The sequence below is a fragment of the Archocentrus centrarchus genome, chromosome 7 (genome assembly GCF_007364275.1).
Source record: "Archocentrus centrarchus isolate MPI-CPG fArcCen1 chromosome 7, fArcCen1, whole genome shotgun sequence".
Taxonomy (NCBI): domain Eukaryota; kingdom Metazoa; phylum Chordata; class Actinopteri; order Cichliformes; family Cichlidae; genus Archocentrus; species Archocentrus centrarchus.
In genome coordinates, this window is record NC_044352.1 from 34,565,820 (window position 1) to 34,687,715 (window position 121,896).

At 41.4% G+C, this 121,896-nt stretch overlaps 6 protein-coding genes and 2 non-coding genes across 11 annotated transcripts in view; 1 reads left to right on the forward strand and 7 right to left on the reverse strand.

The window, feature by feature from the left end:
• Positions 1-14,592, reverse strand: part of prkcz (protein kinase C, zeta) — a 178,615-nt gene extending 164,023 nt beyond the window's left edge. The window contains exon 1 of the mRNA XM_030732648.1: positions 14,300-14,592. Coding sequence (XP_030588508.1) covers positions 14,300-14,376 — 77 coding nt within the window. The 5' untranslated portion in view covers positions 14,377-14,592. The remainder of the gene's footprint in view (positions 1-14,299) is intronic.
• A 38,748-nt stretch (positions 14,593-53,340) lies between these two features.
• On the reverse strand, positions 53,341-57,503 carry LOC115783741 (uncharacterized). 3 transcript variants are annotated; one of them, XM_030734715.1, is made up of 4 exons: positions 57,302-57,503; positions 57,054-57,104; positions 56,258-56,344; positions 53,341-55,606 (listed from the first exon to the last, which is right to left on the reverse strand). In XM_030734715.1, the coding sequence occupies exon 4, from the start codon at positions 55,544-55,546 to the stop codon at positions 53,468-53,470; it is 2,079 nt and encodes a 692-aa protein (XP_030590575.1). In that variant the 5' UTR covers positions 55,547-55,606; positions 56,258-56,344; positions 57,054-57,104; positions 57,302-57,503; the 3' UTR covers positions 53,341-53,467. The 3 variants fall into 3 exon arrangements, with proteins under 3 accessions (XP_030590575.1, XP_030590574.1, XP_030590573.1); XM_030734714.1 differs by lacking the exon at positions 57,302-57,503 and adding an exon at positions 56,440-56,540 and having other exon boundaries at positions 57,054-57,192; XM_030734713.1 differs by lacking the exons at positions 57,054-57,104; positions 57,302-57,503 and adding an exon at positions 56,440-56,880.
• Positions 57,249-61,664, forward strand: LOC115783742 (uncharacterized). 2 transcript variants are annotated; one of them, XM_030734717.1, is made up of 10 exons: positions 57,350-57,394; positions 57,700-57,912; positions 58,001-58,076; positions 58,341-58,459; positions 58,549-58,968; positions 59,067-59,277; positions 59,559-59,770; positions 59,849-59,996; positions 60,207-60,316; positions 60,973-61,664. In XM_030734717.1, the coding sequence occupies exons 3-10, from the start codon at positions 58,037-58,039 to the stop codon at positions 61,282-61,284; spliced, it is 1,572 nt and encodes a 523-aa protein (XP_030590577.1). In that variant the 5' UTR covers positions 57,350-57,394; positions 57,700-57,912; positions 58,001-58,036; the 3' UTR covers positions 61,285-61,664. The 2 variants fall into 2 exon arrangements, with proteins under 2 accessions (XP_030590576.1, XP_030590577.1); XM_030734716.1 differs by lacking the exon at positions 57,700-57,912 and having other exon boundaries at positions 57,249-57,394; positions 60,973-61,663.
• Positions 61,665-67,335: 5,671 nt separating this feature from the next.
• Positions 67,336-76,408, reverse strand: LOC115782473 (L-rhamnose-binding lectin SML-like). The gene is made up of 10 exons (XM_030732649.1): positions 76,388-76,408; positions 74,899-74,959; positions 74,684-74,716; positions 74,547-74,597; positions 71,145-71,280; positions 68,759-68,865; positions 68,625-68,669; positions 68,378-68,510; positions 67,937-68,040; positions 67,336-67,381 (listed from the first exon to the last, which is right to left on the reverse strand). The coding sequence occupies exons 1-10, from the start codon at positions 76,406-76,408 to the stop codon at positions 67,365-67,367; spliced, it is 708 nt and encodes a 235-aa protein (XP_030588509.1). The 3' UTR covers positions 67,336-67,364.
• A 5,677-nt stretch (positions 76,409-82,085) lies between these two features.
• On the reverse strand, positions 82,086-91,782 carry dnase1l1 (deoxyribonuclease I-like 1). The gene is made up of 10 exons (XM_030733855.1): positions 91,603-91,782; positions 90,902-91,020; positions 88,110-88,280; positions 87,000-87,088; positions 86,217-86,306; positions 86,006-86,118; positions 85,809-85,921; positions 85,534-85,691; positions 82,895-82,991; positions 82,086-82,462 (listed from the first exon to the last, which is right to left on the reverse strand). The coding sequence occupies exons 3-10, from the start codon at positions 88,257-88,259 to the stop codon at positions 82,310-82,312; spliced, it is 963 nt and encodes a 320-aa protein (XP_030589715.1). The 5' UTR covers positions 88,260-88,280; positions 90,902-91,020; positions 91,603-91,782; the 3' UTR covers positions 82,086-82,309.
• Positions 91,783-97,396: 5,614 nt separating this feature from the next.
• On the reverse strand, positions 97,397-100,857 carry rpl10 (ribosomal protein L10). Its single transcript, XM_030734464.1, has 6 exons — positions 100,758-100,857; positions 99,907-99,965; positions 99,367-99,474; positions 98,198-98,336; positions 97,923-98,085; positions 97,397-97,611 (listed from the first exon to the last, which is right to left on the reverse strand). The coding sequence occupies exons 1-6, from the start codon at positions 100,778-100,780 to the stop codon at positions 97,456-97,458; spliced, it is 648 nt and encodes a 215-aa protein (XP_030590324.1). The 5' UTR covers positions 100,781-100,857; the 3' UTR covers positions 97,397-97,455.
• LOC115783841 (small nucleolar RNA SNORA70) lies at positions 97,702-97,819 on the reverse strand. Its single transcript, XR_004020251.1, has one exon. It is a non-coding gene; the product is annotated as a small nucleolar RNA SNORA70 (small nucleolar RNA).
• On the reverse strand, positions 99,618-99,750 carry LOC115783840 (small nucleolar RNA SNORA70). The gene has a single exon (XR_004020250.1). It is a non-coding gene; the product is annotated as a small nucleolar RNA SNORA70 (small nucleolar RNA).
• Positions 100,858-121,896: the final 21,039 nt, after the last annotated feature.

Consider the following 121,896-nt stretch of genomic DNA (forward strand, 5'->3'; position numbering starts at 1 on the left):
AATTTTAAAGCTGATTACAAATCAGTTGTTTACCATCTCTCTGTTGTTGAATAGTGGCTTGGAAAAGAAAGCACTGATTTCATATCAGCAATAGACTCAGATACCCTTATCAGCTGACAGGGTTAAATAAGGGAGCGTATGCTCAGTTTCAACATCACTGGTCTGCTGCTGACTGAAAAAAGAATGGTGGTACGTCTGTATTCATATTCAACATTGCTGCCGCTTAAAATAAAACTTTGAATGGATACAGAGCCAAACATATAGCCAGTTTTGTGTATGTTACTATAAAAGCCAAATATATATATATATATATATATATATATATGCCAAATATGATTAATGAAACAACTGACTGAAAGTAAAGTTAATTTGCTCTAAAATCCTTTCTGCTCTACTAAACAAATGCTTCAAGCCAAATCCACATTAAAAGAAATGTCAGTCTATAAATAAAGGCTAGCTTTATGCTGACCTTTGCACTGTTTGCTGAGTGAACATGCTCAAGAATGCTCCCAGGGATTGGTCACGTAAAAGAGCATAAACATGCAACACAATGATCTTTGGTCCCTCTAGTGAACATCCTTGTGACACCTCAGTTTCAGCATGGCAGTCAGTGTGTGCTGGTTCACTGTTAGTTAAAATGCTGTGTTGCTGATTCCCCCCCCCCCCCTTAAAAAGTTGCTCATAAAAGGTTTCTGTACTTTTAACCTTGTTTGGGAAACCCCATAAAGAGCAACATAAACTGTGACCTAAGACACAATTTTGCCACTTGCTGTTTTGCCACTCCATGAAATAAATCCAGCTTTTATTCTTATCCCTATAAGGTCAATACCTCTGTCAATAGTTTCATGTTATCTTACATATGATGATGGCAGCCTGTGCTAATCTTGATATCCTACTTATTGCTACTTGCATTCTGTAATGTTTACACTAGTGGTCAGGGTTCTAATGGCTGTGCCCACTTGCAAACTGTGATGATAGTGATCCGTTCGTAGCCAACAACTGACAATCTCCGGTGTGACAATACCGCTAGCTAGAACCCTGGTGGTGTGACAGACGCTTTGTTTACTATCATGGAATTAACTGAATGATGTAATTTCCATAATTTCCATATAGTATGTAGTAAGGCTATCATGCTTCAAAGCTTCAGCAGTAGCAAAGGTAATCATCCTCCAAATCACTATTTTAAGAAGTGCTCACAATAAGAAATCCAACACATCAATTATTATTAGGCATCCTCAAATAGCCACATTTAACCTTAAGTTCCAGCTCTCGTCTAGCACTATCAGCACAGATACTGGACAGTAGACATAAGCCTGTGTCAGCCTCACAAGTTCCAACTACTCTAACAAGATGTTGAAAAAAACTTAAGCCTGTGGATACAGTCTACGGTCTGAATTTGGGAAAATGTAATGTGGGGCAGTAAAATGAAGTGCACTGAAAGGAGGAAAGGAGAAACTAGCATGACCTTAAATAACAGCATTATGCAGCAGGCCAATGACTCTCAGTGAGATGAAATGAGAAAAGTGCAAATAAATTAGATAAATAAAGGGAATACATTTTTATTGGGCACTGTATTTGTATTCATGAATATATTTAGTTGTGACAATTTTACAAAGTCAGGGAAACATCAAACCTGATATTATAACTTAAGCTAAGGTTTATATCTGTATCAGAACTGAAAACAACTAGATTCTGAAGAATGACATTTTGTACAGCCTTAGTATGGCGCTACGGCTTAAGGCACACTTTAGTGGTTACAACAAACACACTTAAAATGTTTTTACACATGAACATGGGATCATTTGGGAAAAATCAAGTTAAGGCATTTTCCAGATGTCCTTTCTCACATGTAGCACACAACACAAAATGATTAACTTCACATATATTCACACTACTGCAGAGACTATATATGGTGCAGGATGCAGCACACTTGACTCCCACTCACTCTTGAAAAAGCTGCTCTACTCACACATCCGCACAGTCCTCATCACACACGTTGTACTACGAAGACTGCAGTTTAAAGATTGGCTAATGCTGCTGGGTAAGTCTTAGAAAAGCTTAGCGCTGCAGTATAGGTGTGAAAACAGTTTTATATAGACCAAGACCCCAAGAAACTAATAATACACTTGATAATGAACGCCATGTCTAGTGATATATAACAGGATCATCACCACATGGCTCTTTACACAGAGAGGCCTCTAAAAATACATTGAAGAGAGCTGATGAGCTCTCTTCAATGTTGATGAGCACTCGTGACATTCAGAGGAACATGTTAACAGTAATGTGACTGGTCATAAAATGACAAAAAAAAACACCATGCAAAAGCATTTCATTTGCTTCCAACAGTGACCCTGTGTTCCAGGTCATTCAGAAAGGACTTTTCTCCTTAAAACAGCAGAAGAACACTCATCACAATACTGTTGTAAGCAGAGAGGTCCTTTAAGTGTGCTAACTATGCATGATGTCCCACCCCCCTTTTTAATTACACCGTACAGCTCACAACACATCATAGTACACATAGGGCCTTGGGGGGCAGGTGTATCACACCGTGTCTAGTGGGTGGAGCTGCTGAAGTGGCTCCACTTATTTGTTCGCTGCTGCCTGCTCCTCAATTTTATCTACATCTTAGACATTGAGGGCCTTGGGGGGGATGGGGGGGATGGTGTGGATGGGCGCTGTTGTCCAGTGCGCATGTTACATCTGTCCCCCCAATTTTAATAGCACTGTAGCTTTCATACAGTCATGTACATTCCTCCCAATACATGCACCCACATACACCTAGTATATCACCCCAACCATTTTGAGTGGGAGGAGGGGGTGGGCGGGTCTTCCCACACCCGGGTTTCATGCACCCTGCCGGGGGTAGGGACTGGCTAGTAGTTCGGGGCTGGGTTGGCTGCTTCTCTGGGGCGCCGCTGGCTCAGTGCTGGTGCCTGCTTGCCCACACTGAGGTGCCGTTTACACGAGACCGTTTCCACTGGAAACGGTGTCGTTTTGATGCGTTTCGGCCTTGCGTTTACACGATAGCGTTTCAGAAACGATCCGCGTTTACACGAGGACACGTGAAACGATGAAAACGATGTAGTTCCCATGCCAGGCCACAAGTTGGCGTTGGTTTTCTTTTTGCAAAGTTTTTTTACGCATGACGCGCATGCGTGGAGGGATTCAGTAGGAAGCGCGGCAAATTGTTCATTATTTACAAAATGGCCGGTGTGAGAGGTTTCGTGTGGACAGATGATGAAGTGGAGTTGCTGCTCCACACAACCCTAAATTACAAAACCTCAAAATCACAAGAAAATGTAGACTGGGAATCGTGCTACTCAAGGTACGCTGACATCCACGCTGAATACCTTGAGCATTATCCTGCTAATGGGACGGCAGATGGCAAAGACTTTCCGCACGGCCGCAGCGCAATAACGAAGGCCCAGGTAACCGGCAAGCTGAAAGCGGTAAGGATGAAGTACAGGCAGGCAGTGGATTCGGGGCGTCGTAGTGGTCATGGACGTGTTGTGCTCCTGTTTTTTGAACTCTGTGAGCAAATATGGGGCGGATCGCCAGCCACTAGCACACTGGAAGTAGGTCTCGAAACCGCCGATTTAGAAGACAGTGGGGCGGACAGCACAGCTTCGAGTTCACGGAGCTCTACGCCCTTGCCAGCCATGAGCTACGCTCCCATGGATGACCCAGGTGCCTCCCCAGTTCAGCTGGAAGTGTCACAAGCCCGTCGGGCTGAGCTTGAAGTACGTATTAGTAAACAGTGCTAAACGGTGTAATTGCTGTTTGTTTTAAAAAATGCTTAGATGTGTACATCTGTGCCGTATTTACAAATAATGTAACATCTGCTTTATTTTTTAAGGCAAAGCTGTCCAACCATAGGAAAGACAGACTGAAGCGGAAAATGCACTCTGACCCAGCAGTTCTGGAAGAGCTCCAGCTAAAGAGGAGGATGATCGACCTACTAGAGGAGTCAGAGAGACGCAACTCAGAGAGACTGGATAAAATTTCAGAAAATATTTGCAATATCACCTCAACGATTAGAGATGGCTTTACACTTCTTGGGCAACTAATGACCCAGCAGCAACAGCCATACAGTTTTGCACAGGGGCACATGGGACGATATGCACAAGGGCCATTTGCACACACCCAACAGCATTTTTTCAGCGGCCCTGCCAGTGCACAGGCACATAGGGCCCCAACACAGCACAACTCTCAGCACAACTCTCAGCACGGGGACTTTCTGGACTTGTGACAGACTTTGGAGTTTACTTCATGTACATAAATGGGACATGCAGATGGTGTGTAAAAAGCACACCATCTTTTGTAAAGCCACTTTGTACTTGCTCTTTTAACCTTTTTACTATTTATGCATGTATAGCACTATTAGTGATTTTGGTATTGACATTTTATTTTCCTCAATAAAAGCATGAAAATGGCACTTTCAAACGGTTATTTGTTTACAAACATCACTCAAAAATTACACACAACTTTTTTTTTTTCCCCAAAGCAACATCAACATACTGCTGTCTAAAACTATCAGTACCTACATAAGCAGTTTTCCATTTACATTGATTACACAAGTAATCACAGGACGGCAGCTCCAAATTACATGCAGTGTGAAACTGTACATGACAGAAACAGAATCATGGATCGAGGTACTTTGTGACAATTCTTCTCACACGTTTCCCAGCACTTTCATTGCAGTCCGTCACATATCTATTATTCTGTGTGCGAGGCTGCCAGTCGTGGTCGATATCTATGGCGTTACGCACACATTGTGCATCCACAGTCTCTTGTGCGGCCTCGCAGTAATTGTGTAGGACAAAACATGCGTAAATCACATGGGGCAAGTCCTTTAGGTTAATGTCCATTGGTCGCCTGAGTGCTGCAAATCGGGCCTTGAGTCTGCCAAAGGCACACTCTATAACCATTCGCGCTCGACACAAACAAAGTCCAAAATACTGTTCCTGTGCAGTTGAACCACCGTTTGAGTATTCCTTCATGAGGTACGGCAATAAAGGGTAAGCGGGGTCCCCCAGAAGAAAAATTGGAACCGGTTCCTCATCATCAACAATTTGCTTTGCTAGGGCAGGGATTTTACCAGTCTTGGTAAAATCCAGAAGCGCCTTCTTGCTGCCCTTCGTCGCCGAACACGCCCGCTCAGAACCTGACGCATGATAGAAATGCGTCTCCGTTGATCCACATGATGGTGTAGCAAATGTACATTTTGTTGAAGAAGGGCTGCTAAGTTTAAAAGACTGAGCAGCACAAGAAGCACTCGTGAATCCGCCATAGCGAGTATTGTTTACCAATTTGCGCGTGCGCGAAAAACTTTGGCCGTCGCAACCAGAGTGCGCATGTGCGAGTCGAGCGTTTTCAAATCACCCCGGTTTCAAGTGTTTACACGAGAACGCAAGCCGGTGCGTTTCTGAAACGCTCCACTCTGGACCCCGTTTCCAAAACACATCGTTTTCACTCTGTTGTCGTGTAAACAGAAGGGCGAAACGCATCAAAACGACACCGTTGTCGTGTAAACGCAAGGCCGAAACGCATCAAAACGACACCGTTTCAAAATGAAAACGGTCTCGTGTAAACGGCACCTGAATGTCCATGTATGGTCCGTGTACATGAGCATGGGTGTGTGACTGGCATGTATGTGTGTGTATGAATATATGACGTGTGCGTGCGTGGGTGTGTGTGGACAGCTGGTCCTGGGTCTGTGGGACACGGTTGCGGAGGGCAGGAGTTACCCCTGCCTACCGCTCCCCGCTGCTCCCCACGGATTGTCACTGGGATGTGGGTGCCTGGGGGTCCTGGGGTGCATGGCCGGATGTCTTGGCGTGGCTTCTGGCCCGCTCCCTTGGCGGCTGTGGCTTGGGCCTCTTTGGCGTCAGGGGGGAGGGGTTCTGCTGGGTGTCGGGCGGTTCCCGGGCGCCTGGGGCTTCGGGGCTGCATTCTCGGCTCGTGCTGGGGGGGCCGACCTGCCGGGGGGACGGGCTGCTCATTGCCTCTTGCTCTCTGGGCTCTTGCCCGTTGACCGTGGGGGCCCCGTCTGGGGTCTTCCTCCTCTGGGGTGTGCGCACAGTTGCCATTGGGATGTGTGGTCTCGGGTCTTCTGTGCTCCTGGTGGGCCGTGGATGACCCGGGTCCCCGGGGTCTTTCTCTGCCTGCCTCTGGATCCCGTGGGAGGGTGGTTGCGGCTTCTTGCCCTCATTATTGAGTACGTTCCATGACAGAGGAACATATATACATTACTACAAACTACAGCAAGACTGTATGTGTGTGTATATTATATATATATATATATATATATATATATATATATATATATATATATATATATATATATATATATATATATATATATATATATATATATATATATATATGAAGGTGTATGTATGTGTAGCTTTTATCTTCTATTTTTTTTTCCTGCCTCCCCCCCCCTTTTTCTTTTTTTCCCTTTTTCTTTTTGCTTTCCATCTCTCTCTTCGTCTTTCCCTGTCAGATCTGGCAAGAATAAATAAAAAAAAAAATACAATTAACAAGAATAGCCTATAGAAAATAATTATAGAGCACGTCTTGTAAAAGCAAATATGTTTGGTACAATAATGCCTTCGGATTATCATTCTGATTGCGAAAACTGCCAGACATGACAGGTCAAAAAAAAAAAAGTGTGCTAACTAGATTAAAAAAAAAAAAAACCTGAACAATTTGTCGTTTCATTCTCAGGCTTTTGTGATCTTTTAATACTGAGATGCCAGTGCATAGCAGGCTTAGCAAACTGTGGCCTCTGTTACAACTAATCCAGAAGGTCTTACACATCATTCATTCTTTCACTCAGTCAATGACAGGGTATACAAGTAGTTCTCAGGTGATAAGTCAAATTACAGGAAAAATTTACAGAAGAACACTCATCACAATGTTCTTTGGAAAGTTGTGTCTCATCTTGAACCATAAACTGATATTAAAAGAGGGTACAGGCTGTTTCCAAAAGTATTGTAACAGTGAAGCCAATCCCTTTTTTTGCTGTAGACAACAAAAGATCAACATCTCAACTTTTATGTGATCTGATACTCATTTCAGAAGATAACACCTTTTGTCTGAACCCAATCATTTTTCTTGTGAGCAAAAGTTTTGGAACAGATAAAATGGATTAAAGTGAACGAGACTCAATATTAAGTTGCAAATCCTTGGTTTGCAATAACTGCATTGAGCCTGTGACCCACTGGCATCACCAAACGTTTGCATTCTTCTGTGATGCATTTCCAGGTTTTCACCACAGCCTCTTTCAGTTGTTGTTTGTTTTGGGAGGTTACTCCCTTAAGTCTCCTCTATAGCAGGTAAATGTATGATCTATGGGGTTTATGTCTGGAGATTGATTAGGCAAGTCTAAAACCTTCCACTTCCTGCCCCAGATGAACTCCTTTGTAGTGTTGGCAGTTTGTTTGGGGTCATTATCTTGCTGGAGGATGAAGGCTCTCCCAATCAGCTTGGCTGCATATTTCTTTAAAGTGACAGACAAAATGTTTCTATAGATTTCTGACTTCATTGTACTGCTGCCATCATGCATGACATCATCAATGAAGATTAATGAGCCCATGCCATGACATTACCACCACTGTTTCACAGATAAGCTCATATGCTTGGGATCATGAAAAGATCCTTTCTCCAGACTTTAGCCTTTCCATCACATTAGTAAAGGTTCATCTTTGTTCCCGAATTTCCAGGCTTGTCTCTGTACTGCTTAGCAAATTCCAGCCTAGCCTTCCTATTCTTCTTGCCAACTGATCATTATTATCGTTAATGAAAATGAACAAAATAATGAGAACCAAAATTAAATTTCATTAACTAAAATAAATAAAAACAATAATTAAAAGGAAAAAATGCTAACTAATTAAAACTGTATTGTGTGTTTACAAAACTAAAACAAACTGAAATGATAGATAAAATGATTTTCTGTGTGTCAGTTTATTTAAAAGCCTCGTGGATTGATATGAAAAAACTTTCTCTGCTCTAGAAGTTTTAGCTGATAGCACCATACCACAGACATATGTCTATGTGCCATACAGCACCTCACTGTGTGTGTCTGCTCACTGTACCAGTCCACAAAATAATGGTAACAGCAAAAGTTGGCGTAAAGCGACAGAGTCCCATATGGGATTTCTTTGACTACAATAGCGAGGCAAAGAGAAGCGAGTGTGGAACACTTCTCGAGGGAAAAACCCCACCAACCTCAAAGTCCACCTGAGGAAAGAACACAAGGGGGCTACAAAAACTCTGAGCCTATGCAGTAACCTACGACGCAACCTGATGTGCACCTCTCAAGAAATGTAATGTCAAGTCCAGCTAAATCTCATTGTCTAATCTCATTGTACATCCTGTATAATGACAATAAAGGCATTCTATTCTATTCTATTCTATTCTATTCTATTTTCAACATAGTTTTTAATCAGTGAGAGAATAACAATCAGGAACTAGCCTAACCTCCGCCAAGGCCATAGGGTCACTGACGCTGTAATACGTGTATCTAAATACTGTGAAATAATCTTTCATCTTTACCAGACAACAATTACCCTCTATCCCGCAATAGTGAAGAATCCTTAAAAAAAATTCCTGGATCCAGATTGTGATCCAGATCACCGCCAAAATTTAATCACTTCTTCCTCTTGTCATTTCCAACCACTCCACAAAATTTCAGCGAAATCCGTTTATAACTTTTGGAGTAATCCTGCTGACAAACAAACAAACAAACAGACAAACCAATGCGACCAAAAACATAACCTCCTTGGCGGAGGTAATAATATTCAAAGCATCAATATAAGGACTCACAAATGTCAGCAAATTCCTGGAGGGATGTGAGGGAATGAAGCAAGTGAAAAAAAATAAAATAAACTGACCACAAAGAACGAGGACCAAGGAAGGGAAAAAAATCCCAGCATTTTTTTGTTTCTGTTGGCCGGCACCACAGATAAAACACCAGCACACGACCACACACACACACACACACACACACACACACACACACACACAATGCAGCTCACACAAGCATAAATGCCGGTAGGTTGTGTACATAGGCCCCACAAAGACCCAGCGCAGAAGTCTAATTAGTGAGTATCTAACCAAGCTAGCATCTCTGAGCAGCTCTGACAGAGAACCAGCATCACAGCATTGCAGCAAGGTGACAACCATAACGGACTGTTTTCAGCGAAAAAATAACTGCTGGATAATTAATAATGCACAGAAAGCAGGAGGATGAACAGATACATTTGTTGCACCTTGAAACTTGCACCTGACAAAGTATGAAAAACTAAAACTAATACTAAAACCAAGCATTAAACAAAAAATAAAAACTAATAAAAATGAGCAAAATCACTCTAAAAACTAATTAAAACTGAGTTAGAGATAAAAAAAAAAAAAAAAGTTAAAAAATAAGAGAACTATTATAACCTTGCTCTGTACTTCTGTTCATGAATTTTTCTGTGAACAGCAGATTGTGACATCATCCCACATGCCCTCTGGAGGTTGTTGTTGATGTCACTAACAATTGATTTAGGTGCTACCTTCTGAAATATGTATCAGATCCAGATGTAAATACTGGAAAGAAAAGCTGAGTTGCTGATCTGTTCTCTCACATTCAATTTTTAATGTCAAACCCAAATGTCTTCAGTCTACAGCAAAAATAAAGGGACTGGCCTCACTGTTCCAATACTTTCAGAGGGGAGTGTATACAGTTAGCATTCTAACTTCAATAAATGTCTGCTACATAATACATATCATTTGTTAAGCTCACTTTCTTCTGAATGTCAGACAGAATAAAGCAGCCTGTCATTTAAGACACCTGTGACAAAATGACCCTGACTCATCACTAAAGTAGAAAAATCTACATCCAAAACCAATGGATCAGAGCAGTCTTTATCTCACTCACAGTCCTGACATACTGCTGTATACAGCTGCAGTAGTCTAAACATTAGCACGTGTGCATCAACCTAACCTTTCGTGGCTTTAACTCTATTCCAGCCACAACTGGTTCAGCACGGTGCTATTCTTATAGTCAGTGGCCTTTCATGTTGTCTGTGAAAACACGGACAGCATGAGTTCTATCAACTTTATATCGACCATGTGTCATATTTCTATCAAGGAAAAGTTATATTATAATAATTATCTTTATCGTTCTATTGCCAATCCCTACTCAATAACCACTTTCGATACGTTGAGTGCACAACCAGGTTAACATTTACGATAACTCTTTAATATTTTAATGTTGTTGAGACAAGCGTTGTACTGACCTCATTCTTCATAGAGACTGTGGTGTTGGTCTTTAAGATACATCATCAAGTTTCAACGGCTAGTTTGTGAAGGGGCTATGTGCCTGCCTGTCTGCAGCGGAGCTGTGTCAAGTTGTGTGCCTGGACAAGGTGAAGACCACGCTTGGTATCAATACTGTTGTAAATGAGTGTCTACTCTGATAGTAAATTTTTTGTATCCATTAGCATCCAAGTATCAATTTTTTAAACAACCCTACTCAGTTCATATGCTGCCTACAATACTTTCGGTACTGAAAAAAAAACCCAAAAACAAGTACTGGTTCTAGTGACATCCCTCTCTTCTATAAATCTTCTGGTTCTTTCAAACACCTTGGTCAACAGCTGTTTTTTTAAATGTGCTATAGAAACAAAGTTGACTAATGGACAAACAAAATAAAAAATTTGGAGACTGGGCAGTCATGATGGACAGTAGTTGTAGTTTAGCTGTGGGACGCTCAAAAATATGGTTTCAATATTAAAAATACTCATTAAATCAAAACCATTTTAAGCATGCTGTAAGAGACTGGCATTCTGTGATTAACTTTAACAGCTCTACAAATACTTTTTGGTAACCACCTCCTAGAACAGACAAAGATCATTTCCAAAGTAAACAATTTAGAGAACGTATACTGCACTCTTGTACAAGGGTGTATACTACATAATGTCTTTCTATTTATATGATGTATTACAATAATCCAGATATAATGCACACTTAGAAGGTATTCACATCATATTATACTTGTGTATATAGGAATATTATTACTACATAATGCACCCATACTAAATTTGCTGATATCAATGCATTACTTATAACATCACTTTTGTCATAAGGCAACATGTGCAAAATGCAACCATGTTGTTTACATTTGAGCAATATTGCTGAGCAGTAGGTATGGTTTTAATACTGCTCAGTGATGAGTCTTGGTCTGTTCTATATGGTCATGTGTCATCCCTGACCAACAGGATAGACAATGGCCAGCCAATCAGAAGTTGGCATTACAGGCTAATCAATGCAGCAGCAGCCTAGAACTGATGTTAGTATAAATAGACTGACTACCTAGAAATTTGTGATTCCCCAGTTTCCCCCAGTTTCTCACCATCTAGCTACTGCCTGTACCTGTGCTTTCTCCATTTCAGTCAATAATGGTCAAGTGGGTACAGCCAATCACACAACACAATATGATCACGAGAAACAGCATCCCTGTAGGATCCAGTCTATGGCTACTAGACAGAACTTAGTGCTGCAGCATTTTGCTAACTAACTCATTCCATCCATCCATACATCCATTTTCTTCTGCTTATCCTTTGCAGGGTCACGGGGGGCTGAAGTCTATCCCAGCTGTCACCCTGTGCACGTTGCCAGCATGTCGCAGGGCTAACACAGAGAAACAGACAACCATTCACACTCATGGGCAATTTAGAATACCAATTAATCCAACCCCACTAACTGCATGTCTTTGGACTGTAGGAGGAAACTGGAGAACCCAGATAAAATCCACACAAACACGGGGAGAACATGCAAACTCCACAGAGAAAGGCACGGGCCAAGGTGGATTCAAACCCTGACCTTCTCGATGTGAGGCAACAGTGCTAACCACGTGCCTAACTAACTAATTCTTCCCACATTTTTGCTAACAGAAAAACAAGTGAAGCTGTCACTTCAATTGCTCGCCTCAAAGATGAGAAATGTTTATCTCTGGATCCGGCCCACTACGGGTTGTCAGACATCTTTTTTTTTTCTAGAAGTTGCCCATGTTACTGATCATTTCATTTTAATATATTTTTTGTTCTTTCATTTTAGGCCTTTTTTGATTCCATGGGTATTATTCTTTTTCTTTTGGAAAACTAAAAAATTACCAAAATAGGTTATTATTAAATTATTATTGTTTCTCTTGCCCAAGTTCAGCTTGGCTAAGCACCAGGATGAATTATCTAAGCAGATTTAAAAAAAAAAAAATAGATGGATGGGTGGATTTCTATTATCTATTATCTAGTTTAAAGGCATGCATTCAAATTTTCTAAGGCGGCTTGGCTTTCATCATTTGTGCATACACAAGGTGTGGGGCAGTTCTATATCTGACCCCAGAGGAGAAACAAAAAAGAAAAAAAATTAATCAGAATCAGAATCAGAAGGTTTTTATTGCCATATGGGTGAACAGGTTCACAGCATTAGGAAATTGCTGCGGTACTTCGTGCTTACAGAAAAAAAAAACAAATAAGTATAAAAACTATAAGACAATATACAAGTATACAAATTGCAAATATACAGAGATATTAGAGCTTACAAAATATACAGTGCAGAGACTAATTAAAAGATAAAAGAATGTAGACTATATTCCACTAATATGTACATCAGACAATGCACCTTGAACTTGAGCATGAAACCTTTGTAGGCACAGTTTATGCACAGGTTTGAATTAATGAAGCCCAGTGAGCCTAAACACCTCAAACTACAGTACTTGAAAGACCAAAGAAGACCAGTGCGTGCTGACTATCATGGACTTTGGCCCCATTCATGACTAAGAGGGCCACTCAAAACCTGGAAAACCCAAATATTCCACTGCAGCCAGACCAAATACTAAATACAAACACAAAAAGAAGCAATTTACTGTACTTACATTCTAGATTATATTATTTTGAGAATATACTCACAATTATGGTGTCATATTTCATAAGTTCACAGAACTGCAACTCCTTACCGTAACACCAAATTTAGGGATCTTAGCTTCAAGACAGCATAAATAACAGCAACTTCCCAAAGATGCTTGAATAAGTTATTAGGGCTCAAGCACTCACAGTACTAAGACCCTATTGTATCTACTCCGTTTATTATTATTATTATTATTCAGGCCTTTTTGAGAGCCTAAATATGCTCAAAAACATGAAATTTTGTAAACATATCAAACTTTACATATTTTATGGGTTTCAAATATGCAGAGTACAAAATGGTGCCATAGTGCCACATATGAAAGTATCCCCAGCACATAGCCTGATCTATGAGTTTGAAATTTGGTACATGTATAACATCCCAAGACGAAAGCTTTAAAGGTCATGACACCCTGTACAGGTCGCCAGCCTGTTGAAGGGCTAACACAGAGAGACAGACAACCATTCACACTCACATCCACACCTATGGGCAATTTAGAATCACCAATTAATCCAACCCCACTAACTGCATGTCTTTGGACTGTGGGAGGAAACCGGAGAACCCAGAGAAAACCCACGCAGACACGGGGAGAACATCTATGTGCTTGAAATTCTGTAGCCTCATGTCAAGACCCAAGATAATTTTTGGTGAGTTCAAGCTAAAGAGCTGGTTGATTGCAAAGATTTTGTTTTCCATCACAGAGCATGCTGGCACACCAAATTTCAATTATTCACTACAGGACACAAAATTGGGATACTGCAAATATACACTGTCCAGTCTGACATGTAATGTGTGTGTTCAATTCTATTTATATAGCATATAAATCACAAATCAAATCACAACAAACAGCTTTATACTGTCAAGTAAAGACCATACAATAATTATGTGTTGTCAAACATTATCTAGTGGGCACAGGGAGTGATAAGGAAATTATTTTTGCAACAGCATAATTAGAATCCAGTGTGTAAGATATACCAATGGCTGCAGGAAACTCTTCGACTACAGCACACCTGACCACCAGCCCACTTCCACTGCAGCACACCATCATCGCAGCTTTAAGTACTTATTTTTACATCAGGTGAAATACTGAGTTTATTATCTTGTGAAGGTGAAAAAGATTCCAAAATTCAAGAACAAGCATTCTACAGTGGGTTTAATACAGGTGACAGGTATGGAAGACTGCAGTATCTCTCTGACTGACGCGTTTCTAGAAAACGAGGCTACGTGATGACCCTTAACTCCGCCACATATGTGGAAGTCTCCATTCCACAGGTGTTTCCCCTGGACACCGTTACAAGCCGACTAGCTTAAAGGAACTTAACCCTGCATCCCACGGAGAGTTACTTACCCACAGTAGTGTGCTTTAATCTTCACAAAGTCCGGATTCAATTCCATTATGGATCCGTTTGACGCCAGCATATGCATTGTACAGTTTGGTTAACCTCCTAACTAGCCCAACGTTAACAGGACAGGCCCAAACTCGTTGTCTCACCCGGTCACGTCGATAGACAGAAGTTTACATAACTCGATGAAAGAGAACGTTTAGCCCAGTATTCTGAAAACGAAAACTTGAGAGCTACTTTAAAGTTTCTTTGGTTAAGGTAACGTTAGAGCCTTTGGAGACGGAGGAGATGTCAAACTAGCACGAGTAAGGCTGGTATTTCCGGCCGTGAGTTTCACAATAAAACAAATAACGCGTAAGGTATGATGTAATTAGATATAGGTTTAAAGGACGGCTCTTATTATGAAACCGAAATCTCTTAATCCCTGATCGCTCGAGCTCAGAGTGTGGCTAAACTTGACACGGTTTCTTACGGCTCACTATGGTTACCGTAATCCAAATTCACCTGTTCAGTTGTCGCTGCCGGGGCTTGCTGACAGTCCCAGCAAAAAGTCTATTAATTATATACAGGTGTACAGACAGTGTGTGGTCGTAGTAACTGAGTCAAATTCTCTTTTAATACCATTTTTATTTCCTCTTTTCTCTGTGGGTTCATTTATCCTAGAAGTAGTCCTTTCACCCAGTATGACAATACTTCATGGTGTATTTTTCTCTCCTTACGGAATGTTTTTACCATTTTCCAGCATTACAACAGGTTTCCTACAATTCTCCGAAGTTTTAACATAAACAATAACATTATTTATTTATTTTTTCCATTTTGTGCTTTAATTAAAATTGTGTTTCGTACAAGTGGCGTCTCAGTAAGCCTTAGGACAGCCTCTACACTGGTAAACGGGGAAAAACGGTATCGCCATAAACAATTTTGTTAAACTGTTGTTAAGCGTCACCTAGTGGTTAAATGACAAAAAACGTTAAAATGCAAGAAGTGTGAAAAAAAATAATATGAAGTTATTATTTTAACCAAGTATTATGATTTATTAATATAGTGAAATAACAATAAAAATAGATAATATTGCACTTCTTATAAATATAGCATGGTAAGCAACTCTATTACCTTAAGAGTATGATTTAATGATTTCATGTGCACTTACTGTAAGTGTTGCCATTTAAAACAATCTGCGGATGGATGGATGGATGGATGGGTGGATGGATGGATGGATGGATGGATGGGTGGGTGGGTCAAATTAAGAACTAAATAAGGTTTTAAAAAGCATTTGATGATGTGAATCAAAAAACTTGATTCACATAAATCTGTATGTCTAATTTGTCTCTTGCTCCCTTCTTCAATGCATTTCAAAAACACATTTGTTGCTGTAACAATTAATGTACGCTCATCATTGTGATTCATGAGTACCACCAGTTCAGTGACAGGATGGAGCGAGACTTAAAGATCAACCTTAAAGACATACTGGTAGCTTCAGCAGATGCTTTACTGATCTGTTATTTTGAGCCCAAAGGGGAAGCATTTAATTTATTGGTGTCGCTTTCTCACCTGTGGCCACAAGCTGTGAGTAGTGACTGGAAACATATGAATGTAGACATTTACGCTCACCTTTAGAGATAGGATAAGGAGATTCATTGTTCTGGAGATGCTTAAAGTAAGGACACTGCTCCTCATTGAGAGGACCTAGCTAAGATGGTTTAGATATCTGATTAGGATGCCTCTTGGAAACCTACCAGGAGTTTTGGGAAGAGACTTGATTGCAAACCCAGGAGGGAGATTCTTTCATGGCTGGCTCAATGTAACCAAGAAGGGCTGTAGGATGTAGTTGAAGAGAGAGAGATCTGGGTAGCTTTACTTAGGCTACTGCAACCTACACCAAGATAAGCTGCAGATAATAGACTGAATTAATATTTTTTTCATACTTTCACAATTTGACTCTGTATGCCACCAGAGTTGATTTTTTTTTTTTTTTTTTTTTGGGGGGGGGGGGGGGGGGGGGGGGGGGGGGTTAAAGGCTCAAAATTAAAGTGTTTTCCTGAGTTAACAAATGTAGTGGAGAGCACTGTAAATAAAAATATTCACCTGTGGGAGATGTAAATATTACTTGGGAAAAAGGGCAATGGCAAGAATTTCAGTTCAATTTCAGTTCAGTTCCAGAAAGGCTGACAAGAGTTACTTCAATGAACTATGAATATGTTTACCCTGCTTTAATTGCATGTGTCAGTAATTAAATAATAATAATAATAATCCTGAGACCAGGCTTCACCACTGCAACAGGTAAATAAATAGCAGAGCCATTTTTGACAGTAATTAAAGATAAAAATTTGGACAAAACAGATGAGATACATTTTATTTATGGACCTGAGAAATGAGTCAGACTCAGGACTGATTTTTGTGATTTTCAGTGAAAAATGTGATGTGGCTTGCAAGGCATTTTACCCTTATTTCATGGCATCTAACTCCATTTAGTCCCCATAGACATTCCACTGTGAAGAGATGGCATACCATTTTGTGACCTTGATTTTATTAAATGGACTGATGGTCTTTTTCCTTTCTACTTTTGTATATAACATTTACACACACTCTAGTGAATTAAATCGGGGGCAACTCAGGGTTCAGTATGCCCAACAATACTTTGACCTGTAGACTAGAGGAGCCAGGGATCAAACCACCGACCTGCTGATCAGCAGACGACCTGCGCTCCCTCCGGATAAAGATGAGAAACCCTGTGTAGGCACATCAGTGACAGAGAGCTTGTTTGAAGTCAGGGAGAAACTCTAACCATAATCACACTGAACAGTTTTCTGTGTTGTCAGTGAAAAAAATTATTGTATTCCATTTTGTTCCAGCAGAAAGTACTTCAAAATATGTATTTACAAATATGACTGTATACACGCATACACAAACACACACTTAAACATAATTAAAAAATAATCACTTGGAAATACCTTTGTTGTTATTTCTCTGGTATAATATGACGAGTTTACACAGTGGCTCAGAGACATGAAGTATGTTTGGTACTGTAGGCCTCAGATATCAACGTGTAGTAATGAAAAAATCTTTTTTCAAACTTGAAACAAGAACCTATATATTATATATAATTTGAGTACTTGTTACCTTAAAATTAGAAAATGAACTTGACTAACAGCAGTAGAGGTCAAAATTAATCAATTAGGTACAGAGAAGTGATAACTCATAGGGTATATGTGACATGCAAGTTCAAATACTAGATAATGACAAAAAAAAATCAAGCTCATTACAGTAGGACACAAATGTGTTTATAATAATGGAGCAAAATTTGAAATATTTCTCTTTTTTTGCTGAATTAAAAAAAAAAGTACACCCTTAGTATATGTATAAAATCAGTTGATGTGGTGTCACTGTGGTAATGACACAAAAACACACATTTCCAGGTGCTGTCATAAAATAACGATATCATGAAAAAGTTGACTTATTCAGTAATTCCATTCAAAAAGTGAAACTTGTATATTATATTCATTTATTACACACAGACTGATATATTTCAAATGTTTGTTTTAATTTTGATGATTATAACTGACAACTAATTAAAAACCCCAAATTCAGTATCTCAGAAAATTAGAATATTACTTAAGACCAATACAAAAAAAATGATTTTTAGAAATGTTGGCCAACTGAAAAGTATGAACATGAAAAGTATGAACATGAAAAGTATGAGCATGTACTGCACTCAGTACTTAATTGGGGCTCCTTTTGCCTGGATTCCTGCAGCAATGCAGCGTGGCGTGGAGTCCATCAGTCTGTGGCACTGCTCAGGTGTTATGAGAGCCCAGGTTGCTCTGATAGTGGCCTTCAGCTCTTCTGAATTGTTGGGTCTGCCGTATCGCAGCTTCCTCTTCACAATAGCCCATAGATTTTCTATGGGGTTAAAGGTCAGGCGAGTTTGCTGGCCAATTAAGAACAAGTCCTTAAAGCAGGTACTGGTAGCTTTGGCACTGTGTGCAGGTGCCAAGTCCTGTTGGAAAATGAAATCTGCATCTCCATAAAGTTGGTCAGCAGCAGGAAGCATGAAGTGCTCTAAAACTTCCTGGTAGACGGCCGTGTTGACCTTGGACCTCAGAAAACACAGTGGACCAACACCAGCAGATGACACGGCACCCCAAACCATCACTGACTGTGGAAACTTTACACTGGACCTCAGCCAGATGGATTCAGTGCCTCTCCTCTCTTCCTCCAGACTCTGGGACCTTGATTTCCAAAGGAAATGCAACATTGACTTTGATCAGAGAACATAACTTTGGAGCACTCAGCAGCAGTCCAGTCCTTTTTGTCTTTAGCCCAGACGAGACGCTTCTGACGCCGTCTCTTGTTCAAGAGTGGCTCGACACGAGGACTGCGACAGCTGAAACCCATGTCTGCATACGTCTGTGTGGTGGTTCTTGAAGCACTGACTCCAGCTCCATTTTTGAATGGGTTTTATTTCCCAATCCTCTCCAGGGTGCAGAACCTTTTCACAATATTCTGACTTTCTGAGATACTGAATTTGGGTTTTTCATTAGTTGTCAGTTATAATCATCAAAATTAAAAGAAATAAACATTTGAAATATATCAGTCTGTGTGTAATAAATGAATATAATATACAAGTTTCACTTTTTGAATGGAATTAATTAAATAAATTTTTTCATGATATTCTAATTTTATGACCAGCACCTGTAGACTGTGTGGGGCAGAGTGATCTGTGGAGCCAGTGTAAACAAATGCAATGCATCAGCTAATAGTCATAAAAATAGGGGCTTAGTTGTGTCAGTGGACACTGAGGACACAGGAGGGGGGTCGACTGAAGGTGGACTGGCTGAGGCTTATTAGAACGTGGTAAGTAGGTATCCAGATGAAGCATGAGTTTGGCTGTGGCTTAATTTCTCTAGAAGCAAAATAAAGGAAGAATCAACTTGAAGGTTGGTGGGAACTCCAGGAAACATTAGGAACACTGATAGGAAAACTAAAGTTACTTTTCACAGGAGAATGACTTTAACTAAGAAAAATGCAAAGTCAGATGGAGCTTCATTGAGGCAGTCAACTTCAGCCATACAACAACAGAAATGATCATTTCACACATGCACTTCAAAGGAATGTCCCTCTAGGACAGCCAGACCTTCTGACTGACTCTGTACTGTGGGGAATTTCTCTCCTCAGGGGAGGGCCGCCTTCATCTGCCTCCAAACTCTGCGGCAGTGACTGAGATAATGCTGCACAGAAGGTACTGCGATCTTGTTCTCTTGAGCTTGAAGTAGAGGAGGCTGGTACCCTAGAGAGGCTTTCAATGGAGACAATCTTGTAGCAGAAGAAATGAGAGTATTGTGGGCTATTCAGTCCAAGTTATATATGTACTTGAGGTGGATGGATTGGAAGCCATGTAGGATAACCTTTAGCGCCTGATTGGTCCTCTTTGTTTAGACATTAGTCTGTGGGTGGTAACCACAGTCGGGCTCACACTGGCATCTAAAGCCTCACAAACACTTTCCAAACTTGAGAAATTAACTGCGGCCCTCTAACTGAAACAATGTCTTGGGGCATTGCATGGAGCCTGAATACACTGTGAACCAGAATCTCAGCTGTTTCAGTGGATGAGGGAGGTTTGAGCAGAGGAATGAAGTGAGCCACATTAGAGAATCTCCCAACTATAGTGAGGATGACTGTGTTTCCCCGAGAAGGTGGAAGACCAGCAACAAAATCTGAAGTGGTGAGGGACCAAGGAGACATAATAGACCCCTTACGTTGTATTTTCACCCATAGCTACCTACTCACCTATTGATGAAGCATTTTGCAAATAGCCTCATTAACATGTACAAGAGCACTCAAGTAGTGCCTCTACAAGTACAAATAATAAGCAATCAGCATTTGTTATTTGTTTTTAAGATTAATAGGTCTGCACAAACAACAATTATTCTAAATATTTCTCCTTAGGCCGTGGGACCTGGCAAGGCTGCCCCCTTTCTCCCCTTTTATTTGCAATATCTATAGAGTCGCTGGCAGCAGGCCTTAGAGCTAGCAGTATGCAGGGCATCACGAGGGGTGCCTCAGTTCATAAGGTGTCTTTATACGCAGATGATCTGTTGCTCTTTGTTTCAACTCCATGCCCTCACTTCTATCTTTGCTGAAAGATTTTGGGCGGATATCGGGCTATAAACTTAATTTCAATAAAATTGAATTTATCCTTGTTAATCCCTCTGCCACAACACACAACTGCTAATCTTCCTTTTAAAGCTGCTCTGCAAAGCTTTAAGTACTTGGGAATTCATGTAACCAAGGAATTTTCAAAGCTATTTGAATTGAACTTTAACCTGCTACTGGAACAACAAGCCCAGGATACTCATTGTTGGCCTACACTGCCTCTCTCTCTCTTGCAGGCAGAATAAGTTGTATCAAATTGAATATACTCCCCAATTTTTTATGTTTTCCAATGCATTCTGGTTTTTGTTCCAAAAAGCTTTTTTCAGTCACCTGATCCAGCCCTAACTATAAGCTTAATCATAAAGGAAAGTTTTAAGCCTAATCTTAAAAATAGAGAGGGTGTCTGTCTCCTGAATCCCAGCTGGGAGCTGGTTCCACAGAAGAGGGGCCTGTAAGCTGAAGGCTCTGCCTCCCATTCTACTCTTAAGTATCCTAGGAACCACAAGTAAGCCAGCAGTCTGAGAGTGAAGGGCTCTGTTGGGGTGATATGGGACCAAACTCTACCAAACTTCTTATATTATTATTGGTCCGCAATATCCACAGATTACTATTGTGTTGTTCAGTACTAATGAGAAAAAGCCAAACTGGTTGCAGATGGAGGAGGCTTCATGTGGCTCAGCTTCTTTGTTTTCTCTTTTATGCCTTCCCTCTGCAATATTATATTATTCATACTGAACAATATCTATCACTCTTATATTGTGTAATATCCAGTATTCATTCACTAGTGCAATATTCACCATCTTCATTATTATATGTATACACTTATTTTACTTTTTTACAACGTATATATTTTTATACATTCTCTTATTTTCTGTATTTTTAATACATTTTATTTTCTGTATATATATTTTTATTCATTTTATTTTTTGTATATGTTATACATTGTGTTTTATTTTCTGTATATTTTTAGATTATATTAGATTATTATATTTTTATTTTTATTTTAGAGAGTTTGACTTTCTATTGCATGGTACTGAAACAGGAGTGGCCCTCCGATCTCATTGTACATCCTGTATAATGACAATAAAGGCATTCTATTCTATTCTATTCTATTCTTACAATTATCTTTAATGCCATATTCAAATAATGTCATAGTTAAAAGTTCATTAAAAATCTGGACTCAAGTGAAGCGGCATTTAGAGTTCCAATGGAATACCTCTTAACTCACCATCTGATTTAAATCCCTTATTCCCTCCTTCATTAATCAATAGAACCTTTGCAACGTGGAGGAGCTGAGGACTTGTTTCTGTGAAGGATTTTTTTCACTGATGGCATTCTGGCCTCATTTACACAATTATCGTCAAATTTTAACCTACCTAATACACATTTTTTTCAGGTACTTGCAGGAAACTTTATCAATAGGCATTTCCCTGATTCTCCTAATGCTCCCGCCACTACTATTAATAACTCTATAATGGAAATAAACCCTTCTTCGAAGGGCACAATATCAAAAATCTATAATTTCCTACATTCAAATTCCTCAGGAACATCTGATTACCCTCACATTACTTGTTCCAAGGAATTAAATATTGAAATCAGTGATGAGCAATGGCGGTCTATTTTGAGGTGCATTTACTCTTCCTCAATTTGCACAAGACATTGTATTGTTGGGAATATTTATCACTTTGTTATTGGTATTTTACTGTCACTATTGTATATCATTTATCACCAATTATGTTAGTCTCACACACACTGGTACTCTATATCATTTATTATTACCTATATTAGTCATACACACTGGATTAATGAACACTGTATGCTTTAGTTCAGTTCAATAAAACTGTGGCCTGTTGTATTCACTTCCTTGGATGTCAGACCGTCACTTTTGGCTCCCACTAAAACCACTCTCCTCTATATTTAGAAGCTTCACTTTTGACATAACACTTTATCACCTTTTAATAAAGTTCAAGTTGCTTAGAACAGTGTGCCCTTGAAATATGGGATTGTAGACCCACCTGTGTTCATTTAATATAATTAATGCCTGGGAATAAATTTTGTATACTCAGATAAGACTGTCCTAGTGAGTGGGAGTTGGGAGAGCTGTCGGTGGGAGTATTTTGGGGGAGGTAGGTTCACCGTAATTGCATGTCTTTGGACTGTGGGAGGGAACTGCAGTACCCGGAGAAGACCCACGCAGACACGGGGAGAACAAGGTGGAATTGTGAACTACATTATTATTAAATCCAGACAGGGAAGGAGGCCCCCTGTTGCTTTACTGAGATCAGCAATAGACAGAGTGTTGGAGTAAATATGTGAACTGACTCTGCTCTGTGTTTCACAGCATCATGGACCATGTTCTAACTGTGAATGATTCAGTAAATGATGCTCGGGTTAGAGTTGATCTTTCTACACAGGAATGCGGCTGCTCTTCTCCATCAGTCCATGACAGCTGCAAAGCCAACAAACCCTCCCAGTAATATTTCTTAGGAGACTCCTTCATAGCATGGCTTTCCATCTGCAGGACGTCACAGACAGCAGGCTTGGTGCACAACTGCAGTTCAACAAGTTGGAATAAGAAGCTGCAGTTCTCATCTTTGTAGTTCTCATTCTGATGTAGATGGTCAGGCACGTGTTTGACACTTGGTAGGATTATTTCTAGGATTTTTTTGAGACTTTTATTTAGATGGCGCTAATTTTCGCCTTGAAGCAGGGGTGGTATAATGATCACATAATGAAAAACTGGAACAAAACAGGATCTGCATCATTCCCCTAAAAATGTAATTCCTTCTAGCGTGGGACTGCAAGCACTGAAAGTGAAAGTGTTTTCTCTGTCGACTGCTTCCAGACACAGCAGTAAAAATCAGAGGCTGATTTAGTCACAACAGCAAGGAAGATGGAGCAGGGCTTTATAGAGGCTGGCCTCCATAGTTTAGGAAAATTACTTTGCCAATTCAAAATATTGATAAATTATCTTACATTCAGACCTGGACAAGCAAAAATAGAAAGAAAATGCTTACATGGCACTTGTGCAAGTTTATGTTTGTGATGGAGACAAATTATTAAGGCATTGTTCTATGCAAAATACATTTTACATTATAGTATTAGTCAAATGAACAGGATTCACCATCACTTGGACAGAAAATGCATGGCTGTCTGAGTTGGATTAGATGATTTTAGGTTTAGTTAGAGATTATATTCAATTTAAGTTCAATTAAATTCAATTTTATTTCTATAGCACCAGTTCTCAAGGTGCATTATACTGCAAGGTAAAGACCCTACAGTATAAGAGAGAAAACTCCAACAGTCCAAACGACCCCCTATGAGCAGCACTTGGTGACAGTGGGAAGGAAAAACTCCCTTTAAACAGGAAGAAACCTCCAGCAGAACCAGGCTCAGGGAGGGGGGGTCATCTGCTGAGAGTGGTTGGGGGTTGAGGGGACAGAGAAAAGAGAAAGAAGAGCACACAGACAGATAGGGAGGTGGAGAGGAAGATAGCGAGGGATATAGGTAGGAACAGCGGGGGAGGAAAACAGGGAAAGAGGGTGATAAATGGAAAGAACAGCAGGGAGATTGAGAAATATAGGGAAGGAGGAAGAAAGGAGATAGGGACAGATGGAAGAAAATGGAGGGAGGAAGTAAGCAGGATAAAGACTGAAGGCAAGGAGAGAGAGTAAGGGTAGGAAGACAGAAGATAGGAGGAGAAGAAAACAGTGAAGGAGGGACAAAAGTAGGAGCATGGGAACAGAGATAGATGGAGGACTAAAGGGAGAGAGAGAGAGAGAGAAAGATAAAGACTGAAGAAAGATCAGAGGCAGGGAGATAAGACAAAGCAGATGACGAGGGAGAAAGCGAGGGAGGAACGGAAGGAAGTAGGAAAAAATAGGGAGAGAGATCAGTAAGAAGAAAGAAAGGGAAGGAAGAAAAGATATAGGGACATAGGAAGGAACATAAGAGGAGAGGAAAAAGGGTAAGGAGGGACATAAAAAAAAGAAGATATGAAGGCAGTGAGACGGAGGTGTAAAGAAAGGGAGGGAGAAAGGGACAAGGAAGGGAGGAAGAAAATGAGGACAGGAAGGAAGGTGGGGGAAAGATAGGGACTAAGGTATGAAGATGCAGCGGGAGGACAGAAAGCAAGGAAAGGAGGACAGAAAATGAAGACAAAAGGCATAAGAAAGAAATATAGGGCTATTGGGAGGAAAATAGAAGGGAAGAAAACAGAAGGATAAGATAATTAGGGAGCACTAGGAAAGAAAGGAGGGACACAGGTAAGGAAGACAACTAGAGAGGGAAGGAAGATGAAGTCCTGGAAAAAGGGAGGAATGAAAGTAGCAGCACACTGAGACCTTTCTTTCCACCTCTTTCAGCATCTTGTGATGTGTTGTGGGTTTAAGTGGATAGGTACCCTGTGTTATTTAGTCACTACTATATATTTTGTAATATTCATGAGAATTTGTCATCTTACATTTTTACAGATAAAACATCTGTTCACTGGACCTGTAGTTCCAGCTTCAAAAACTTTATACTGGGGCAAAAACCTGCAGCAGGGCAGCCGTACGAGCTCCCCTGAAGCAGTCAGAGGCCTTCAGGGCCCAGAGCAGCTCATGGGTGGAGGTCATGAAATGAAGCAGAAACATGTGGAAGATGATTCTCAGGTCATGGTGGGCTGCACTTGTTCTATAATTGATGCAGTATTAATGTGTTCCTGCACACATCATTACAAGTTTCAGGTTTTTCTACACAAATGCTTCTGCTGCTTGTTTATGAATATGGGCTCAAACCCTCCAAAACCGCATCTTTAAATGGTTCACTTTCAACTCATGAGGTGTAAAAACTTGCTGTTCCACCTGTGAGCCGTTCTTCTGCTTGGAAAGAAAAAGAAGAGGAGGGCATGGAGGTCAGAGGGCCTCTGCTCCTATGAGCTCCCTGAGCAGACCAAGGCCATGGAAATACTTTATAGGTTCCACTGGAAAGTACTTATCTGTTGGTTCCCGCATGCCATACCTTCATGTGGTCATGGACATTTTCATCTAAACTCTCACTCATGTATGCTTTTTCATATGCATATCAATATGATAGGATGGACAGCAGCTCCAGAGAGACCAGAGGAGGAGGCTCCAGGTCCAGAGAGAGGAGGAGAAGGTGGGACAGCTCTAGAGAGGTTTATAATGCCTCAGGTTTTATTTTTCTTAACTCAGCAGTTGTATTTTGATGGTTACTTTTTCTCTGTAATTATACTTTAGTGTTTACCTTAGAATATAAAGCAATATAAAGCACCTAATAATTAGACTCTTTAGTAAACTGATCAGACTGTTTTAAAACTGGTTTATTAATGACAGCTCACATGTCGCTGCCATTTGCTGTTAGTTCCTGAGTGCTCCTGTCAGTGTTTTAATAATAATTTCTTAGCTGTAATAAAGGAAGTCAGTGCTGTGTTCTTGTGCATAAATGTATGCTACTCTCTGACTTTGGAGAAGCTGCTGTTATGGAATAAACTAAAAAGAAAATAATCTAGAAGCAACGAACGAGCCCTCAGAATGCACACAGCTTTCAGTTTCTTAAATGGAGAGATTGAGATGCAGGTACTCTCCAGGTGAAGTGACCTGAGTCAGTCTGATGACTCCGCCCACAGCTCTGTCATGGTGCAGGACTGTGCAGGAAACTGCTGTTAACCACTCAGTGCTTCATCTTATAAAAACATGAGTCAAACTCATATAGAAGGAACACACACATAACAAGTCACTGCAGGAACACAGTGTGTCTTCTTTCTGTGTGTTTCTAATGTTTGTTGTTGTTTCTCCAGAGCGCAGTGTCCATCCCAGCTGAGAAACCTTTGCATCAAAGAAACTGGAAACAGGGAGAAGCATAAAGGTTGGTATCTCAGCACCAAATGACTTCAAGGCTTCTAATATAACTGCAAAACATCACAGTTTACTCACAGTTCACTCCACTACACGAGGTACCCAGTGCTACAATAAGCCTAGAGAAAGGAGTACACACTCCCATCATTCAGCAGTGATCTCTCCAGAATGAAACAATCTGGGTTTTAAACATGTTTTTGTTAATCCTAAAGTAGTGCAGTGTTCCATAATTTATTTATGTGAACATGTAGAATATTTCCACTGTCATTTATGAGTGTGGACAGTTACTGTGCTGCCTAACAACAATACTGTGGTTTTCTGCACAGACTTAGTCAGTGCATTGACCACAGTGTAGCATTACCCCTGACACCTATGAACATGCTTGCTGTGTATTTCCTTTTCTATCAGTTACCGATCCTCAAAAAAATAATTACATCTTAATGTGTTTTGCACAGGAAGTGGTGTTGCAGGTCCCTCCCTGACAGAATTCCTCACTGAATCCAGATTCCTCCATCAGCTGATGCAGAGCTCATCCAGATGACTCTGGCTGTAGATCCTGACTGTCCTCTGCAGCCCTCACTAGACCTGCAGCTCAACACTTTCTCTAACAGCTGTTTCAGCTTCACTCTCACAGATTTTACCAGGTCATACCTGCATTCATTGACATTCATTATAGTGGGTGATTTTAACATCCATGTAGATGCTGAGAATGACAGCCTCAACACTGCATTTAATCTATTATTAGATTCAATTGGCTTCTCTCAAAATGTAAAGGAGCCCACCCACCACTTTAATCATACTCTGGATCTTGTCCTCAACTCACCTCAATTTTATTTACAGAGCACTTTAAAATCAATGCCATTGGCCAAAGTGCTGTACACAAGTAAGAGAGAACAGGTTTAAAACACATATAAAAACTAAAACCACAATTAAAACAATAAGAACCAACATCTCAGACTGAGTTAAAAGCCAAAGAGAAGAAATGTGTTTTAAGAGAGCATTTAAAAGCAGAGAGTTACTCAGCCTGCCTGATATGCAGAGGGAGATCATTCCACAGTTTTGGGGCAGCGACTGAAAAAGCACGGTCACCTCTCATCTTCCTCTTTGTCTTTGGGATAACCAACAGTGACATATCAGCTGACCTGAGGGAGCGTGTAGGGATGTATAGGTGGAGACGGTCAGACAGATATGGTGGGGCAAGGCCATGAAGACATTTGAAAACAAATAAAAGAATTTTAAAATCAATCCTAAAATGAACTGGGAGCCAGTGAAGTGAGGCTAAAATCGGTGTAATGTGGTCACATTTTTTCCTGACATATGGCGTCGAAACTGAACATTTAACAGTATTCCCTGAAAGCCCCCTCCTGTCTGATCATTTCTTAGTAACATTTACATTTACTTTAATGGATTACACAGCAGTGGGGAATAAGTTTTATTACAGTAGAAGTCTTTCTGAAAGTGCTGTAACTAAGTTTAAGGATCTAATTCCTTCATTATTATGCTCTTCAGTGCCAACACAGTGCAGAGCAGCTACCTAAACTCTGCTCCCAGTGAGGTCGATTATCCCATCAATAGTTTTGCATCCTCTGTCGTGTCGGGCGGTGTGTTGGGCTGAGCTGGACCCAGACGCAGGACTCCGGATAACAACATGACTTAAAGGTGTTTATTGGAAGACAAAAGGAACAAAAATACAAAATCCTTCTGGGGTTAGACAAAGAGCAAAATACAAGGAAGACAGGAACACACTTGGCACAACAACAGGCAGAGAAAACACAGGACTTAAATACATCACAGGATAACGAGGGGAAGTGGAAACAGCTGGACACGGCAGGTGAAGCAAATGAACCACAGGGGAAGCAAAACCAAACACAAAGCACAGGGAGAACCAGACTGGCAAAATAAAACAGGAAGTGCCTAACCAAGGTACACGCAGACGAGTCACAACACTGGGAACAAAACTCCATATGAAACACAGGAGGTCAGAATTAATACAAGACAAAACAGACACAAGACCATAGATACAGGGGAGACAGGGACAAAGGGAACAAGGACATCAAAACAAACTGGGGACTGAAAACTCAGGAAAAATACAACTTAACACAGAACGCTGGGCAGACGGCCCAGGACATGACATCCTCACTGCGTATAACTTTGGATACTGTGGCTCCTCTGAAAAGGAAAGCTTCAAATCAGAAGTGCCTGACTCCGTGGTATAATTCACAAACGCACAGCTTAAAGCAGATAACCCGAAAGCTGGAGAGGGAATGGCATCTCACTAAATTAGAAGATGCTCATTTAGCCTGGAAAAAGAGTTTGTTGCTCTATAAAAAAGCCCTCCGTAAAGCTAGGACATCTTACTATTCATCATTAATTGAAGAAAATAAGAACAACCCCAGGTTTGTTTTCAGCACTGTAGCCAGGCTGACAAAGAGTCAGAGCTCTGTAGAGCCGAGTATTCCTTTCACTTTAACTAGTAGGGACTTCATGGATTTCTTTACAAATAAAATTTTAGACATTAGAGAAAAAATTATTCATAACCATCTCAAAGATTATTCTTCATGTTCGGCTGCTTTCAGCACTGCTGGTATTTGTTTAGACTCTTTGGCTCCAGTTGATCTTTCAGAGTTAACTTCAATAGTTACTTCCTCCAAACCAGCAACATGTTTGTTAGATCCCATTCCTACTAGACTGTTCAAAGAAGTCTTTCCATTTATTGATGCTTCAATCTTAAAAATGATCAATCTGTCTTTATTAGTTGGCTGTGTACCACAGACCTTCAAGGTGGCTCTAATTAAACCTCTACTTAAAAAGCCATCACTGACCCAGCTGTCTTAGCTAATTATAGGCCAATCTCCAACCTTCCTTTTCTCTCAAAGATTCTTGAAAGAGTAGTTGTAAAACAGCTAACTGATCATCTGCAGAGGAACGGTTTATTTGAAGAGTTTCAGTCAGGTTTCAGAATTCATCACAGTACAGAAACAGCATTAGTGAAGGTTACCAATGATCTTCTTACAGCCTCTGACAGTGGACTCATCTCTGTTCTTGTCCTGTTGGACCTCAGTGCAGCTTTGATACTGTTGACCATAACATTTTATTACAGAGATTTGGGAGAAAGACACCCTCTCTATTTTTAAGATTAGGCTTAAAACTTTCCTTTTTCATCAAGCTTATAGTTAGGGCTGGATCAGGTGACCCTGAACCACCCCTTAGTTATGCTGCTATAGGCTTGGGTGCTGGGGGGTTCCCATGATGCACTGTTTCTTTTCATTCACCTTATTTACTCTGTTTATACTTCACTCTGCATTTAATCATTAATAATTATTAATCTCTGGCTCTTTTCCACAGCATGTCTTTTGTCCTGTCTCTCTCCCCTCAGCTCAACCGGTCACAGCAGATGACCCCCCCCCCCCCCCCCCCCTCCCTGAGCCTGGTTCTGATGGAGGTTTCTTCCTGTTAAAAAGGAGTTTTTCCTTCCCACTGTTGCCAAATGCTGCTCATAGGGGGTCATTTTGACTGTTGGGTTTTCTCTGTATTATTGTCTTTACCCACAACACAACACCTGAGGCCACTGTTTGTTGTGATTTGGCGCTATATAAATTGAATTGAATTGAATCGTATAATTAAGCTCATTATTAATCACATTTATAGGTTTGATTTATTGAGTTCTTTACTTTTTTGTTTTCTATGTATTTGGCTGCTGTAACACAGTAGTTTGCCAGCTTTTGGGAAAAATAAGTTTCTTATATGGGAAAAAAGTTTCTTATATTTTGGACACCTCGTTGTGTTAGGCTTTGATAGCACTCAGTGACAGCTGTTCAGTGTTTTCCTTTTTCATAAAAACAACGGTGATTTGATCTCACTTTTAAAAGCAGCAGTACATTAAATGTGATGTCTAATTACAGGCTGTCAAGTGAGTTTGATGTATACACACTGTGTCCAATGAAAGGACCAGATTTAAATGGATCATTAAATATCCATATTTACTGATTGTGATTTTTATTTTATATGGAAATAAAAAGGATGGATGACCTCATCTAACATGATTCTGTGGTTCATTGGTCAGAATCAGACCTGACATACTTACATTCAAATGAAAGATGGTTCTACCTTTGTTGTATCTATGGCAAATTAGCCATACAACAAATATTAATGAATAATTGAGTTTACTTGTGTGACTTTTATAGCTCTGTTCTGTATCAGAATAAATGGCTCAAAACGAGACTCAGGCCCTGCACACAACAGATCAGCAGTGATCAGGAGAACAAGGAGTCATTAACTTTTGAAGTCACTCGGTCTGTACTTGTGTGTATCTACAATAACTCATGTTCAGTCGCTCACATTACACAATTGGCTTTGACTGCAGCTCAAAAACATGAAGCATGCTTGGCAGGGGGGCATACCCAAGCCTAACCCTAACTAATGCTAATATTGTGTCCCCCTAGCAGTGGTCTCAAATCACAGCCACTTAAGTATTATTGTGATTATTGCAGTAGTCTCAAAGCGTGTATGCAGCATGGACGTTCTTACAGTAATATTAAAATCAGACTCATTACGGCAGGGCACACATGCACCTACAATAACTGAGCAGAATTTGAACTATTTCAGAGTTCATCCCTTATTTATGAACTTAACTGCATTAGCAGAGATCAACAATCACAGCAGGTCAGAGTTCATTTTTTTTTTTTTTTTTTGCATTTTTGGCCATAGCGGCTTTTGTCTACAGTGGAGAGTGACAGGAAATGGGGGAAAGATACAGGGGAAGACACGCAGGCAAATTGGCGACGGGCCGGGACGCAAACCCGCGCCGCCCGCACCACAACGCAGCGTGTGTATGTGGTCGCCGGCTTCACCGCTAAGCCACCCAGGCGCCCAGGTCAGAGTTCATTTTATGTAGTAAGTTCACACAGCAGTTAATCATAGAAATCAGACTCATTACAGCAGGGCACATTTGTACATGTAACAGTAGAATTCAAGTTATTTTTTGTGAATTATGAACTTGGCTGCATTCGCAGATATAAAATCACCACATAATGATATTCAGAATGGCTTTATTACAGTTACAGTTCACATGTTTGCATTATGATCAAGGAAAAGATGATCTCCACGGGAGGATGAAGAGAATTCACATCAGCTGCTCACATTGTAGGAACATTATGTAAAACATTTCCAGGGTCAAGACTCATTTCAGTCACCATCATGTTAGGATATGATGTTATATTAGGTTACATTTAGCAGCAGGTCATAACCAAACACACATGCAGAAGTCTGGAAGCACCACCAACAGCATTTTCTCTGCTAACAGGAAAACTTCTGTCTTTAGCTCATGTCACGGGCAGCGTCGGGCTGTCAGAGCTTTTTCTTTACATGTTTGGCCCAGAATATAAAATACATAAATAGTACATATCCTGGATGGTAGCAGGAAGACAGAAGCTCATCTGTACTCACATCAGAGTGATAATGAAGAAGGTGACACCAACTCTGAGTAGCAACAAATCTCAGATAGTTGCTGACTGCTGCTGATGGTCTAACTTTAAAGAATAAACTGCAATTCCTGCAAAGGGTGATCGGTCTCTGAAATCCACAGACAGTGAAGAGAGCACTCCGGTCTTCAGAGCAGCTGAAGCAACAGGCTCAATGAATCACGTTTGTTTCTCACTACCAGCTCCAGGACTGAATACACACAGTGCACACACCTGATGTAGAGCTGGAGGACAGTGAGGAGCAAATTGCTTTATTTGACCAAAGGTGTGGTGGTTTACATTTAACTGATTTAACAAAGAAGGTCAACACAACAGTCAGCTGTGATTGTCAGGGATGGAGGGTGGAGGCAGCAGGTGGGGTCACAGCACAAGTCTTGCCACAAGAGAGCAGTCGTGCTGCTGGACATCATCCCTGAGGCCCTAACAGAGAATGCAAATCAAAGTTACTATAACATTAAATATGGGAAAAGTTTAGAGAATGATCAGAGAATCAGATCCACACCTCTGCACAGAGTTGCACATCCTCATCATCAGAACTGCTTTCTGAAGTGATCTCTTCCCTCTGCCATCTTCATCGTCAAGCCCCTTCAGTGGTTCTGCACGAGTCCCAGGAGTCTGGTAGATCCTGAGGTATTCCTCTCCTTCACCTGCATCTGCAGTTTAGCTTTGAGCTCAGTGTGCCCACAGACCTGAATCACACAGCACAACACAGTAGGTCAGTCGGGAATCTTTAATTACTTTTCTTACGATAAACCTGCTCCATAAATGAAGCTGGAGAAAGTCAGGATTTTGGCACCTGTAGAAAAGCCAAACCTTTTTAATGTTAAGCACGCTAAGTAAACCACAATAGCCTTCTAACAGCCAATCAAAAAAGACCATAAATGGCTCCAACTTTTTCAAAGTTCAGTGAGCCAGAAAGATATTTTGGCTTATTTAAAAAACTCTTAGGATAGATACTTAAGGATTTTACTAGGACAGGCTGAACCTTCCTCTCTCTGTTCCTACCTTCCTCCCCAGCAGTGTCCTGCAGACTCAGCTCCCTTCGCCTGACAGACGTCCAGTGTTGCCTCATTTCTTTCAGGAGGATCACGTCCTCTTCCTCAGTCCTTCTCACAGTCATCAACTAATCAGGGACCTTCTTTTTGAAGAGAATTCAACAACCCTTAAATTCAAAGAACACAGGAAACTTTTGCTATCAAATTATCTTCCCTGATAGAAAACCTAACTAAAACCAAAGTAAAGTCAATCGTACCATCAATGGGCAGCTGACCTGAGGGACTGCTGCTCTCAGTGAAGACGTCCACTCTGCTGCTGCTTCTACCGTGGCAGCGATTCATGTAGCAGAGAAGATTGATGTTTACTGGTCTGTAAAGGAAAAGCATACAAACCAACAACACACACAGACAGACACACACCTGCAAATGAAGAGTGAAAACACAACAGGAGCGACACAATACTGCAATAAAAATGATTGTATTGCATAAGTACCCGTTTACTTGTGAAGACTCTGGGCTGCTGACACACAAACGAAGGAGCTCCATCTTTGTCTGGAAACCCATCAGGGAGCCCTGACCTCCTGATTCTTTAAAAAGAAACGGATACCGTTAATAATCTGTCAGGTAAGCACATGAAACACAAACTTTATGGACACAAGATCAGTATCCACTCTGTCACGAATTCACTGGTGTGTCTGTGTGTGATCAGTCACAGCTCTGACTGAAGGACTTTTCCACACTCTCAGAACGTGTGACTATTAGACATTTTCTTCTTTATGCAGATTTGTACAGAGATATTTAGCTTGTGGAATATTTGACAGAGCATACTCTGCATGTTGCGCTCTTTCATTTTGATACCTGTCACACTGCACTGTGAGTGTGTGTGCATGTTAGGAGACAAAGCAAAATGTTAGATCCCACAAACATGAAGCCTGCTGTGGTCAGACTTGGTCACATAAACATGTAAAAGGACTGATGTTGAAATTTGGAGTGACAAAGCACGACAGCTATAACTTCAGTAGTACTGTAGTGGTAGAGCTGATCAACCTTGTTAGCAAACTTTTTTTCTTTATTTAATTCCAGAAAGAAAAAAAGTTTGCTAACAAGGTTGATCAGCTCTACCACTACAGTATTATTATTAGGATAGAGGATGACAGCAGCCTACCAGGCAAAACCACTTTAAACTGCTGCATTCATCACATCAGGTTCAGACTGTATATATGTGTATATTTATAATTAAAGTTTAGCATGCACAAAAACACTGCAGTTTAACAAGATGACAGGAGATTCAGCACAGCAGTGTTAAAGATCAACTACCTAACGTGGATATGAATTCCACAGGGTATGCACAAAAGGTCATCTTGTTGGCACATTTTTTTAAATATTCTAATTAGAATGCAAAATAGTAAATAGTTAAACAATATATATATTAAAAATATCTAAAAATTGTATAATTTTTTTAGACTTACAGACATATTTTTGAAACAGGAAGTACACTGTTACTATGGATACAGTGAAACAGCCGTTTGTAGTCCTTTTTTGTTTCTTTATTTTTTACATTTCTAGAAGATTAATTTACTGAATTAACCAGTAACAGTTTCATGTGCTGTGCATCATTGGTCATACTCGTAGTTATCACTAGATTTCATTAATGATGAAGAAATCTAAAAACGTGCAGATTCTCTGACAAGTTCAGCTGGGTAACCATTGCTGTCTCCATGTACAGTGTGTTAGAAAGACTAAGGGGTGGAGCAGACAGCTCGCGCATGTGCCCAGATAACACAGGAGGTACTTGATACGTTTCCTTCTCCTCCCAAGTGCAGACAGTCAGACACCGACGCCATTACGGGCACTCATTGCTCACTCACCGGACAATCCAGCCTCACATCAGGGGGCACAGTCAGTGCCTCATGACAGACATGTTGGGTTATATGGAGTCTGTGTTTTATAGTGATGAGTTTCATTTGAGTGCTTATGATGATGCGAATGTTATTTCTTCCTGTCATCCCTCCAGTGGTACCTATTATGACCCGCAGCCCAAGTCTACTCAGATATCGCATCCAGAGCCGGTGTTGCGACTGCAGCCTCTGAGGTTTAGAATGCCTGCGCCTCAGGTCGGTCACTATGCTCTGGACACTGGTGAGCATCTCACCTCTGCACGAGAGCAGGGCCTGATGGACTCCATAAACTGAATGACGAGGGAGCTACAACTCATTAAGGATCAAGCAGAAGGCGACATGCCGAGGAATCCACTGGTGGGTAAACAATATCCAGGTGAGCAGCCACACTATGAGCTACCTCCACCCCAGTATCAGCTGACTGATTATTATTCTCAGCCATTCTCACCCAGTCAGACCTACGTTCAGGGTTACCCACATCAACTTGCAGAACCACTAACCCTAGCCGCCATGAAGCAGTCGAATGCACCATCAGGCACGATATGAGCTACACCCTATTGCACAAGTTGCACCAGCACACCAACCCTGAGAATTCCTTAGCGAGAGAACATACCTGGGGCCCATTCCAACCATTCCCGACTTCGACAAAGGGGACCCTAGTGAATTCACCCATCTTAAGATGGCTTTAGAGAACCTTCTATCTCCTGATGCTACCAAATTCTCTTGGACCACCTCAAACCAGAGGAGAATCACTTTGTAGCAGACACCTATTTGAATTCGTCTACACACTATTCGGACACGATGGCTGCCTTGACTGACAAGTTTGGTCAAGCGCATAAGTTGGCCTTGGAGAAGATCACCACGGTGATGAACGCTCCAGACATCCAACAAGGAGATTCGTAAACCTTTCAGAAGTTCGCTCTACAGGTGAGGGCCCTGGTGGGAATATAACAGATCCTTGGATGTGAAGGTGTAGCACAGCCAGTGGGTCTAGGTCCCCCCGGTGGCCCTGCAGCCATAAAGACCAGGCTTGGTTGGACTTTCGGCTGGCAGAGCTACTTCTATCACTGCTATCACCTCAGCAGTGTTTTTTTCACGTCGCTCAGTCCTCGAGAAGCAGAACTCCTAAGGAATGTAGAGAAGCTCTGGTAACTCGACCTCTTAATGCCGTCTTAACGAGCGAGAAGCAGGTGACACAATCTAGAGAAGCCTAACAAGCCACTCATCTCCTGGAGTCCAAGAACCACCGCGTTGAAGTTCATGGCATATCCCGGTATGCAGCCCCTCTACTTCGGAGGAAAACCTTTCCATCCTTCTAGGCGCCTATGGAGGCAGTAATGCCAAGGCTTAGAGCTTGGAAAAACACCTATTACAGGATCCCACGAGGGCAGCTGTTCATCAAGCAGAGATTGTGAAGCTGGAGACCGCTGGTATAATTGCTAGAGTAGTCAGGCCAGATATCTCATCCATCCAGCAGGGAGCTGGTACATCCCACACCACCTGGTGCCACACGATGGGAAAAATCTGAGTCATCTACGATTGTTCCTTTTGATAGAAGGGCCTCAGCCTAAATCAGTATTTGCTACCTGGCCCTGCCTTGAGTCCTTCCCTACTAGGCATCCTCCTGCGGTTCAGAGAACATTGTGTCGGTGTTAGTGGTGACATCAAGGGCATGTTTTACCAAGTGTCGTTACTGCCAGAATACAGGCCCCTTCTGCGCTTCCTTTGGCGCAACATGCGGAGGGAGGACCCACCGGAAGTCTACGAGTGGCGGGTGCTGCCCTTTGGGACAACATGCACCCCCTGCTGTGCCACCTATGCCCTGCAGAGGCATGTCTTTGACAACAGCAAGCCTGAGAGCACAGAGCACGTTTCGATAGAGAAATGCTTCTAGGTGGACAATTGCCTGCAGAGCCCGCCATCTACACAAGAGGCCATACAACTGATCAACCACCTTAGAGGCCTTCTCCAGAGTGAATGATTTGAGACCCCACAGTGGTCTCGAACATCTACCTTACATACAACTGCCTCGATGCCACACCCTGGCAGGTATGGACCACTCCGCCACCATGAGAGACATTCACATATTCCGTGATGCCTCTGAAAAGGCGTATGGAGCTGTCGCTTACCTGCGGTCTGAAGATCCCAAAGGGTGGATATGCGTTGCGTTCCTTCTTGCATGCTCGAGAGTTGCCCCTCGGAAGCAACTTTCCATGCCTCGACTAGAACTATGTGCAGCAGTAACGGGAGCGCAGTTAGCCAAGCTGCTAAGGAACAAGCTCCCCCTTGAGATTCCCCACTGTGTGCTTTGGAGTGACTCCACCACCGTACTTAAATGGCTACATTCAGTCGTGTCACTTCAAAGTGTTTGTAGGCACCCGAGTAGCGGAGATACAGGAGTCTATGGAATTCCTTGGACATCGGAAGTGGAAGCACTCTCAGATGCTGGACGACATTCGTGAAGAACTACTTACCTGGTCTGCAGATACGGAGCAAGTGGAGGACCACTTCTCCCGAGATGATGGTTGGAGCCGTAGTCATGGTAGTGGAGCCACAGGTGCCTCGATAACTTCGGAGAATTGGGAAGGTGGTGAAAGTGTTCCCAGGTCCAGATGGTCATGTTAGGACGGCCGAGATACGGATCGAGGACAAGATATATAGCAGGACCATCGTTTGTCTAATTATTCTGCATAAGATGTTGGAGGAGGAGGGCAATGGACCATGAGTACGGGGAATTAATTTGGTCTTTCTAAGGAGCACATTTGGCACCAAATGTGGGGGCGGTAGTGTTAGAAAGACTAAGGGGTGCAGCAGACAGCTCGCGCATGCGCCCAGATCACACAGGACGTACTTGGTACGTTCCTTCTACTCCCAAGTGCAGAGAGTCAGACACCGACGCCATTACGAGGACTCATTGCAGACTCACCGAACAATCCAGCCTCGCAGCACCCGTGACTGCAGAGGTATTCACCTTACAGCAGATATGAGATTGTGTGCCACTGATGATCCCTGACTGTTTCAATTGTCAAAGTTGGTTGTTATATGCTGATATAGCGTGGCTAGCATTAGTGATTAGCCTGTTAATATTTAGCCGTTCTTGCCTAAGTGTTAGAAGCTAAGCTAGCGGTTTGTTTGCTGTGCCTTGTCATTGCATTACTGTCAACTGACGATATTAATGGGAGGGTTTATTGAGCACAATGTTATGGAGCGGAGCACTAATTCACTTTCAGTCCGCTCATAGTTAAAAGGACACATCTGACTATAAACAGTATATCCATATCAGTTTCATCTGCCTTGATTATTGGTGTGCTATACAGTGTTTGGTATTATGTGTAGTGAATGTATGTGTTAGCGTTACAAACCAGTGCTTATTTTATTTCTTTCTTAGACCACAAGGAGGGACATAAAAAAGAAATGAAAGCAGTGAAATGGAGGTATTAAGAAAGGAAGGGAGAAAGGGACAAAAAAGGGAGGAAGAAAATGAGGACAGAAGGAAGGTAGCAGGAAGGAAGGTGGGGAAAAGATAGGGAATAAGATAGGAAGATGCAGCGGTAGGAAATAAAACAAGGAAAAGAAGTAAAAAAATAAATAAAGACAGAAGGCATAAGAAAGAAATATAGGGATATTGGGAGGAAAATAGGAAGGGAAGACAATGGAAGGATGAAGATAATTAGGGAGTGGTAGGAAAGAAAAGAGGGAGAAAGGGAAGGAAAACAAGAGAAGGAAGGAAGATGAAGTCCTGGAAAAAGGGAAGAATGAAGATAAGTAGCAGCAAGTTAAGAAGCAAGGGAGAAGGTGGAAGAGGATGACAGGAAAGGAGGGAGGAAGCTAGGAAGAAAGGAAGTCAAGGAGAGCATGAAAAAAAACGAGCAAAGAGACTGGAGACAGTAGAGGAAAACAGGGAGGAAGGAAGGAAGTACAGAAAGATTAGTAGCAAGATAGGAAATTAAGGAGAAAGGGAGGACAGAAGACAGGGCTGAACATAGAAGGTAAGGGAGAGGGGAAAAAGATTTAAGGCATAAGGAAAGAAGATGGGGGGGGTCGGGAAGGACAGGAGAAAGGCAATGAAGAACATAAAGAGAAAGAAATACAAGGAGGATTGGAAGAAAGGAAAAAAGACTGAAAGAGAGATGGAGGAAGGGAGGAGGGAGAAAAAGAGGAATGAAAGGAAGAGAGAAAAGAAGGAAGATAAAGGTTGGAGGCAGGGAAGGACAAAGTAGGAACACAAGAGGATAGGAAAAGGGGTAAGTATAGATATAAAAAAGAAGATATGAAGGCAGTGAGATGGAGGTGTAAAGAAAGGAAAGGAGGAAGAAAATGAGGATGGAAGGAAGGTAGCGAGAAAGATAGTGGCTATGATGGGAAGATGCAGCGGGATGACGGAAAGCAAAGAAAGGAATAAGGAATAAAGAAAAAAGGCATAAGAAAGAAATATATGGATATTGGGAGGAAAATAAGAAGGGAAGAATATGGAAAGATGATAATTACGAAGAGGTAGAAAAGAAAGGAGGGACACAGGTAAGGAAGACAACAGGAGAGGGAAGGAAGATAAAGTCCTGGAGGAAGGGAGGGATGAAGATAAAAAGTAGCAAGATAAGAAGAGACCTGAGACAGTGAAGGAGAACGACAAAAGGAGGGAGGAAGCTAGGAAAAAAGGAAAGCAAGGAGAGCAGAAAAGGGGGCAAGAAAAGAGACTGGAGAAAGTGTGTGTGTGTGTGTGGGGGGGGGGGGGGGGGGGGGGGGGGGGGTAGAGACAGATCAGTATCAAGGTAGGGAGGAAGGAAGACAGGGCTGAACATAGGATGGAAGGGAGAGGGAAAAAGATTTAAGGCATAAGGAAAGAAGGGAGGGAGGGATAAAGAGGGAAGACAGGAAGGGAGGGACAAAGAGCCACTGAGGAACAAAGAGGAAGAAATACAAGGAGGATTGGAAAGAAGAAAAAAATGGGAACGAGAGGTGGAGAAAAGGAGAAGGGACAAAGAGGAATAAAAAAGGGAGGATGAAAGTAAGGAAGATAAAGATTGGAGGCAGGGAGGGACAAAGCAGAAAGATAGGCAGGATGATACGAAGGGAGGGAGGAAGATAGTGAGGTAGATATGTAGTAAGGGGGTGATAAAGGGAAGAAGTTAGGAGAGGAGGAAAAGAGGGAAGGAGGGAGATCAGTAGGAAGACAAGAAGGATAGGAGGAAGATAAGTAGGGAGGGAGACTGGGAGGGTAGGAGGGAGACTGGGAAGAGAGAGGAAGATAGGGAACAAGTAAGAAGACAGGGATGGAGGAAGATGGAGGAACATGGTGAAGAAGAGAGAAATGGAGGAAGGGAGGGAGAGAGGAAGGGAGTGAAGGAAGGAAGGAAATTAAAGATTGGAGGCATGAGCAAAAGATAGGGAAGGAAGAAGATGGGAAAGATGGGAAGGGAAGGGAAGGGAAGGGAAGGGAAGGTGGTCCTTATCTGTTCTCCGATGTGTTCCACCCAGCTGCTCGTCGTTTCTGCCTGCTTCTGTTCTCCTCCCTGGAATTACAAAGGCAGTACAATACAGGAAAAGTTTACATACTTTAAATGGATTCAAATGCTGATAAAGACAGGGTGTCATGACAATTTGTATTTGACGCAAATTATTTTGTTTTGCATTTTAGAGCGGTTGATTTGGTGATAACTGTTGATCTATTTTTCAAATAATCTCTAAGGATCTGAATGTTGAAGACAGACAAATCTCTGCTTACAGTTAAAACCATCATATAGACATAATCATTTGTGTCATCCTCCCCATAACTGCTGAAGTTAGCCCAGCACTGAGCTTATACTTTAAATCACAATGTATTTATGATTTAATCACAGCAGCTCAACAATGTCACAAAAATATGTCACATATTTGAAATGACCTGCTCAGCATTACATAAACCACAAGTGTTTGGCAGTTACACAAAGCAGGGGATGTTACGATCCCCAATTATGCACTCAGTTGATTTTTCCACTCAGCGTGCGTGCACAGCGTTCAACTACAGCACAGGGGTCTCTTCAGCAATTAGGCTTTTTCAATGGTTTGCGAGGGGCCATTTCCTTTGAATTTCTGGTATTACGTAGAGGAATTCCTCCTCTTCTGCGTTTTCATTTTATTTTGTTCGGTTTAAGATTTCAGTCCGCTTGGTCCAGTCGAAGATAAGACCCTTTAAGTTACTTTTTTGACATTTTGCTTTCCCCTCCAATTAAGAGGAGTTAGCGAAATGTCAAAAAAGTAACTTAAAGGGCCAAATTGTCATATTATTGACATCAAATCACAGACTGGAAGTAGGGGGCGTGGCCGGACGGGGCCTGCGAGTTTGAGACCCCGGGTTTAAATCGTGTCAAACCTGAATCACAAAGCGGTTTCTCCAGCTCCAGAGTCCAAATTCCAAACAAAGCCTGTCAATGTAATGGCTGCCGTCCCTCTAACTTTTCCGTCCTTTTGTGGCTCTTGCTCCTGCAATGCAAGAAATACCAAAAAACTCCTGTAAATAACTAATACAAAAATTCCTTCACATCTATACAGTACATTGCCCTGTATTTTTACATAATTTTTTTTATTACATTGAAAAGTATCATCATCAAACTTTCAATCAAAATGTAACTTTGCACCACAAAGTAAACATTTTCCGTGCATCATGCACACATTTAACTTATGCACCCGTAACACCTTAGTCGTTACAGCGTTCTGGACCAGATGATAGGTTCGCTGCGGCTGCACAGAGTAGTGTTAGTTTTGCTACACTTAAGGACGACAGACTAATAAGTTTATATTAGTCGGCAAGGATTTATTCACACACAACAAAAATAATAGATTTAACAGACAGAAAACACAATAACACACCTTCCTGGTGTATAATCAGTTACCTTGACCAAAAGAAATGACGTTTACTCAGCTGTCATTTTACCGATGAGAAAGAGAAGTGGAAATGGCTGCAGTTGATAAGGTATGTTACAACCATCTTTAATAGTGAACAGTCATTGATTATGCCATTGCTGTTTATTTAGGAGCATTTGGACCTTGAAATGACGTCAGACGTAAAGACCGGATAGCATTCAGCGGCATGTTTAGTCATACTGGTGAAACTGTGCTAACTTTGTTTTACACGGAAGAAAAAGTACTGTATGTTTTTTTATGGTTGTAAAAATGAACCGTTAAATTTATATCAGCAGCAAACCTGATTAAAATTTCTGAATGAAGTATCCATCTTCTGTGTTTCCTACCACATTTTAAATAACCTTATGCTAAATGTAAAAGCTGATAGCTAAATAAGTGCCATTTCATAATTATGTGATTCATAATCCGATTAGTCGACTAATCGTTTCAATAGTCGATGACTAATCGATTATCAAAATAGTTATTAGTTGTAGCCCTACCCTATACTTTGTTTAACAACACAAGGATTCACAGTGGTAATTATAGTCCAGAAATACCACACAGAATATTCAATATTAAAATAAAACATTGAACAAAAAGGGTACAACTCTTGTCGGAGACGGTCGCACTATCTCTCTCTCCCTGCCCTCCTCATCTCTCTGCTTGCTGCTTGCTGTGAGAGCGTCTTTTACACACTGTCCGAATAAGAACAAGATTGAAACATGGATCTGGCAAACTGGGCATTCTCCATCATTGATCGAATTTTTTCCACTATGAGATCCGGGACAGGGGAGCCTGCGTGTCCGAGTGGAACAGACCCGGTTGGATACGTCATCGACTCTTGGAGCTCGTGGAGACCTGTGTGCTTCTCAGCCCTTGGAGTGGAAGACGTGGAAGACGCATATATATTCGGCTTTTTGGTAGCGGTATCTTCTCTGTTTGGGCTCGGTGGATACCTGCTTTACTGGCAAATTAAGAAAATCTGGACGGCGGTTCGACATCTGCAGAGGCTGCCGACCCAGATGGAAGGGCTGAGCAGAGCCGTACAAACTCAGACTCAAAGCCTGGTGGACCTGAGCCGCAAGATTAGCGAGCTCGCAGGCGAGAGGGGTTAGATCAGGAGATATAGTTCGGTTCTGCACAGTGAGGACGGCAATCAACGAATTTGGAATATTGGATTTTTGAATGGTTTCCCAGTAAGACTGAAGGCTGTTGAAAAAACAAGCAGCCTGTTCCAAAACAACATTTGTTATCAGGAATTCGGCTCCCCTGCCGGCCTTGGGTTGGCAACCATATCTCTCTCCAGGGCTCTGTGTGCGGCTGCTCTTCCCCCCCACTCCGCGTTGTGATTTGTGAAGCTGGGTCTGGTGTATCACGGCCGCTGATGAAATTCCACCGCTATCAGCAAACTGTTTTGGCTGGAACCTGGCATCTGGCTCCACAATGCCCCCACCTCTCGTCTCCGTCTGCATTCCTGACCTCACCTACCGCCGCTGTCCTAGCTTTACATGTGCAAATGCTTTGCTAAGGTGGTTTTTTTGCACCCTGGTATAGTGCTCTTTTTGAGCACTGTACCAGATGACTTTTTTTTTAATCTAACTTCCCCATGATGTGTTGTTTTCTCCTCCTGCCAAAGGTAGCGCTGCAAGTCGGCTGCATGACCCCAGGACACATATCCCCCCATGTGTGTTGTGTTTTGTGTATTCTTGGATGGTGTTCTGTAACTGCAATTTCCAATGTGTGAACTTGTTCACCCACATGGCAATAAACTTCATTCATTCATTCATTCATTCATAATTCAGCAAAAGACTGAACAGTTCTTAAAGGGCACATATCATGCTTTTAAATCCTTCATTTTCATATGTAAATGATCCACTTGTGGTCTATATAAAAGCAATGCTTTGGTCTTAATTCCTCGTTATTGCAGCTCCACATACCCGGCGTTTACCCTTCTTTTGATGTGCATCTTAGAGCAGCTCGTGTTGGCGCGGTCTCTTTAAATGTAAATGAGACATTTCAAGCCCCGCTCCCCTCCAGAGCGTTGCACTCCACCCCATTAGGCCATTTTTGTAGTTTGGTAACAGCAATATGATTATCTACCAGCAGAGAAACAATCACTTCAAAGAGGCTCTGATGCCGGGGGCGATGTAAGGAATCGTGAGTTAATACACAAAACAACCGAACATTTTGACTTGTCTACTTGCAACTTCAGCATAACTGAACTTGGACTACAAAATCACTGTGAGAAAAAAATGGGGGATTCACAAAATCGGTAAGCCAGAAGTCCATAGACGTTTCTCAATATGCGTTCTTGTGCGGACATCTGTACTTGTGAATTTGTGAAACGTCATCACTCTCAGCCCAAGTACTGTTCCAAACCCAAGTATGCATAAAGGCAAGTTCGCTCAAAATACCTGGATGTGTTCTCGCTCCGCCCGTTCTATCGAGTCTGCATCGGTGGTGACTTGTGTGGACTTGGTGCAGCCAAGTATCCCAGAATGCATTCCAAACAAAACTCAAAACCAATAATGGTGGAATAGAGCAGCTAAAACTGAGACTAAATTTTGAAATATTACTGCTTCTGTGACACAAAACAAACTTTTATGGTGTTTTCAGGAGAGAATGTAGATGTGTAAACATCAAATATCTGCTCAGATTAAAAAGATAGTGCTTGAATTCAAATGTGCTCCGACTTTTCGGATTTGTCCGATCCGCTGCTCTAACAGCAGCTGTCCGCTCGCCGGCTGGACGACAGTCGCTATACCCGGGAGAACGCCAGACTGCCAGCACATCATTTTCAAAACTCCTGCTGGTTTTCACTGTCGAGTGGAAGTTAAACACAAATATAATACACTCAGATTATCTCTAACAGCTGATGTTTGGTTTATTTCGGTGTTTCATTTGTTCCTGTTCAAATCAATAAGACTGATATTAAAAATATTTTACTCAGGAAGGAACACGAGAGCCTTTTCACCAGGAATAGGAACATCGCATCGGCATGTTGATGATGTTCATGGAGATCGTGACGACTGATGACAAGCCTGCTCCAGGAATGATCAAATTATATGTTTTAAAATGTTAACATTTACTTCACTGTATTCTAAACAAAGGTCTGTTGTATGTGGTGGAAGTGTTCTGGAATAAAAATAATATAATTTTAATATTTGAAATATTTTTTTCAGTAAGCAGCAGAGCTGTGTATACATGTATAATGTTTTTATTCAGAGATGAAGTTTTTAAAACCAAGCAGTCAGTAAATTTGAGCTGGAAGGCGACAGAAACACTGGAACTGAGCTGTGATGTCATCAAGCACGCTGGCGTTCCAATTGAGAAATAATCCCCCGTACTCGGGAAGTCCGTATTTGAACAAGTCCGCAATTCCGAACTTGTTCGTACTTGAGGTTTGAGAAACGGCCCATGTCCTTGTTTAGCAGTTGTTTAGCAGAAAGACAACGTAACAGGGAAGAGAGAAAACTGAACAGTGAAAATTATGACCCAGAAAGAATATAAAGATATCTACGCAGCACCGAATGCATTTAAATTTTATGCACTCCTACACACTCAATGTACACAACAAAATGTATTTAAGGGCCAAAAAAGAGGATTTTGCATGATATGTCTCCTTTAATGTAAAGAGTCTCTTTTCTCTCCTCATGCGGTTGTCTCTTCGCATGTCCTGAATCTTTAATCTAACGCTAGCCTTTAATCCTCTGCTTTAGGCAGCAAAAGACAGATCCTACCAAGTTGGATGAACACAGTCAACATTCAGAAGATTGCGGTTTTGTGACGTCAACTCCACATTCAACAGGTCAGTCTGCTCGCCATCTCATTTCACAGCTCATACAATCCACTTCCAGGGCTTTCAAATTATTCCGGCAGCAGGCGCATTTTCCACCTACTCCACCGCTCTGCGCCGTCTACTTTTTAATTTTCCTAAAAAAAAATTTTTTTTGCGCCGTCCGCCTTCTCCGTATCCAGCGCCATATGGACACACGTGACAATATTTACGTTCTTTCAATCTGAGCAATTTGATTGGTTCACGACTGCCATGTGACTATTCATATCATCTGCTGCTGTCAGGGCTTCGGTGTCGGTCATAAGGCGCCTGCTACTTTGGCATGCCCCCCTGCTACTCCAAAACAATTTGACAGCCCTGCACTTCTGCACTCGCTTAAACTTTCAGCCACTCTTTCTCTGTCACCAAATAAGCTAAATAAAGTCAGCTCTTGCTTAAGTGATGCTGATTAGGCCGCACACCCGCCAAAATGGCGGCGCGGAGATGAATCCAAACACTGCACTTGCACTTCAATTTACCATATAGGGATAACAATAAAAATATCCAACTTTTAAACATCCACCAATATGAATCTTAACTAGCACATTTTACCAAATAATATATTAAAATTAACAACATCTGTGAAAAAAATAAAATATATCTTCATAAACTCACGATAAACATCCGAAAAAGGGCAGGACTGTCATGGCCGGGGAGGAAACAGGCGAGGAAGGGCAAACACGAGGGACTCCAGCGAAAGGCATAACTTAAAGGTATTTATTTCAACGGGGAGACGAAGGGAAGACACGGGGAACACAGGAACATGCAGGCACAATAACGTCAACGACGCGACAGAGAACAAATGAAAACTGAGGGCTAAAATACACAAAGGGTAATCAGGGCAAGAGGAAACAGCAGGGAACAACAGGTGAGGCAAATGAAACTAATTACACAGGGGAAGCAAAGCTAGACACAAAGCACAGGGAAAACACACTGGCAAAATAATACAGGAAGTGATAAACCAAGGAACACGCAGACGAGTCACAACACTGGGAACAAGACAACACACTGGGAGGACAAGCACAGGAAATAAACTATAAACACAAAACGCTGGGCAAACGGCCCAGGACATGACAGTACCCCCCCCTCAAAGGCCGGCTCCCGACGGCCAAAACGAGAAACAAAACCAGACCAGGGCGGGAGGCAGGGGACCATGAAGGAGGGCCCAGAACAAACAAACAAAACCAGGCAGGGAGCAACAAAACCAGAAACGAAACCCAAAACACAAGGAACAACTCAGAAACAGCAATCGGCAAGGGGGAAATCAGTCCACAGTTCAGGGGCCGTATAGGCCAAGAGCCACAAGGCAGAGTCCCAACGAGGGAGGCCGCCAGCGGCGGCGACGAGGAGAACACACTGGAGGCCGACCGTGCTCCCAGCGGCGGCAGCGACGACGAGGAGGAGTCACTGGAGGCCGACCGCGCTCCCAGCGGCGGCGGCGGCGACAAGGAGCAGGCACTGGAGGCCGGCCGCGGGGCATGCGGCGGCGGCGACGAGGAGCAGGCACTGGAGGCCGGCCGCGGGGCATGCGGTGGCAGAGACGGGCGACCCCGGGCTCAGGTGGGGAACCCTCGGGCGGCGCGGAGCGCTCGGACTGAGCGGGACCCCCTGGCGCGGAGTGCTCGGACTGAGCGGAGACCCCCACCGGCTCGGACTGAGCGGGACCCCCTGGCGCGGAGCGCTCGGACTGAGAGGGACCCCCTGGCAGCTCGGACTGAGCGGGACCCCCTGGCGGCTCGGACTGAGCTGAGCCCTTGGGCTGAACGGGGCCTACATGGTGAGGCTCCGGATGCGCAGGCTGGGACTGCGGAACAGGGCGCACTGCTGCTTTATTGAGCAGCAGGCTGAGTGCGAGGGAGAGCTACAGGGGCTGGAGCAGACTGAGTGCGAGGGAGAGCTACAGGGGCTGGAGCAGACTGAGTGCGAGGGAGAGCTGGCTGCGTGGAGACTGACTGCATGGGAGCAGACTGAGTGCGAGGGAGAGCTGGCTGCGTGGAGACTGACTGCGTGGGAGCAGCCTGAGGGCGAGACAGAGCTGCTGGCGCTACAGCTGACTGGGGAGACCGAGACTGAGCTGCTGGCGCTACAGCTGACTGGGGAGACCGAGACTGAGCTGACGCTACTGGGGACCGAGAATGAGCTGACGGTACTGGGGACCGAGAATGAGCTGACGCTACTGGGGACTGAGAATGAGCTGGCGCTACGGCTAACTGGGGAAACGGAGAATGAGCTGGCGCTACAGCTGACTGAGGCGAGAGTGACCGTCTCCGCGGCGTTTTACCGCTCTGCTCCCGCGGCGATTCTCTCTGATGCTGCTGGGAGCTTGGTCTTCCTCCGTCAGCAGCAGGCAGTGGTGACGCGGAAGTGGTGGGAGGCCAGGGACCCCTGTGACCCAGGAATCGGAAAAATGACTCCTCTGGAGTCATTCCGGGCGCCGGCTCCAGGAAAACGTCTCTCCGCTTCCTCCGGTATCTCGTCCTCCGTGGCTGCGGCGACTGCTGGGAAAAGGAGGGACCAGCGAGCGGAGTGACAGGTGAGGGAGCGGCCGGCGCCAAAAACAGTCCGCCCACGCGGCAGACCTGCGGTTTAGGCGGGGGCGGTTTAGGCGGGGGCGGTTTAGGCGGGGGCGGTGAGCGGCGTCGCCGGGGACCGTTCAAAAAAGCTGGTCCCCCCAGCGCCAGGCGAGTGCCGTTGTAGCGGCCGGAGCTTGCAGGGTCTTTAGTATGGTCGCGTCGTTCTGTCATGGCCGGGGAGGAAACAGGCGAGGAAGGGCAAACACGAGGGACTCCAGCGAAAGGCATAACTTAAAGGTATTTATTTCAACGGGGAGACGAAGGGAAGACACGGGGAACACAGGAACATGCAGGCACAATAACGTCAATGACGCGACAGAGAACAAATGAAAACTGAGGGCTAAAATACACAAAGGGTAATCAGGGCAAGAGGAAACAGCAGGGAACAACAGGTGAGGCAAATGAAACTAATTACACAGGGAAAGCAAAGCTAGACACAAAGCACAGGGAAAACACACTGGCAAAATAATACAGGAAGTGATAAACCAAGGAACACGCAGACGAGTCACAACACTGGGAACAAGACAACACACTGGGAGGACAAGCACAGGAAATAAACTATAAACACAAAACGCTGGGCAAACGGCCCAGGACATGACAAGGACAGTGAAAAAAGAAAAATAACTTCACAAAAGTAAAATTTCCCCAAATAACTCTTTTATTTTTTCCCACTGGAGACAGCTCTACGTCAGTGAGTCTGCTTCTGCTCAGGTTAAAACGGAAAGGATGTGGTTGGCTGCTGCCAGTCACATGGGCCACGCAGTGGCACTTTCAGAATAAAAGCTTGCCTATTTACAATTTCAATCATACAAGGACAGGTGCTGGTCATAAAATTAGAATATCATAAAAAAATGATTTATTTCAGTAATTCCATTCAAAAAGTGAAACTTGTATATTATATTCATTCATTACACACAGACTGATATATTTCAAATGTTTGTTTCTCTTAATTTTGATGATTATGACTGACAACTAATGAAAAACCCAAATTCAGTATCTCAGAAAATTAGAATATTGTGAAAAGTTTCAACATTGAAGACACCTGGTGCCACACTCTAATCAGCTATTCAACTCCAAACACCTGCAAAGGCCTTTAAATGGTCTCTCAGTCTAGTTCTGTAGGCTACACAATCATGGGGAAGACTGCTGACTTGACAGTTGTCCAAAAGGCGACCTTTGACACCTTGCACAAGGAGGGTGAGACACAAAAGGTCATTGCTAAAGAGTCTGGCTGTTCACAGAGCTCTGTGTCCAAGCACATTAATAGAGAGGAGAAGGGAAGAAAAAGATGTGGTAGAAAAAAGTGTAGAAGCAATAGGGATAACTATACCCTGGAGAGGATTGTGGAACAAAAGCCATTCAAAAATGTGGGGGAGATTCACAAAGAGTGGACTGCAGCTGGAGTCAGAGCTTCAAGAACCACCACACAGACGTATGCAGACATGGGTTTCAGCTGTCGCAGTCCTCGTGTCGAGCCACTCTTGAACCAGAGACGGCCTCAGAAGCGTCTCGCCTGGACTAAAGACAGAAAGGACTGGACTGCTGCTGAGTGCTCCAAAGTTATGTTCTCTGATCAAAGTCAATTTTGCATTTCACACACACACACACACACACACACACACACACACACACACACACACACACACACACACACACACACACACACACACACACAGAGAGATAGAGAGAGAAATCAACATCAGTGTTTACAAGTCTGTGAATCTTTAAACAAATATTTCAGTCTGTTTTTAAAGCTGTTGATAGAACTACAGTTCTTAATGATGTCGGGCAGAGTATTCCATTAAGTTGTAGCTTTCACAGCTGATTCTCCAAAAGCAGAATAACGAAAGGGTACCACACAATCTTTAGTTGAAGATATCCTTGTAGATTTTGTGGATTCTGTTGGGCAAAAGTTAATAAAATGAAGCAGTGGAGGGGCCAAACCATCTGAATAAGTTTTTTCAATAAGTTTCTTTCCATAAGATGCTACTGTAAGGTTTTTTTTTTATTGAACAGGAACCCCCCCCAAAAAAAAAAAACAAAACAAATGGATGTAAGAACTGTTTTCAAAAATAGTATAAATCACCCATCAAATTAGTTTTACTTGTTCCTTCTTCTAAAGACATTTTTATGAAGAGTACAGGCAGAATATGAGCAGGGTATGTAATTTTTCACTTTGTCCATCTGCTGTGAAAGAAAGAAAGAAAGAAAGGAAGAAAGAAAGAAAGACAGAAAGAAAAGCTTTGTTGAACAGTAGATGGGGCTATTGTAATATTCTGTATAACTCATGATAGACCCCACATTTCATATAATTACAGACTGGGATGTTGTAAATTGGAAAGGGAAAAGGAAAAAAATGCAAATGTTATTAGATTTTTGTTGCATTGATTATTTTTTATTTAATATTGGAAATGTATTTGTTTATTCACTTGCCATGTAAAGACAAATCTGTAGTGGTTTTGAGAATAAAAAGAAACAATGTAACATTTACTGTAGCAGCAATCACTGATATTTTAGGGTCTCCTCTTGGTTTACAATGATCTTATCAAGCTTCATTAAAAGCTAAAATAGCTCAATTTCACCATTTTTTGACACATAACAGCAAACATAAATAAATTCAAAACACAAAGATTTATTTTTGAAACATCTGAAACAAATTAATTTGCATGATGGGTTAAATGGTAAATGGACTAGTTCTTATATAGCGCTTTTCTACTCAATCAGAGCACTCAAAGCGCTTATACAACCTGTTTTGCATTCACCCATGCACTCCCATTCATACAAGCACTTCCATCATTAATTAAGCTAAGTGCTTTTTTAATTAACTAGCATTCACACGCATTCATACTCCGACAGAACGGTCGGAGAGCAACTTAGGGTTAAGTATCTTGCCCAAGGATACATTGGCATGTAGCCTGGAGTTGCCAGGATAGGTTAGGGTTTATTGTTACTTTTTCTTTTAGTTGAATATTTTTCCAATTTTTATAGACAATTTTTGAAGAGAAAACACCTTGAATAAAAGCACGAGTAGTGGTATGAAAACCACTAGTAACTGGCGTTATATGTGAAAATGAATTAATTTGTAAAGTTATTGTTCGAACCACAAAATCAAAAATATATATTTTTAGTTAGTTCACATCTACAGAACAAGAAAAATCTAGTTTAAACCCAGAGACAAAACAAAAGTGAAAAATTTTTTCCTCTATTTTTTGAGAGACAAGAGAGATAAAACACACACACTTCAATAAATCACCAAATCTTACTCCCATTTATCAAATAATTGTTCTCTCATTTTCAATAGGATATTGAAATCTTCTGTCAACAAGTGTGTGTCGTGGCCCTGGGCCGTATGCCCAGCATTTTGTGTTCTTGCCCTTGTGGTTCTGTTTCATTGTGTTTCTAAGTTTACTTATTCTTAGTTTGTGTTTTGTTATCAGTTATGGTTATTTATGCTGGATTCCTGTTTCCCTTGGTTCTTTTATTCCTTACGTCTCCGTGTTCTAGGGTCTGTTTTGTCCCGCTGTGTCATGTCCCTTGTCTCCTCTGTTTTTGTATTTAGTTTTATTCTCAGAGTTGTGACAAGTCTGCGTCTCTGTCCCGTGACTACTTGTTTCCTGTTTTCCTTGTCAGCCTTTGTCTCGTCTGCCTTGTATTCAGTTTACTTCCTGGTCTTGTCCTGTTTAATTATTCCCGGCTGTGTCTCCACCTGTTCCCGGTCCTCTCGTTATCCTGTGTCTGTATTAAAGCCCTTAGACTGTGTCAGTTCTTTGTTGTGTCGTCATCTATGTTAATCCACGCTATGTCTGATTGGTTAGCCATTACAAGTTTATTTGTCTGTATCTGGAAGTACCGCAGGATCTTAGCTCTGTTATTCTTGACCACCCTTGGGGACGTATCCCATTTTGACCTCGAAACTTCCAGGTCATACTCGGCACAGATGTTCCTGTATACTATGCCAGCCACTTGGTTAAGGTATTCCATTTATGCCCTGCCTGCTAGCATTTTGCACCCTACTGTTATGTACTGGATTGTCTCAGGGGCATCTCTGCACAGCCTGCACCTGGGGTCTTGCCTGGGGTGGTAGACCCCAGCTTCTACTGAGTTTGTGCTCAGAGCTTGTTCCTGTGCTGCCATGATTAGTGCCTCTGTGCTGTCTGCTAGTCCAGCTTTGGCCAGCCATTGGTAGGATTTTTCTGTGTCAGACATTTCTTCATGCCGTTCTATTCACCTTCATGAATCTTCCTGTTCTTTCTCCTCCTCTTTCTCAGGTTTCTGCTGGCTGAGGTTCTCACTAAGCACATGAGCCTTTGTGGCCATCTTCCTGATGTATTCATGGATCTTTGTTGTTTCATCTAGGACAACGGTTCTGACACTCACTAGTCCTCAGCCTCTTTCCTTCTACTTAGTGTATAGTCTCAGGGTCTTGACATCAGTGGCTTCTATCTCTTATCTCTTATATCTCTTAAGGTGGTTAGTCAAGGCTGTGAGTCTTTGTTTGGCAGTCTCTAAGGCCTCAGGTATGGACAGACAGTCTGTTATACTTAGGTATCCCTTTCTTTGTCACACCTTTCTGCAACTCTGATAGCTGGCTAACTTCCCTCCACGCTGCCTTGACATTAGCCTCTAGTTCAGGGATCCTCAACTCCAGGCCTCGTGGTCCGGTGTCCTGCAGGTTTTAGATGTGTCCCTAATCCAACACACCTGATTCAAATGGCTGAATTACCTCCTCAGTATGCAGTCAAGTTCTCCAGAGTCCTGCTAATGACTTCTTATATACTTGACTCTGGTATGTTGGCTCAGGGACACATCTAAAACCTGCAGGACACCGGCTCTCGAGGCACTGGATTTGAGGATCCCTGCTCTAGTTGTTGTTTCCAAGGAGGGTACTGCTCCTAGTGGCTGATCATGTTATAGCCATGTCAAGGATCACTGCTGCTGTGGTATAGATCAACTGACTGGTTTCAGTAATGGTCAAAGTAGGGTGCTGCATTCGCATCTAGTCTAGTAGACTTTCAGAGGGTACTTTACATAGCCTTAGCCATGATCTTATCTTTCAGGTCAGTGTACTACACTGCAAAAACTGACAGTCTATCTAAGTCTAATAATCTTACATTGAGCCAAAAAGTATTTTTGATCTTGTTTTGAGAGTGATATACTAAGCAGGAGCTGAATGTGTAAGATTATAAAACTTGTTTTTAGAATATATTACTTTTATTTCTTACTTAGTTACTAAATCCTTAAACTAGTTACTTTACATGCATTTTAGGCTAAATTATATCACTGAGACACTGTTTGAGGTCACATTGTATATTTCACAACCATTTTTAGATGCGAAAGCTTATTTTAAGGCCTCTCAGTAATAAGTCCCTTAGGCTTTTGTTGGCCCATCATTAACACATTTATTTACAATATTTACAAAGCTGCAGTGTAACATTTTATGTAGTACGAATCCACAGCCACAACATAGGCAATAAATCACAGCACATCTTCCCCTGTTTCATTTCAACTTTTAAGTGCAATGACATCATCAAGGTTATATTTTGTCAGAACATACATACTGCATTTGAAACTGACCGGATAATATGATGTAGGATCAACTAGCTTTTCAGCATCTATAAACTCTGTTGCTTGGGCGAGATTAGGAACTACAATTTTATATGCTAAAAAATCTGTATTAAAGCCCACAGTCTCATAAAGCTGGTATTCAAAACAGTATAATGAACTGTCTACCACAAAAATGTTTTTAATAAGTCCAAAAACAGGAACTGTGTCACTCACACTGGTGATTATTAGAGACTTTTCACTTATGTACTTGTTCCCATTGAGAACAAGCCATTTTACTTTGACTCCATGTTGTATGCCACCTATCCCCAAAAAATCTCTTATCTTTGCTGCAATATACTCAGGATTTTTCACTTCAGAGACAGGACCCAATTCCTTCTCATGTACAAATATTGGATGCTCAGTGCCCAATTCATTTTGACAGCATTCAGAAAGCTGATTATGGTTCACAAGTGACTTACAGACATTTCTGAAGTTCAATTTAGATGCCCATTGTTTAAAAAAACAGTGCTTTGATTCGAATCTCATACACATGTGCCTTATCACAGGCCCCAGATGAAGAATCTGAGCAGGGAGATGCAACAGGTAATGTTGCTTAGGTATTATATTATTCTCAGGAAAAAGTTTCTTAAACTGTTTCAAATGCTGTTCAATCATATTCTTCAGTCTGAACACACTTTGTACAGATAAAATAGGGGCAAAGAGTATCTGAACAATCTTAATTAAGTCCAAAACAAACTGAACATATTCATTTTTCTCTATACTGTTGAGCAGAAAAGGCATGATCTTCAACAGTATCAGCATTTGCCCCGAGGACTGTTTCAGTTTATTGTCATTAGATGCCAAGGTAGTGACACTGATAGGGCAGGGTTTGTCACGTATGTCTACTGGTGACAAAGGAAAACTCTGCATGGCAGAATTGAACACATCCAACTCCATCTGTCCAGAGAGAACAAGGTGTTTTAGCACACACTTAATTTCCATGGGTGCAACACCCTCAAGAATGATGTGCATTATATCCTGTGGTGTTTGTTGAATGAGGTCAAAGGCTGGGAAATCAATCAGCTTGCTTCTTCTGTTTATACCATAGGTGGTTTTGAGAGATGATTTCAAGAAGTCTGTGCAAGCCTTTTCTATTTCACAGCACTGCTTAATATGTTTTTTCATTGTCCTTTTAGTAAAACTTAGTTCATTAAAATTAATTTGCATTTCATCAAAGGTACATTCACAATGCCTACACTTACTATACGCAAAACCAACTCCTTCCTTGAAACCAGCAAGCTCATGTTGGGCAAGTGTGTCACCACAGACCGAAACTACAGCACCAAATAAATCCATGCTACCACGCTGTGTTTGGATTTTGACACCATTATAGAGCAACTTTAAGTCTTCATTAATCCTTTGTAATACAAAATCAACACCACATTTGTCAATATCATCAGCTTTTGCTATAGCAAGGAGTCTGATTGCAGCAAGCTTTGACCTAAACTTGGGGTCTATGTTTCCTAAAGTATAATAAAACATGAATAATTTATTTACTGAAGCATGTGACCCAAGAGGATTGCATATCTCTATTTCATCAGCATACAAAATTATCTGTAAAGCAGAAGGTTCTTTTGAAAACAGTGGATGGGATTTATAAATGCTCCCATCAATAATGTCATACAAAAACCCATCTTTGTGGCAACTCTGAGGTGCGGTGTTGATCATGGCAAAAATCCTGGAATTGGACAACAACTGTTCAAGGCTCCTAATAAGGGGTATATAGTAAAAACTTCTGTTTTTGATGGCAATTACTCTTGACTGTCCTTTGTTAACTCTGCAAACCTTTTGAGACATAACTACCTCCTCTGGTATGACTGGGTTAAAAAGCCTCTGGATTGTGCTGTCCTGAATGTATGTGGAAGCCATCATGGAGAAAGGATCTTGAAAATTTTCCAGTTCTGCCAATACTGCCTCTTGTAGCTGCTCCATATTGTCTGAATGTCTTTGAAAGAGCGACTTCATGGTGTCCTTCATGGTACTGAGAAGAGCAGTTTGATACTGCTGGACTCCAGAGACAATACTGTTGACACCCCTCTGAAACAAAAACAACAAAGAAATATGAGCTATATACAGTTTGTTCAATATGAGACTAGCATTACACTTCTTAAGAACATTCTGAATAGGATTTCATACCAAAATGATCTCTGTCCAGTTCTTGCTCAGAATTCAAAAGTCAGAATTACACTTCTCTGGTGTGCAGACTTTCTTTTTGCTCTCGTTCCTGCACCCTTTTGACCTCTTTTCACACGTGCGTGTTCTCATTACTTAAAAACAACACTGTTCCCACTAAATGCAAATCTAAGTATTAACACTGTAATGCTTTTTTATATGTTTATGTTAAATATGTATCCATCTGGTGCTGGCCCGGCCCGTCTGTCAAATTTCAAAAAGTCAATGTGGCCCCAGAGCCAAAAAGTTTGTGTGTATCCTTGTCACAAAATATGACACTGTTGTAGCTCTGACAGTGGAATTATAAAATGGTCCATAGAATTAGAATTGTAAGTTTACATGCTTTCAAGACCTTTTCCCAGTCTTATTCAAGCACTTTTCAAACTCTATCAAGGACCAATTTTCAAGTCTTTATAAGCAAATTATGACTGTGGTAAAACGCATACTTAAATGCAGACACACATACATATATTCAATATATATTTTATTTCCCTAACACTTAGGTTTGTGCAATACCTGGGATAGGTGACATCTTTCCCGGACACTGATGGTAAATGCAGCTGCACATCTGACGAGATTTTCACTTGCTGTAGCAGCTCCTTCCTATAGATATGTTGTGTTAATATACATTAAAAAAATAATATAAACACCTGAATGTTAACTGTTAAACATTTTCATTAGCAAACATTGCATCTTACCTGATTATCAGTATTTGGAGTCTGGAAATCCTCAAGCTCCGGACTTGACATTTCATTTGGAATGACAGGTATGTTGACCTCACTGTCGGTCCTTTGCATTCCTTGTGTTTTAGTGGCACAGTCAGAAAAAACTGGTATGTCAAAATGTTCACCTGCAGCATGTGATAAGTCAGATGATGCTGCTGTCATCCACTGGGTAGGAGGGTTCCCAGTCGCAAGATACAGAGCATGAGTGCGTCTGATATGGTAGTAAAAAGAGTTAAAGACTCTGTATTCCTCTGTACAACCATCTATTCCGCATATGACTCGGAAGTTTGGACTGCGGCTATGTGTTTTGTTAATATGGCTCAAGAGAGACTTCAATGTTAAGGCAACAAAAACAAAGCAAATCATACACCTCCAACAGGCCATGTTAAACCGCCAAAAAGAAAAAACAGGGCAGCTAGCTGAATGCAGACAGTCTATTCTTAGCCTAATGAAAATCTTCACTCACGGCAAAATCAAGTCATGCTAGCACTACAACACACGTTCGTAAACCTCTATTAGAAATTTAAATGTAGCAGAAGAAAGTAGACAAAACGTTCAGTCTAAGAAGCAAGAGCAGAAACAAATACCTTACTGCTTCACATCACTTTTGAGCTGTTGTTGGCGGGCTCATACAGGCGCTGCAGGTCATTACCAAATATGGAGGGGGGTCGGTTACATCAAAACTCTCATTAAATCTAGTTTAAACTCTAGTTATTGTGATTCAGTAAGGGACCACAACAGGAGTAATAATTAAAATGTAATTTATAGTTATAATATCCCCCTATTATGACTGTTATTACTTTACAAGTTTTAGAAACATTATTATGGTCTGCACCTACTCCCCCCTGACTGCCCTCATGTGGTCACGTCTGTCCTGTAACCGTTTGAAGGGGAGCGAAGAAGCAGGCTTGGACTGGATTCTGCTGAGGTAAGGAGAACTTTTACAGCATTTGATTTAAAAATTTTGTACTACTGGGAAAACAGCAGCCTGGTCCAGCAATCAGTTTACCCATGGATGGACTATCAGTTCTCATAATACGTCCACACGTTTTTTGCCACTGTAGCCTAAAAGCCAGCTAGCTAAGCTTGCTTAGCTAATATTAGCTAACAGGTTTGGTCCTGCAATTTACGTTACAATGCGATTTTTTTTTTTGTTTACCATGACTAACCAATGGTGTTAAAAGTTTGAATATAATTTTCCACATAAAATATGTACATGTTTGATGTAATTAGCAGGACATGCAGACAGACTTGGTACTAATGAACGTAGGAACAGCAGATGCAGATCAGAGGCAGGTGTGCATGTCTTAGCTGAGGGACCTATGCAGGCTGTGGAGGAAAATGCTGAGAGTTTAGTTTCTGCACTAGTTGAGGCTCCTGTCAATCACTCTGGGTCCACTGTATACAGAAGGAAAATACATGTGTTGTATTTGAAAAGTCCATAAGGTGTTGTACTGTTTGAATGGTCTGACATACTTCTGAGCATGATTTTTTGAGCCTTGGCTTAATGTCGTGTTTTTTTTCATGCCCTCAGATAAAGGCGCAATTAAAAGGAAGACACACGGAAATCATGGATGGACTAGATGATGTTACAGTATCAGTTCTAAATGGTATGTCAAGTTTAAGTGTCTTTAATAAAATAAAGTTGTCCATGCTGACATTGGTTTCAAATTTGAATTTTAACTATTTATGTAATCTCAAAACACCCAAATGTCAAAATTTTATTCTATTTATATTTATTTGTAGCTGGGAGATAAAACAGTAAGAGGACAATTTGGATTTTATTTGCCCTGTCAAGTTGAATACCATTAAATTTATAAGGTCCAAGTTTTTCAACTCTAAAAGGTTTATTACTATTTGACCTCTCTTTACAGCTGCCAACATAGATGAGGTTTTAATCCACACCCTCAGTCGTGATGATTTAAGAGATCTTTTTCCTGGTCCAGAAAACTTTCTCAGGAGGAAACAGTTGTGGGCTCATCTTCACAAAGAGGCAAGTTTTTGCTGCCTTTGATCTAAAAACGTGTAGTGCAGTTTTGTTTGTAACACCTACAACATTTATATTTTGAATTATTTTCTTAGGAGGACTATTCCACCTTACCAGACAAAGCTGGCCCTGGTGAAGCAGGAACTAGGTCTTCACCTAAAGGAACACCTCCATCTCCCCAGACATCCACTCCTTTGGTAAAGAAAACCCCAGAGAAGACTCTACAGCTTCCCAGTCCTCCTGAATATGTGATCTATACAGATGGTGAGCTGGAACTAGCTCGGAAACACTATTTTGAGATGGCCTGCACTGGTAGAGAGGGAGAAGCTGCCATGTCCAAAGAGCTGAGATGCAGGCTGGTGAGAAACACTGTCACCAGCATGATTTCAATCTTGAGAGCAAGTCGACAAGGAGAGGAGTTACGATACCCGTCCAAGTACGATGTTACTGCCATGGCTAAGAAACTAGTGGAGTATTATCCCATGCTACAGGATAACGACTTACCTGCCAAATATGTATGTGATTAAATTTTTTTCACATTTATTTCAGACTTCTGAAATTATATACGTGATATTACGTTTCTTTTTTTCTTTCAACATCTTATTCACCATAGACGAGCATGTACAGTTATCTTCAGAAGAGGATCCTGAATATTAAGTCCCCTCGAAAGAGGCAGGGTCCCACACCAGAGAGGGGCCGTTCAAAAAAAAGGCGCCACATTGAGTTCTCACCAAGTGACCAGGGAGAAGATGATGATGCAGATTCAAGTGGCGGATCAACGATTCTTTTGCCACCAGTGAGCAGTTCTGATGGCGACAGTTCAGGTAATTGACAAATTCTAATTATGGCAATAATGATGGACGTGAAGGCTGGATGACTTTGATAGATTGGGATGTCTTGATATATTACACTTTAAATTTAAACTTGATTAGGTTTTGATCTGTTGTGACAGGATGTGATTTTTCAATATTCATGTATTTGACTTTCTGTAGAATAACCATCATAAATATATAACACACAATGTTAGGCTTGCTGGCTAAAACACATAGTATCATTTAGATTGATATGTTGGATCCAGTTACTGATTCTGTATTTTCCCCTTTAGTCAACATGGATAGTCTAGCAACACAGGCCAGGCATTACAAGACTCTGCAGGACCTGTATAAGAAGCCAAAACCCAACCGAGATGCTGTTTGCCAAATTCTTGACCTTGAGTTTCAATCAAGAAGAGCCTTCATTGACAGCGATGTTCTGAAAGAAGAAGATAGGCCAACAAAGATTCTAGAGGCATATCCAGGTTTCAAGGAGCTTCACAATGTAAGTGACTTACTTTTCATCGTGGCTTTCTTATAAAGCAAGCACTGGTGCAGGTTTTAACATTTACTTGCACTATAGGTGATGGATGAGCTACGGCGGATCCTGGATAAGAACAACAACAAATTCATAACTGAAGTAAAGGCAAGATGGGAGGACTTCTGCTCCATGGTTCAGTTTTATGGTCTTTGGAAGAAGGTGTTAAAGCCACCGATGAACCAAAATAGAGGTTAGTCATTGTGCTATCTTTAATACATCATGTAGCTGTTTTCAGAGACATAAATATGTATAGGATTGTGTATGATAGTGCTGATTAAATAAAACTGGAACAACAGTACTGTTCATGGTGACACCTTATTTTCTGTGGTATCAAGATTAAGTTGCCAATCAAATTTAGATCATTTAGGATTGAACTAAACATTGATTTATTTTGTTCCAGTGGAATGCAACATCGCCCGGTTTAGGGCACTCCCCACACTCTTCCCCTCACCAACTGCGCCACCCAAGAAGCTGGGACATGCCAGTGAGGCATTGCTTCATGTCCTTCAGGTCAGAGTTTGTTCATATTGTTATCAGTTAATATATAGATACTTTATTGATCCCGAAGGAAAGTAGGCAATGTATGTCTGCAAGGGCTTTCACTGTACATTTTGGCAATTTATTTGGTCCTTTTTAAGCATCTCTGCTCCTAAAAATAATAGAATTTACATTTGAAAATTGATACTGAAATTTCTGCAGCACTATGTTGGTCAGAGGACAGCGTGGCCTGCCAAAATACAAATACAGACCAATGTCTACAGGAAACACTAATAAATTGATTAAAAATAACTAATTAAACTAAAATTCATTAAAATCATAAAAATTCACAAAACAAACTGGAAGTAATAACAGATTTAAAACATTACAGGTGCAGTATCTCTGTCATTTCCCAAAGTATGTGGAGAATGACTACTAACAGTGACTAAGACACAAGTTAATCTTGTCATAATTATTTCATTGGCAGGCATATTTGACATTTTCTGTAGGGCATTTTTCAAACTAAAGAAACAAAATGATATGAAGATGAGCTGTACCACCTGTATTCTATGATTGTGATCATTCATATATATATATATATACATATATACATAATAGTGTCTCAGTAGTTTGACTGCTCAGCTAGTTTTTTAATGTCTCTCTTCTCTGTTTTGTCCTTTTTTCTTTAGCCAACAGAAGATCCAGCCATCTACCTTCAGAGGAGATCTCTCTTCAGCCCTGTTTTGCTCTTTGATGGGTCCCACTGTATTATGGCAATTGGAACCACACCCATCACCACATTTGCTGAAGAAGACCTCCGTCAAGGTTTGCTGTATCTGATGGCATACTACTACACCTTGCATCTCACATATCCAAAGTGTGTGGCAACCCTTCTGTCTGTCATTCAGACTGAAGTGTTAAAGGACAGTATCCATGAGCGAGACACCACAAGCTCATACAAAAAAGCCATGGCAGAGTGGAAGGCTTTTATTCAGGAGTAGAGTTGTACAGGTACACGACTTTCATGTCTGTGTTGGAAAGTTTTAACCTAACATAAGAGCTGTAAAAAGACATTTAAATTCTTCATTTTTGTTTATCTAATACAAACACATCTTCTGTTCTTCAAATGTTCTGCTTTATAATGTGAGTTTCAGTAGCTTTAAATGTTGATTAGAGTTAATTAACTTTACCAGTTTTTAGTTGTAATTGAAAGTTACTATTAGTTCAATGACACCATGTATAATGTATAGCATTACTTGCATTACAACCTCAACATTACCATTTCTGTGTGGGTTTGTTTTGCACATTCATGTGTGCAATGCTGTATACTATTGTTGCTATTTGGAGAAGCAATTTAAATAAAGGCTGTTGTATATTGTACTGTGTTTTTGGATTCATTTAGTGTAAATGCTTTCTTATTTTAAGACAGAATATGTAGAATTAGCAATTCTTGAATTCAGAAGAACAGCTGTTAGTTCCTCTTGTTTTAAGAGTTTTTCTCTCAAAGTGAGAAAGAAAAAAACACTGAAAGAAGCATTGGCAGGCTAGTTTTGAGTTTATTTGACTTGATAAAGCACTTGAAATGAGTGTTAAACAACTTGTTTTAAGTTATTTCTCACTTGTCTAAAGACTAGATATTTTGTCTTATTTCAAGAAATCTTATCAAGTGTAATTATCTCAATCCACTGGCAGAATATTTCACTTGATTATAGTCTGAATCTTTCCAAATTAAGTAGTTTTTTCCTTATATTTAGACAGGTAGTTTTTGCAGTGTAGTTGTTATTATTGGGGCTTGGTACCCAATCTCGGACAGTGATCTGATACATGGTCTAAGGAGCCCCAGGGAAGAGGTCAATGGCACAGCCGTAAGGTCTTGGAGTGGTAGAGCCTTCTCCTTACTAAAGGCTAAAAGGCGGTCATGATATTCAGTAGACACAGAAAACAAGTTTGGAATGAATTCATTGGAGGTGGCAATTTATTGTGTTTTGCTCTTTTCCATGTTGACCTGTGTGTTTCCCTGTTTGCAGGTTTTATTTGCCTGGGTCAGAGGATTATCACTCACTAACACAACTTACCTGCTGACTCTGGTCTGGTCCTCTTCTCCTCTACTCCTTCCTCTGCAGCAGGACTTCAATGCCAAGCCTACCTGCCTGCCCTCCTGGAAACACTCTCTTCATGAGTTAACCAGTAACCCCTCCCAAGGACAGACTCACTCGCTTGGCCAAGTAAGCGAACTCAGTTCCTAATTCAGTTCTTTCGACTTCTTGTCTGTGAATTCTCTTTCCTTGGACTAGTTGGAATAATGTCTCTCCTCCTCTACTGACAGTAGATTCCACTTTAGCCACAGTACTGAGGTCAGATAGGTTTCTTTTAGTCTGACAGATAAAAAAAAGTACATAGTTTGTGCTATCTGAGTGTTCATACCAGCAGAAATACTAAACGCCATTAAAAAAAATAAAGGATAGGTCCTCTTATTATGGATGCATAATATTAGTGAATCAGGTATTTTTAATTGAGCTCTAATTCAAGCTTACACCCACAGACACCTTGCTCATAATTTTATTTGCACCCTACAGGGAGGAAGGCCACTCTGCTACATTTTCTGAATTCAGCAGCAAACCTTTGGAATTTGAGCGTTAATAGATATGTGAAAATGATTTTGGTCTGCAAAGTGTTTTACAGCATCTACAGGTTCTAATTTATGAATGATGCAGCGAATTATGGTGATGTTAGGGTTGATCTTTTCATGCAGCTGCTCCTTTCTATCAGGCCATCACATCACCTGCACTACTACTACAAACCTTGTTTGCCATGAAAGTCTTTCATAACTCACTGCAAGTTCTCTTAATTTGAAAAGACAAGCTGCACAGTCACCTGTATATGGACTTCTGATGTTAACAATCAGGCAAGTATCTGGCATACAGTAGGAATACATCTAGGTTCCAGACACTGAATCCAGTTCATTTCTGGCAACAGCAGTGCTTAGCAGCTTAATAAAAAGTTAGAGTAGAATGAAATCAGACCATCCTCCCTGTCCATTGTCATTTCTCGTGTCATAAAATGACAAGTGCTGATGTGAAATACGTTTCTGATTTTATTGTTGTACTATGGCATGTTTGAAGATGCAATGTAAAAATCAGAGGGGGGATACATTTCCAACCCCACTGGGGATAAAAATTTAGCAGAGGCAGGAACTTGTAGGCCACCTCCCTATGTCGTCTAGAAAATTGTGCCCTGGCTGTACCCAGTGTAGCAGTCTGCAGCCTACCATTATCTTGCTTACTCACAAGTGATGCCACATCAGAGTTAGTTTTTTCCTTATGAAAAGATTTGGTCTCTTTATGGAGAGTTTCTGTTGTTCTTGCAGCCAGCAATTTATTTCATTTCATTATTTCATATATTTTAGGTTACATTACAATCTATTTCATTCAGACTTTGACAATTAAAATCATTTATAGAAGGACTGACAGAGCAGTGATTTGTGGCCCTCATCTGTTGACCATTCCCTTTTGTGGACTGTCTGGTTGTTTCCTGTTCAGTGCACTTCGTGTCACTTTCATTTGCACCAAAGAAGATTAAACAGATTTGCAAAGTTTCACATTCAAAGCCAGTAGAAATTTAAATGACTACTTATGTTCTATGATTTTTTTGGTTAAAAATGAAACTTGGTTATAGAACTGTGCTCAATTTCTGGGTCTCAGATTTGCCACTAGGAAAAAGTACATAGAAGACTCTAAGGCACCTAATTTAAAAATGAAAACATGAAAATGAAATGGGCTTCCTCCCAGTAGGACATGCCACAACACCTCACCCCAAAAGGGCCCTGGAGGCATCCTAATCAGATGCCCAAGCCACCTCGACTGGCTCTTTTTGATGTGGAGGAACAGCAGCTCTACTTTGAGCCCCTCCCAAATGGCTGCACTTCTCACCTTATCTCTAAGGGAGAGGTCAGCCACTCTTTGGAGGAAGCTCATTTCTGACATTTGTATTCGCAATCTCATTCTTTTGCTCACTACTCAATGCTCATGACCATAAGTGAGGGTAGGGACATAGACTGACCAGTAAATTAAGAGCTTTGCTTTCATGCTCAGCTCCCTCTTTGCCACGACGTGCCCTCCCAGCAGTCACATCACTGCAGACGCAGCCCTGATCTGTCTGTCCATCTCCCGTTCACTTCTCTCGTCACCTGTGAACAAGACCCCTAGGTACTTGAACTCCTCCACCTGGTGCAGCAATTTATCCCTGAGCCGGAGTGGGCACTCCACCCTTTTCCAGTTGAGGACCATGGCCTCAGACTTAGAAGTGCTAAATTCTCATGCCAACTGCTTCACACTCGGCTGTGAACCGTTCCACTGTGAGCTGGAGGCCACCACCTGATGAAGCCAACAGGACCGCATCATCTGCAAAAAGCAGAGATGAGATTCTGAGGCCACCAAAGTGGAAGCCTTCTGACACTTGGCTACGCCTAGAATTGTGACAAAGGGCAGTCCTGACGAAGTCCAACAACCACAGGAAACAAGACCAACTTATTGCCGGCAACATGGACCAAGTTCTCACTGCAGTTGTACAGGCACTGACCTCAACAATGGGCCAGACACCCCATACTCCTGCAGCGCCCCCATAGGATACCCCGAGTGTTGCAGTTGAAATACTTCAAGTCCACAAAACACATGTAGACTGGATGGGCAAACTCCCACGCACACTTGAACATCCTCAAGAGGATGAAGAGCTGGTCCAGCGTTGTGCGACCAGGACAAAAACCACATTGTTCCTCTTGAACTTCAACATCCAGAGCCTTCAGGAACTCAGGGCAAATCTCTTCCACCATAATCTCATTCACCGGAGGGCACTACGGGCTAATGCCTGTCCACCAGATGGTCCCCCTTGAGCTCCCTCCCCAGGCCTGACTCTAGGGTAGGGCCCCAGTAACCCTTTCCTGGGTAGGGTAAACAATTCCCTTCATGACTCTTCTATCGGGGTCTTTTGAATTTCTCTTTGTCTGGCCCCTCACCCAGGACCAGTTTGCCATGGGAGACCCTACCACAGGGACAAGATTCGGGACAACATAGCTCCTGGGATCACTGGGACACAGAAACCCCTCCACCACCATAAGGTGACGATCCACGGAAAAATAAAATGAAAGTGACAGGGGTGCCAAGGTGGCTCAGGGCATGACCAGGCGACCACGTATCCCGTGTGGCGGAGCTGTCGGCACAGGTTCAAGTCCCGTCCTGTTGCTATTTACCATGTCTCTTCCCCATCTCTCCTCTCACCTTCATGTCTCTCTCTACTGCAAGAGCTGTCCAATAAAGCTGTAAAAAGGCCAAAAAAAAAAATAATTTAAATGTTGTTTTATTTTCATGAGTCAAACACTAACACATAAATTCTTATCTTATATTAAAATTACTTCCATCACTGAATATTCTGCCATAACTTACAGTCTAAAATTTTGGCACTATTTTGGCAGATGCTGGAGACTCTGGATTTTTATTTATTTTTTTGTATTTTTATTGCAGTTCAGTTCAGGCTGATCATATGATCCTTGTTCTCCACGTGCTCTTGTAGTCCGTTAGTCTTTTTTTCATTTGAGCTACAGTTAGTGTCTCAGGGGAAATAATATTACAAACCTCCATTATTACAGGCTCCCTTTTTTTTGATCATCAATCCCATGGAAACACTTTGGAAAGTTGTGCCTTTTCTGGCTTCCTCTTGGTACAAAAATGCTTCCGTTTCAAGCTTTAGAGTTCTCCCTGTGTGTGTCATAATGTGGGATTTTGCTGGAGTCCTTTCTGCTTTGCTGGGTTATTCCTGCAGGCAGACTCCTCCCGGATGGGTGGAGTTTTTGATTCCCCTGCTGTTTGGCTGCATGCACCTGTTCCTCATCCTCCTCGTTCAGCTCCAGTTTTCAAGCACCAGCAGTGCCAACCATTGTCTGCCTTTCACAGTGGAAAATTGTTCTATCAGCTGAAGAGTCTTACGTCTCCACTCCCAGTTCCTTCATCACATTCTGTTATCTACCTACCTGCTCAGACCACTCGCCTCCAAGATTAGTACCTGTTCTCCACCTGCTTGTGCTCCAGTGCTCACAAGCTCTGGACTCCCACAGCACCTGACTCCTCCCCCCTTGTAGTGACTACCCAGAACTCAATAAGCCAGAGACATCAGGATAGTTTTATTCAGATTGCATTGGAAATATTGTGAATGGACTTTAACCTCCTTCTCCCTCTCCTCTGACTGGACCACTGGTACCCGAGCTTCACCATCTCACTCCCTGACTGATGTTGCCTTATTTTTTGTGTTTAATAAAGACTCTGAACTGTGACACTGTTTTTGCTGGCTCTGCATTGTGGGTCCATGTACCTATAGGTTTACAAACTGTGACACTGCATGTATTCCCCTTTAGTTACCTCCTCCTTGGGTCTGGTCTCCTGAGTTATGTTATTCTTGTCAGTGCTCCTCAGTGTGTCTGCTTTCTGTTTGATGTCAAGTCTGCATTCTTGTTTTCATATTCAGTTTTCTGTTTTAATTTGTCGGTCTCTTGTGTTTGGTGTTTAGTTTACTTATTTTGTCTGGGCTACTGTGATTAGTTTCAGCTGTGTTCACTTGTTACCTTGTATGTAAATGGTAAATGGACTAGTTCTTATATATTGCTTTTCTGCACTAATTGAGCTCTCAAAGCTCTTATACAAATTTATTGTCTCTGCATACATCCCTTTTTCTATGTTTCCTAGCTCCAGTGTTTCCTTGTCTTAGTTTTCCCAGTTTAGGTTTTCCATTGTTATGGTTTATATTCATGCCTTGTATCAGCCTCAATAAAAGGTTTGCTTTTTGTTAACCCCGTCTGCCTGCCTCTGTGTGCTACACGTGGGTCCTCACCACCTCCACGCTCAGACCACACGGTCTGCCCCCACAGACTGTGACAGAAAGTCTGTGGGGGTGCACGCGCGCACACACACGAACATACATATATATATATAAACATTAAATGCACAGTCATAATCACACAAAGAGACATTCTTTTTTCAGAATTCATGTATTTTATATAGTGTAGGATACTGCTTTTACAGTATATTTATTCTTCTTAAACATCTGCAGGTTCTGCAAAAGAACAGAAAAACAACATAGTTAGATGACATGATCTGATAGGGCAGTGGTTCCCAAAGTTAAGAGTGCTGCGGCCCCCTTAAAAACCAGAAAATCTCAAAATACAAGAGAAAGTGATGTATTTCCTTGAAAATTTGATTACAAAAAAATATAAATGGCACAGGCTGTTGGCTATAAATTGCTAATACTGCCCAGTCATATGTTAAGTGGTAGTGCCAATATGTGACCCACTTGCTGTTGGGACACAAACTTCAATACAAGAGACAATTTAGGTCAGTGTAATGAGTAATAACAGAAACTACACACCTCCTATCACCATTTTTCATTCACTTTTATTCATATATATATATATATATATATATAGAGAGAGAGAGAGAGAGAGAAGGAGCCAACACTTTGGGAACCACTGTGGTAGGGTATTCACTACTGTTACAGTTAAAATCAAGAATAAAGCTTTAGGATTCATATAATCGACATCTTAGGAATGAAGCATTTCATCGTTGTATCCTGGTATTACATACCATGTGTTTTCTCCTTTGAGCTACTTACTCAAACAGTTGTAAGTCAGCTCCAGGTATTTGTAAGTTTTGGGACAGGTGTCACCAAACAGCGTGCTGCTTGCTCTCATAGTACAGCTGTGTTTCCCATTACACCTGTGGAGTAGCATGAGTGCATATGCAAACAAAATATGGGCTCAGCTTTAAAATGTAAAGGTAGGCAATATATATATGAACAGGGCAAACTCTTAAAAAAACATCCCCAGATGACTACATAAAGACATCTTTTTTAAAATATATTTATTTAGGTAATGACATTCATCAAAACCTAATATCAGACAATAATTAATTCACTCTAATCACTGGCCATATGGGGATAATGAAAAGCTGTGAACACCAAGGTCAAATATCACCAGTGAAAGCACATCTGAAATATTCATATTTACGGCTCATATTTAAAAACTGATTTTACTGGCTGTACAGACCACTATACCTTTCAGCAACTTTGTCAGTGGGGTTTGAACACTTAACATTTTGGAGATGTGAGGCATCCTGCCTGAAAGAGCAAATGTTTGCATCATGCCGTCCAAAATCAGCATGGTAGACATGTATAACATGCCCCTCATCTGTCAAAGAAAGGAGGACATTCTATGAGAACAGTACTTGGAAAGGTATTAGAGGTAACAGTAAAGTAATCAAAGAGCAGGAGACAACTTTGTAGGTGTCACATGTGATCTTACCGCACTGCAGTTGTACCATGGACTGCTCACACGTTATGAGATGAACTGCCAAAGTAACATTTATCCGATTAGCTAGAGCACTTTAAGCTTAACTGAAGCCATGTTTCACTGTTTAAAGTAGGCATGCCACTCACTTGATGGCACACAGGCGTAGCTGGTCTGCAGGTATTTAAAAGTGTCATGGCAGGGATCTCTTGCAAAGATGGCTGGGGTTACTTCACACACCTTCTTGCCATCACACCTGCAGAGATAATAGAAAGTACAGTCAGCACCACGAGAAATCCCTGCTGAAACGCTGTATATTGCTGGGGTTGGGCCAGTTTACTTCCTGCAAATAATCACGTGTCCTGTGATAATCACAATCAAAAGTCCTAAGAAAAGTCACTGAGTGTTTCGCTGCTAAGTGCTCTACTATGTTCAGTAGTCGGTGTCTGGTTTGTTTCCCACATGCCACTGGGCTGTAGCGTAGCATATACTACTGCAAGTGCTTTTTCACTGAAAACAGCTGTTAGCTTCTGCTGATATCATAAAAATAATGTAACTGTAACACCAAAACAATGAACTAAAATGTTTCCAAAAGTGGGGACTGGCAGTGTGTTGTTATACTGAGCAACAGGTTTTTAAGTGTGTGCAATGATACAAGAGCTGCTGCTGATTACATTTTCAGGTATAACGTATTACTGCGCACCATCTTAAAGGGCAAGATTTACTAAGGGGGGAAAGTCAGATTTACTAAGGGGGGAAAGTCAGCGGAAAGTTCTGCAGTTGATAAACTAACAATTTGCTCATTTAGGATGGAGTCAAATCAAAATTTACTGTTTACTTTATTGTAAGTGGAAAATTGCCTTTGGTTAAACAAGTCACAAATCAATTCATGATAAAAATACTGATAATAATCAGCACACATTCAAACATACACATACATAAAACTTCAATAAAATTATAGAAATCCATCAGAGCATCTTATTATTCAGTATACTAATTGCATGTGTCGTTTTACAAGCTAGAGGCATCCTATAACGTCACCCTGAGGGCATCAGCTCAAAAGAATAAAGAGGGGGTTCTTGTCAGCAATAATAGACCAGGCTGTCCATTAAAACCTGTATAAAAACATATAACACACAATCACAATCACACTACAGCAAAAGACCGCGCCCCTGGACAAGTGTGCTCACAGATGCCGCCACTTCATTTCAGCAAAGTTCAATCAACAATTTGGCAGGTCAACAGTGAGGAGACGTGATGAGGGAGCAAGTAATCAACTAAGCAGGTACTGCACGTTTGTTTCTCTGTGGCAATCCAGATCAATTACGAGAAGCTGAAGAAGAATCACTATGTTTTTGATATAAGGGAGAAGTTGTCGGTTAGAAATGGCTGAGATCTGTGTGTGGTCGAGTAGGCTGAGACAGTCATTGTCTGGATACAAATGACAGCTCATGTGGGATGTGGGATTAATCTAGAGGAGAGCACACGCTTTAGCATTACGCCCACAGTCATATGCCAGTTGTGCACTCGTTCTGATAACCTGGCATTCCAAACACTTCCAGCGAAAACTACGATGGCTACATTGGGTTCAAATTAAGACATGCCTGCCACAAACATCAGTAAATCAAATCACTGTGATTCATTTAAATGCTCTACTTACAAATTTTTTCACTCTGAAAGGGAAATTCCTACAAATACAAATGTAATAAGGCCACTCATTAAAATACCTGTGTCAGCACCTTTCAGTTGCAAAAATTGACAATGCGACTGTTTAGCAAATCACATGAGCAGCTTTTCAAAAGAGGATTTTATGCTGACACAGTAATAACTCGGTCCTTAAATGTCTTCCTGCAAGCTCTGCCATTGTTTAGTCAGGTCATGATTGAAGCTGAAATCTGAACTTGAGCCTTTTGCCTGTCGACATCTGAGTGTTTTAAAACCAGACATGAGAAGAGAGGGATGGATCTGAGTGCAAACTAAAGGAAACACTGAAAGCTCATACAGCATCAATCACATGGCAGCCACAATCCAAACATACCCTTTTTATCATCTAACCATAAATTATTTATACTGTATTAGACAAGATCATAAAGCTGTGACTGACACCTTAAGCTCATCAGAGATTGTGTAAGCAGTAAGGTGACTACACTGGATTCTTTTTGGTGAGCAGAGCAGTCACCCTCTGCTGGTCATTTAAAAGAAGGCAGGTTTGGCATCACTTTTCATATGTGAGGGCTATGTCTGTCCTTTTTATATATATATATATTTAAAAAAAAGAGCATTCTCATATTCTAGCCATGATTTCTTGGATCACAAGTTTCCAAGAAGGTTCAGACTTCTGGGGATGTTCTGTAAAACTAATGGGGGGTCATCACATTTCACACTATACACATAATTCATTATATGTCATTCATGGTCATTATACAGGATCATAGTTATATGCTGAATGATCAAGGAGACAATATTTGCAGAAGTGCAGCAGTCCAGTGACATACATTAATAAAATATACAGGCAGAATTTTTTAAGATGTGTACCTTGTCTTAATGATGTCTTCAGCACCCTCCAGAGAGCACGCAGTATTGGTGACCACCTCTTCAGGTTTCTCTCCACTGCACGTGTCAGGGTTTGTACGTCCGTACATGGATTCCTGAACACGAATGACTCCGGTTTCTGTTAGATACCGTAGAGGTAGGTATTCAAACACCAAGAAGAAGCACGACTCAATTACCAACCAGGAACGTCTGCAACTCCCATCAGCCCCTGAAAATCTTTCTTTTAACTCAGAATCATTTGGGTCTGCATAAATGCCAACTCAGCTGCTTTAGTATGTTGTAAATTTGTTTTCTCAAACTGATTTTATTTCTGTGTTGCACACTTAGTACTCACAGAACCGGGACCAGTGATCCATTAAGCCATCACAGAAATGTAGGTTGATAATATCAGTGATAATAATGAGACTTAAGGAGTTCAGGAAATATCCACAGTACAGTGAACAGCAGTATTTATTTTAGCCTTGCAGTTCTGAAGCTATCACTGAATTGTTATGGGAAGGTTCTTCCAGGTGGCAAATTGGGAAAAATATCATACCATACCATACCATACCATACCAATTTATTTATAAAGCACCTTAAAACAACAACAAGGATGGCCAAAGTGCTGTACAACACATCAATCACAGCAACAAACACAGACATAGGATAGAACAAAGACACACCAATAAGGAGCACAGTATTAAAAATGTAAATACTTAAAATATTAAAAAGTTTTAAAAATAAGGAACTACAAAACAGAAAAATTAACTTAACACCACAGTCACAATCTCACAAAGCCAGGGAGTAAAAATGTCCTTTTAAGCGAGATTTAAAAACAGCAAGTGATTGAGCCTCTCTTACATATAATGGCAACTTGTTCCATAATTTTGGAGCCGCAACTGCAAAAGCTCGATCTCCTCTGAGTTTGCGTTATGACTTTGGAACACACAGCAGCATCTGGTCTGCTGACCTAAGGGAACTAGATGGAGCGTAAGGGAGCAGCAGTTCAGACAAATACAAAGGGGCATGACCCTTTAAGGATTTAAAAACAAACAAAAGAATTTTAAACTGGATTCGAAATCGAACTGGAAGCCAGTGAAGAGAAGCCAAGATTGGGGTGATGTGCTCCCGCTTTTTTGCCTCAGATAAAAATCGGGCAGCAGGATTTTGCACCCGCTGTAGGAGAGCAATAGAGGTCTGGCTGATTCCAAACAAAAGCGCATTACAGTAGTCAAGGCGAGACGTTATAAAAGCATGTATCACTGTCTCAAGATTACCTTTGGAAAGAAAAGGCTTGATTTTTGATAGCCTTCTCAGCTGAAAAAAGCAGGATTTCACTACTGCATTTACCTGAGCATCGAGCTTAAATTTCAGGTCCATTTTCACACCTAAATTTGTGATAATGGCCTTCTCGTATGGGGCCAGGGAAGAAAGGTCAGCACATGTGATGCTGCCAGTGCCCCTGGGCCTAAACAACATAATTTCAGTCTTTTTGTCATTTAAACTTAAAACATTCATTGACAACCAACCCCTGATGTCAGAAAGGCAATCCAGGAGGGGCTGGATAGAGCATACACCAGAGTGCCTCAGTGGGAAATAGACTTGGCAATCATCGGCATAGCAGTGAAAAGACATTTCATGTTTCCGAAAGATAGTGCCAAGTGGCAACAGGTACAACGAGAAAAGGAGAGGGCCCAAAATGGAGCCTTGTGGAACCCCCCAGGGAAGATCAGCAGAGGCCGACTTACAGTCACCAATGCTGACACAGAAACTTCTGTCGGCGAGGTAGGAACTAAACCACTGGAGGGCTGCACCTGTGATGCCCACACACTGTTCCAGCCTAGATATGAGTATGTCATGGTCCACAGTATCAAACACAGCTGTTAAATCTAATAGCACAAGCAGAACAGTCACCAGAGTCAGTTGCCAAGAGAATATCATTAAAAACCCTTAACAAAGCAGACTCAGTGCTGTGATGGGATCTAAACCCAGACTGGAATACTTCCAGAATTGCATGCTCATCCAGGAAGGTCTTTATTTGAGTGAAGGCAGCTTTCTCCAGGATTTTAGAAAGAAATGTTAACTTGGAGACAGGCCTAAAATTTGCCAACACCGATGAGTCTAGGCCAGCCTTCTTCAGTAAGGGCTGCACAACAGCATGCTTTAGATATTTTGGCACCACACTGGAAGTCAGACTACTATTTATAATGGTGCAAATGATTGGACCAAGAACAGAAAAAACTTCTTTAACAAGCCATGCAGGAATAACATCAAAAGAGGAACCCGATGGCTTCAAGCTGAAAACCAGGTGCTCCAAAAAGGAGAGCGAGACAGGTTCAAAGTGGTCAAACACCACTGAACAGGGTAATAGTGTAGCTGGATCGTGAGAAGGTGGTGAGATTTGGGCCCTAGTGGTTGCGAGCTAAAAAGAAATGAAGGAATCTATCACAAGTATCACTGGAAGCTTCCAGATGAACAGCATCACTTACATTCAGGAGAGAGTTCAGTGTGGCAAAAAGAACACCTGCAAATGTTAAAGGGCTCAACATAATTTAAAAAAGGAGATACTCTTTCAAAGTCTTTAAATATGCATGACTTTTGTTCGCTGTTTGAAGCAAATTTTAAAATCAAATATCATTAATAGTAAATGAGAATTTGCTTTCACTTCACTTGTCAGGGACCAAAGGTCTCATAGGTTCCTGGGAAGGTGAACCCAATTATTAGCTTTATAATAATGTAATGCTATTAATGTATTTTGGACAGTAAGTGAGAAGATTTTGAAAAGTAGAAATACAGCACCATTCTGATAATTTGTTACCACTTGTGGCTCCCATCCTTATACTAATTTTTCAAAGCACATTTGGTCAAACAATCCAATGTGTGGTATTTTGTATATACATTTTTTTGCTAAGGGATTTAAAAAGATGCATATTTAAAGCTGAAAATGACTTCCATCCATCCATCCATCCATCCATCCATCCATCCATCCATCCATCCATCCATCCATCCATCCATCAATCCATCCATCGGCAAAATCATCACGTGGAATTCTGTATTCATTATTCATTAATATTATTAGACTTAAATTGAAATGTGTAAAAGAAGAATCAGCCACACAGTAATGGATGAGCTGCTGTTTTTGGTCTGATGGTACTGTTTGCTGTTGACATGATTCATGTTAGATATTTGTCACTAGAAGAATAAATAATCCATTTCTTTTTTTTCTTTTTTTTAAGCCTGTCATGTCTGGCAGATCTTGCAAACAGAACTGTGATCTGAATGCATTGTTGTGCCAAACATACTTTTCATCTATTTCTTAACATCAAGCAAAAGTTGTAACGAATGAACACTGGTTGAGTCAGATTAAAGTGAGGCCTGAATAATCTCTAGAAACTTTAGTCTTACCACAGCTCAGACGGTGGACATGGTTCCCACAGGTGATAGCTCTCTCTGCACCTTTAAACACATATGGAAGTATTAGTTTAACACTAAGACACACATGTGAAATGTAAGCATACTTCTAAACAGTAAAACTAACATACCTGTGCTAACAAGCAGACAGGCTGCTGCCAACACTGAAAGAAGAAGCAGCACTCTGAAGTTATAATTGTTGTATAAGATGTATCAAGTTTGAAATGACACATAAACCGCATTTTACACTGCGCTTACATAAATGAGCTTGATCAAAGCCAGAGAAATATTCTTCAGTTAGAAAACAAGATTAATAAGAAAGCATTAAACTGATCGGTGTACTCACAGAGTGTGCTGCTGAAGTGGAGCATGGTTTCAGAGGACCCACTGGATGCAACAGAAACACTCTGTATTTATACATTTGAGTCGACTGTAATCTCCATTTATCATGCTGAACAAACTTTACATTGCATTGGTGAGAAGTGGATTGAACGTCAGCAGAAGCAAGACAAAACACATGTACGTGAATGAGAGGGAGACAGGCAGAAGATGAATGAGCAGCGAGCAGAGTTGAAATACCTGGGGTCAATCACCCAAAGCAGCAGACAGTGCACAAGAGAGATGAAGAAGAGAGTGCAGGCAGGGTGGAATGGGCTGAGATGAGTGTCAGGGGGGATTTGTGATGAAAAGATAGCAGCAGAGTGAAAGGGAAAATGTAAAAGACGGTAGTGAGATCTGCTGTGAACAAAAGACAGGAAGCCAAGCTGGAAAATACTAAGATTTTCATTGAGAGTGACCAGACTGGATAGGATTAAAAATGAGTTTATCAGAGGGACAGCGCAGGTTGAGCGGTGTGGAGACAAAGTTAGAGATGCAAGGCTGAGATGGTTTGGATATGTGCAGAGGGGTGGACTATGGATATATTGGACATAGGATGTTGAATATGGAGGTGCCAGGCAGGAGGAAAAGAGGAAGACCTCAAAGGAGGTTCATGGAGATAGTGAAGGAGGACCTGCAGAGTTTTGGAGTGACAGAGAAGTGCTAAGGATAGGGTGAGATGAAGGAAGATGATTTCTGCTTTCTGTGTCTACAAGTCAACCAGAGGGTCCACTTGGATCCAAGTGACCTACATTTCATCATCAGACAGTGAGCACGAGGGTTCACGTGGACGTCTATGTAGCTGCCTGTTTTTTTTTTTAAACTGCATGGACTTGTAGATTTCAAGTAAGTCTAACAGAAAAAAGTTCATTGTAGAGTCTTTACCTTACAATATAAAGCACCATGAGGCGCTATATAAGTAAAACTGAGTTGTAGGTTCAATGAGAGCACGCTGAGCAGGTTATAGTAAAGTGTCAGTGAACAAGTGTGTGAAGTTGCTTGAACAGTATGCATCCATGGTGTGAATCTGAACATCCTCTGTGAGATCGTTCTCGAGTTATTGCGTTCACAAGATTTTCAGGAAACCTGACTTCTGACCTTTAGCTTGAGATCAAGGTCGCAGAGATTCGACCTCATCCAAGAGTTTTAGTAGATGTGTCTATGGTGTGAATTAGGTCACATCTTTTTTCTTTGAAACAGCCAAGCTAAATATGCAAGTGCGTAGGTTTAATGCACTTTATTAATAAAAGTGGTATTTTGTCAAACATCAACTATGTGAAGCTGACACAATCAGATAAAGCATTTAGGATTACATACAAGAACAAACAGAAGAGAAGAAGAGCAAACAGGCAATACAAATAGGACAAATACCAGATAACAAATACAGGCAAGCTGCCACCACACACACACACACACACACACACACACACACGGCTTACAGTAAATCTGATCCTTACAACACCACAGTCTGGACTCATGCCTACAATAACTGTGGAATAACTGAGGTGAAGTTTAACCCAAATACTGCAAATACTGTGCAATACATGCATGCCGGTGATGGTTGGAAACAATTTGATGTGTTTAATAAAAAATGAAGATATTCAAAAAACTAAGCTGATTTCCATTTCATCGGCTTGAGAACTTCAGCTGTATACAAAAGGCTGGGCAAATCCAGCTCACGCAGCAGACACACAATATGAATTCTCCAAATGTTACTTTTTATGTCTATAGAAATACAAAAAGCATTTATCTTATCTCCAATAGGTCAAAGGTCAACTTAGATGTAATATCTATAACAACATGCCGCATCCCTCCACTACATTACTCTGGATGCTTGTTATGGTAAAGTGGGCACACTGTAAGAGCTTTTCTTATGAAAAATATGAATTTTAGCTCTGCAAATATCTCCTCACTCATTTTAAACGCCACTGGTTAAAATAGGCAGCTTTTCTGAAAAGCGCTGATGGCAGAAAAGCATGCTGGGAAATATATTACTTGTGCTTTCTGGCCTTGCTCCCTGTCATTTGTGCAAAATGCCTGTGAACCTGTTGATGGAGCTGTTTGTTTTTCAGTCTGATACAGTTGCTAGCCTCTGCAGCAGCATTTTAATTCAATTCAATTCAGTTCAGTTCAGTTTTATTTATACAGCACCAAATCACAACAAACAGTCGCCTCAAGGCGCTTTGTATTGTGGGTAAAGACCCTACAATAATACAGAGAAAACCCAACAGTCAAACGACCCCCTATGAGCAGCACATGGTGACAGTGGGAAGGAAAAACTCCTTTTTAACAGGAAGAAACCTCCAGCAGAACCAGGCTCAGGGAGGGGGGGTCATCTGCTGTGAGGGGGGAGAGAAAAGCCATGCTGTGGAAGAGAGCCAGAGATTAATAACAATTAATGATTAAATGCAGAGTGGGGTATAAACAAAGTAAATAAGGTGAATGAAAAGAAACAGTGCATTATGGGAACCCCCTCCAGCAGCCTAGGCCTATAGCAGCATAACTAAGGGATGGTTCAGGGTCACCTGATCCAGCCCTAACTATAAGCTTGATCATAAAGGAAAGTTTTAAGCCTAATCTTAAAAATAGAGAGGGTGTCTGTCTCCCGAATCCAAGCTGGGAGCTGGTTCCACAGAAGAGGGGCCTGAAAGCTGAAGGCTCTGCCTCCCATTCTACTCTTAAGTGTCATGGTCCTGGGCCGATGGCCCAGTGTTTTGTGTTCTTTTGGTTCTATTTCAGTTATTTCTCTGATTATGTTTATTAGTTCTCTTTTGTATTCCTGTTTATTTCTAGTCCTTTGTGTTTCCCTGTGTCAAGTCTACGTGTACCTTGTCTAGTCACTTCCTGTTTTATTTTCAATTCAATTCAATTTTATTTATATAGCGCCAAATCACAACAAACTGTCGCCTCAAGGCGCTTTGTATTGTGGGTAAAGACCCTACAATAATACAATAATAATTTTGACAGTCTTGTGTTCCCCGTGCTTTGTGTTTAGTTTTGCTTCCTCCGTTATTAGTTTCATTTGCTTCACCTGCTGTGCCCTGGTGTTTCCTCTTGCCCTGATTACCTAATGTGTATTTAAGCCCCCAGTTTTCTTCTGTTCTTTGTTGTGCCATTGTCTATGACTCTGTGTGTGTATCTCTGTGTTTATTTTCACGCATTTAGTTCTGGCACCTGTCCATCCCAGTATAGCCCTGACCTTTTCTTTATCCTCAATAAACACCTTTTTAGTTAAATTCAGCCTGTGAGTTTTGCATTTTTGGGTCTCCTTGCTCCTGCCGCACAGTGTGATGTGACATTAAGTATCCTAGGAACCACAAGTAAGCCAGCAGTCTGAGAGTGAAGTGCTCTGTTGGGGTGATATGGTACTATGAGGTCTTTGAGATAAGATGGTGCCTGATTATTCAAGACCTTGTAGGTGAGGAGAAGGATTTTAAATTCTATTCTAGATTTAACAGGGAGCCAATGAAGAGAAGCCAATATGGGAGAAATCTGCTCTCTCTTTCTAGTCCCTGTCAGTACTCTAGCTGCAGCATTTTGGATCAGCTGAAGGCTTTTCAGGGAGCTTTTAGGACAGCCTGATAATAAAGAATTACAATAGTCCACCCTAGAAGTAATAAATGCATGAATTAGCTTTTCAGCATCACTCTGAGAAAGGATGTTTCTAATTTTAGAAATATTGCACAAATGCAAAAAAGCAGCCCTACATATTTGTTTAATATGTGCATTGAAGGACATATCCTGGTCAGAAATGACTCCAGGATTTCTCACAGTGTTACTGCATTTTATTGCATTTTAGTGAGCAAAGCAAAAAAAAAAAAAAAGTGTTGCTCAAAACAGAGAAGAGAGCAGGATACTGATACTTTAGCAAGCCTAAATCTGTTTTGGGCTTGTTGAAGCCTAGTTGAAGAAGATGGTGTGAGTTTATAGCATAAGCTTAAATAAATGTGTCTGTTTCCACAACATCTGACTGTGGTTATTGTCAGTAGTGCTGACCAGAAGCTGGAATCATTACTGATTATTGCTATAGGCTTATTTGTTCTTCTCTATTCGTGTGTGTGTGTGTGTGTGTGATACTGAGTTGTTGGGCCTGTGGTTACATTTTGTATTCGATCTGAACCAGCTTTATCAGACAAACATGTCAACACATACAAGGAGCTTGACTCTGTTTTGTGTTTCTCTGAATCAACCTACCCACTAATACAGCAGAACAAGAACCACAAAGCATAATTAAGTTGAGTTAAATCAATTTTATTTGCACATTACAATGTCATAAATCAAAACTTTGCCTCAGCCAGCTTAACAGTATGTACAGCAAGCATCTGTCCTTGAACACCCCCAAGATAACTAACAACTCCCATTAAGAGGATGCAGACTGCAGCCTGGGTGGTAGACAGATGCTTACAGTCATCTGAAAAAGGGTACTCCTAATTGTTTCATGAATTTAAAACATAGAAAAAATTAAGAAACAACAGACAGTGAAGCAGGGTGAACACTTCATGTCAGAGAGAGAGAGATGAGTAATTCTGCAGCTAAAATAAAGTGCTAAATTTTGGAGGCTTTATTTTGTATATCATGTAAGAAAAGTAAAGCATGTCTCCTGTGTATGATACAGAGTAGCTCAAGTTGTCAGCCTGGAAATACTCACAGTCTCAGCTCTCTAAGTGATTACCAAAGATTAGGACAAAGTTTAAAAACTGAAAACCTGAAAGGCAAAGTAAAACCCTCAGAGAGCTGCAGAGGAGCTGCACAAAGGTTTAACTGACAGAGGAGTGGTAGTGTACAAACAGGGTCGTCATGCCAGCTTGTTTTGGACATAAAAAAGAGAGAGACATCACATCAGTTTTCACTAAGTAAAAATGCATTAATCATAATTCAAGAAAAGGTGAACAAAAGAGAAACTAGGTGAGCTACATATGCCTTAAACTAGGAATAACTACTTCAACAGCATTACAGGAGGAGTGAGCCATCCTGGCAGGAAGCCAGCTTATACAGGCGTCCGAGCAGGTGAAGTCATTTCCTTTATTTAGATGGAAGAAGTCATCAATTAGGACCTGAAAAGTGGTGGTGCTTGGGAAAGTGTGTCGGTCGCTGCATTTTTTTCAATCTTTAACATATTGCACATCCAGTGTATAAGTCTGAAGGACAACAACTGATGCATAATTCTCTGGTTACTGTTCTGCATTTTGGATCAAAAAGTCAATAATTATGATCTTTATACACTGTAACTGGCAGTCATGGTCCAACACAGACCTTAAAAACTTATTTGCCTAAATGACTGCCAGTGTTTCCTTTTCAGTCACTGAGTAATTTAGCTGGTGATGACTGAACATGTGTGAAAAGAAGCAAACATGATGTTCAATTCGCCCTCCTTCACACCAGTGAAGAACCCGACAGCTGGGAGTCCAAACAAAAGGAGTGTTTTTTCCCAACAGGGTGGTCAAAGGAGCCACCACAGTAGAGATGTTATGACAAAAACTGCAGTTTGGTTGTACTGTATATTGCTGATGCTGCAGTAAAACTGCATCAATTCCTTTTCAGACTCCAGAACAGGAAATTTTTGAGTGGTCTCCACCTTAGCTTGCAACCGGCAGATTCCGCCTGTAACAATCCTACCAATATAGATCACTCTTGCTTTAGCAAACTCGTATTTGGCTAAGCTGATTGTTATATTTGCATTTCTCAACCGCTCACACATTGCAGTCAGACCCTAAACATGAGTTTCCTACATGTCACTTTAAACCATAACAACCAAAACTTTGCTCACAAGGCACTGAAACACTGTGCGAATATTTCTGAGTACAAAAGGAATGACAGAATAGGAAAACAGCCTCATGGTGGAATAAAAGCTGTGATTTCCTTACCCTGGCCCAGAGCCTTTTAAAAGGTCTAATTTGATGGTAAACTTTGCACTTTGTATATGACTAATGCAGTCTCCCATGTGTGGTATTAGATAACCGTCATGTTTGGTGACAGCATAAACATTTCAAATGCCTAACTTATGATACTGTGGTTGTGTCCATTTGCCTACAGAGAGGAGTTTTCAAGTGCTGCAAATGTGCTCCCATGCAGTCCTGCAGTGGATGATGCTGCGTGTCGGTCAAATTCTGATTGGTTGGGAACAGGGAAGGGAATAACATCGTAGTTCACCGGGAATGGGAGATGCACGAAAAATAAATGTTCCTAGATGGTTTGTAAGAGGCAGTTCATAAGACTGTCTGATGTTTTTCTTAGTCCTGACTTGAAGATATGCTGAAGTTCTTAAAATTTTCTGGGCTGACCTTCACTTCTTAAAGTAATGAAGAACCATTCCAGGTGACCACCTCAAGAAGTTGGTTAAGAAAATCATTCATGAAGCCATTTTTTTCCCCTGTTAAATCTCTGTGCAGGAAAGAAAATGGAGACAACAGAGAATGAAAAGGTAATATTTGGCAGAGAACAAGAGAATAACACGACAAACAAAAACAAAGGAAAAGAAAAAGGAAGAAGTTACCCAAGTTGCCTTGTGGCTATTTAGTCTTATTTATTCTTAGAACACACTAAAGGTTACTGGCTTGGAGCTGCACGCCTCTGCCAGTCAGCTAATACAGAATTGACAGGTGCCAGTTTAGCTCGCTGACTTACACAGGTGACCCATATACTGTAAGGCTACTTAATACAGAAGTCCGAGTTTGAATCTGCCCCGAGGTCATTTACTGCATGTCTTCCACTGTTCGTCACTGTTCTCCCCCCAAAGTATTAAGTTTACATGTGTGTACTAAAAAAAAAGACTTGAAATAATTACACCTTTCTGTGATTTTTCCACAATAAATACCTTTCAAAATTTATTTAAAATACTTACAACAGGTGAGCTTGGATTTTCACCGTAAATTGTGCATATATTTGCCATCTGTTCATACCTCTTATATTACTTCTATTTTACAGATGCCATCCAATTTTTAGAAACTCCACTTCACCATTCTGGATTAAGTAATGTGCATTCAATCACTTAACTTGGACGCTTTGGGTCCAGCTGCTGTAAAATGAAGGAACGTTAACAAATTTGAAGCTCAATCTGAACCTGAAGTCACATGCACACATACAGTGTATCACAAAAGTGAGTACACCCCTCACCCCTCAAATATCTCTAGAAATGTGAGGGGTGTACTCACTTTTGTGATACACTGTATACCTGCAGCTCACTTATTGTACAATATAGTGAATGGCATATTGGTATAGGTAAACAGTTGTGTAATTTCCTATTTTTTTCCCTTAAACCAAATATGGAGGGCCACAATGGTGGTGTATCAGTGGTATTTGAAAGTTGAACTCCACATATCAGTTCATGAACTCAGCTGTCCTGAGATAGACCGATCTCATCCTGCAGCTTTATTCTTTAACTACCTTGTCAATATTTGAAAGGCAACATGGCTTAAGACAAACAAAGCAATGAATTGGTTTCCACTGGTAATAGAAGTGCCCCCATCAAGCCCTCTGGAATCAACAACCTTCAGCAGGACCTCCACCGGGTAATGGTCACTGACGAGCAGCGCCTGAATAAAAAACACAAAAATAACTGCCAGTGTCAACACATCAACAGACTTTGACCTTTTTTGGGTAAACTTTTCAATATTTCTGTGATCAGTTTTACATGACAAAGGCACTTTTTTAAGGTTATGGAGACGTGCCTGAAGCCAGCATTTCCTATTATATGGAGGGGTCCATTTCAGCATGTGCTATGAGTAACTGTGAAAGCCATGTTCAACAAAATCTATAGGTGCTGGTGCAACATACACTGCAACGTGTTATTCAGTCTGCACACACACTGCAACAGTTGGCTCAACATCAAGCATCCAACAATCTGAGCATTTGGTCTGTTCAGCAATTGGGCCTACATCTTTCAAAACACGGCATTTCTCATATTCAGCATTGAATATGAAATGGAAACAACATGGTTCAGATACATAGACACATAGGACTGTCACCTGTTCCTCTGTCAATCGGTATTCCACTTGGAAGTTAAATGGTTTGGCTGAAGAAGGCAAGATGGCTCTGTGAAAGGTTTCCCCATTCACAACAATCCTGTTGGAACAGAGTGCACAGACAAAAAAAACATTTGACTGATGTTTCTCCTTTTCTTCATCATAATATGCAGCCACAGCCATTTAAAGCAAGGGAATTTATCAGCAAAATAAATGGCAACATAAGCTCACTGGATTAGTGAAGCATATGAACAGTCACAGACGAAAGGAAAAATCTGCTAAAAACAAAAAACACTGCATCATGGTTACAATAAAAAAACATTTCCAGTTAATGTGAAACATGAAAACTGTCACTTGAACATAAACTGATGCCATCTCACACCAAAGGTTGCTTTAAAAACGCAGCAGTACAGACAGTCTATGGAGTTAGCTGCTGTTCACCAAGCTAGTGCCATCCTTCATCCAGGTCACATGACAATAAAAATCTTACAGCCTATAGAGAAAAATCCTGAGGTCCCCGGGTACCTCTGCTGTCAACATCAAAAACAACATGTGTTGTGCCACAGAAACTTTCCCTCAGGACTACAAACATTTGTGGGGAAACTTGGTTCTTCTAGCTGTGGGAGTTTTAATCAACAGCTAGTACTAAAACTTCACCATTGGAGCTGAAAGACATTGTGGAGGTTCCAAAAACCGCAATGCCTCTGATGACCACTTGAGGCTTGCTGTCATAGACCATCATGTTGAAAAGTTCAACTTTATGGCATTAAAAAGCAGGTTTGTAGCCTGGTACAAAGCTAACAGGTAATTTCCCCCTTCATAAACAACTGTGTGTTATACACTCCTGATCAAAATCTTAAGACCAGTTAAAAAATTGCAAGAATTTTCATTTTGCACTATTGGATCTTAAGAAGGTTCTAAGTAGAGCTTCACAATGCTAAAAGAAGAAATCGGTACAAGAGACAAAAACTTTTGAGCAGGGAATTTACTGAAAACTGCATTTACACTCAAACATGATTTTTTCAGCTGATCAAAAGTTTAAGACCATAGCTCAAAAAACCCCAAAACCCCCTCAAAACAGAAATCAGTGTCAAATAAAGGACTCAGTAATGAGCAGCTCCACCATTCTTGTTGATCACTTCAAACAATCGTTTAGGCATGCTTGATGCCAGTGTTTCCAGGAGGCTAGTGGGAACATTGCTCCAAGTGTTAAAGATGGCTTCACGAAGGGCATCCACTGTCTGGAACTGATGTCCAGTTTTGTAAACTTCCCTTGCCATCCATCCCAAATGTTCTCAATTGGATTTAGATCAGGGGAACATGCAGGATGGTCCAAAAGAGTGATGATGTTCTCCTGGAAGAAGTCTTTGTCAGGCAGGCATTGTGAACTGCAGCATTGTCCTGTTGAAAAACCCAGTCACTACCACACAGACGAGGGCCCTCAGTCATGAGGGATGCCCGCTGCAACATCTCCACATAGCCAGCTGCTGTTTGAGGCCCCTGCACAACCTGAAGCTCCATTGTTCCATTGAAGGAAATCACCCCCCCCCCCCCCCCCCCCCCACTGTGCCGTGTAGAAAACATCTCAGGTGGGATCTCCTTGTCGCTTGTCATGCCTGTAATGTTGGAAGCCATCAGGACCATCAAGGTAAAATTTTTCTCATCAGAGAAGACAACTTTCTTCCACCTTTCAGTGTCCCATGTTTGGTCACCCTTGCAAAGTCCAAATGGGCAATTTTGTGGTGTTGAAGAAGACGTGGCCTTTGAAGACGTTTTTTTGCTTCTGAAGCCCTTCCCTCGCAGATGCCGTCAGATGGTTATTGGGCTGCAGTCAGCACCAGTAATGGCCTTAATTTGGGTAGAGGATCGTCCCGTGTCTTGACGGACAGCCAATCGGATCCTGCGGCTCAGCGCTGGTGAAATTTTTTTGAGTCTACCACTTGACTTTTTTGTTCCATAACCCTCAGGAACATTTAAAAAATGCAAAATGACTGTCTTACTGCGTCCAACCTCAGCAGCGATGGCACATTGTGAGAGGCCTTGTTTATGCAGCTCAACAATCCTACCACATTCAAAGTCAGTGAGCTTTTTTGCTTTTGCCATCAGGAGGTCTTGACAGTGGTCTTAAACTTTTGATCAGCTTAAAAAAATCATGTAAATGCAGTTTTCAATAAATTCCCTGCTCAAAAGTTTTTGTCTTTTGTGCCGATTTCTTCTTTTAGCATTGTGAAGTTCTACTTAGAACCTTCTTAAGATCCAATAGTGCAAAATGAAAATTCTTGCAATTTTTCAACTGGTCTTAAGATTTTGATCAGGAGTGTATATATTAACCATATATCTCACCTATTTCCTTTAAGGCTTAAATTTAGCAACCTCTTGTCCAAATATGAGCACTCTTGACTTAAAAAAACAATATTGCAACATCAGAATTTAAGTAAGCAGATTTCTGTACCTGCACACACACACAAAAAAAAAATCCAGTAATTAGCAACTGGTTTTTGAAAAATCAGCTGACTAATATCTCTATTTTTCCAGGGGATTTAAAATCAAAAGAACATTTTAGTTCCTTAAAAGGAGTCAAGGGGATTTTTTTCCCTTTTTTTCAGCCTTTGTGGTGGTAAAACTGAAGAATATGAGTTCACCTGTCATAGGGGCAGGATGTGCTTGATCGCACAGTGGTGTCGGTGTTCTCTTGTATGAGCCAAAAAAGATTTTGGTCTGTAATCAGGCGCACACGTTTTCTGTTCTTCTTAGCGAGGTAGCCACAGCCCGCATTAAAGTCTCCAAGAAGCATCACATTCTGTTTATATCCACATGCACATGACATTCATGATTAGATTACAACATAAAAAGTACTGCATCAGAACTGTAACTGGAAGTATTTTCAGTTTTGATTAATACTAAAATGAGCCTTTACCTCAGTTTTCCACATCTTTTTTACATGTTGTAAAACATCATACAGTGCATCAAGCTCCTTAGTGGTGTTCGCTGGAGTGGTGTGCTGAGGTATGAGGACAAACTCCTTTATAGCTGAACATAAATGATGGCTGAAGTGAGTAAGGATAGACTGGGACATTTTTAAACATCACCACTGCTCTGTGTCAGAGAACCAACCTGTTTTGGGGGCTCTGAAGCGGACAACAAACGGCTCTCTGGAGAAAGCATCGATGTCCCCTGGTTTATCATCAGGGTACTGATATTGGTCTGCGACTGTCACTGTATCAGTCCTACACACATTCAGATAAAGAAAGTGAAGCCAAACATTACTGATTGTACATATGCTTAAACTTTTAGTGCACAGAGATAAACACACATATTAGCTCACCTGTAAACAAACACGTACTGCTCTTGGTATGTTTCAGACCTGCCCAGTCTCTCACTGGCCACGGCTTTATATTCATGTTTGGTGTCATACCTACAGTAAATGTTAAAAAGATACAGGCAGAATATTGGATCCAGTTCTTGGCATTGCATACTGAAGTGTAAATAATTACATTTTCCATAACAATGGTGAATGGTAAATGGACTAGTTCTTATATAGCGCTTTTCTACTCAGAGTCAGAGCACTCAAAGCGCTTATACAACAACTGAGTATCAACTCAATATGGGTGGGGTCATTACAGCAAGGTGGCCCGAAAGTCCTGTGACACCATTTGTGTGCGACACAAACACAAACTCAGTCCAGCTCCATCTGAGTTCTGTCGCCAGTCACCAAGCACAAGAATGTCTGCAAAGTCTGTTTGTGTGCAGCAATTTCCTCTGTTGCCGGTTTCAAAAACGGTGGGTTTGATTCTTGTGAAGGAATTGTTCTCATGACTCATGTAGTGACATCACTCCCTGGCCAATCAGTGGCATGCAGTCTGTTGCTGTCACACTTTTAGATCAACTCAGCTCACTTGGAACCTTGGCTGAGTAAGTACTAAAAAAAAAAGTACCTGGTACTACCACCTAATGTAAAACCCTAAAAACTGAGTAAAGCCGAGTTGAACTAAATGAATAGGAGTGGAAAAGACACATAAGAGTTAAGTGATTCCGAACCACTTACCTCCAAAGTAATGGAAATAAATTAAGTTTGTATGTGAGTGTGTGAAAGTGATTGAATGATCACCTTTTAAGATGCTCAAGCAGCAGTTTTAAAGCTTTTCCTTTACTGTCTCTCACTTCCTGAAGCAAACACACGTCACAGCGCGTGATGATCTGAAACAGATGTACAGCACAGCCATGAAAAGGTGAGTGGCAGCATCACACACAGAAGTGAATATTTCTACCACATGGATATTGTTATTGTTATTGTTAGTGAGTATAGCATTAGCAGGATAAACTGCTGCCACTCATTACCAGTTTGTCCTGTTGGCCACATGCAGTCTTGCAATGATAAAATGCTCTGCACCACATAAAGTTTTTGTTACCATAATTAACACCACTGCAGTGTCTACGATGCAGCAGCTGGTGTTTAATGACCTGTGCTTTGTCTGTTACCCCCCATAACTCCTCCCTGCCTGTCAGCTCTGGCAGTGTAAAACTGGACCGTCCGAATGAAGGATGGAAGGAGGGAAAAGCAAATGAGTTTGGCACAACAGAACATTCAGATCATAATTCAGCTTGTTTAGGACAGGTTTATTAACACAAAAAACTTTAACCTGTAAGAATATTACTGGTACTTTATTACCAGCATGAGCACTGAAATGATTTTGTCTATAGTTCTCGTTGGTCCTACCCCATTTCTGAATGAGACTCTGCCTTTTTCCAGATCACAATGGTGAATGTGCTCTTAAAGACCTGCCTCATTAAAAGATTGGTTAACATTGATTTTGCACCATCTTTTGGTACCAAATGGTATTACATGGACGTTTGCCTGGCCCAGGATGTCTCTTCAATACAGTACATAGATATATTTTGGTCATAAAAATCATGGTCTTTGTTTTCATTTTTTGGTAGCTTTAGTTAATTTGTGAAGGTTGTGAACTGTTTTTTAAACACAGGATTTTGCAATAAGTTCCTTTAAACATAAATTAACTCAATTTTGCTAATTCACAGATAAAATTTGAATTGTAGGGTTTAATTTATTAGTTAGCTACAGCCATATAGTGGCTATTCTCCCTGGAGTCCACTAAAAAAAGGCTGTAACCTGAAAGGAAAAACACCATCCCTCAGGTGTTTGAGATAAAGATCAAGCATCAGAGCATCCTCACCAAATCAGTGTTTGTCTTTGTCTTACCTTGACAAGAGTCTGCATGACATCGCTCTTCTGTGACTTGGATTCCCCAAAGTGCTGTGTGTTGAAGGCACAGACCCTAAAATCTGAACCAGCTTTAATATCAGTCACACCCAGGAGGAAGGTGAGAAGGAGGAGGAAAGACGACCTCATGGCCCAGATCTGGAAGGAGGACTAATCATGATGGAGAAAACAAGAACACGTTGGATTTGATGAAACATTTACAGTTTGAGAACACAAACACTACACCGAGAAGCTGAGAAGTGCTGCAGAAGTTTTCTGAATCTGACTTCAGTTTCAGGTTTGAGAAAAGAAAGAAGTTTTGTTTTTTAAACTCAAATTCACTGATTGATTTAGGTGCTTTGATATGTGGGTATACAACTACAGTTCAGTGCAATGCAATCATTTGTCCATGCCATACATCTATATTTTATTCACAACAGAACACAGAAAACATGTCCAATATTTAAACTCAGACATTTGACTATTTCATGGAAAACTATTCTGTTGTCAGATAATTTCAAATTTGAAATTATTTTTGAAAAACATGGACGCCACGTCCTCTGGGCTGACGAGGAAAGGAACCACCTGGTTTGTTCTGAGCACTCAGTTCAGAAGCGCACAGCTCGATGGTACGAGGGTGTATTAGAGAAACGTGCTCTGATCCAGATGACGTCTTTTTCAGAGAAGGCCCTCTTTGAGCGAGACAGCAGCAAACCACAATCTGCATCTATTACGCAGTGTGACGTCATAGTAGCAGAGTGTGGGTGCTGAACCGCCCTCTCTGCAGCCCAGAACTGAAAACATCTGGTGCATCATGAAATGAAAAGAAAACCCAGGACTGTTGAGCAGCTCGAATCCTGGATGAGACAAGAAAAGTCCAGGATCTGCTTCCCTCAGTTCCCACACATTTACTGACTGTGGTTACAAGAAGAGGGGCTGTTACACAGTGGTGGCCCTGTCCCAAATTTTATTAGACTTTTTGTTGCTGCCACCAAATTCAGAATGAGCTAATATTTTCCTTAAAGTGGTACATTTTCTCAGGAGAAGCATTTGTTGTTGTGTTTTCTGTTTTATTGTAAATAAAATATGTGTTTATTATGGACAAATAATTGCATTCTGTTTTATTTATATCTTACACATCATCCCAACTGTTTTGGAATTGAGTTTGTATACAAACTCAATTCCAAAAATTTGTTATAGTTTATGCTTTGAGCAGTCAAAAATTATGCAAGTTATAACTTGCATAATTTTTGACTGCTCAAAGCTTTTAGCCCCACACACTGCTGCATTTACTCAAATTTGCCTAGTTAAAAAATACAAAGGATGAAAAAAAAGGGAAACAATAAATCAACAAAAGCCTCATGGCTGAAGAAAAGCTGGGCACAAACGAGTCTTTGTTGGTTGGGTGTAAATATTAACTGCAGTTAAAGACCGATGTTGCCTACTCTGAAGAATCTTTCGGCTCTCTGACTCAGCACCCACAGTGAAACTTACCGAGTTCCAGTGGAACTGAAACCATTAATCGCTCCAGTTCCTCTTAACGTCCAATTATTAGTTTCAGCTTATTTCAAATACATGAGCATAAAAAAGCAAAGAGTAAAAATGAGTGTGTTCTGAATGAATGTGTACTAAAACCCAGCCACATATAAACCAAGTCATTTGCTGCCTGTCACTGGCTGTTGTTTGGTCCTTAGTGGGTTTTCCAGGCTCTGGTTACCAACATAATCCTGTAATCTGTTTTGTAGCTGTATTTATTTTATTATTTTTTATTGTTATAATAACATGTTAGCTGGTACACACTGAGGACACATGTTGTTTTGGGTTTTATTTAAAAACAGCTAAATTTAAAAGTCATCCTCACCACAACACTTTGTGACCAACAAGGGTTTTGCATAAATGTGTGTCATCGGGTTAAGAGGACAAATGTTCCTGTCTTAGATTTTTATGGTACCACCCTCAAAGGCCTCGAGGATGTCAAAGAAGCTGTGAGCCTATTCAACCATGCAATTCATGTGATTTTTCAGCTGTGGCCTCTCAAGGTTTATATTAATTTATGTCTGTGAGGTCTGACTCATCATTGTATATATATTTTTTTAAGTGACAGAGCAATGAAGAGAAACTTTTCTTTCCCTTAAAAAGCTCTTTTTTACTATTCTCCAAAACAGGATTAGGATAAGGCTTCTGAGCTAAGGTTTGGGACTTCACTGGTGAAGATTTAGACCAGAGAGTTCATTATAATTTTGCCTACTGGTTTATTTTATGCCTGAAGTAAATTGTACCATCGTAATCATACAATAACATGAAGACAGTCACCTGAGGCAGCCAAATGGTTCTAATGTGAGCTTATTCAGGTTTGGGGGTAAAATGAGCCTGAATTCAGAACTGTGGGAAATTTGGGGGAATTCATCAAGTTCAGCTATGATGGGTTTACAGCTGTTACACTTCTGCTTTCACGCATGTAACTACAGTCCATATATAGTAGGCAATATCTGGTGACAGGAAAACTGTTAATATCCTGAGTGCACATAATGTTCATGTGCAGCAGACCTGCTGCGATGTGAGATTAGTCAGAGTTACAGAGATGTTAGATACACTGCTTTGATTCCTTCTTAATAAGACACACCGTCAGCTGAGCGTATGTTTTGCTTGAGCAGTGTATACTTCTCGCTCTCTCTGTCTGTCTCGCTGCTTTTCTCTCTTGGTCATAAACACACACGTCACGGCATCAGGTTACAGGTCAAGATTGGCTCAGTCTTTCTATGGTTAGTCAAACTAAAGCAACAGCAACTTACCAGCTTTGTAGTTTCTTGGAGAGCTTGTTGGTTTTTGTAGCCGCTTCACGAAACTCAAAGCTGACCCGCAGTGTTTCCTGTGGGAGGGACTCACGGAGGCGGCTGCAGTAGGTCTGCTGCTGTGGAAAGACTTTCTAATGTTTGAATGACGTCAGATCTTAATATGCTCAGTTTATTCATCATGCATTCATTTTCTCCCGTCGGTGTTGCGCCAAAAGTGATTTCCGGTATTTGCCAAAAATGACTGGCTGTATTTAAAGTGTTGTAAATTACTTTTTGGCTTCACATTTCAGAACCATATACATCTCTCGTGAATGATATAAAGTTATTTGGAGCGAGAAACAACACTCCTGTAACAAGGTAGACGCTGCAATCACTTTTATTCATTTTTATATGTTCTTTATTTATGAAGGTAAAAACTGTCATTGCCATTAAAAATGTCTTTTTGCAGAGATTTGGCCAAGAGGGCTGCAGAAATCACAACAAATATAACATCACATTTCTATAAAGATGTTTTAAGTGGCCAAAAAGAACTGGATTGATAATAATGTAGGTACAAAAACGCAGTCATAAAAATACTTGCAAACAGGTCATTTCTTCATTTTACAAGCCCTTCATAAATCTTGTCGACTACAGTTATTTACCAATATAAGCAAAGACATTACACGTTACAAAAACAAAACAAACAAACTGAGAATCACCTTTTGGTAGACGATCACTTTTTGCCACAACACCAGGTGACCGGACCGCGGTTCGCTGGGGTCAGCAGCCTAAGACCTCCCTGTCCCAGCCACCTCCTTCACCTTATTCAGGCGAATTCCACCTGAGATTTAATCTCTCCAGCGTGTCCTGGGTCTGCCCCGGGGCGTCCTCCCGGCAGAACACCTCACCAAAGAACCCCTGGCTCCTCTAGATGTGGAGGAGTAGCGACTCTACTCTGAGCCCCTCACCACTCTTCACCCTGTATGTAAAACCCCTGTCACACTGACGCAAAATCGCCTCACGCAGAGAGAGCGCAGAAATTGTCCGCAGACGTCCGTTGTGTCCGCAGAACGACTTTTCAAAAATTACGCGCTGCCTTATTTTTGGCGGCGGACACGCAGACAGGTGCGAACAGGAGTGCACGCGATGAGCACTTACGGAGTTCGTGATCAGTCCACAAGTGATGGTTCCGTAGAGAGAGCTGTCATGAGTGGAGGAGACGAGGAGAGAGGCAATTAACAAAATGAGACCTTCTTGCTCCCTGCATCATGATGTCAGTTAATTATAACGTGTGGCACAGCTGCAGCTGTTTTGTTATAGTTTATGATCTCAGATGTGACATTTTTAGTGACAGTTTTAATGGCTGCTTTTAATTAAATTCACAAATCAAGATTGATTTTTAAGTCACACAGATGTTGAGGGGCACAAAGTTTGAAAACACAGCTGATCGTTTTGAATGAATACAAAGGACTGGTTGTTTAAGGAGTCCTCCTCCCACCTTGGTTTCTATATTCCAGCTGTGTGCCATGCCCCTTAAGGTACTTTCAGCTGCCTCCTATTACTTTCAAGTGGTCGCCATAACAGATAGATAAGTGTATTTGGTTTGGCACAGATTTTACACCTGATGCAGCCTCCCTGGGCTTGTTTTTCCTTCACAATGTGAACCATGAACCTGTCTCCTCTCAGAGGAATGTGAGGACACAGTATCTGAATGGCTTCCAACACAAGAGCTGGCTGAATTGTTGCCTAAAAAGGTAATGAGCTGTATTAAAACAATCAGTGTGAGTTTAAGGGGCAGCATGGTGGTGTGGTGTGGTGGTTAGCACTGTTCCCTCAGAGCAAAAAGGTCTGGGTTTGATTCCACCTCTGTCAGGGCCTTTTTGTGTGGAGTTTGCCTGTTTTCACTGTGTCTGCGGGGGGTTCCTCTGGGTACTCCAGTTTCCTCCCACAGTCCAAAGACCTGCACTTCATGGGGTTAGGTTAACTGGTGATCCTAAGTTGCCCATAGGTGTGAATGGTTGCCTGTCTCTCTGTGTTAGCCCTGCAACAGGCTGGCAACTGTTGAAAACTAAGAATGGGTCATTTTTACTGACATGCTCGTCTTCAGCTCAAGATTTCATATAGTCAAACTTTATCAATCTTGGTTACATCATTATACAAAACAAAATGTGGAAAACAGATCATTTCAACAGCTGGGTGTTCAGATGACCTCGGAGTCTTTCTTTATCGTTTGTTTGGTCTCCGTCCGTGGCCGACCATTCTACGAGACAGAGTCCTTGCTTCTGTTATTGATAATCTGTTAGGGATAGAGACATACCCAGAACGAACACACTGTTCTTGGCTGACACCAAACATTATGAGCTTCTGTGTCATTAATCAGTTATGTTTATTTTCCAGTCTAAGACAGAGATGGTAAGAGCAAACATATACCATGAGTATATTTGAAACTTCATCAAAACTAATTTCCTTCACAACCTATACAGTGTGTGCCTCTCGCCTTTGACAGCTGTGATAGGATCCACCCCCCACCCCCACCCTGCAACCCTGAAAAGGATAAGTGGAAGAGAATGGATGGATGGAAGAATTTAAGGTTCACCATAATCCAGTTTGCATTACTTATGACCTCAGTTTTAAGTGCTGATGTATTTCAGTCTTCAATCACAAAAAGCCTTAGCAAAGGCAGTTACAGTGGATCAGAGTAAGTTGTACCTGGATTTGTGTTGACTAAGCAGGGATAATAAAATTATACAAAATGTGGTTTCTGCATTTTATTCCAGTATATGTTGACTTGTCACCTGCTTGATATTTTTGTATTCTGTAGTGAAAATCCAACCACCAAAAGGCCACTTGAGGGAATCTGAAGCCATTTCCAACACGTTGTGGTGAAAAGACTGAGGTCTGCAATGTCCAATACTTTTAACACCTGTTGAGTTTTTTAAATGAAACTCGCGCATTCATTTAAAGAAAATTTCAGGACGCGCTCAATTCATTTCCAATTGCATTTATTTTTCCATCAAAAGAATGAAGTTGAAATCCAGAGCTCTGGACCAGACTACGTGTCTCTGACCACCCATCAGTTCACGAAGTCTGATGCCTTCTCTCTCCCTGCGTCCGGCTTTTTTTACTGTTGCACAAGTCATGAAAAGCGTGTCGGTGTATTTTCTTCTGTTTTTACAGTTGTCAGGGGGTTATCTCCGATCTCTGGTCACATTCCAGCCTTGTGCCCCCCCCCCCCGGCTGCCTGTTTCCTGTGTTTCTGCTTTCAGTGATAAACAGAAGGAGAACAAAAACAATAGACAACATGCACCTCTACCCTTTATGTCCTATTATTAAAAACTTGCATGTGAGCAAACAATCATCTTCTAGTTACACGTTACGTTACTATTTATACATAATCATACAATTTAGACATCACCTTCTGTTCACCTTCACTTCCTTATCTGGAAATCTATCACTAATCTAGTTTATAAGGAAATGGGTGCGGTTTACTCTCCTAGCAACACTTTGAACTGTCACCACATTGTATTTCACTAATCTAAGCACCCGTACAGTTCTCTTCACACCTTATTGATCGTCTAAAGCTTAAAAACATTTACAAATACTTGAGTCCATGATCAAGAGATAAAAATAAGCTCCAAAAAAGGATTAAAAACATGGCATAAGTTTCAGAACCAACAACCACACACAACTGAAAAACTCTGCTGCTTCCTCCTGGCTCTAATCCCCTGCAGTGGTGCCCCTACAAAGAAATATGTTTTTGTTGGCTTAATAAGGCATCCAGCAATGCTGCCACAAACTTGTTATGTCTAATGGTCTTCACCAAGGCAGTTAAAAACAGTCACTGTTTCCATAATGTGCCAAAGAGTTAGCCAAAGGTCCGTCCTACAGGTCAGATCTGGGTGAACAGCTTTCAGAAATAGCTGCTATGCAATCATGTCATCATCTGCTTCTGTGGGGAGAAGTGTAACTGGGTTTAGTACCGTACATCTTTTATCTGTGACATCTGACGCTTCTAGTGTGATGCTTTACGTAGAAGAGCAGCTGATAAATGTATAGTTTTTGCTCTGGAAGGATCGCTGACAGAATGTCGTACCAAAAGGGTTAAATCTGAGGAGCCCACAAGGTCGCGTAAAGTCAGCCGTGCCTTTTCAGCTGCTGCTACTGAGTCCAGTTAGGAGAAAAATGCCACTGGTCTGGCATCATTAGTCCCAGTGATGGATATTAGTGCATCCGTCACTGGGGATTATCACATACAAAGAGATGAAACATATAAAAATCTAATTTATGCATCATTTATAGTGCTGTAGTCAGGAGTTAAAGTGGGCCACAGTGTTCTTGGTGCAGATGTCCACATGTTTTGGTTGTGGTACTTCAGCAGTTTGTCACACAGTGTGTCTGCAAGCTTTCTCAGGGAGGAAAGAATGAGAGAGAACTTCACCCAGAGATGGAGAAAGATGGAAGAAAGTCAGAAGAGGAAGAAGAGAGGTCAGATTTAAAGGTAAGGAATGTTCAGTGACATTTGATAAACTGGAAATTTAAAGCTTACATGTAATGTTCTTTTTTTTTTTAATCAAAAATTGGATCTGTATATGATGTGAAGTTGTTTTTTGATATTGTGAAACACCCTGTAAAACAAACTGAGGTACACTGAATTTGTGTTATTCAAAGGTTGCATTAAAATAGGTGACAGTTTAGTGCAGATAAACAGGTCAGCTTTTCAGACTGTGGTGAATTTACAGTAAAGCTCAGTGATTGGCTGTGTTCATGGTCAGAGTTCAGTTACATCAAGTGTAGCAGAGATTAATTTGAATTTAAGCTTATGATGCTTAGATTCATTCACTGAATTCCACCTTTATACCAACTCCATATCGGGTATAACTATAAACAGCATACTGTCCGTGTAGGTCAGCCTGTACACAAAGAAAATCTACTGGAGCTCACAATAGAAACAGATGTCTGGGCATGTCTCCATGACTTGAAGATATGTTTGCACTATAATACCTGCTCTGAATATCTGCCCCTGAAAATATCCACCATATTATAAGAAAATAAGTGCATGTTTGCATTGTGTCTAAATTGGTCTGATCAGCTATTGTTTAAGCACCTCTTTGCCTCGTTTGTCAGATTTGTTTTAGTTAGTTTGAGTTGAGTTTGGTTCTCTGAGCAGTAACCCTGTGCCACAGGCCACAGTACTCCTAGTGCCGGTCCCAAGCTGGGTAGATGAGGAGGGTTGCACCAAATCACTGAGCATAAATAATTAGATTTCCATACAGGATCAGTGGTAGTCTGGGTTACCTCTGCTGCTGTTGGCCAACAGGGTGCAAAATTTGTTAGTTGGCCAAACACAAAGGAAGAGGGGCAAGATGTTAGGAGGTAGCAGTGTGGAGGTGAGAGTTTGGACTCTAAATGAAGGGACTTTGATAAAGGAAGAGAGCTGGCTAATATGATGGAGAGGAGGAAGGTCGGTGGAAGGGAAGCAAGACCAGGAGCACTGGAGGTGGATTCAAACTGTTAGTGTTAATAGGAAGAAAACTGGAGTAGGAGATCTTGCAGGAAGAGTATGCACCAGCACTGATACAGGAGCTTAGCAGCTCCTTTATACCCGAGTGGATACAAACTTTGTTTTAACCGTCATCAGGACTCCTCAGTCCTGTAGACACCCGCCTGATACAAAGTGTGTCATGACCTCAAACACAGCTTAGCCGTGTTCCACCTCCACATACTTTGTACAAGATGCTTTTAATTACACACCAAGGGTATAGTGTGGGGATGGGCAAACTACGGCCCGTGGGCCACACCGGGCCGGTTGGTCTTTTAAATCGGGCCCGCTGAAGATTGGTACAGAATTGCAAAATCATGTCATTTAGTTATAACTGATGTTGAGGATTCTGAAAATTGCTACAATAAAAACACGACTTCGCTGCACTGGCAAAAACACTGTTCCCACTAAAAGTAAATGTATTAACACTGTAATGCCTTTTCATGTTTGATATGTATGCATCTGGTGCCGGCCTGTCTGTCAGATTTCAAAAAGTCAAAGTGACTCCAGAGGCAAAAGGTTTGCCCACCCTGGTATAGAGGTGAAATGAGTTGGAAATAATTTTCTGCTACATTCACATCATGCAGTTGGTAAAAACCAAACTTTCTGCTCTGTGTTCACAAAACCAGATGGACAGAGGCTGTGATGCATATTGTGACCCTTTTGACAAAGAACAGCATTTTAATCTTCGTGTTTACTTTACAGTTCAGATTTACTCAGTTGTAAACTCCAGTCCAATTACAGAAAAGGCCTTGGTGAGAGATGGCACTATGACACTGTTTTTCTCTCTATAATTTCCTTCACAGTTAAGAGCCACAGACCTCACATTTTAATACTGGTGGTAAGGATACATGTCCAGTCATTTAATTGCCCACATGTGACACTGGACACCACATTTCATGTCTGATGTCAGATCATATTTATTAAAAAAAAAAAAAAAATCCCATCAAATGAAAATCAAATCCATGACCACATTACTTTTGTAATCAAACCATATTTATTGGTTATATGGTCACAGAAAGCCGCAGCAGCTTTAGACAGCATGCAGGGCCTTCCAGCGGGCCAGAGGGCCTCTGTTGGGGATGTATTTGACCCCACAGCCGTCAGGAATCAGACGCTTCTCGGCCATCATGTCATCAAAGTCGCAGGCGTTGAACTTGGTGAAGCCATACTTCTTGGAAATGTGGATCTGAAAGAGAGAGCAAAGACACATTAGCTCAAGCTTTAAGTGAGCTCAATGACAGGGTAGCTGCAATTGGCTCAATTAACAATAAGCCCTTAGTGTCTCAGTGTAAAGAACACTAACTCTTTCATTGTGCATGTTGTGAGATACTGTCTGCAGCATTTGCACACCAGAACCGCACTGCAGCAAGACTGGTTGGCTCAATAAGCTGCAGAGGTGTACCGAGATAGTGTTAGGGGTGTTATCTCAGCTGATATCTTGCCCTGACATCATCTTAAATTTACAACAGCAGAGGATCAAGCTCTGGGCTTGTTTACCTTCTGGCGACCAGGGAACTTGAACTTAGCTCTGCGCAGAGCCTCGACCACATGCTCCTTGTTTTGTGCCTTGGTACGCACGGACATGATCACCTGACCAATGTGAACACGGGCCACGGTACCTTGGGGTTTACCGAAAGCACCGCGCATTCCAGTCTGGAGCCTGAGAAACAAGGTTAAAAAAAAAAAAAAGATTACGAGATGATCCAACGTGCAAGACTGCAGTTGAGCAGAGCTTAATGTAAGCAACCTACACGGTGGTGTGAGGCTCTCACCTATCAGCTCCAGCGCAGGATAACATTTTGTTGATACGGATGACATGGAAGGGGTGCAGACGCATGCGGATGTGGAAACCATCCTTACCGCAGGTCTTCACCATGTACTTGTTAGCACAGATACGGGCAGCTTCCAGAGCTACAGGGGGGTGGGGGGTGAAGCATAACATACAAGACATTAGTACCACCCCTATTAAAGAGTCCATGTGTGTCCGCAGTTTGGTGAGGCTCGTTAACCACAAGTCGTGAGCCTGACTAATTATGACTATAATTTACAAAATCAACTTCACTAAAAGCTGAAACTACTGAACAAGACTGTAAACTCACCAAGAAAGTGTTAACTGAGGTCATAGCTGTGAGTCACCTCCTGCTGGCCAACAGTCCTGCTTAAAGGCGTCTTCATGTTGGCTTTGCTTTTTAAACCTGGAAGCTACATCCACCTTCTGTATCATCTATGCTACAGCATGTTTAAGAATTTTATTTTTATGCTGCATAATGTTCTGGCTTCACCTAAGACCCACCACTAAATTCAGCCCACTGAAGTGCTGCATCTGCTGCAGGATGACATCACCAACAGCCTTCTTTCTCTGTTAAGAACCATATGCGTTTTCTGACTGTGACTTCAGTGTTTTGATCAAGTGCTTATGTTTATTCTGACAACACAGATATAAGCAATTATTTTATAAATCAAAGTGCTTCTAGAGAAAACTGGTTTAATGAGTTGTCACCTGTTCACTTTCCACCTGGCTATTAGCAATTAGCACCAAGTCAGTGGAGCTGTCAGCCGTAACTAATCCAGTGAACCCGGGTTGCATATTGATGACCTTAGCTTAACTAACATTCCTGGTGCCACTGAGTGAATGTAGCCAAGTTTAATTGGCTCATTCCTCATATCCATATCTACAATGTTAGCAGCAAAAGCTCAGCTCACAACATTTTTATAACTTATAGCTATACAGTAAGTATGTAATGCCGTGGAATCCAGGTGAAAACCCTGATATCACCCAAGTCTATAAAATTCACCGCATATCCAAACAGTGTTTTAAGGCAGTTTTCTGAATCAATAACTGTTCTTAGTGGAACAGCATTGAAGGGGCAAAAAACTTTGGATCACCAAAAAAAAAAAAAAAAAAAAAAGGTGCATTAGTTATGGCTTCTGCACTTCTCACCTTCTGAAGAGAGCTGCTCATACTCATCAGAGACCATGTGGCCGCACAGGGGGAACTCATCTACCTTGGCCTTCTTCCTGCCCAAGTCAAAGATCCTGATCTTGGGGTCTAAATAAAACAGAAGAGCAAAGATGGCAAGAGAACACTGAGAACATTACTGTTTCAGTAAAAGGCCTGAAATCAAAGAGTCGCTTAGCTCAGTCAAGGCAGTGGATGATTAACTGTAAGTCACATTGAGCAAAACAGTAGCATTTTGTCTCAGTGGTCCCTTAAAGCACTCAACACTTCCCAGCTGAGGGCATACACAACCAAAGAGTCACTGTCTGCAGCCTTTGCACACCAGAACCACACCTCAGCAGAACTGGTCGGCTTAATAAGCTGCAGGACACAAACAGTCTGTGACCACTCAAGTCAAAATAGCAGCAAAAAAATTCAGTCTGAAGGGGCGTCTGAACATGATGTAATCTACTTTACAATGCACTAACAGTGATCCAGTGTAATTATTAAAGTTAAAAAGGAGAACACGGAGCGACAGCTTACCAGGCACACCCCTGCAGAAGCGGGACTTGGGGTACGGCTTGTTCTTGCAGTACCGGTAGCTGTGGGAGAGAAACAACAACTTAACCACACTACTCTGACACACTTTCACCATTTTCAGTCAATCTTTCAAGCTTGGTGTAAGAGATGATCAATAGTTGGCAGCTCATCTAACAGCTAAACGGTTAATTATTTTTTTTTAACCAAAAACTGGACAACTGGGAGAAAACAAAAAAACAAAAAAAAACTGCATTTGCTGCAGAATATTTTCAGCAGAGGACTGAGCCACATCTGGAGCAGCATTACTACAGGTTGAGTCAAATTAACTGTCAGGGTAACATGTCACAGCAGTTTTCTGTTTCTCCGTTAGCCTGTAAAAGTAAATGACTGCGATCCAGAAGAGCAGTGTAGTCACAATATTTAGAATAACTGCTCATATGCTTACAACAGGCACCGAAAACACGTTTAAACCTAACTAATTTAATACCAAAGCTGTAAAGCCCCGATGTCAAGGAGTTGTATTAACCGCAGGATTAATCTGTGAATTCAAAGTGAACCAGAGTGTGTGGCTACGTCTGAAAGTTGTAGCTAGCATTTTGCTCTGTGTTATCTCAACATGCTACCGCCTCCAATGAATGAACGGCATTGTTCGCTGTAAAGACACGGTTTAAATACAGTTAGCACTAGAAAATAACAGAAGAGACGCGTTTTCTGTTTAAATTATAACAGAGGATCAGTGTGTGCTAAGGCCTGGCGGCAGATCAGCGCCGTGCACATGGTGCGGACCCGGGGCCGCTGCCATTTTCCTCCGAGACACACTCGGCCCTGCTCTGAAATCGTGTAAGAAAACTTACCAGCGGGCTGGTCGGCGGCCCATGGTTACAATCTGGAAATGAACAAATAAAAATACGTTATGTAGTTTAATCTGGGGAGAAATAAGTAAAAAAATAGCTTTAAATCTACTTGTTTAATGGAGAGCCGAAGAAAAGACAGCCTCACCACGCACTCACCTAATGGAGGAAAGGAAGAAGAAGTCACTTCCGGTTTGTCATATGGACGGAGTCCTTTAGGGAGAAAATATTTATATTCACTAATACGTTATTTTTTGTGTCAGCGTGGCTTCATTATACCAATAAATGGTTATTATATAAAATGCAGTTAAATTTACAATTGTAAAAATTTATTTGATGATTGTTGAAACGCTCCAAGTGAATGCTGGGAAATGAAGTATGCGACGTCAGTAAGACTCGAAACGGCAGCGTTGGCTACCTTATGTTCACGTTAAAACAAACGTAATTCAATTTATCCAACTCTGTAGTGGAAGATATTCTAAATTTTCGTTGAGAAAAGCCCCAAAATAATAATATAATATATAACAGGTTTTAACCAGTTCTGACCAATGACTGGATTTCAACTATTAATCTTTAGGAGTCACCAGAGCAGATCACCTGCCTCCATCTCACCCTGTATCATCGTCTGTCACACCAACCCTCTGCATGTCCTCTTTCACTACATCCACGAATCTTCTCTGTGGTCTTCAACTTTCCAGATTTCAAGGTTCAGGCTGGGTTTTTTTGCCTTGATGCTCAGCAGTCTCTTGCCTGAAATGAGGGGATCAGACAGTCTATGGGCCAGGTGAGTGGGGTCCCCCATGATGCAGGCTGCACTGCACTTGCACCTGCACATAAATGTCAGCAGAAGGTTGCTACAGATGATCTTCTGGACAGGGTGAAAGCCCAGAAGCATATTTGTCATCCTTTCCTCCGCACATATCCAAACCATCTCAACCTTGCCTCTCTAACTTTGTCTAAATGCTGAGCTCTCCCTCTGTTACACTCATTTCTAATCCTGTCCCTCCTGGTTGCTCCCAGTGAAAATCTTAGCATCTTCAGTTCTACCACCTACAGCTCAGCCTCCTATCTCTTTGTTAGTGCCACTGTCTCCAAACCATACATCATAAGAGGCCGCACTGCTGTCTGGAAAAAAAAAAAGCTGTAAAAGTAAGTGGTACTAAAAATAAGAGGCTGAAACCGGGCATTTTGCAACTCAGGTCAGTAACATGATTTGGTGTAAAAAGAGCATCTTAGAGAGGCAGATTTTCTAATAAGATGGGCAGAGTCTGCAAGTCTACCAACCGGAAAAAGAACAAAAACTGCACATTTCAGAATATTGTTCCTCAACATTCCTCAATTACAAAGAGAGAATATTTCATCGTCTGCAGTACATAATGTCATCAAGTGATTCCAAGAATCTGTAGAACTCGCTGTGCACAAGGGACAAGGCTGGAAGTCAGTACTGGATACCTGTGATCTTCAGGCACTGCATTAAAAACGGGAATGATTCTGTCACAGTCTGCGGGGCTATCCACACGTGTGTTAAACCTCTATCATTTAAAGAAAAAGCCATGACCCAGAAATGCTGCCTTCTTCTCTTCTCTGGGCCCACAGTCATTTAAAACTGACTGAGGCAACATGGAAAAAAAGTGAGATTCTTTTGGGAAAACATGGATATGACTAAAAAGGAAGAGGCATGATCCAACTTGTTATCAGTGCTCAGTTCAAAGGTCATTCATAATAGCAGAACGCTGCATCCTCTTCACATTAACACTGGATGAAGATCAAATTTTAGCTTTGCGCCTAATAAATGAGCCAGTTTAATCAATTATTCTTCAATTAAATTATATATATGATAGGGTAACTTTTAAAGCATGAAAATAAAATCATATGAATTTTTTGATACTCCACTGAGCTGGATAAATTATATTTGACTTTGACATTAATTTATTGGATTCATTAAATCTACTCCATCCAGATTCAGTTTAGCTGTTGCTTTACTTTTGTGTCTGTGGAGGTTCTCAGCATCCAGGTCAGGGTGTTCTCTGGAGCTTGACAGAAAAGTAGCTGGACTGCTTTAAGTGTCTTGAAGAAGTTTCCCCTCTCAGCCGAAGGCTTCTGAGAACTTAGAAAGAAGCTCCAGAGACTTTTGTGACATATCAAACTTAATTACATAGATGTTACAGTATCAAAGTAGGTTGGTATCTTGAATTTTCAGCTTACTCAGTAAGTCTAAAATTTTGAAATACCTAACTAAAAAAGTTTGATTTATTGGTTTGATTTCTGCCTGGCCATTTGTTTTCTCAGTGGTGGAAACAAGCTTCCAGATGGAACTCATACTTGTAATTTAGTATTTTAATACAGTGGTGTCGCTGATTTCAGTTCCCATTAAGCCATGGCACTGACAGTGTTACACAGTGTATAGCTGTTAACCTGTTGCTTGCACTACAGATTTTGCATGTCCTTTACCCATAATAGTAATCAGCCTTCCTAGTACAATCTATAAGGTGGCCACTAGGGGGCATTATCATACCGCATGTCTAAAGTCTCCTTCACTCTACCCTTCTTTGGCTAATTCCTAAAAGGAACAATGAGCTCATGTCTAAAGTCTTGTTAATGGAGAACAAATGTTCTGTTGCTGAGGAATGCAAGGAATCCTAACCTTCTTCTTACTCCAGCATCACTCAACATAACAAGGAATGTTAAATACTATAGGACCAGCTGAAGGATATGTTGGGTTAATCATGCTTGTCTCATTAGTACAGGCATTATCACGTTTGACTCTAGGTTGCATAAAAAGCTTCCTGACTCATCAAGTACAGGGAACATTTTATAAAACTATATCATTTTTGCAAGTATATGTGTTTAGGAAGTGGCAATACTCTGCCACTCCCTAGTGACTCTCATTCAGAAACGCCTGTGAACTCTTACTGACATCCCTGTATAACCTCATGTGAAGGTCAGATGTCAGCTCTCTATCTTGTCTGTTGCTTTCTGTTTTGTCTGAATTTCCTTCTGACTTTTTCTGTAGCTGAGCTGAAGGCCAGTGATGACGGTGGGACGATGGAAACAGAGCACGGACCAAAAATGGTCCTACAGTACGTGCCTGTTCTGGTGACAAATGACAGACAGACACACACACACACACACACACACACACACACACACACACACACACACACACACACACACACACACACACACACACAGACTCATTGCAATAGAAATATACCACTAGTTTTTCAGGAAAGGCTTAAAAGTATTCTAGGTTGCAAAGAAAAAAAAAGCACTCCTGTTTAATTATAGTTTGATGAATACAGGAACACAGTAGGAACTGACATAAAACTGTCTTAAAGGTTGATATCACTCATGATAGTCCTGTCCATCAGTTTATAGCTCGCAGTTGTTCACTAGTGGAATTCCAGCAGCTGGTTACTAATATAAAGCTCTTTTTATTTCCCACAGAACATGTTTCTGAGTTAAACCAGCAGTGCTGGAATCAGCAACAACCTTTTCTCTCGTCATTAACTGAAAGTTTAAGGTTTGTGTAAGTCGGTGGCACACAGTGACTTTTACAGAAAGGCAACGGAGACGACTCAAATTCTGAAAAGTACATGTTTGTAGTGTCATCTCTGAAAAACAGTTATTAATGAGCTCAGAAACACTGGCATTTTGATATAAAAAGTACATTAAAAATATTAATAATGAAAAATTATAGCTTGAATTAGAAAGCTTGGGAACTGTGTGCTATGATTTCCTGTCAATATCAAGAGAGGGATTAAAATTTTTAATGGAAAATGAAGATGATGTGTTGGCAAAACACCTGGGTAAACTTACAACACTCATTCAGTGTTAGATAGATCATAGATGCTGACCAAAAGTAAAGGAGTTCACACTGTACTCCAGCTTCTCTACATCAAAGCCTATTTACCTGCTAATGCTAGCTCTGTTTCCACAAAATGCACAGACAGTAATCACTGATCTCAGAGCAGTGACAGCCAGCAGCAGCTTGCCTCGCACGCTCGTCTCCATCAGTTTACGCACCGATGTGCATGTAAAAACAACCATACAAAATGCTGCTTGTCTCTCAGATTGAAACGCCTATGAAACTGAGACATTCTATAATTTCCAAAGAGATAAAAGGAAAGCGAAGCTTCCAGTGACATTAGATTACCGCTGTTACAAAATGGCAGTAATTTAAAGGCTGGACACAAAGTGAGAAACTTTGTGACTGAATGCTATCTGAAATGAAAGAAGAGAAATCCCTTTCATTTTAGAATTTTTTAATTGATTTTTAGACTTGGTACCACGTCACCTAGCAAACAGTTGCTGTCATTGCTGCAAATCGTCAGCAGTCATTGACATTTCATTGCATTTTTCTTTATTTGTACACAAATGTATTAATGTTAAATATGAAGCTAGAGGCAAGTGCCATTAGTTCTGTTCAGTATAAACATTAGAAATAAATGGAAATGAATTAGTTACATTGGCACATGAAAAAATCACTCCAACTACACTTCTATAGTTTACTAATGAATCTCATCTGGTTTTGTCCATTAAAAATGCTGTGAGCAATGCTGGAGTTTTTTAACTTCACAAAGTCATTAAAAAATAAAATCTACCATCATACAGATAAAAGCAATTGTGGCTCAGGTGGTCCAGTGGGTCATCTACAGATCAGAAGGTCAGTAAATTGATCCCCAGCTACTCCACTCTAAATGTCAAAGTATCAGATAATGTCCCCCCGAGTTGCCCCTGATGATCAGAGTGTGAGTGCGAGTGTGAAGACAAACTGCTTAAGCACAGATAGAAGTGTTGCGTGAATATGTGTGAGTTGATCAATGAGACTTGTAGTAAAAAGAGCTTTGAGCACTCACTGAATAGAAAAGTGCTTTATGAATAGGAATCCATTTACTGTGATGAACAGGGAAAATATCCAGAGACACCAAATCCTCAGGCTGGAAATATGATCATTTTTTCTGTAAAACTGGACATTTCAACATAGGAGTCTCTAGGGATTGACTCACTCACTCACTCACACACACACACACACACACACACACACACACACACACACACACACACACACACACACACACACACACACACACACACACACACACTTAAAAGATGACTATGTCCCAAAGAAAGCTTTAAGAAGTTCCTTGCCCTGAAAGCAGCTTCCAGGAACTTCCGCCACCATCTCTGCTGATGTGGAATTCTGTGAACTTGCAAGTCGCAGCTTGCATGTTGCAAATATCATTTTAAACCAGCTCCAGTGTAAACTAATGTGATGCCAGAGCTCGATGTCCTTTATATTCTGTCTATGAGTCTCTGTTTTCATGCTAAGCTAATTGTTTCCTGGATAATATCTGCAGACTTAAGAGTCATAATTCTTCTTATCTACTCCCCAGTAAGTCTTCAGAAAAACAATGAATTATTAGCGAGTGTAGGTATAAAGACTACATGAGGAGGACTGTGCAACACGTACAACAGAACATGGCAATAATCCTGTTGTCAAAACAATGGGTTTTTTTGTGGTTTTGTAGCTGCTTGCTGCTCTCTTGGCAACCTAAATAAAGAAATACATTATCAGCAGTGAATTGCTCATTCTGCCAACCACACCCTCAGCCATACACACTCACACACAGTTGTGTTTCCATCACTATAGAGGATATTGCATTGACTTCTCTTTGTGAATACTTACCACCACCCTAATTACCACATGCTTAATTCCAACCTTGAGCTTAGTCTTCATTGATGATTTACATTAATGAAGACTAACTATTTGTCTATAAACAGGATTCGAGTGCCCACAATGTGACTGTGTAAAAAGATTTATGTCCCCACAACTTGCCTAATACAAATAGAGAAGCAGAGAGAGAGAGAGAGCACACACTGGCCAGTGTGGCTGATGTGGGAGGGTGTGGTAGGTAACACACTGTGTACTGCTCTCAAAACGGAAGTGTGTCTGGGAGGTGTATCTGCTAGAGTGTGCTGACTAAATGTTAAGGTCAAGGCCATTTATGCCCTCTGTGAGCCTGAATCATCAGTGACAAAGGCTGAAGAATAAATCGAAGCAGAACAGCTGTTCGTATTGAGAAGAATAAAGTTTATGTTTGATACATCGATGTATACCTACTTATCAGACTACTTATTTAACTCATACTGTACCATGATTTACTCATAAATGTGGTGCCTTTTCATGTTTAATATACATAATATTGATACGATATATGAATTCAAGAACTAATATGAATCAATAAACTGTTACATTGTATGAAAGAAACAGCAAAGGACAACTTTCTGGGATCATTTTCTATCCTGTTTGATAGACAAGGTCAGTAATTTAAGATCCAATATTTTTTACCCAGGTTTTTCGATAGCCGTTTCTCCTCCAGCCCTGTCTGTTACGCTAGAACGTTTTTCTCCTGTTTCCTCACCTGAGCTGATAAAATTGGTTGAATCATTGAAAATATCTTCATGTACTCTGGACATCTTGCCTGCATCACTATTCAAAAATGTCTTTTTGAATAGTGATGCCCACTCCACAGAAACAGCTCTCCTTAGAGTTTCCAATGACATTTTGTTAAGTAGTGATGCAGGAGAATGTTCTGCATTATTGCTGTTGGATCTCACGTCTGCCTTTGATAGAAGCTCTAGGTCCCCTTGCAAAATTTGCTAAGTCCTCCATTAGGAACCTTGGGGTCACATTTGATTCTGCCTTCACTTTGGACACTTACGTCAAATCTTTGGTTCATTCTTGTTTCTACCACTTAAGGAATATTGCCAAATTGAGTCCCATTGTGTCACATTCAGAACTTGAGATTGTCATTCATGCATTCACATTGTCCCGTCTGGACTAATGCATTGTTTAACTGTCTTAGCAAAAGCTCTTTAGAACATTTACAGGTTGTTCAAAATGCAGCAGCAAGGCTTCTTATGAAATCCTCTAAGCATTCTCATGTTACCCCGTTACTGATCAAGCTTCACTGGCTCCCCGTGAAATTCAGAATCCAGTTTAAGATTTTCATTCTTAATTTTAGAGCACTCCATGGACAAGCACCTTCTTACATCAGTGAACTCCTGCATCCATATACTCCCATCAGATCATTGAGATCATGTGATCAGGGTCTCCTGGCTATGCATCCTTCGAGACTGAAAACGAAAGGAGACAGAGGAGTTGGCTCTGTGGCCCTCTGTCTGTGGAATTCTCTCCCTGAGAGCGGCGGATTCGGTGGCGTCTTTTTAATGTTGCATTTGCTTAGAGTTTTCTTTGTACTGTGTTTTACTGTTGTGAAGCACTTTGTGGCAGCTGCCTTGAGAGGTGCTATATAAATGAAGTTTTACCTACTTACTTACTTACTTTAAATGAATAAATCATACCAAGTACATGAAGCTTATAAGACTTTCATATGAAACATTTACTACTGGAGAGAAAAGGAAATCAGAATGAAAGCGCAGCATGAAGAGATGGGTGAGTGTTAAAAATATTATAGTCCCACATTTCAAGTAAACTGTCAGGCAGTGAACTTAAAAAAACATTTATACTTACTCATTGTGGCATTCACAATGTAACAGTAAAGCCCACCTTCACTGTAATGAGAAGGCTGGCTGAGAAAAGCTTTTAACTGCTGTCATTTGAATATAGACAGTCTCATCTGTTGATTAACATAAATGAGTAATGCAGGAAGACATGGAGGAGGTCTCAATTTAGACAAAAACAGCAGTATGGAAAAGTTCAACAGGCTCAGTGCCGGTGTGATGCTTGTTGACATATTCTGCTACAAACAGTGCAGCTGCCTAGTTACCATACAACATGTTTTTACATAGTCACATTGTGGGGACCCACATGATCTTTAGTGACAAAAATCAAATCCTCACAATGCAACTTATTTTTGTTTTACTATGAAAAAAAGTTAAAGGTGAATTTGGGTTAAAGTTAAGGCAGTTGGTAAGGTTAGGTTAGGTTCAAGCTCAGAGAAAGGATAAGACATATGTTTGTTATAGTTGTTATGATATTTAATGATCTATCTGTTGCTATAGTATATGATAAGTCCACTGATGTGTTAAGGGAGCTGGATACACACTGAAATAGTTTACCTTAAGGGCTTTCTGCCAGAAAGGATGTAGGATGTGTGATTCAAAGCTTGAGCTTTTTATAAACCTAAGCAGATACTCATCATACCTAAACTTTACCAAACTGTAGCTGAACACTACAGCTACAGTAGTGTGTGTGCGTGCGTGTGTGTGTGTGTGCATGTGTGTGTGTGTGTGTGTGTGCATGTGTGTGTGTGTGCGTGTGTGTGTGTGCGTGCGTGCGTGTGTGTGTGCATGTGTGTGTGTGCGTGTGTGGCAGTTTTCACAATCAGAATCATGATCTGAATGCACTGTTGTGCCAAACATATTTGCTTTTACAAGAAGAGCTTTGTAAGTTCTCTATTATTCATATCTATTATTATCTATTATTCTCTATTAATATTTTTATTCAGTAATTACTATTACTGTCCACACAATATGACTGAGAGGTCTGACAAGCAGGAAGAAAAGAGTAATAAGAAAAAAAAGGTAGAGCGTGAGAAAACAGAAGAAATAAGGGGACAGATATATGCATAAAAAAAAATAAAAATCCCAGCTCACCCCTCCGGGTGGTCGTTTTGCCCTCCAAGCTCGGGTCCTCTACCAGAGGCCTGGGAGCTTGAGGGTCCTGTGCAGTACCTTAGCTGTTCCCAGGACTGCGCTCTTCTGGACAGAGATCTCAGATGTTGTTCCAGGAATCTGCTGGAGCCACTCTCCCAGTTTGAGGGCCACTGCTCCGAGTGTTCTGATTACCACGGGGACCACTGTTACCTTCATCTTCCACATCCTTTCCAGCTCCTCTCTGAGCCCTTGGTATTTATCGAGCTTCTCGTGTTCCTTCTTCTTGATGTTGCCGTCACTTGGTATTGCAACGTCTATCACCACGACCTTCTACCTTTGTTTGTCCCCCACTACGATGTCTGATTGGTTAGCCATCACAAGTTTGTCTGTGTGTATCTGGAAGTCCCACAGGATCTTAGCTCTGTTGTTCTCAACCACCCTTGGGGGCATTTTGACCTCGGGACTTCCAGGTCATACTCGGCACAGATGTTCCTGTATACTATGCCGGCCACTTGGTTATGGCGTTCCATGTATGCCCTGCCTGCTAGCATCTTGCACCCTGCTGTTATGTACTACATTGTCCCAGGTGCACAGCCTGCACCTGGGGTCCTGCCTGGTGTGGTAGACCCCAGCCTCTATTGATCTTGTATTTAGAGCTTGCTCTTGTGCTGCCATGATTAGTGCCTCTGTGCTGTCTGTCAGTCCACCTTTGTCCAGCCATTGGTAGGATTTTTCTATATCAGCCACTTCTTCTATTTGCCAGTGTTACATGCTGCACTGAGGCCTGTCCTTCCATGATGGTTCCTGTTCTTCGTCCTCTTCTTTCTCAGGTTTCTGCTGCCTGAGGTACTCACTAAGCACATGATCCTTTGTGGCCATCTTCCTGATGTATTCATGGATCTTCATTGTTTCATCTAGGACAGTGGTTCTGACACTCACTAGTCCTCGGCCACCTTCCTTCCACTTAGCGTACAGTCTCAGGATGCTGGATTTGAGGTGAAACCCACCATGCATAGTAAGGAGCTTTTTTGTCTTGACATCAGTGGCTTCTATTTCCTCCTTTGGCCAGCTTATTAACCCAGCAGGGTATCTGACAACTGGCAGGGCGTAGGTGTTGATTGCCCAGATCTTGTTCTTCCTATGCAGCTGACTCTTCAGTACTTACCTTACTCTCTGCAGGTACTTGGAGGTTGCAGCTTTCCATTTGCCTGTGGGATTCCAAGGTACTTGCAGCTGTCCTCAATGTCTGCAATGTTGCCTCCTGGTAGTGTAATCCCCTCAGTTCTGACTACTTTTCCTCTCTTAATTACCATCCAACAACACTTCTCCAGTCCAAATGACATTCCGATATCATTGCTGTAGATCCTGGTGGAGTGGACTAGTGAATCGATATCTGGTTCACAGCTGGTTCATTTGTGCTGCCAGGCGCTTGTTGATTGCAGTTAGCTTCTTTATCCAGTAGGTGTGTATCATGTCAGGGGCTTGTCAGGGGCTCTAAACACACCCTGCCCGGGGAAGAGGCCCTCTGACCCAGCCACAATATCAACAGCATCACGTGGAGCTCCTCCATGGAAGAGGGGGTCCTCTCCACACAGCCTGCCCACAGCATCCCCTAGTGATCCTCCATGGGGGGAGGGGGTCATTGTCACCCCGGCCCCCTCACCTTCAAACCCTAACCCTACAGCCAGTCCCAGGGACCCAAACCCCACCATGCAACCTTGACCTCCAGCAGGCCCCGGGAACCCACACTTAAGCCCCCCACCACTGACTTAGCAAATCCACAGCAATACAAGCTTCATGCCCCTGGTGTGCTAAGATGCCTTGGTGCCCCTGGTACCCTGGATGGGACATAGTTGCTGTGCACTCCCTCGTGCCCCTGGTATCCTAGGCTGTCTCTGTAGGACGGCCCCCCCAGCAGAAGCCAAGAATGCAACCCAGAGGCCACGGGCACCCAGCAGAGCCAACCCTTCCCATCCCCCCTTCCATGCTGAAGAGGCCTGAGCCACCCCCAGGCCACAACCCCCCAAGGGAGGGGCCAACAGGCACGCCAAGACATCCAGCCACTCGAAGTGTTTGGGGTGATGTGTTGGGTGTAATTGAGCATATGTAAGAATGAGTACGAAAGCACATGAGCACTGATCAGCAGTGCTCATCCACCCCCCACCCCCCAGGTCTCTCAATGTCTAAGATATAAATAAAATTGAGGAGCAGACAGCAGTGAAGAGAGTGAGGTCACCTGAGGCCACGTCAGCAGCTCCACCCATTAACCACTGTGTGACACATCTGCCCCCCAAGGCCCTATATGTATTGTAACATGTCGTGAGCTATAATGACTATGATGTAATTAAAAAGGAGGGGCAGGACACCATGTAGCACAGTGAGCAGAGCCAAGGGAATGGCCCTACTCATTGTGGCACAAAAAATCTGGTGACCAAGTCATTTCAACAGATAACTTATTCTTAACTGGCCATAGGTGTGGATATGCCAGTGTGTGGTTGTCTCTCTGTGTCTGGCTACCTGTCCAGGAAGTACCCCACCTCTTACTATGTGACAGCTGGGACTGGCACTAGTCCTCACATGTCCCTACCTCGCACCAGCAGTTAACTATTGGTGATTGCCACAGAAATCCAAAGCTGTCTAAAATAATTCTAAATTATGGACATGGACTATATATTTTGTGTAGCTTTCATATCTGAAAAGCATTACTTGAGACTTGACTGAGCCCCAAATATTAGTGTATTAGTTTAGTGTTAAGAATGGTCCCCAACACTTGCTCTGTTTCCCCCAATTTATTTAGAGGCCAAATGTCTTAAGACGTTACTGAGTTGTTCTTAAAAATATGAAAGTATGCATTTGTAAGCTGATGATCAAAGTTTGGGAGTAATGGTTTTGGTCTGTTCATTGGATTTCCTGAGAATAAGATTAATTCCTCTAAGACTGAAAGAACCACAGAATAAGCTGAGCACCTAGTAAAGATCACCTAGTAAAGAAGCAATACCTGAAGGATGAAAGATAATACACGGCTCTCTCTACAATGAGAAATTTTTGCTGATTGTGCATTTGATACCCGCATGCTATAAACTGGGAAGTGAAAATGAAGTGTTGCCACAGAGACTGAGAACAAGAAAAACACAAACAAATGAATCTGACTCATTCCTTCTTGCTGAATCTTCCTTATTACATGTTTTTTTTTTTTTGAGTGGGTTTGCCCATTGCAATTCCTGTAGACACTTCACGTACCAGCCACCATCACAAAGAAAAACAGGCTGAGAGCAGTGACACTATATTTGAAATAAATACCCTGGTCTTCTGTCATACATATCTTAATTTATATGATACACTTTACCTGTTCCATGTTTCCAAGTGAAATCATATCTCAAATCACATCTCTTGAATTCTGTTGAGACAAAGCCACCCCCCTACTCACAACTTGACAAGTACATGTACACATATGTGTCACAGTAAGGCAGGAGTAGAAGTAATGTTGCAACAGACATGAAGGAAAAACAAAGAGAGGAAGAATCAAGGAAGAGAGAGAATAGAGAGAGAGTAGAGAACATAGAGGAGATAGAAAAGGAGAAAGAGAGATAGAAATAGAGATAGGAGATAATAGAAGGACTATAGAGAGGAGAGAGATATAGAATGAATATATAAATAATATATAATATATATATATAGATATACTATATATATATCTATAGCTCTCTATATATCTAATAGATAGATTGATAGATAGATAGATATTAAAAGTGCTCATAATGAACCCCACAGTTTTTCCAGTGAAAGACCATTTATGTGTGTGTGTGTGTGTGTTGAGTGTGTGTGTGTGTGTGTGTGTGTGTGTGTGTGAGAGAGAGAGAGAGAGAGAGGGGTGAATGAGAAACACATTTGTAGAAATGCTAAGGTTAAAGGTGCAGTATAAGTGCATACCATTTGCTGCATGTCTCTCTCTCTCTCTCCCTGCTGGTCGTGTCTCTGCAGGTCTGTGTGTCAGACTCAGCTGCTTCAGTAATGAGATCATATGATGTCATGCTGTTCACGGAGGAGCAGCCTTCTGATCAGTCTGCCTGAATCCTGAACCCCCAAATGTAGGTTACAGAGGGCCTCACAGGAAAACACACCAACTGCAGCACTCTAATGGCCTAAAGCTTTTAGTCTGGTTTCTTTATTAGTCAGCACATATAATTTTGTAAGTACAGACAGTATAATAACATAAATAAAGTGAACAGCCTACACATTAAGCATTAATCGAATAGCTCCAGGCAGAAGTGAAATGCTTATAGGTGTGAGCTTATATTCTGACATATTTCACTTATTTATCTTTTTTTGACTGCAAGAGCAAGTTCAGTAGCGCACCTGAATCTCATTGCTTATGCTTGTATTTGCAACAACAATAAAAGAATCTTGAATCATGAATCTCAATGTCTAAGGTGTAAATAAAATTGAGGAGCAGGGAAAAGACTCTTGAATATTGAATCTTACCAGTCAAAGATAATAGAATAAAAGGAAACAATCTTTCACACTTGTAACATCTAAGAAAAGCTCAGTGCCTTTGATTTTTAATAACAACATATTTAATTCAAATGTAGTCCTCTCACCAATTCTCCCTCAGCATGTCTTATATTCATTAACTTTTTTAGCCATATTTCCATTAATTAAATTCAGTTCAGTTCAATTATATCCAATCCAATTTATTTCTATAGCAACAAAATCACAACACGTCACTTCAAGGTGCTTAATATTGTAAGGTAAAGATCCTACAATAAATAGAGAGAAAACCCCAACCATCAGATGACCCCTATCAGCAAGTACTTGGTGGAAGGAGGGGCAGCCATCACCTGTTGGGGGTGTGGGGAAGTAGATAGGACAGGAAATAATACGTTACTCCTTCAGATTTCACTTCTCAGTTGAAAACGTATCCTGGTGCTTATCTTGAACCCTCAGCTTGTCCTTTAAACACTAATCACAAAGTGCAGTTGAAGCTAATTTTGGCTAGTTTTGCAGATACTGGGTACCAAAGCAAGTATCAAAAAACTTGTTGGCCCACTTGAATCTGGCTCCAAAGGATCACTTTGATTGACATTTGTTGCAGCATCGGCAGCTGTTTGCAAGGCCCCACCGCTGCTAATTGGAGTCACTGGACAGGACTTTACAACCATGTTTGTGATGTTGGTGTCTTCCATCCATCCATTCTCCATGAATCCATCTATCTATTCTCTTCGCTTATAATGTTCAGGGTCACGGGGGCGCTGGAGCCTATCCCAGCTGATATAGGGCGAGAGGCAGGGTACCAATCAACCATTCACAGTCATATTCACACATATGGGCAATTTAGAATCACCAGCTAGCCTAACCCCTGTTACTGCATGTCTTTGGACTGTGAGAGGAAAACCAGAGTACCCGGAGAGAACCCACACAGACACGGGGAGAACATGCAAACTCCACACAGAAAGGCCTCGGCTGTGAGCAGGAGCGCTAACCACCACACCACCGTGCTGCCCATGTTGGTGCCTATGGAGCATTTTAATGGAATATCTGTCAATAATAGGATTTCCTATGAGGTACAGCACATCCAAGATATTTTGTGCTTCAGTTTTGGTGAGTGAGAGTCCAGTATTTTTATTGGTTACTTAGCATTTTTTTTTGTGTCAGTGTGTCAGTGTGCCTGCACCAGATACAATATAAGTAAGAGATTTATGGCACTCAAAGAAATCTTGAATGCAGATGCCATGGGGAATTCTGTAACAACAAGGCTGGTGGTAGAAGTAGATCTTCAAGGGGAAAACTGCTTGACCACGAGGACCATAAACATCATTTAAAACTAGTCTGAGGCAAAGTGGCATACAATCAACCTGCAGCTAGATAACCAAAGAGAAATAGAAACACAAGCACCAACAAGCTAAAATTCATTTTCCACACTCCCTCTCAGGCTTCTTCTTCTCTTTACCTGTGCATCTTCCAGTAAGACACACACACACACACACACACACACACACACACACACACCCACACAACACACACACACAACCACACCACCACACACACCACACCACACACACACCCACCACACAAAGTCACAGTCAACACTCCAGACACACAAGGAATGCCATCATTTTGAAGTACTTAGGCCTGCTGTTCCTCTGGGGTGACATCACTATTTGTATCTTTCAACATATGTTTTTACTGAATCCCATCCAGATGCAGGTGAAGAGCACAGCTGTCACCTTATATTTCAACATATACTCATTCAGTGGATCTGAAATCATGACTAGCAGAGAGACTTTACAGACACACACTCATACAGAACATGAGTTGTACAAGTGTGATGTGTTCATGAGTGTGTATTGTACCTGTGCTTTTCTGCAGTGGTGATGTAATGCACATTATTCACACTGTCACCTGGGTGACACACATTCATTCACATGTAACGAACAAGTCGGAGAACCAGTGGGGTCACAATGATGTCATCAGGATTTGACAGCCTTTGAAACACAATTCTGTCTTACCCAGGTGTGTGAGTGTTTTAATACCAAAGAGGAAAAAGGGGGCAGATAGCAGTAAAGAGGGAGGGTGAGAGGCGGATCAGTCATTCATAGCTGCTCCATCTCCACATTCCTCCCCCCTTATATGGACAAAACTACTGGACCCAATCTTTTCATCTCTATATTGCATACATAAATGCAGAATCCACCAAAATACAAATAGTCAGGGGTCTTTTTAACCCTGTGATCCAATATAAGAACTGTGATCTCTAATGGATCTTCTTCTATACTGTTTCTTTTTCTGAAAACCAGCTGACAACTGCTTTGTTTGCACCCTGAATAAATACAAGACCACTGCTATCCAGAGTACATCTCTCTGCATCGTTGCAAGCCTCTGTTTGTTTGCTTTGCGCTTTTCCTCATTGGCCTGGTTGCCGCCGCTCACAAGAATCTTCTCTGTTTAGATGATTTTGAGAGAGTAGAAGACCCAAGAGAGGCACACTGTCATGAGGGAATCCAGCAGTGCTTGCTTGCTTGCTTGCAAGGGGTGAGAGCCAGAAAAATAGAGAAAAAAAAAATAAGGAGGGTAGAAACACAATGGGGAGGGGTGTGTGGTGGAAGTTCGGGGGGGCAACAGAGACCGAAAGAGAGTTAGAGAGAGGAGGCAAAGATAGACAGGCAGAGAGAGAGGGGAAGGCTTACCTTAAAAGGCTGTGTTTGTAGATGGAGAAGGCTGTTTAAATGTGCTTGTGAATGTGGCTTCCCACACTGTTAAATGTCCCCAACATGTATTATAAGCTGTGTGGACGGGATTAAGGTGCTTTATAGAGTGGAACAGACACAACTTCAGAAGGGATTCAGTCAGAAGGAGACTACCCTCCTTCTGAGCTGAACTTATATTACGTTCTAGTTTGTATCTCACTGATAATGTGTGATTGCACTGTGTGTGCGTGTGCATATGTCTCTTGCCAAAATGGTCAGTAGCTACTAGTAATAGATTCCTGTATTCTGATTCATTCAGCTCAGCCAGGTCTCCTTTTAAAGACTGTAAATGTGTATACTTGATGCCCTTGTCTAATTTCAGTATCCACCTGGAATGCACATAAACACACACACAAGCGCACACAAACATGTACAAGAGTTCCTCATAGACTGCTCCTTCACGAACAGCTATCCTACTTTTATGATAACTAACTTGCGAAAACGTGCTTGTTCAGGTTACATCACGCTCGCACACAGACACACACTCATCCTCCCTCAGCTCCATCGACTCATTACCCAACAGGAACAGCGGATCTGGGAATAAGTCCAGGGATCTCTCACTTTCTCTCTCAATTTGTCAGCTCTGCTCTCCGCCAATCTGAGTGATTTTCTTAATATGGCCAGAAAGGGGAGTGAAAAGAGACAGAGAAAGCTGGAGTTTGGAAAGTAGTTAAAATGCCCTTCACTCCATCTGTTTTCACTCCTACCTCCTTGTCCAAACTAGACTTAATTAAAATTATTTGTTTGATGTAGGCAGCATACACAGTTAGGTTTGCCACTTAGGACTATGGGAAAGCACCAAAAGGTTTAAGGTCAAGAGTTATTTACTTTGAGAACTAACCTCAGACTACTGTATTTATTCTGAGGAGGTGAAAGCTTTTCAATGGGTTAGAGGTGTAATTCAATACTTTGAACAGTACCAGTCAGTGTGGACGCACATTCAGTATACATATATTTTTTAACAATTTCTACAGTGCAAAGCAATACTGAATACATGAGAACAAACCAGAGGGAATCAAAAGTTACCTACCTGATATAAATTTGGTCCCCTTCTGCTGCTTTTAAAAGGCCAGGCTTGTCAAAAGGTAGTAAATGGAATATTTTTCCATCGTAATGTTTTTGTCACCATCAGTTTTGTTGTACCAGTGTTGTGTTGGTGGACATGAAATAGCCCAATTCAACCACTGTAATAATCTGTAATAATGTTATAATATTAAGGGTTCTTAACAAAGAAAAACTTAGAACTACTTTAAACTACTTTAAAACATGGAGGTCAGTTAGTCCAGAAAACGTTGAAGGCTTTCTCAAGTGTAGTCTCAGAAACCATCACTGTGATGAAAATGCATCTCACTTGCTTTCAGAACTGAAGCTGTAGACACATTCAACAACAACTTTTGGGAGGAGACTGTGACCGTGTCTCAATTCAGATGCTTCCATTAGTACACTTGCACGTAATGCAATACAGGATAGTATCAGCTTGATACTTTGAGATTCCTTTTTATACAAGTTTCTACAAAATATTTGAGGAAGGAAGGAAGGAAGGAGTTGTTGAAGCTAGGTTAAGCAGTGTCACTTCATGCTGAGAAAGAGCACTACAGATACAGCTGCTTTGAGAGTGTTGATGGAGAAGTATAGAGAAGGTCAGAAGGCTTGTACTGCATCTTTGTGAATCTAGAGAAAGCATGTGATGTGTCAAGGTGTCAATGTACTGAGACGTATGTGAGGAAGATCAACAATATCTATGGGGACAACAAGACAGATGAGTTCATGGTGGGGGTGGGATCACATTAGGGATCGGCTCTGGGCCCCGTCTTGTTTGCAGGTTGACAGATGACATCAGACACTACACTCTGTGGACTTTGATGTTTGCAGACGACATTGTGATCTGTAGTGACAGTAAGGAGCAGGTGGAAGAGACCCTGGAGAAATGGAAATATGCTCTGGAGAGAAGAGGAATGAATGTCACTAAAAGCAAGACAGGATACATGTATGTGAATGAGAGAGAAACAGGTGGTAAGGTGAGGATGCAAGGTGCAGAGGTATTGAAGTTAGATGAGTTTAAATATCTGGGGTCAACCATCCAAAGCAATGGACAATGCACAAGGAAGGTGGAGAAGAGAGTGCAGAGAGTGAGTGGAGTGACAGAAGGTTAGTAAAAAGAGTGATGGGCAAGGTTTAAAAGATGGTGGTGACACCTGCCATGACGTATGGTGATGTGGGTGGCACTGACAAGTTGAAGCTGCTAATATAGGATAGACAGGATTAGAAATTAGTGTCTCAAAGGGACAGCTCAGGTTGAGCAGTTTGGAGACAAAGTTATAGAGGCAAGGTGGAGATGGTTTGTTACCCAAACCTACCTGTTTGTGATTAACCACATTTTTTTGAAAAGCTGAGTTCAGTTTCACTAGCCACACTCAGGCCTGATCACTGCCCGACCTGTTGAATCAAGAAATCAACAAAGTATTCGTGGTTCAGTAACAAGAAAGAGCCTGGACAAAAATGGCATCTATGGGAGTGTTCCAAAGCATAAAACCACTGCTGACCAAAAAGAACACAAAGGCTCTTCTCTCATTTGCAAAAAAAAAAACAAAAAACCTCTTGATCCAAAACTTTGGGGAAAATATTCTTTGGACTGATGAGTCAAAAGTTGAACTTTTTAGAAGGCTTGCATCCTGTTACATCTGAAGTAAAACAAACTCAGCATTTCATTAAAAAGAACAAGTCAAACAAGGTCGTGGTAGTGCGATGGTCTGGGACGGCTTTGCTGCTTCAGGACCTGGATGACTTGTGATGTTAAAGACTCAGTGCCAGTTATTGCAAATACTTGACTGTAGTTCTTGCTGCCAAGGCTGGCAAAACCAGTTACTGTATGAGATTTAGGGGATAATTACTTTTTCATACAGGGCCAGGTAAGTTTGAATACTTTTCCCCCTAAATAAAATAAATCAACATCTAAAAACTGTAAAATATGTTTCTGTTATGTGGGGTGACAGAATGGGACCTCAAAGCAGAACTCCGTAAACAGATGTAAAGTAAAATGTCTTCTACTAATGAGACCACAACAACAAAAGCAAAATCCTTCCTGGGCAAATAAGGCTATGAATCCAGAACATAGAATTTCTTGGCAAGATGTGAAATAAACGGACACACCACCACACATGGAACTGACGACAGCGACCTGACAGAGAAGAGAAGTGGAAACACAAACCAAGACTAAGACACATGAACCTGATGCAAGGCCAGAGGGTAGACCCTAAAGACAAATACAAGACACCAGCACAACCTGAACCACAAAAATAACCCACAACCAAATCATAAGCCAGGAATCAAAACCAGGAGCCCAACATAAGAAAACGTAATACATCAACACAATACCAAGGAACAAAAAATACAAAGCGCGGGGCAAACAGCCCACGACCATGGCAGTTTCACTCAACTAATAAGTTAAATACCAGGAGAGTGATTCTTTTAATGGATGCACCTACAGGGGTTGGACAATGAAACTGAAACACCTGTCATTTTAGTGTGGGAGATTTCATGGCTAAATTGGACCAGCCTGGTGGCCAGTCTTCATTAATTGCACATTGCACCAGTAAGAGCAGAGTGTGAAGGTTCAATTAGCAGGGTAAGAGCACAGTTTTGCTCAAAATATTGCAATGCACACAACATTATGGGTGACATACCAGAGTTCAAAAGAGGACAAATTGTTGGTGCACGTCTTGCTGGCGCATCTGTGACCAAGACAGCAAGTCTTTGTGATGTATCAAGAGCCACGGTATTCAGGGTAATGTCAGCATACCACCAAGAAGGACGAACCACATCCATCAGGATTAACTGTGGACGCAAGAGGAAGCTGTCTGAAAGGGATGTTCTGGTGCTAACCCGGATTGTATCCAAAAAACATAAAACCACGGCTGCTCAAATCATGGCAGAATTAAATGTGCACCTCAACTCTCCCGTTTCCACCAAAACTGTCCGTCAGGAGCTCCACAGGGTCAATATACACGGCCGGGCTGCTACAGCCAAACCTTTGGTCACTCGTGCCAATGCCAAACGTCGGTTTCAATGGTGCAAGGAGTGCAAATCTTGGGCTGTGGACAATGTGAAACATGTATTGTTCTCTGATGAGTCCACCTTTACTGTTTTCCCCACATCCAGGAGAGTTACGGTGTGGAGAAGCCCCAAAGAAGCGTACCACCCAGACTGTTGCACGCCCAGAGTGAAGCATGGGGGTGGATCAGTGATGGTTTGGGCCGCCATATCATGGCATTCCCTTGGCCCAATACTTGTGCTAGATGGGCGCGTCACTGCCAAGGACTACCGAACCATTCTGGAGGACCATGTGCATCCAATGGTTCAAACATTGTATCCTGAAGGCGGTGCCGTGTATCAGGATGACAATGCACCAATACACACAGCAAGATTGGTGAAAGATTGGTTTGATGAACATGAAAGGGAAGTTGAACATCTCCCATGGCCTGCACAGTCACCAGATCTAAATATTATTGAGCCACTTTGGGGTGTTTTGGAGGAGCGAGTCAGGAAACGTTTTCCTCCACCAGCATCACGTCATGACCTGGCCACTATCCTGCAAGAAGAATGGCGTAAAATCCCTCTGACCACTGTGCAGGACTTGTATATGTCATTCCCAAGACGAATTGACGCTGTATTGGCTGCAAAAGGAGGCCCTACACCATACTGATAAATTATTGTGGTCTAAAACCAGGTGTTTCAGTTTCATTGTCCAACCCCTGTATTTCCCATCTGTGTATATTACTGTTTCACTCTATCACTGTTTCACTGTTTCACTGTATCGCTGTTTCACTCTATCACTGTTTCACTGTATCTCTGTTTCACTGTATCACCATTTCACTGTATCACCATTTCACTGTTTCACTGTATCACTGTTTCACTCTATCACTGTTTCACTGTTTCACTGTATCACCATTTCACTGTATCACCATTTCATTGTTTCACTGTATCACTGTATCACTGTATCACTGTTTCACTGTATCACCATTTCACTGTTTCACTGTATCACTGTTTCACTGTACCTCTGTTTCACTGTATCACTGTTTCACCATTTCACTGTATCACCATTTCACTGTTTCACTGTATCACAGTTTCACTGTACCTCTGTTTCACTGTATCACCATTTCACTGTTTCACTGTATCACTGTTTCACTGTACCTCTGTTTCACTGTATCACCATTTCACTGTTTCACTGTATCACCATTTCACTGTTTCACTGTATCATTGTTTCACTGTATCACTGT

Excerpts from the sequence above, each read along its gene's own strand:
- LOC115783742 (XM_030734716.1), top strand. The coding sequence starts at position 58,037 with ATGGATGGACTAGATGATGTTACAGTATCAGTTCTAAATG. Across the intron at positions 58,077-58,340 it reads TACAGTATCAGTTCTAAATG|CTGCCAACATAGATGAGGTT; the intron begins GTATGTCAAGTT and ends CTCTCTTTACAG. Across the intron at positions 58,460-58,548 it reads GGGCTCATCTTCACAAAGAG|GAGGACTATTCCACCTTACC; the intron begins GCAAGTTTTTGC and ends TTATTTTCTTAG.
- LOC115783741 (XM_030734713.1), bottom strand. The coding sequence starts at position 56,850 with ATGGCCTGTTGGAGGTGTATGATTTGCTTTGTTTTTGTTGCCTTAACA. Across the intron at positions 56,345-56,439 it reads CTCCAAATACTGATAATCAG|GAAGGAGCTGCTACAGCAAG; the intron begins GTAAGATGCAAT and ends ACATATCTATAG. Across the intron at positions 55,607-56,257 it reads AAAGATGTCACCTATCCCAG|AGGGGTGTCAACAGTATTGT; the intron begins GTATTGCACAAA and ends TTTTTGTTTCAG.
- rpl10 (XM_030734464.1), bottom strand. The coding sequence starts at position 100,780 with ATGGGCCGCCGACCAGCCCGCTG. Across the intron at positions 99,966-100,757 it reads GGCCGCCGACCAGCCCGCTG|CTACCGGTACTGCAAGAACA; the intron begins GTAAGTTTTCTT and ends TCTCTCCCACAG. Across the intron at positions 99,475-99,906 it reads CTTCTGCAGGGGTGTGCCTG|ACCCCAAGATCAGGATCTTT; the intron begins GTAAGCTGTCGC and ends TGTTTTATTTAG.
- dnase1l1 (XM_030733855.1), bottom strand. The coding sequence starts at position 88,259 with ATGAGGTCGTCTTTCCTCCTCCTTCTCACCTTCCTCCTGGGTGTGACT. Across the intron at positions 87,089-88,109 it reads TCATGCAGACTCTTGTCAAG|ATCATCACGCGCTGTGACGT; the intron begins GTAAGACAAAGA and ends CATCTGTTTCAG. Across the intron at positions 85,692-85,808 it reads AAAAGATGTGGAAAACTGAG|AATGTGATGCTTCTTGGAGA; the intron begins GTAAAGGCTCAT and ends GGATATAAACAG.
- LOC115782473 (XM_030732649.1), bottom strand. The coding sequence starts at position 76,408 with ATGAGTCCAGACTGTGGTGTT. Across the intron at positions 74,717-74,898 it reads CCACTTCAGCAGCACACTCT|TGTTGGCAGCAGCCTGTCTG; the intron begins GTGAGTACACCG and ends TTCTTCTTTCAG. Across the intron at positions 68,866-71,144 it reads GAAGACATCATTAAGACAAG|GTGTGATGGCAAGAAGGTGT; the intron begins GTACACATCTTA and ends TTATCTCTGCAG.